The sequence below is a fragment of the Ahaetulla prasina genome, chromosome 9, assembly GCF_028640845.1.
Source record: "Ahaetulla prasina isolate Xishuangbanna chromosome 9, ASM2864084v1, whole genome shotgun sequence".
Classification (NCBI taxonomy): Eukaryota; Metazoa; Chordata; class Lepidosauria; order Squamata; family Colubridae; genus Ahaetulla; species Ahaetulla prasina.
In genome coordinates, this window is record NC_080547.1 from 33,409,347 (window position 1) to 33,553,525 (window position 144,179).

At 41.4% G+C, this 144,179-nt stretch overlaps 2 protein-coding genes across 2 annotated transcripts; both read right to left on the bottom strand.

The window, feature by feature from the left end:
• Window positions 1–9,997: 9,997 nt before the first annotated feature.
• On the bottom strand, window positions 9,998–71,642 carry DPYSL2 (dihydropyrimidinase like 2). Its single transcript, XM_058193990.1, has 12 exons — window positions 71,604–71,642; window positions 49,844–50,075; window positions 46,864–46,925; window positions 45,214–45,294; window positions 42,808–42,876; window positions 35,604–35,724; window positions 26,279–26,435; window positions 25,211–25,352; window positions 22,941–23,111; window positions 18,883–19,062; window positions 17,608–17,773; window positions 9,998–14,988 (listed from the first exon to the last, which is right to left on the bottom strand). Exons 1-12 carry the CDS (start codon window positions 71,640–71,642, stop codon window positions 14,897–14,899), a joined length of 1,512 nt encoding a protein of 503 aa, XP_058049973.1. The 3' UTR covers window positions 9,998–14,896.
• A 52,700-nt stretch (window positions 71,643–124,342) lies between these two features.
• Window positions 124,343–142,409, bottom strand: BNIP3L (BCL2 interacting protein 3 like). Its single transcript, XM_058194492.1, has 6 exons — window positions 142,130–142,409; window positions 134,988–135,174; window positions 132,246–132,318; window positions 131,169–131,272; window positions 129,277–129,426; window positions 124,343–127,368 (listed from the first exon to the last, which is right to left on the bottom strand). Exons 1-6 carry the CDS (start codon window positions 142,212–142,214, stop codon window positions 127,320–127,322), a joined length of 648 nt encoding a protein of 215 aa, XP_058050475.1. The 5' UTR covers window positions 142,215–142,409; the 3' UTR covers window positions 124,343–127,319.
• Between the last annotated feature and the right edge of the window lie 1,770 nt (window positions 142,410–144,179).

Sequence of the window (144,179 nt, forward strand, 5' to 3'; positions counted from 1 at the left end):
ACTCCCACAAGTCTTCCCTCTGCTTGGAAAGCCTATGCCCCTAGTCCTCAGTGAGGTGCTTCTGCTAAGCCTCCTTCTCGGTCAGATCCAATTTGAACTGAGCTCTTTTGCCAACTCTTTCTCGTGATGGCTGCTTCGCTCCAACAACTGCTTCCTGTTGGGGCCCTAAGGAGCCCTGGCAGGCAGGTGAGGAGTTGCTGGGAGGGGAGGGGCGAGTAGAGGCTGGTGAGGCACCCCTTGACGTGAGTGACATCAAGTTGGCCACGCCCACCCAGTCACATGACCACCTTCTCACACCCACCCAGCCAGTCATTAGGCAGATCGTATTAGTGGTCCGTGAGATTTAAAATTATGAATTTAGTGGTCCCTGAGGTCTGAAAGGTTGGTGACCCATTATAAATTATATCTCAAGATTTGAAAAAGTTTGGATGTTAATGGATACAGGTAGTCCTTGACTTACGGCAGTTCATTTAGTGACCATTCGAAGTTACAACAGCACTGAAAAAAGTGACTTTGACAGTTTTTCAGTTACAACCTTTGCTGCATCCCCATGATCATGTGATCAAAATTCAGACTCTTGGCAATTGCTTCATATTTATGACGGCTGCAGTGTCAAGGGGTCAGGCGATCCCCTTTTGTGACCTTCTGAAAAGCAAAGTCAATGGGGAAGCCAGTTTCATTTAACAACCAGGTTATTAACTAAATAACCACAATCATTCACTTAGCAATTAGGGCAAAATTGGGGCAAAAGTCACTTAACAGCTGTCTCGCTTAGTAACACAACTTTTTTGAGACTCAGTTGTTGTTGTAAGTTGAAGACTACATGTAATTTAATAATAATAATAACAACAGAGTTGGAAGGGACCTTGAAGGCCTTCTAGTCCAACCCCCTACCCAGGCAGGAAACCCTACACCATTTCAGACAAATGGCTATCCAACATTTTCTTAAAAAATTTCAGTGTTGGAGCATTCACAACTTCTGCAGGCAAGTCGTTCCATTTATTAATTGTTCTATCAGGAAATTTCTCCTTAATTCTAGGTTGCTTCTCTCCTTGATCAGTTTCCACCCATTGCTCCTTGTTCTACCCCTCAGGTGCTTTGGAGGATAGCTTGACTCCCTCTTCTTTGTGGCAACCCCTGAGATATTGGAACACTGCTATCATGTCTTCCCTAGTCTTTTTTTTCATTAAACTAGACATACTGAATTCCTGCAACCGTTCTTCATATGTTTTAGCCTCCAGTCCCCTAATCATCTTTGTTGCTCTTCTCTGCACTCTTTCTAGAGTCTCAGCATCTTTTTTACATCGCTTTTACATGGACAATTTCTTGTCCATGACTGGTGGACGAGCAGTTCAGCTGCTTTTCCTCTCCATCTGGGGGCCCTAATTTTCTATCTCTTCCATCTAAAAGCCCCCTTTGATGCTTTCGTTCACAATCTCTTCTCCTCCCTTTCACTTTTCCGCCTCTTTTCATTTCTTCTCACACCCACCAATCTGGCAAAAATGAGCTAAGCTTCTCGTAATGTCTTTACTCCTAGAAAGCCATCTCCAGTTTAGCAAAAATATCCCAAAATCAGGACTTCCGCTTGGCGCCACCTTTCTCGCTAGGTGCTAATTTATGGCACTCCGCACTGGATATGGTAAAAGCCGGTGAAAACAGCAACGAACAGCTGTTCCCGGCTTCAATTTCCCTCTCTGGTTGAAAGAGAGAAAGAGCAGGGGGGGAGAGTGATAGATTCCCCTAGGGGCTTTGTTTTTGTTATGCAAAGTCCCGAAAGGTCAAATCCCATTGAATCCTCCTTTAATCTCCAGTATTCAGTGCGCTTCTGCAAAAGCAGGAAAAGAGGAAGGTGTCCACTTCTGCTAACAATTGATTTCTTTTTGTGGATTTCTATAAGCAGACGGAAGAAGCATGAGTGAACAATTATTGGTTTGCAAGTATTTTTGATTTCCTGACTTCCACCTTCTTTAAAAAGAGAAATTTTTTCCCCCCTTCCTTTAACTGTTTAAAATGGCGTTTGAGAGCAACTGAAAGTAGAGCGATAAAGGAAAGGGAGCCTTGCTGCGAAATCAAAACTGAATGGAGGTTTTATCTTATTGTGTTGGACTGTGGATTGCTGGATTATATTACGTTGTTTAAGTATTTCATAAGGGGATTCTCAGCAAGAACTTTGCCATGAAGGTTCTTTCAGAAGAATGGATTCGTGACTTTATACAGGATTACACAGAAAGAATGTATTTAATTATTCAAAAATACGAATTGATAAAAAATGGGGACGTTTTGGATGAGAGCTTGGAGGAAATTAACCAGTGTAATCAGGACTTGGAAAATGGAATGGAGGAGATACAATCAAGTGGATAAATATGAAGATATGATCGTGAATAAACAAGTTGATGTAAAGTTGTTTTCTTTAAATAGTTTGGATGAAATGCCTGAATTTGTGCTACAGGAGGCTGTCTCCCGAACCGAAAAAACTCACAGGTTAATGCTTTCTAAGAGTTCTCTTTTTGGACTGATGGAATATACGGCAATAATTTGTGAATTCTTGGACATAAGGAACTACTAGGAAATATTGTGATTGACTTTTCAAAAGGAGTAATGAAGGAAAGACAGAGATTAATGCATCAAAAAAAATGGCAAGAGACAAAAGTATTATCCTTGAAACAAGGTTGTTTTTAAATATTAACAGACAAAAACATTAGTGTCCCTGAAAGACAATATGTGAGGAAGATCTGGAAGAAATGGGTTGATTATATGTTTTATATCTATCATAAAAGACTAGATATTTGGATTTATACTGGATTTTGACGAGAAAGGACTAAAGTTGAATAGATATTGTAATTTTCTGTACTGAAATTTTATAATGTGTTGTATTGAATTTTAAATAGAATATTCTCGAAAGATCTGATGTAAGAACGACTTGAGGGGAAAATTATATGGTTATAGAAGCTATAAGGGAAATATTCTCTGAATTGGATTGGATTTTTATGCTTTAGCTGGTTTTAAATACTTTAGGATTAATTTGATCTATATATTTTATTACTGTTTATTGTTAATTTTTTGAAGGATTTTGGTTATGTAAGGAGGAAGTCAGAGTTAGAGCGGGAAAATTGGTATAATAGTTTTGGGGAAAATTTTCTTAGCATATGTTTGTTTTATTTTAACTATACCTTGTGCTTGTTCCGGGAAGTCAGGGGGAAGGGGGGAGGGGATTAGTGAAGGGAGGGGGGTTGGGAGGAAAGGGGGGGAAAAATTTTGTAAAACTTTTTGAATAAAAATAAATAAATCCCAAAATCAGTCTTTCAAATTGTTCACATCCCTTGGGCGATTTATCTTGTAGTCCTAGATTATATTAGTATCGCTTTATTAGCATTAGTTAGTACCACTTTACAATGCCTTGGAATATTGCATTCCATTTTGGTCACCGCAATGTTAAAAAGATGATGAGACTCTAGAAAGAGGGCAGAAAATGGAACCAAGAATGAATAGGCTGCTGGAGACTAAAACATATGAAGAACATTTGCAGAATTGGGTATGTCTAGGGGTGACATGATAGCAGTGTTCCAATATGTAAAGAGATGCCACAAAGAAGAGTGGGGGAGGGGTCATCTTATTTACCAAAGCATCAGAAGACAGAACAAGAAGCAACAGATGGAAATTAATCAAGGAGAAAACCAACCTAGAACTAAGGAGAAATTTCCCAACAATTAACAATTAATGGCTTTGCCTTCAAAACTTCTGGATTATCTCCATTACTAGAGTTTTTTTAAAGAAGAGATTGGACAATCATTTGTCCAGAAGGGTATAGGGCAGGGGTCTCCAACCTTGGTCCCTTTAAGATTTATGGACTTCAACTCCCAGAGTTCCTCAGCCAGCTTTGCTGGCTGAAGGAATCTGGGAGTTGAAGTCCACAAGTCTTAAAGGGACCAAGGTTGGAGACCCCTGGTATAGGGTCTCCTGCTTGTGCAGCAGGGGTTGGACTAGAAGACCTCCAAGGTCCCTTCCAACTCTGTCATTCTATTATTACAAAGAAACTGAGGCCAGAGGAAGGATAAAACTTCTGAGGAAGTACATAGATGTCAAAGACTATTGAAAGCTTGTCAAAGACTATTGAAAGCTACCTTGAAGTAAATTTCTTTCCCATTCTCAAAGGAAACATGACCAGGAGTTATTAAACTTTATAAAATATATTTCAACAATTATACTTGGTCCTGCTTTCAGGAGATGGTCCTCTTCAGTCAAGCTTGAGTTGGATTAATGTTCATTTTACCTCTCTCTCGTGCTTTTCAATTAATTATATTTTATTTTTGAATGTGAATTGTCCCAAATGCCTGGTGGGCAGCACAGGGAAAAATTTATACAAACCAATCCAGCCACACAGTATATGAAAAAAATATTACATACAATACCAAATAAATGCCCTACCTAGACTGAAGAACCAGAAGAAAACAATAAAATCTGAATTACTCACAGAAAAATGAAGACACGTCAGGGCCCAGGAGAATTCAAAGCAGTTTGAAAGCTAACTTAACAATTAACAGAATAGCAACTATTCTACATGTGTTTGCAATCTAAGAAAACCCTGATCAGCATAGAAGGATCAGGTGATTCTGTAGCTCCATTAATATCACTATTGAGACTGGAGTTAAAGGGCCCTTGGTCTCTTTCTACAAGCTTTTATACAAGAAATTGTAGACCAGGGGTGCCAACCTTGGCAACTTTAAGATGTGTGGACTTCAACTCCCAGAATTCCCCAGCCAGCCATGGGACTGTTGTTAAGTCAAGGACTTCCTGTATTTTAAAACCATCTTTGATATTATTCAATATTGCGTTATTAGGTTCCATTAGTTAATAAACTCAGAAATTAGATGCATATGTACTGTACATTAGAAATTTCTCTCATTTAACAATTGTGAGATTCACTTAAAAGGCTATGGTAAAAATTGTTGTAAAATCTTGTTAGATAACTCGTTTAACAACCCATGACTTAGTGACCAAAATTCTTATCCCAATTGTGGTCATAAGTCAAGGACTACCTGTATACTTAGATGTTGTTTTTCCATGTGCTTTGCTGCCATCTAGTGTTCTCAAACGTTATCTTTTTCTGTCTTCCATGGTTGATATACTTTTAATTAGCAGTAACATTCTCAGCTAAAATTGATTAAATGTAAAGAGAAAAAGCAGTATGTGACAGACAGCTTCATTCATCTAAACTCTCTGCCTATTAGTGAAGATGGGCATTCCTGTCCCACACTGGCTATAGTTTACATTATATGCGGCAATATGGATATTTTCTTCCATTTGCAGTGGGCCAAACATGGTTCTTTGAAGTCAAGCACACAGCTTTGGATCAGTTCTAGTCCTATTTAGAGGCTATTGAATAAATATCAATTAAAACTTGAGAACTATCAAGTCTACTGAAAATAACCGAATAAGCTGAATAAGTTTTTGTTGCCTGGTTCACCAAGAAAGCTAAAGGACCTTTGTAAACCCAGTAGCAGCCCTTGGAAGTTGGTCCTGGAAATTAGACTTCCTTCCTAGGATTCCTCTGTTGATTATAAGGGTTCATGAAGTGAACGTGGTCGTTTTTTGAAGAGTTCCAGGCTAATCCGATTGCTGTCCAGAAAGATAACCCATAATACCATCTTTGGGGTTTCAAAATCTCCGAAGGGGATTGCAGATAATTTCTCTCTCCAACTCACTTACCCCAATCAGAGAAAGGCAGATTGCATTAAACCACGGGTGAAATGCTCCCGGTTCGGACCGGATCACCCGATCCGGTAGCGATGGCGGCGGATGGTTCAGAGAACCAGTAGAAAAAAATCGCTACCCTCACCGCATGCCCAGATGAGCTGCGCGATCATCAGAGGTGGGTTTGTTGGTTTTTTATTTTTAAAAGCATTTTTTCTTCAGCTGAAAAAATGCTTTTAAAAGTACAAAAAAAGCCTCTAATGAGTGCGCGGCTCAGATGGGATCATCAGAGCCTTTTAAAAGCATTTTTTTTACCCCTTCGGCTGAAGAGGTTGTAGAAAAAATGCTTTTAAAAGGCTCCTCTGGCGATCCCAGCTGAGTTGCCTGATCATCAGAGGCTTTTTTTTTTTCTTTTAAAGGCAAAAAAAATGATTTTAAAACAAAAGCCTCTGACAATCAGGCAACTCAGCTGAGATTGTCAGAGCCTTTTAAAAGCATTTTTTTACAAACTCTTCGGCCAGAGAGATAAAATGCTTTTAAAAAAAAAAAAAAGTTGACCATGCCCACCCAGTCACATTACCACCTCCCTCACCAAGCCACACCCACAGAACCAGTAGTAACAAATTTTACATTTCACCACCGCATTAAAGAACATGGGGAAAGATATTATGGTGCTAGTAAAATGGAAATTCAAAGAAAACAACGTATTGTGTGTAATTAACTCACCTGGTTGGACGAAACAATTCTTCATTCAGGAACTCCCAGTAGACAAGTATTCCAGAACAGGGGTCTCCAATCTTGGTCCCTTTAAAATTTGTGGACTTTAACTCCCAGAGTCAAAGCTGGCTGAGAAACTCTGGGAGTTGAGGTCCACAAGTCTTAAAGGGACCAAGGTTGGAGACCCCTGATCCAGAAGGCTTGCTGAACAAACAAGCTCCGCACCAGGATCTTTTGTTCTTCTCAGGTGGCAATTATGGAAATCAAAATTAGGTAACTAAAGTTGCATGGGGTTAGTCATAGTGAAAGCTTCTTCACTTTTAATACTGGAGAACTTGTTTTCATGATGATTGCTGAACTTCCGACTTTTTTTTTTAATGTGCTCTAATTATCCATGTCTTGGCTTTGTTTTTTGGGAGGGGGTTGGAAGAGATCCCATGGAACAGGGGTCTCTAACCTTGATCCTTTTAAGACTTGTGGACTTCAACTCCCAGAGCAAATCTGACTGAGGAACTCTGGGAGTTGAAGTCCACAAGACTTAAAGGGACCAAGGTTGGAGACCCCTGCCATGGAAGATATGAGAAACCCTAAGAAGCTAGAAGCAACTTTTGCAGTTATGGTTAATAAGACCAGGTCTATTGCTCTTGAATTAAAATTACTGGACTTCTGGAAAAGAATTGGAAGACTGTAGATGACTCAAGAAGCAGAGCCCAGGAATGAAGAACGGGTGAGTAGACCAGCTCTTCAGTAATTTCTGTCCCAACAAGGAAGTGAATGGCTTTGGCAGGTTTACACTCTGGTAGACAAGGAAATACCGTATTTTTCGTAGTATAAGGCACACCTTTTTTCCCCCAAAAAAAGAGGGTGAAAATCTGGGTGCATCTTATAGTCCGAATGTAGCCCCGCCGAGTTTCTCAAACGGAGGTTTCAGAGGCTGAAAAAAGCATCAAAAACAAAGCTTCAGAAAAGAAGCCCCCAAACAGAGCTTCAGAGGCTTTTTTTCTGAAGCTGTTTTGGAAGCTTTCAGAGGCAGAAATTTTTTTTTTTTCTGAAACAGAGTTTCAAAAGTTTCAGAGGCAGAAAAAAAAGCAAGGCAAAGAGCTCACACACCAAGGAACCTGTTGCTAAAATTTGCCTCTGGGAACAGCTGATTGGGGGTATTCCGGGAGGCCAATCCACCTGCCAATCAGCTTTTTTCTTATTTTCCTCCTCAAAAACTAAGGTGCGTCTTATACTCCGAAAAATACGGTAATCATCAAATTACAGAATGAAGCAAAATAACACAACTAGAGTTGCATGGTTCCTAGTCGAACCCTCTGTTGAAGCAGGCCATATACCAGGGGGTCCGCGGGACCACCCTGGATGCCCCGCAATGCCTCGGTCAGTGAAAACTGAGCTTGGGAGAGCCAGGTGCGGCTGCCCCAGGCCCGATTTTCAGCCACAACGGTCTCCTGCAGCCCTCTGTTACCGAAAACAGAGTGAGCCCAAGGGGGCTGCATGTAGCCCCACCCCACCCCGGGACTCCATTTTCACTGGCAAAGGGCTAGCAAAACAAACTAAAAATGAACAAAAGGAGAAATGTTTCTTCCTTTGCATTTCAGCATCCAAGAAGGGACAGGAAAGGAGAAAGGGAAAGCGGAAAGACAAAGAAGGAAAGATACAAAGAGAGCAAGGAAGGAAAAAGAAGGAAAGAATGGAAGGAAGAAGAAAGAATGAGGGAGGGAAGGAAGGGAGGAAGGAAGGAAGGAAGGAAGGAAGGAAGGAAGGAAGGAAGGAAGGAAGGAAGGAAGGAAGGAAGGAAGGAAGGAAGGAAGGGTTATAAGAGTGAGGGAGGGTCTGAGAGATGTCCTGCCTTAACTGTTGGCCCACGACATGTGACATCAAGCTGGCCATGCCCACCCCAACCCTGAGGTCAAACACAATCCTGACTGAGCCCTGAATGAAATAGGAGTTTCACACTTCTGCCCTATATCACTCTGAACAAATGATTGTCTACTAATGGAGCATCCACGTCTGGAGGCAAGTCGTTCCATTGGTTTATTGTTCTCACTGTTGGGAAATTTCTCCTTAATTCTAGGTTGCTTCTCGCCTTATTTAGTTTCCATCCACTGTTTCAACATTTAAAAATTTTAACATGACCATGTTGAGATATTTTGGAACAATGGTCCCAGAATTTTAATACTGTCTGCCTCTATTTTTAAAAGATGTTATGGAACAGGAACAAGTTTTATCTGACAGGAGACTGATTTGAAAGTAGATTTTAAAATGGAAGGAGACAAGGACATGGAAAAAGATGTCACACTGGATACATGAAAAGAAACCAGCTTACATTTTAATAATTAAAGGTGATAGTGCAAATAATAATGAATCATTTTCTTATATTGGATTTTAAAGCTTTGAAAGGGTCTTGGAGGGTTTTTTTGGAAGAGGGACAAAGGAAAAAACAATTTAAAAAAATCAAGATTCTAGATTATTTAAAGGGACTAATGATCAAGATCATTAGAACTTAAAGGAAGGGATATAAAGTTTATTTGATCAAGGTTAAAATAGTTATCTATTTTAAGGGTTATCTCTGGTAACTCTTAATGGACCTTTGCTTGTATCAGGCCTGAAATGAGGTTTTAATAATTTGTTTACAGATAAGAGATGGGATATAAATAGAGATAAATATAAATAGAGATCATTTGTTGTATTTTAAGAGAAAGTTACAGGTTGCTTTTATACTTGTGATAGAGTTGCTTCTTTCTTTTTTCTTATTTTCCATTTCTTTCTATTTTTTTGTTTCCTTTCTTTTCTGCACCTTATTCTTTGTATTAGTTTTTATTGTTGTAATCTTTAATAAAATCACTATTCCAAAAGACGAAAATGGAATGAGAAGTATTATCATTGCATTACACTGCAAAATTGTAATGCTAAGTCCTAAATCAATATGCACACAATGGCTAACTTAACACAATTAAGCTAAGATCAAACCACTTTGTAGTTTAGTAGTTTTGTAGTTTAGTGCAATGGGCAACAATGGCAACAAGAATGTTCTACCTCAGTAGAAATTCCATTTCACTCAGCAGAAATTACTTGGATCGAGAATTACATTTTGAATTAAGTGGAATAAAGGTGTAAGGCACCTTTGTGCATAAAATAAATCCACAAAATTGTACATGCTTGGGGTCTCCCTGTGATGCTTTGCACATGTGAGTAAAAATAAAGACATAGTCAATTTGGCCCGGTCGCTGCATTTCACATTTTGTGCTCCATTATGGACACTAAACAGATGTTTGAGAAATCTGCACGTTTTGGAATTTTTCAGAGTTTATTATATATGGTTTGGCATTAGCACCTGGATCCTTAAAGTCATCATCACTAACTATAGCTTGAAGTTGAGGTCTTCTTGTTACATTTCAAGTTGAGCTCGAAGCAAGGTTCCAGGTATACCTGAAGATCACCAGCCTTTCCTTCCACAACTGGCCAAGAATTTACAGTTGCTGAAGTTCAGGCCCCAGGTTGTGGAAGGTTGGCACAAACTTGCCATCTTGGCTTGGACAAACACACAACAGACTCACACATAATATCAACCTCCTGGACACCCCAGCTCAGCAACTGAAACAACAACATGTCATCTTTATTAAGGAGTTCCCATGGTAATGTAACACAGAATTTTTAAGAAAGAAAGAACATACGACTTGTTTTATGCCATTATTTTCCCCAGCCAGAAAATGGTCAAATATTAGGGTTGGGGGTTTGTTTTTTGTTTGTTTGTCTACACACATGATCATCTTAGCACTTACAGCTCCTTCACTCGTGTTCACAAGCACAAAATCCAGGGGTAAAATCCAGCTAGTATTAAATTCTACATAGTTTAATTATCTGTAATTATGATTTTTCTCTTCTTTTAGAGCATCAAGTCACTGCGGTAAATTAACTCCATGTTCAGTGTCATATTTTTTTTTATGCATTTACATAGGACAGTCATTAAAAACAGACACACGGAGCCAGTGAGCTCCCACAGGAAACAACATGCTTACACATAGCCTGCAATTTTTTTAAAAAACTTTTTCTATTCCCCATCTCAAATCACAAAGCAAAACAACTATTATGAACATGGAGGGGAGAGAGAGACAGAGAGAGACAGAGAGAGAAAGAAGGAAGACTCAAGTGAATAGCAGGGAGCTGCATTCATTCTATACAACTGAAACAAACACGGTTGCTTGGAGTTGTTTTTTTTTTTTACAAAAGAATTGTTCTCCCATTTTAAAAAAAAATGCTTAAATGCATTATTAAAGCACAAATGAAAAAAAATAACATTAAAAACAGCTGAACACATATATATATTACACTTACTAAATATTTTCTTAATAAAAGTGCAATCTCGTAAGTAAATTAAAAAAAAAATTAAGAAATCCATTTGAAATGGTCTGGAATTTGTTGTCCGTAACAACATGAACAAAAAGGAGAAAAAAAAGGGCAGGTTAACTTCAAATTTCATACCTATCACACTATACATTTCAGCATCCAAACGGCAGGGGGTTTTTTCCACTCCAGTCTGAGCATTGGTGAATGTAGACCAAAGACAGGAAGTATCCTAGGGATTATCTTCATATGGCTGAATGTATGGAAGGAGGAACACAAACACGTTGGATTATGCACATCACCCACTGCTCCACAGCTACGAGAACATTGGGAATCTACGAATGCATGTACGCTTCACACATGGTCCAGTAAATACGGTGGTACAGAGGTGAGCCCAGTCCATATTATCAAGATGAAAAAATATAGACAGTCAAGGGATCCAGAAGAGACCAGTAAAGTTGACTACATCTGTGGATGTCAACTCAGGAACTGGGAAGAAATGCTCTGCTCTGCTTGGTCTATGCATGGAAGTGGACTGGGCCACTTCTGACCTTAAGTTAGCGGAAAGAGAGGAAGGCGCGTTCATGACTTATTAATGAGGGAGTATCTGGGACTCTTAATATCTCATTGTGTAAAATACGTCTTGGGTAAAGTCGTTAGTACTTTTGGCCTTGAATGCAATCATATCCTTTCAAGGGGCTTCTGGTCTAGCTTAGGGAAAGTAGAAACTTTTAGCACAGTCGACCGGATTTAAGAATGGGACTATAAAACCTTTCCAAGACCTGCATCCAAGATTAAGTAAAGGCACAAATTAATCCCATATGTGTACACCGAGTCTGCTATTTAAAAAAGGAAGAAGTAAACAATAAAGGAAGGATGACACCAAATAATGACTCAACCAGCCCAACAAGAGTGAGAAACAAAAGGGAGATCCTAAAGTCCTTCTAGAACGTTTAATGGAAGCAGTCATATTTCTATATATTCGGATCAGGCAAAAACTGTGCCAGTTCCTGTATAAGCTACATACAGCTGAAACTCACAAGTTATGCAATATGCATATTTGGATTCTATCATGGGATCAGAACAAAGCAAAAGGAACATCCATTTCACTGGACCAATAATAAATATTAAGAGGCCTCTGTGCACCTAGACGAGCACTTCTAATCCACCCACATTCAGACCTTTGCACATATATTTAAAAGAAGGATGATTCAGGAGAAGTTGGCAGTGTTATTAGCTTGTGAGGAATACACTGCCTTCGGTTAGCACAAGGGATTTAAAGAGCCGTGACTGGACCCTGCAGTTTGGAGTCGGTGCCAAGTTCATGCGTGCACAAAGTAGAAGCCTTTTAGTTTCAATCCCAAATAAGGCAGAGTTTTAGAACTTCTGCAGAACCACTCCAGGTCAGGAAAACCCAAGGGCTCCATGCTTTAGTGATTCTGGGTATTGGGCCAAGCAAAAACTGGATGGGCAAGCAGATTGTAGCTGATGAATGGCATCTATTCTCTCCCTTCAGCAGTTCCAAGTAGTATATTCCACTGGTTCAACCGAAAACCTTCCCAGAGACTTCTGTCTCTGACCTCAACTGTCTAGTAAGGAGCATCACATCAGCTTCCTCATGATGTCCACTACATGATGCCATCTTTCCTTTACTACCCTGAGCTGGCAAAGTCCTTGGCTTTTTCTGCAGGCCACCCACACCGCTTGTGTCCTGACCAAAGAAACTACCATTTGTTCTGTACGCAGATCAGAAGGGCCCTATTTCATTCCACATGTGGACCAAAACATTCCAACAGGTGCATGGTTTGATTCAGGCACCAGCTCCCTCAAACCTTCCATTCAAGTACAGAACCCCTGTTCCACACCAACCCTAACTCCGAAGCTAATCCAGATATATCGTGATCAAAGAACGGCAAGGATTTCTAATTGCCATACCAACTTCCATCCATTTTCTTTTTCTTGCACCAAGGCATTCTGGGAATCAGTCCTACATGTCTCTCCCATATCTCAGTTGTCACTCAATCAAGACCCAACTCTCTAAGACAGCGGTTCTCAACCTGTAGGTCGGGACCCCGCTGGGGGTCGAATAACGATTTGCCAGGGGTCGCCTAAGACCATCGGAAATATGGGAAGTATACTTGCGAGTCGAAGAATCGCGCTCCAATGGTTGACTCCACAAGCCAGCTGCAGGCTCTTCAAATCACTAGCCGAATTCGGCTTCAGGCGCGATGAATTAAAAAAGAGAAAAATCTTTGCTCTGATGTCTCCCTCTCAAGCCAGCTGCAATCACTCCCAATCGCTAGCCTAATCTGACTTCAGGCACGATAAACTTAATAGGGGAGGAGTCTCCGCTTTAATGCCTCCGTCCTCAAGGCAATCGCAAGCAGTTCAGATCGCTAGCCAATACGGCTTCAGGCGCGATAAAGTCAAAACGAAAATAATTTTACGGTCGGGGTCGCCACATCTTGGGGAATTGTATTAAAGGGGTCACCACATCGTGGGGAATTGTATTAAAGGGGTCGCAGCACTATAAAGGTTGAGAACCACTGCTCTAAGACTACACGAGCAATAGCATCTAGGCTTATATCCTGCCCCATAAGCACTTTACAGCACTCTGTGGGCGGTTAAGCAATAGTAATATTACTATTAGTAGAAGGATGAAGATTAATCTCAAGAAGGGCAATCCTGTAGTAGACTCCCAGCTATGAAACAACTCGTGTGTTGTTAGAATATAAGAAATAACCCATGCAGACAATTAAGTTCCACTGCTGGCCCTCTTATTTTGGGATAGTGGCAAGAACGGGTTGATGCCTTATTTTTTTCAATACTATACACTTTTTTAAGTGCAGGAAGTAATTTAGAAGACGCTCCCTGGCCAGTTCCCTTCTCTTGAGCTCTCAATCCCTCAAAGAGTCTATGGCTTGGATTTTCTAAGAACCTATTTCCAATAGAGATGGAAGAGTTTAAACAAGGGAGGGTCCACTCCATAGATAATCAGGTAACTTTAGGGAAAGTACAGTAGAAGATGTCTTTAGTTCTCAGGTATACATTAGATTCCAAAATTCAAAAGAACCCCTTTGGAGAACCCCTGAAAAACTATCCTTTGGATGGGCAAAAATCAAAGTTGGGTTGATGCAAGAAATGACCAGAATAAGGTGGAGCTATGGGGGACCCTAAAACTCAAAGAATATAGGAAAATGGAAAGATTCTCTCCATCCTAAAATAAGGCATCTCAAACAATGCAACAGGCAGGAACAAGTCCATAATCATATGCGTATACATACACACACACACACACATACATAGAACAAAACAAAGAATCCTTCAATTGCTTCAAGAGTGGGATAAAGATATTAAATATCAAAATAAGATGGGATACACTTCACAATTACACCTTGACTTAGCAGCACAGAATCTTCCTCCCTCTGTAAATGAAAAAAAAAAAAAAAGGCCATTCATGGGTTTGGATTTCGGATGGTTAACCCCCATGTTCTGAGTCAGGGGTCTCCAACCTTGGTCCCTTTAAGACTTGTGGACTTCAACTCCCAGAGTTGGGAGTTGGTCCACAAGTCTTAAAGGGACCAAGGTTGGAGACCCCTGTTCTAAGTCACATGATTGGCAAGTCCAGTTTTGGAAATGTCCAGTTTAAACCCTTTATTTCTCTTTCGCAGAAGTGAAAACCCAACCTTAATGGATGGGGTGGGGGGGAAGAGGCAGCTCACGGGAAATTCACTTTATCCTTCCTTTAAAAGAAAATTTAAAAAAAAAATAAAAGAGGCAAAGCAAAGAAAGGATGTTCATGGTCACGTCAACTACAAGTTCTACACATCAATGTTTTTATCTCTTTTAATAGCAGAAAAGGAGGTGGTGGGAGAGGAGAGTGTCTGTTCCCAAATGTGGAGGAAGGGAGAAGTGAGCAGGTTTTGTGAAGAGACGAGGGTGGGAAATGGTTAACAATAAAAGGAAAAGGAGGGAGGAGAGAGAGAGAGAGAGAGAGAGAGAGAGACTATGGCCTCATCCACTGCTATCCGCAGTAACCATCACAGGCTCTAAAAGAATTTTTAAAAAGGATCTTTCCAAGTGCCCCCACCCTCTCCCACCATCTCTAAGTGGACATTTTGCTTCCCCTGCGGTGTCATTTTTAACCCAAGCTGGTGATGTTGGCGCGGCCACCAGGGGGTGCAACTATGCGCTGCGTAGTACGCCGTGGGATATTATCGTCGATTTGCGCACCTACGAGTTGGAAAGAGGGAGAGAGAGGGAGAGAGAGAGAGAGAAGCAGTGAGAAACTGAAGATGTATATGAGCAATTATATTGTGATTTCAAAGTAAGTCTACTTACCTTATGATTTATATTGATATATTGACCATCATTTGTGTTGTAAAACTTTTATGAATGTATCTTTTCTTTTATGTACACTGAGAGCATATGCACCAAGACAAATTCCTTGTGTGTCCAATCACACTTGGCCAATATAAAATTCTATTCTATTCTATTCTATTCTATTCTATTCTATTCTGTGACTATCATTAAGTGTTGTACCTCATGATTCTTGACGAATGTATCTTTTCTTTTATGTACAGTGAGAGCATACACACCAAGACAAATTCCTTGTGTGTCCAATCACACTTGGCCAATAAAAAATTCTATTCTATTCTAAGCAAGGGTGTCAAACTCAAGGCCCGGGGGCCAGATCTGGCCCGCTGGGTGTTTGGATCTGGCCCGCAGGGCAACCCTGGAAACAGCAAAGGACTATCCTGTAATGTCTCAGCCAGTGAAAACAGATCTTGGGAGGTTGCAGGAGGCCACCCCAGCCGAAAACAGAGCTCGGGAGCCCGTTTTCACTGGCAAAGCACTTGGGCCACCACAGGCGCTCCCGACACGAGTGACGTCGAGCTGGCCATGCCCGCCCCGGCCCCACATTAATAGTTTTAAGTTTCCAAGGCATTTAGATTTACACTGTCTTCGATCTTAGACAAGGATGATATAACGTCATTAAAAATCTTCAAAGATTATTCCACCAGCCATAGAATCTGGACTGCAATGGCTGCTCAGTTATTTTCTTTTTCATGGTAGCTCCTCACCATCATCTTCTCTGCCTTTGTGAACCTAAACCAAACAGGTAGTCCTCGACAGGGTGGATAAAAATGGATGGTTTTTTAATTTTTTTTTTAAAAAAACAGATTTTTTTTAATTTAAATGAAATTCATTTTAATAAAATGCTTTTGGAGTAAAAAAATCTCTCTCAAGATAGTTTTCTATTTAAGATACATTCATAATTTAGTTTATTTAGCATGAAATGGAACTTAATTATGTAGTTATGAGCCTATGAATTCTGCAATATTGGGACTGTCGGTGAGTCAACAGCAGGTCAGAGGAGCTGCTGTGGGACAGAGATGACAACTGCTCTTTAAAAATTATGATTTAAATATATTTAAATCAAGCCCTTTTTACTAGTGATTTAAATCAAATCCACCCTGGTCCTCGATTTACAACCATTCCCTGGAAAAGTGACTGCTGGAGCAATCCTCAGGGTCACATGATCAAAATTCAGGTGATTGGCAACTGGCTATTTATGAGAGTTGCAGAGTCCCGAGATCAAGGGACAAACCGTTTTGAGGACCTTCTGGCAAGCAAAGTCCATGGGGGTAGCCAGATTCAGTTAACAAACATTTTACTAACCTAACAACTGCAGTGATTCACTTAACAACAGTGGCAAGAAAGGTTGTAAAATGGAGCCAAGCTCACTTAAATGTCTGACAGCAACAGAAATTCTGGGCTCCATTCTGGTCATAAAGTCCATAAGGCTGTAAAACGGGGCAAAGCTCACTTAACAAATGTCTTGTTTAGCAATGGAACATTTGGGCTCAATTGTAAGTCGTTGTAAGTCGAGGACTACCTGTATAGCTTAACGTTGTTCCATTATTCTGAACTACGATCATTTCGGTCAATAATTCTGGAAACTGCGGTTTGGAGATGCTGAAGTATCTCACTGAGATCTCTATTCCAGCAACCCAAAACATGTCCCACGGGATGATAAACTGGCTATATTTAGCCCTACTATCTGTATTTACTCCTACAACACTGAACCAGAGATAGTAAGCAGAAGCCTCTAAGCTAGTAAGCAGTTCCCTTACATCTTCAGGCTTTGGCTTTGGTCTTATGTTGTTCTCACGTAAGAACAAAGCCAAAGCCTGAAGATGATGAGTTAGATCTCATTGAAACATTGCCTAAATACTTCCAATCTTACACGGGAAAAGACCTGAACATACCAAAACCTGCATATATATATATATGTGTGTGTGTGTTTTCTGAGATTTTCGTGGGTGTTTGTATGTAGATCTTTGGTTATTCGGATTTTCTCCTCATCCAATCAATTCCCTCAATCAATTCCCTCATCCAATCAATCAATCCAATTCCCTCATCAATCCAATCCAATCAATCCAATTCCCTCATCCAATCAGAGCACAGCCAAGCTCCCACCCAATCAGTTCAAACCCCCTCTAGCAGTTAAAAGGAAGAAACAGCTGCAATCACATTGCTCCCAGAAGCACGAAGCTGAAGCCTGAAGATGACGAATAAGACTTTGTCGAAACGTCGCCAAGACAGTTCCAATTTTACGTGGGAGAAAACCCGAATAACCAAAGACCGACCTACATACATACATATATATATATAGTGATACAAAATCCAGCATAATTATCTCATTTGCTGTGTATACTGTCATATTATTATTATTATTATTATTATTATTATTATTATTATTATTATTATTATTATTATTATTATTACTACTACTACTACAACAACAACAACAACAACAACAACAACAACAACAACAACAGTATGTACCCGACAAGCTAAATCCAGACTGGTGCAAATTCCTCACGGGTGGAGCCTGCTGTTTCGCTGGGGAAGTCTTGGCCGAGGAAGCTGGCGTAACCGTTTTCGGTGTCACCGATACTTCGCAAACAGGGCCGTCGTACAAACCGCGTGGGACACCCCTCAATTCAGCCAGCTTGGGAGAAAAGTGATGTCAAGGCGGAGAGGAAGAAAAGAAAGAAAAGAATGAGAAATATCTGGCAACATAGGAATAAATGATCCAGTTGCTTTTGCTTGGATCCTTTACATCTTCCTACCTTCTCAAGTTGAAGTCCACAGGTCTTAAAGGTGCCAAGTTGAGACAGTGGCTGGGAAATTCTGGGGGCTGAAATCCACAAGTCTTAAATGTTGCCAAGGTTGGAACTCCACCCACCCCGGTTTTTAAGTATTTTTGCTTATGATCTCCTTAATATAGTTAACACCCTCAGCAGATGATGGTAGGCTACCTCAAAGTTTCTGCTCTCCTAAACCCATGTGCTTGCCAGACAACCAACAGCTGGCGGAAAAACATCAAAAGCTTACCAGACCTCATGCAAAATGTTGGCCTGTGGGGACATTTGCCCCAAGGAGACAGACTTGCACTATCCAATGAAATGTAAGGAAACTTCAAGTATTCTGACAGGGTGTGAACCAGGGCCATTGTGGGATTTTGTACGAAGCACATTTGCTAACAGATTCCAAATCAGAAGCATCGAAAGAATACATGGATGACCAAGTGCAGACCTGAATTGCAAGACAGAAAAACCTTTTTTTTTTCCTGTCAAGAACTTCTATCAAAAAATGCATCACTCTAATCCAGGGGTCTCCAACCTTGGCAACTTTAAGCCTGGCGGATTTCAACTCCTAGAATTCTCCAGCCAGTTTTGCTGGCTGGGGAATTCTGGGAGTTGAAGTCCGCCTGGTTTAAAGTTGCCAAGGTTGGAGAGCCCTGCTCTAGTCTACCTCATTAAATATGACTACAGTGGTTCGGAGAAGTAGGCTGCATATTTTGAGATATTAACCAATATTTTCTCAAGAAACTCAACTAGCCTGACGATTGGAAGTTTGAAATCAGTCCAAACTCATAATTCTTGGCTATATTTCCATACTTTTCCAACCACCTGATCAAAGGTAGTTTCCAACAAAGCAATCTGCTAAACTTCAAGATGTGCCCAACTGTCAAGATTCTCCTTTTAATAGACCCATTTATTTTATAATTTGCAAGACCAGATCCTAAAGGCGGTGGTGGCGATTCAAGCTACTTACCCTGCTTCTTGCTTTGATGCGTTTGTAAACGAAGTCAGGGAAAGGTTTCCTAGGAATGTATCGGCCAGACCCTTCGGTTACGTGGAGATTACCATCCTCCAATACAATTTTTCCTTGGCTGATGACCACTAAAGGAGACCCACGACACTCCATGCCTTCAAAGATATTATACTCCACATTCTGGAAGACAAATGAGGACAGGTTCACAGTGGATGAGGAGCTGGCCTCAAGGAACATTGAGATGCTACTACCCAAAGTAATCCATCCTTAAAATTTCATCTCTGGAACTATTTTTTATTTATTTATTTTGTCAAATACATATCATAAATTGATAATTTGGAGTCCACCAGAACTTATCGGGAGGACAGAAACAGAACTCAAATGAGACATAAGTAGTCCTCGGTTTATAACCATTCATACAGCGATCATCTGAACTTACAACAGTACTGAAAACGGAGAATTCCACTTGCATTTACAACTGCTGAAGGATCTTCAAGGTCACGTGGACTAAATTCAGGAACTTGGCAACTGGCATATATTTATTTACAATGGTTACAGAATCCCAAAGTCATGTGATCACCATTTGTGATCATTTAGGAGCCGTGGTAGTGCAGTGGTTAGAATGCAGTATTGCAGGCTAACTCTTCCCACAGCCAAGAGTTTGATTCTGAACGGCTCAAGGCTGACTCAGCCTTCCATCCTTCCAAGGTCGGTAAAATGAGGACCTAGATTATTGGGGACAATATGCTGACATCGTAAACGGCTCAGAGAGTGCTATAAAGCACTATGAAGTGGTATATAAGTCTAAATGCTAATGTGACCTTCCAAGCTGGTTTCCAGCAGGCAAAGCCAATGAGGAAAGGCGGATTTGCTTAACAGTTACCCGATTCACATAATGACTACAGTGAGTTGCCTTGTTTAGCCTCAGAAATCCAAGTCCCATATACTTCAGGTAGCACTTGACTTATAACTGTGATCGTAAGTCAAGACCTGTAACATTTTTATTAAACAACCAGATACTGGTTTACAGGGCTTAAAAATTCATTTTGCAAGTGAGACAGCCAAGAGACCATCGTATCTTCCCTCAGATCCTTTCCACGTTGAAGCTTCCCTCCTCCACACTGCAAAAGCAGTCAGAACACATCACACTGAACACTACAAGCTCCTGGTATCGTCCTTTGCAATCTTTTCCAATTTCTCCAGGGTAGGTTACATTTGCCAACCCCCAAGTATCAGGTCAGGTGGCTTAATGGGTAAGAGAAACTGAGCTTGTCGATTGAAAGTTTGGCAGTTCAGCGGTTTGAATCTCTAGTGCCGCATAACAGGGTGAGTTCCCGTTATTTGTCTCAGCTTCTGCCAACCTAGCAGTTCGAAAGCATGTAAAAAATGCAAGTAGAAAAATAGGGACCACCTTTGGTGGGAAGGGAACAGCATTCTGTGCACCTTTGGCGTTGAGTCATGCCGGCCACATGACCACAGAGACGTCTTTGGACAGTGCTGGCTCTTTGGCTTTGAAACGGAGATGAGCACCGCCCCCTAGAGTCGGGAACAACTAGCACATATGTGCAAGAGGAACCTTTACTTTTACCTTTAAGTCTCAGGTCAGCAAGCAGGTTCCAAAAAACTGATTGACCAGGTTTCTTTCTAGGGAAGTTTGGATAAGGCCTATTTTTGTAAAACCTTTTCCCCCAGATTAAGTTTGCTAGTTTATTACTTTGGGTGAATTAAAAAAAGTATCCTTCTAAGCTGGTTAAGGTATTTCTGGAAGCCAGCTTGAAACCCAGCATCTGCTGTTTAGCCTTACCACCGAATACACCTTTTGGTTTCAATATACTTTGCATTCTTAATGCATTCAATATACTTATATTCAAATACATTTCAACTTTGCATTCTTTCAGGTTTTGCAACTAAACATTGATCACCCTAAGACAGGGGCCTGCAAATTTGGCTCTTTTAAGACTTGTGGACTTCAACCCCCAGAGTTCCTCAGCCAGCAAAGCCAGCAAAGCTGGCTGAGGAACTCTGGGAGTTGAAGTCCACAAGTCTTAAAAGAGCCAAGTTTGCAGACCCCTGCCCTAAGATATCCAACTGCATGATGGAATCTCCTTATGAAAGGACAGATTTTTAGAGAGATGGTCAAATTGCCTTCATCCCAAATCCTTGCCTAGCAGAAATAACTGTGTCTTTGTAGGAGGGGGAAAAAAAAGAAGATTCATAAGCAGAAAACACAGGAAACGTGATTTCTAAAAATTCCCTGGGCTTTTCGCCAGTAGCTCGAGGAGATGTAAATAAGACAACAAAACACTTGTTTGTTCATCCTTTTTTTTTTCTCAAGGCCAAACAAGCAGAAAATTCTCCTATCAAATTTTCTTAAAAGGTCAATTACAACACTTCTTTTTGGACTGTCTCCCCGCTTCTCTTGCAGATCTTCAGAGAACGTCCTGCTCCATTTCTACCAGGGGTTGAAATAAGACAGTGGAATTCAATAAACTGAATCTCAAAAATTATTTTCAATCAGATTAGTATTCTGCTGAATCGATAAACACAATGCAAGTATGTTTACAAAGACCCCTTTGGGTTTATTAAAGATGAATGCACAAAGGGATTCAAATGGGCTGATACAGTTCTTAGCCTATTGAATTTCACTAGTAGAATCTTCCAGATGTTCAAGAATTCTTTCTGTGTTCACATATTAGGGATTGCCAAATGTAGGGAGATAAAAAAAAATAATCCACATTTTCAATCCTCCACAAATTGACGAGTCTTCTTCTTCTTTTTAATACTCCGAAACAACTTCAGATAATCTGTCAATGTTTCTTTTTTTCCTTTAACCTTTCCCCCACATCGCTTAACAGATGTTACAAAAGATGTTTGCCAAGCTTAGGCTGGCAAGGTTTTCATTATTTGTCAAGGTAAGGCAAAGTTTGAGTTGTGACCTTGATTGGATCAGCAGGGTAGGAGGAGATAGTGTGCATTTCAAAGCACTTTCCCCACAATCAGGGGTCTGCAAACTTGGCTCCTTTAAGACTCGTGGACTTCAACTCCCAGAGTTCCTCAGGCAGCAAAGCTAAGCCAGCAAAGCAAAGCTGGCTGAGGAATTCTGGGAGTTGAAGTCCACAAGTCTTAAAGGAGCCACGTTTGCAGACCCCTGCCCAAAACCATCATCAAGAGAAGTTGGGCTTTACTTCATTACAAGAAGTAAAGCTTGATTTAGACTTGTCTGCAACTGGGCATAGATGTCAATGCATACCTATGCTGCAAAGGCGTTGATGGGTAAAAACAGGTTACAAATGGTTGCAGACAAGCCGATCGACACCACTACCAAATCTCAACCACATGTTATGCGGAGATATGCATCCTGCATGCCGATTGGTTGGTTTCACTTCCCGTTGGTGCTTTGTTGTTCGAGTGCTCCTACTCAGAATGTTAACATTTGCAGAAATCCAACGATTATGCAACCATCTCCAGACGACAGTCGCATATGTTCCATGACATGCAGTGATGCAGAAGTCTACTCCAAGTTGCACTTCCATGTCCTACAGCAATGATGGCTAACCTTTTGGCCGCTGTGTGCCAAAAGCAGGGGGAGCGAGGGGCACATCACGTGTGTGCGTGCCCACACCCAAAATGCAATACTCCCCTGCACGCCCTGGCCCCCCCCAAATATTTGTGCGTGACCCTTCCACTCTCCCCCGCCACCCACGCATTTGCACGTGACTCCACCACTCCCCCCTGCATGCACATGCAACCCGAGCTCCCCCATCCCCCGCGCATGCGCACATGAACCTCCCACTCCCACATGCGCCCGGCCACATGCCAGAGACCCAAAAATCAGCTGGCCGGCAGGAGGCGCGCGTGCATGCGCGGTGGAGCTGAGCGGGAGGCTCGCGTGTCTGCAGAGATGGTTCCGCGTGCCACCTGTGGCATCCGTGCCATAGGTTCGCCATCACAGTCCTATAGCATCAAAGCTGTTCTGTGATTAATGGCGTGCCAGCCCCTAGGTTTTCCCAATGCATTTTCACCAGTATACTGTCCTAATTTTTAACCTGCAAACTTACAATGTTATGCGTCTTGGCTGAGATCGTCTTGACGCTGTCAGGATCCCAGATCACCAGGTCAGCATCAGATCCCACTGCAATGCGCCCCTTCCGTGGATACAGGTTGAAGATCTTGGCTGCTGTGGTGCTAGTGACAGCAACAAACTGGTTCTCGTCCATTTTGCCAGTAACCTAAATCAAAGAAAAAAACCGTCACAGTGGAAAAAGGAATTATTTTGTTGAGCTACGCCTGATTCTTTGGCTCTTTGCATTTGAACTCTATTGCCCAGCTACAAATTTGTTCTAAGCAAACGAAGTCTATTAAGCTGGGAAAGACTGGAATTAATTTTGCTTTCCAGAAAGCTCAGAAGAATCCAGGGGTGAAATGCTGTGAAGTCTGCTACCGGTTTGCTTCGCGCATGCATGTGCGGTGCGTGCCAAAACGTGTGCTTCATGCACAGGCACACCACAGGCGCTACCGTGCAGTGCTGAAAAAGGAGGATTAAGAAGCCTTTTCTGAGTCTTCAAAGATAAGTAGAACAGAGAGGGCGGGGAAACAGCTGTGCTAGATTTGCTAGAAAGCAGGATTTCCTGCTTTCTAGTGAATATAAATTGCGCGGCACAGCTGATCGTTGGGAATACCAATTCAGTAGAACCACTAGCATTTTTTTTTTAACTACCGGTTCAGCTGAACTGGTAGCATTTATTACTACCGGTACGGGGGAACCGGTCTGAACAGTAGCATTTCACCCCTGGGAGAATCCCTTCTGAAAAACCTGTCACGCCTTTTCTTTCCATGGGCCCAGATCCCTTTTGCATGATGACTGTCTAGGCTGCAGTTCTTCCTCCTGTCTCCCATTCCCACGTATCACTACAGCTACAGAGTGTAGATGAATCCTAATCCCAATGTGATCTCAAATGACAGGGTCCTATCAAAGCAAGGGAGAATCCCTAAAAGTTTGGATCCGGATCCGGATCTGAATGTCCACGTTTATTCCCTAGATGCCAATGGATTCATGTCATCTGTATTGATGTTCATCAACTAAGTTAGCATTGGAAACTTCTGCCAATCTGTGACTGCAGGGAATTTGGTTACAGATGCTTGACTGTTTAGCACTGGTAGACTTAATCCCAACCCAAACCAAAACAACCCACCACGGCTTTATCCCAGATGATGGACATCCGTTCCTCCGTTCCATTGGTTCCTTGCGGGATCAAAGTGAAATTGTCCTTCCCAACAGCTTTCTGGGCAGTATTGAAAGTACAATGGCCACTGCCAGTAACCTGGAGATCTCCACTGGAAGCAGAAGACAAGAGTAGCTCTATTCATCAACGACAGAATGACAGAATGACAGCAAAAGCAAACAAACTGCACTTAATCAACGTTCACTGCATGAAACAAACTTTGCAGCAGGACTACAAATTATTCATCTCTATAAATCACGGTCTATAGATCATGGTGGGGTGGTGGCTCAGTGGCTAAGATGCTGAGCTTCTCGAACAAAAGGTCAGTGGTTCGAATCCCTAGTGCTGCTGTGTAATAGGGTGAGCTCCATTACTTGTCCCAGCTTCTGCCAACCTAGCAGTTTGAAAGCATGTAAAAAAATGCAAGTAGAAAAATAGGGACCACCTTTGGTGGGAAGGTAACAGCGTTCTGTGCGCCTTTGGCATTGAGTCATGCCGGCCACATGACCACGGAGACGTCTTCGGACAGCGCTGGCTCTTCGGCTTTGAAACAGAGATGAGCACCGCCCCCTAGAGTCAGGGATGACTAGCATATATGTGCAAGGGAAACCTTTACCTTTACCTTGTAAATCATCTACTACCAGCTGTGGTTTTAAATCTTAGCTTGGGAGGAAGGACTGGAATTCTGAGCCATACATTCTGAAAAGCTTCCCAGGTTTAATAATCAGTGCTGCCAAGTGGATATATTTTCATAATAAGACTTCCCTTGATAGAAAGTGGGGCGCATTCTCGGCCTACGTCTCAAATATCCCAAACGAATGCAGGGGAGATAAATAACTCAAAGAGGAAGAGAAGGCGTGAAGACAACCTTTTAACACAACAGCCAGAGTCAACTTGGTGCAAATCCAAGCCGTCTGCACGGAACACAGAATTTCTTTCTCCTGCTGTGTGGCGCGCATTTTCCGTGTTTTGAGATCAGAGTCAACTCATATAAGGATCGTCACCACCTCCAACTCAACTCACCAGGACAGCAGAGAATTTGGTTACAGATGCTTGACTGTTTAGCACTGGTAGACTTAATTCCAACCCAAACCAAAACAACCCACCACGGCTTTATCCCAGATGATGGACATCCGTTCCTCCGTTCCATTGGTTCCTTGCGGGATCAAAGTGAAATTGTCCTTCCCAACAGCTTTCTGGGCAGTATTGAAAGTACAATGGCCACTGCCAGTAACCTGGAGATCTCCACTGGAAGCAGAAGACAAGAGTAGCTCTATTCATCAACGACAGAATGACAGAATGACAGCAAAAGCAAACAAACTGCACTTAATCAACGTTCACTGCATGAAACAAACTTTGCAGCAGGACTACAAATTATTCATCTCTATAAATCACGGTCTATAGATCATGGTGGGGTGGTGGCTCAGTGGCTAAGATGCTGAGCTTCTCGAACAAAAGGTCAGTGGTTCGAATCCCTAGTGCTGCTGTGTAATAGGGTGAGCTCCATTACTTGTCCCAGCTTCTGCCAACCTAGCAGTTGGCAGCTTCTGCCAACCTAGCAGCACAGAAAAAAGGCAAGTAGAAAAATAGGGATCGCCTTTGGTGGGAAGTAACAACGTTCTGTGCGCCTTTGGCATTTAGTCATGCTGGCCACATGACCATGGAGACGTCTTCGGACAGTGCTGGCTCTTCGGCTTTGAAACAGAGATGAGCACCGCCCCCTAGAGTCAGGAATGACTAGCATATATGTGCGAGGGGAACCTTTACCTTTACCTTATAAATCATCTATTACCAGCTGTGGTTTTAAATCTTAGCTTGGGAGGAAGGACTGGAATTCTGAGCCATACATTTTGAAAAGCTTCCCAGGTTTAATAATCAGTGCTGCCAAGTGGATATATTTTCATAATAAGACTTCCCTTGATAGAAAGTGGGGCGCATTCTCGGCCTACGTCTCAAATATCCCAAACGAATGCAGGGGAGATAAATAAATCAAAGAGGAAGAGAAGGCGTGAAGACAACCTTTTAACACAACAGCCAGAGTCAACTTGGTGCAAATCCAAGCCGTCTGCACGGAACACAGAATTTCTTTCTCCTGCTGTGCGGCGCGCATTTTCCGTGTTTTGAGATCAGAGTCAACTCATATAAGGATCGTCACCACCTCCAACTCAACTCACCAGGACAGCAGAGAATTGAGGAAGTCCGGAGTAGTCGGGTCAGGACTCAGTGGTGGAGCAGTGACAAAAGCAGCTGCTTTGGCCCAGTTTTTACTCCAGTAATGAGATCCGTCGGTACCCAAGCTTGCTGCAATGGGCTCACCGTACACCACAGTGCCTGTTAATCAAGACAGAATGAACAGGGAAATTATGGCCAGGTTCGTAAGCAACCCACCTTCACTCTTGGCTTACTATGAAAGAAGAACTGGAGAGCAAAGCCAAGTTATAGGGTGGGACCATTATTTAAATGGACGTGAGATTTGCCATCCACCAGGAATCAATACGATGGCAGTGATGCATAAATAATATTTGGTTAATCAACACGCAGGCAAACAAATAAGTGTTGGAAGGTGCCTTATTCAACGCAGATATAGATTCAAGAACGGTATTGTCTCTGAAGCCCTTGGCGGGACTCTGGCCAAGGCACTGCTAGTTAAGAACACTGGGGGGCGGGGGGAATGGGAACTTTTGGGCATTGTTCTAGTGTCAATGAAGACACGAACAAAAGATCCGTGGGAAAATGCGTAATTCATTTTCAGTAGAAAGGTGCCGGACTGCTATTGAAAAAAGGAGGCAGTGAAGCCACTATGTCAGGGATGTCAAACTCAAGGCCCAGGGGCTGGATCTGGCCCAAGGGGTACTTAGATCTGGCCCACGGGGCCACCCAGGAAGCAGCGAAAGACCGGCCCGCAGTGCTTCTGCCAACGAAAACGGAGCTCGGGAGCCTGTTTTCGCTGGCAGAGTGCTCAAGCCACCACAAGTGCCCCTGACAGGAGTGACGGGGAGATGGCCACGCCCCAGCCCCACCCCCACCCCCCTGAGGTCAAACACAACCCTGATGCGGTCCTCAATGAAATCGAATTTGACACCCTTGCACTACGTGTTCTGCAATGGTATAGAAACTGGAAATAAATGATTGGCTGGTTAGGAAAATTGGATGGCTGAACCTCATGAGATGTTGGTGATCTAAACCTGGTTGTTGTTTTTAAAGTCCAGCCTATTTTTTAAAAAAAGTTCTGTGGGTGGCACTGAGGAGTGATACAGATTGATCCTCTAATACATCTGAACATCTGTTGCACTTTATGAAAAATAAGAGAGACAGGTTTTGAACAGTTCACCATTCTCGATTTTCTCTTCCATTTTCTTTGAAAGAGATTTAAGCCTAGGAAACAAAATCTGAAGGCTCAAGCAAACATTCCCTAACAGGAATCATAGTAAGCAATTTCCATCAGAGTTTCAAAAAGATTGCAGCTCAAATGACCATGTAGCCAAAAAGCCAACTGAACAGTCCTGGAAAAGTTATCATTTCCAGCCCAATCCACTTCACAGTTTGTGAGAATGCAACATACCCTGGGACCTCCCTAAACTGTGCTGTCCCGGTGTCTGGAAGCCGTACGGGTCTGGATGGGGAGAAACAGGCTCAGGCTCAATCCCTCCAAGACAGAGTGGCTGTGGATGCGGCATCCCGGTACAGTCAGCTGCAGCGGCTGACTGTTGGGGGCAGTCATTGGCCCCAATGGAAGGTCGCAACAGGCGTCCTCCTGGATGAGCGGCTGTCCTTGGAGGACCATTTGCCGCCCGCCCCCAGGACAGCTTTTTACCAGGTCCGCCTGGTGCGCCAGTTGCGCCCCTTCCTAGACCGGGATGCCCTATGCACAGTCACGCACGCCCTCGTGACGTCTCGCCTAGACTACTGCAATGCTCTCTACATGGGGCTCCCTTGAAGGGCATCCGGAGACTGCAGTTAGTCCAGAATGCGGCTGCGCGGGTGATAGAAGGAGCCCTCGTGGCTCCGGGTGACACCTATCCTGCGCAGACTGCACTGGCTACCTGTGGCCTTCCGGGTGCGCTTCAAGGTGTTGGTGATCACCTTTAAAGCGCTCCATGGCATAGGGCCGGGCTATTTACGGGACCGCCTTCTGCTACCGAATACCTCTCACCGACCCGTGCGCTCTCACAGAGAGGGACTCCTCAGGGTGCCGTCAGCTAGGCAGTGTCGTCTGGCGACACCCAGGGGAAGGGCCTTCTCTGCGGGGGCCCCCGCCCTCTGGAACGAGCTCCCCCCAGGACTTCGCCAACTCTCGGACCTTAGAACCTTCCGTCGTGAACTTAAAACACACTTATTCAGGTGCGCAGGACTGGATTAGATTTTTTAGCTTTTAAATTTTAAATTTTAAATTTTAAATTTTAAATTTTAAATTTTAAATTTTAAATTTTAAATTTTAAATTTTAAATTTTAAATTTTAAATTTTAAATTTTAAATTTTAAATTTTAAATTTTAAATTTTAAATTTTAAATTTTAAATTTTAAATTTTAAATTTTAAATTTTAAATTTTAAATTTTAAATTTTAAATTTTAAATTTTAAATTTTAAATTTTAAATTTTAAATTTTAAATTTTAAATTTTAAATTTTAAATTTTAAATTTTAAATTTTAAATTTTAAATTTTAAATTTTAAATTTTAAATTTTAAATTTTAAATTTTAAATTTTAAATTTTAAATTTTAAATTTTAAATTTTAAATTTTAAATTTTAAATTTTAAATTTTAAATTTTGGACTCTGGCCAAGGCACTGCTAGTTAAGAACACTGGGGGCGGGGAATGGGAACTTTTGGGCATTGTTCTAGTGTCAATGAAGACACGAACAAAAGATCCGTGGGAAAATGCGTAATTCATTTTCAGTAGAAAGGTGCCGGACTGCTATTGAAAAAAGGAGGCAGTGAAGCCACTATGTCAGGGATGTCAAACTCAAGGCCCAGGGGCTGGATCTGGCCCAAGGGATACTTAGATCTGGCCCACGGGGTCACCCAGGAAGCAGCGAAAGACCGGCCCGCAGTGCTTCTGCCAACGAAAACGGAGCTCGGGAGCCTGTTTTCGCTGGCAGAGTGCTCAAGCCACCACAAGTGCCCCTGACAGGAGTGATGGGGAGATGGCCACGCCCCAGCCCCACCCCCACCCCCCTGAGGTCAAACACAACCCTGATGCGGTCCTCAATGAAATCGAGTTTGACACTCTTGCACTACGTGTTCTGCAATGGTATAGAAACTGGAAATAAATGATTGGCTGGTTAGGAAAATTGGATGGCTGAACCTCATGAGATGTTGGTGATCTAAACCTGGTTGTTGTTTTTTTAAAGTCCAGCCTTTTTTTTTTTTAAAGTTCTGTGGGTGGCACTGAGGAGTGATACAGAGTGACCCTCTAATGCACCTGAACGTCTGTTGCACTTTATGAAAAATAAGAGAGACAGGTTTTGAACAGTTCACCATTCTCGATTTTCTCTTCCATTTTCTTTGAAAGAGATTTAAGCCTAGGAAACAAAATCTGAAGGCTCAAGCAAACATTCCCTAACAGGAATCATAGTAAGCAATTTCCATCAGAGTTTCAAAAAGATTGCAGCTCAAATGACCATGTAGCCAAAAAGCCAACTGAACGGTCCTGGAAAAGTTATCATTTCCAGCCCAATCCACTTCACAGTTTGTGAGAATGCAACATACCCTGGGACCTCCCTAAACTGTGCTGTCCCGGTGTCTGGAAGCCGTACGGGTCTGGATGGGGAGAAACAGGCTCAGGCTCAATCCCTCCAAGACAGAGTGGCTGTGGGTGCCGGCATCCCGATACAGTCAGCTGCAGCCGCGGCTGACTGTTGGGGGCGAGTCATTGGCCCCAATGGAGGGGGTGCGAATAAGCCTCCTGGATGAACGGCTGTCCTTTGAAGATCATTTGGCGGCCGTCTCCAGGAGAGCTTTTTACCAGGTTCGCCTGGTGCGCCAGTTGCGCCCCTTTCTAGACCGGGATGCCCTATGCACGGTCACTCACGCCCTCGTGACGTCTCGCCTAGATTACTGCAATGCTCTCTACATGGGGCTCCCCTTGAAGGGCATCCGGAGACTGCAGTTAGTCCAGAATGCGGCTGCGCGGGTGATAGAAGGAGCCCCTCGTGGCTCCCGGGTGACACCTATCCTGCGCAGACTGCACTGGCTACCTGTGGCCTTCCGGGTGCGCTTCAAGGTGTTGGTGATCACCTTTAAAGCGCTCCATGGCATAGGGCCGGGCTATTTACGGGACCGCCTTCTGCTACCGAATACCTCTCACCGACCCGTGCGCTCTCACAGAGAGGGACTCCTCAGGGTGCCGTCAGCTAGGCAGTGTCGTCTGGCGACACCCAGGGGAAGGGCCTTCTCTGCGGGGGCTCCCGCCCTCTGGAACGAACTCCCCCCAGGACTCCGTCAACTTCCAGACCTCCAAACCTTCCGTCGTGAACTTAAAACACACTTATTCAGGTGCGCAGGACTGGATTAGATTTTTTAGATTTTAAATTTTAAATTTTAAATTTTATACTGATTTTAATTGGTTTTATTATCTTTAGTTCAATTGGCCGGTTAAATATTTCATTTTAAAATTATTTTAAATTCATTGTCTATCTATGTATTTTAATATGGCTGTACACCGCCCTGAGTCCTTCGGGAGAAGGGCGGTCTAGAAATTTGATTGATTAATAAATAAATAAATAAATAAATAAATAAATAAATAAATAAATAAATAAATAAATAAATAAATAAATAAATAAATAAATAAAACGGGAAGAGTAAATGAAATTATAATTGCATTTCTGCAGCAACGTAAGAATGGCTTTATGGAGCAGAGTCTCCAAATCCCTTAACCTAGCATACAAGATTCAGGACTAATCAGTTATCATTAGGCAAGTAAAATGAGCGTTATCACTACTGAAGAACACATAAATAGAGAAGACACCGTCCCAAAAATTCACTATGCAGAGCTAGAGATGTACATGCAGTAAATCTGCAGAATTTGGTATCATGATTTATCAGGCACTGGCAAAGCAATCTTGACTGTGGCCGCTGTTTTCATACTGCAAAGCTCCATGAAAATAAATGGCAGATGCTTTTGAGGACAAGAGTCATTGAAAGCTAGTTTTCCCAAAGGCAGTATTATTATGGTTGGTCACAAAAGTCACCCAGGTGTTTAGATTGGATTTGAAATTTTTATCTGCCTAGTGGGTGCTTCTCAAGGACCTGGAATAGGCAGATGTGGATTTTTGAAGGTATTAAGAGGCATCGTCGCAGGATGTAAGCTGCTCCAACTAAAGCTGCCTTTTGCCTTGGTGAAATTCACCGATGGTGAATTTGTCAATGCCAATAGTGTTCAAGCGATGCTCCAGTTGTTTTGGGGTTGGCACTCAAGGCACCTGTTAATATTGGTATTGTTATTTAATCTTGTATGCCGACCAACTCTGAACCATTCCAGACAGATATTCCCAACACAGTTTGAGTATCAACTGTGGCCCAGTTTGGATTCAATGGGAAATCTTTTCTTGCAAGGCATCAAACATAACTCTATTGTTATCGTTTGGTTCTTAACCCTCTTTCCTTCATTTATGTTAACCCGCCTGCCAGCTTCTTTTTAAATTCATGCAACAGAGCAGCTGATGAGAAATAAAAGAAAGGAAGGCCTCAGCAACATTCAGCGACTGCGCTCTGCAGAAACACACATTAAGCTGAGCAGCACAGATAAGTGTTTATAAGCGCTGTAATACCTCCAGAGACAAAAACGCTAATCTGATTAATCTGGGTTTATTTAGACTGCATCGTGTCTTCTTCAAATACTTTGCTGCGTAAAGGGACGGGAAAAGGAGGGAGAAGGAAAAAAAACCCCTTCATCTTAAGACAACTACATCTAACGAAGCTTTATTATTTTTATAATAAAGCTTAAACAAGAAAAGACAGAGAGCACAAGTGTTCTGGATGCTATTTAACTGGCAATTCCAAGAACGGTGGAATTGTGGGAAAATATTTTTGCCTGGGACTAATAAGAGAACTTGGTGATGAGCAGCAGAAGTAAATATATGTTCTGAGACTGTTTCACACCTTAGGCTTATTTTTAAACACTTATTTTCAAGGTGTAAAACATGAAGATGATAAAGACTGCATTACCAATAGGTTTCCAGGGATGAGGCTGTTCAGATGAGGCCAGCTCCTAGTCCACCATACACTGGGGACAATAATGTTTGTTTGCCACCATATCAAGGCACAATTTCAATACTGTAACACTGAAATGCTGCTATATTGTTGCTTGGGCTATGTGTGTGTGTGTGTGTGTGTGAGGTAGGTTAAGGATGGTAATGGAACCCATCCCAGGGCACTCCTGCTCTGTTCACTAAAAGAGGGTACTTGATTGTCCTATTTCAGAATAGAATAGAATGAGAATAGAAATAGAAATGAGTAGAGTAGAGTAGAGTAGACTAGAGTAGAATAAAATAGAATAGAATAGAATAGAATAGAATAGAATAGAATAGAATAGAATAGAATAGAATAGAATAGAATAGAAACTGCACACAAGAACAACTAGACACAAGAACAGTTTTTTTCCCGAACGCCATCACCCTGCTAAACAAATAATTCCCTCAACACTGTCAAACTATTTACTAAGTCTGCACTACTATTAATCTTGTCATCGTTCCTATCACCTATTTCCTCCCACTTACGACTTTAACCTTGTTGCTGGTATCCCTATGATTTATATTGACTGTTTCCTAATATGATTTGATTACTTATTTGTACCCTATGACTATCATTAAGTGTTGTACCGTTATGAGAGCATATGCACCAAGACTAATTCCTTGTGTCCAATCACACTTGGCCAATAAAGAATTCAATTCAATTCAATTCAATTCAATTCAATTCAATTCTATTCTATTCTATTCTATTCTATTCTATTCTATTCTATTCTATTCTGAAGCTCCATCTCAAAGTGCTGAAGACCGTCTTCAGAAGGAAGATGGGGTTACCTGTATCAAATTGAGGAATGCCACAGGAGTTTTGACCATCCACAAGGGATATACTTCCAAATGTCAGGAATACGGGTCATTTTTCAGCATTCCAAAGAGCAAAGAACAACCACCAGACCTTAACCTTTTGCAGGGCTCTCCAAAGTTGGAAACTTTAAGACTTGTGGACTTCAACTCCCAGAATCCCCCAGCCAGAATTCTGCAATTTGAAGGCCACAAGTCTTAAAAGTCTTCAAATTTGGCAGTCCCTGATCTAGTGCTTTTGCTCAGATTATGGAGCTCTGTCCAGTTCAGTTCATATGTTCATATAGAGAAAACATCTACTAACCACTCAATGTTTGGGACTCCCAAATAGGCCCTGTATCTTTGGGTTTCAACCCTCTACCAATCTGACACCCTCTTTAATCCAGTTCCGGAACTGAAGGGAGGAGTCAGTATACAGAAATCAAAATCCTGTTTGTCTAGCTTGCTGCACGGACATATGGAAAAGCTGGTTTATGCTTTGTGTAAATAAAAGACGGAAGGAGCTGTTGGAGGGAATCCTGCTTCGCAGGGCGGGGTAGAGACCGTGAAGGGAATATAAAAGAATGGCAGTTGTTAGCAAGCAGGGACTAAAAAGATGAGGTCACTTTCCTATTTGCAAACTACCATTAGCAAAGCTACTGAGCCAGCCGGTGGAGTTACAGAGGAAATGGATTTTAAACAGCCAGCAGCCTAACAAGCTACTTGGAATGTGCAACCAGCTCCCTGCAAAAATTCAACTGCTCTGGAAGTTTTTTTAAAAAATCAGCTAGGCATCCCATCATCTGGGAGTTTTATGACGCTTGCAATGAAACAAGAGTGGAAAAATTAGTCATTTTTTCCCCTTGTCAGGCTTAACAGAATAATAGAACAGAATAACAGAATTGGAAGGGAACTTGGAGATCTTCTAGTCCAACCCCCTGCACCATTCCAGACAGGTGACTGTCCAGTCTCTTCTTCTAGTGGGAAGAAGCCCACAACTTCCAGTGTTGGAGCATTCACAATGTCTGAAGGCAAGTTGTTCCACTGCTTTATTGTTCTCTCTGTCAGGAAATTTCTCCTTAGTTCTAGGTTGCTTCTCTCCATTATTAGTTTCCATCCATTGCTTCCTGTTCCGCCCTCAGGTGCTTCGGAGAATAGCTTTACTTCCTCTTCTTTGTGGCAACCCCTTAAGTATTGGAATACTGCTATCATGTTTCCCCTAGTCCTTCTTTTCATTAAACTAGGCATACCGAGTTCTTGTAATAGTTCTTCATATGTTTTAGCCTCCAGTCCCCTAATCATCTTGGTTGCTCTTCTCTGCACTCTTCCTAGAGTCTCAACATCTTTTTTACATTGTGGCGACCAAAACTGAACGTAATATTCCAAGTGTGGCCTTGCCAAGGCATTATAAAGAGGTATAGGTAGTCCTCGACATACAACAGTTCATTTAGTGACCGTTCAGTTACAACGGCACTGAAGAAAGTGACTTATGACCAGTTTTCACACTTACGACTGTTGTAGCATCCTCACGGCCATGTGATCAAATTTCAGATGCTTGGCAATTGACTCAGACTGAAGACGGTTGCAATGTCCCAGGGTTCACATGATTTTCTTTGGCAACCTTCTGATAAGCAAATTTGATGGGGAATTAGTCAAACTTAACAAGTTTGACTAATTAAAACAGGGGTCTCCAACCTTGGTAACTTTAAGCCTGGTGGACTTCAACTCCCAGAATTCCCCAGCCAGCTTTGCTGGCTGGGGAATTCTGGAAGTTGAAGTCCTCCAGGCTTAAAGTTGCCAAGGTTGGAGACCCCTGAATTAAAGAACTACAGTGATTCACAACATCTGTGGCAAGAAAGGTGGTAAACTCATCTAATGTAACAAATGTTAAGCTTGTTACTTAACAATTAACAAAATGTTTTTAACATTTCACTTAACAAATGCTTCACTTAGCAACAGAAATTTTAGCCTCAATTGTGGTCATAATTCGAGGACTACCTGTACTAACACGTCACATGATCGGGATTCTATAATCCAGTGTTGGTGAACCTTTTCAGCACCAAGTGCTGAAACAGGGGCATGTGTGTGTGTGTGTGCCGGAAACCAAAAGAGCAGCCATCCAATGCGCATGCGTGCGCCAGGAAGATCTTCCATTTTCTGGCACGTGAATGTGCACCGACCACCTGGTCTTCCGGTTTCTGGTGCGCATGTGCATGAAGACCAGCTGGCTGCTGCGCATGCGCACACCGGAAACCAAAAAATCATCTTTCCGGGACACGCATGTGCACCAGGCAGCTGTTCTTCTGCTTTCCGATGCTCCCGCATGCATGGAAACCACCTGGCTGGCGCACCGGAATCTGGAAGAGCAACAGGCAACGGTTCACGTGCCCTGAGAGATGGCTCTATGTGCCACTTCCGACACGCGTGCCTGCCGTAGATTCGCCATCACAGCTATATACGGTACTATTAATAGAGCTCACCCTTCTTCCTGGCCAAAGCAATCACTTCCGCGGCACTTTTGCTCATCACTTTGGTGATGTACAAGGGGCAGTTGGTTTGGTTGGCAATGGTTATAGCCCGGTTCACAGCTTCGGCCTCCACCTATTTGGCAGGAAGAGAGGACAAAGAAGCAGAGATCAATCCATCATTATTACAGTCACAGACCCGCAAATAAAAGGGCCTCTGGTGGCTCAACAGACTAATGCAGTCTGTTATTAACAGCAGCTGCTTGCAATTATTGCAAGTTCAAGTCCCACCAGGCCCAAGGTTGACTCAGCCTTCCATCCTTTATAAGGTAGGTAAAATGAGGACCCAGATTGTTGGGGGCAATAAGTTGACTTTGTATATAATATACAAATGAATGAAGACTATTGCTTGACATAGTGTAAGCCGCCCTGAGTCTTCGGAGAAGAGTGGGATATAAATGCAAATTAAAAAAAATAAAAGCATTAAAAAATAATAAGAGTAAAAAAAAAAAGTCAGACAGAATAATACATTGCGATTGGTGGTGGATTAACAATGGCAGTTAACGCGGAGATTCCTCCCAGTAACATCTCTGAACGTTCCCCAACTTTCGCAGGCTTTTGTTTGCAAAATTGGAATCAAATGAATAGACAGAGAGAGCAGTTATACTGCTTCTCGGTCACTGGTGGGATTGAACAAGATATTGCATATTGAACTGGTAAGGGCAGATGCTATCCTTATCTCGGCCAAAAGGCTAAGGCCATGGCTGGAATGAATCTGTCTCTTGTGCTGCAACTGCATACAAATTCTATATTGTAGACCCGAGCAGCCTTCTGCGTTGCTAAAATAAATTCAGTCTAAAACCCGTACAATTGGGCCATTCTTTTTAGCCAGCCAAACTTCCACAAAAGATTCCAGGTCACCACCCTAATTTTTGCTGCTAAACAAAGTAGGATGGGATTAGTCCTTGGATGAGAGGCTACCAGAAAATCACAAAGCTAGAGTGGGGGGGAGAGAAACTAATCTGGAAGAAGACAATTGGTCAACCATTTCCATTCTGTTGTCAAGCAACATAGATAGAAAAAATAATTGCTACCAACATGCCTTCCATTGAGGACCTGTATACTGCATGAATCAAGAAGAGGGCTGTGAAAATATTTACAGATCCCTCACATCCAGGACATAAACTGTTTCAACTCCTACCCTCAAAACGATGCACACCAGAACAACTAGACACAAGAATAGTTTTTTCCCGAAGGCCATCACTCTGCTAAATAAATAATTCCATCAACACTGTCAAACTATTTACTAAATCTGCACTACTATTAATCTTCTCATCGTTCCCATCACCAATCTCTTTCCACTTATGACTGTATGACTGTAACTTTGTTGCTGGCAATCCTACTGACCATCAATTGTGTTGTAAATGTTGTACCTTGATGAACGTATCTTTTCTTTTATGTACACTGAGAGCGTATGCACCAAGACAAATTCCTTGTGTGCCCAATCACACTTGGCCAATAAAAAATTCTATTCTATTCTAGTTGTCCCAATGGTGCTTTTTTCAAGAAGCGACTGGACTTGGTTGTTGTTTTTTCTTTGAAGATGTTTCGCTTCTCATCCAAGAAGCTTCTTCAGCTCTGACTGGATGGTGGGAATGGAAGGATTTATACTCCTTGCGGACTGCTGATTATCGTAAGGAATAGAAATCCTTCCATTCCCCACCGTCCAGTCAGAACTGAAGAAGCGTGAGAATCGAAACGTCTTCAAAGAAAAAAAAAACCCAAGGAAGTCCAGTCGCCTCTTGAAGAAAGCACCTTTGGGACAACCATGACCTCGAAGCTCCATAGACCAACTCCGAACCTGATTTCATTGAGAACCACATCGGGGTTGGGTTTGACCTTGGGTGGTGGGATGAGCATGGGCATGGCCTGGGTAGGCATGGCCAACTCAACATCACTCATGTCGGGGGCGCCTGCGGCGGCCTGAGCACTCTGCCAGTAAAAATGGTCTCCCGAAACCAGTCAGTTCCTTAGATTTTGAAATCAATGGCCTTACAGGTAATCCTTGACTTACAGCAGTCCCTACAGTGACGGTTCGAAGTTAAAACGGCACTGAAATAAGGTAACTTATTACCATTATCACGTGACCAAAATTCAGAAGCTTGACAATTGACTGCTATTTGTGACCGTTGCAGTGTCCTGGGCTCCTATGTGACCAACTTTTGAGACCTTCTGTCAAGCACAATCAATGGGGAAGCCAGATTCACTGAACAACCGTGTAATTAACTTAACAACTGCAGCAGTCATTTAATGCCTGTGGCAACAAAGGTGTAAACTGGGGCAAAACTCGTTTAACAAATGTCTCGCTTAGCAACAAAAATTGTGGGTTCAATTGTGGTCATAAGCTGAGGACTACCTATATTTCTGCATGTCTCTAAAATCCTTTTCCAAACCAATTTCTGGCCCATCCTATGGCAGGACGTTCCATAGCCAGCTGCTGCTGCTGCTCCTGTTGTTGTTGTTGTAATTATTATTTACACAAAATGACAGTATACACAGCAAACGAGATAACTATGCTGGATTTCGTATCACAGATCACTAGTCGAACACTTCCCAAGCATTTAAGACTGCGTGATGTATCAGTGGATTATACGAGCAGATCCCAGTAAGGTGGCCTTCTGCAGCTGACCAATGGTGATCTTGTCAGCGCCAATTGCTTTTAAGTGCTTGCCTAGGTCTTTAGGCACAGTCCCCAGTGTGCAGAGTACCACTGGAACCACCTGCACTGGTTTATGCCACAGTCTCTGCAGTTCGATTCTCAAGTCCTGATATCTGGTGACTTTTTCAAGTTGTTTCTCATCAATTCTGCTGTCACCAGGTATAGCAATGTCGACGATCCACACTTTTTTCTTCTCCACAATCGTAATATCCGGGGTATTGTGTTCCAAAACTTCGTCAGTCTGTATTTGGAAGTCTCACAGTAGTTTTGCATGCTCATTATTATTATTTACTTTATTCATTAAACATGAAACTCAGTCAACTGAATATTCAAAAATGCATCACAAATACCATTGACTGGTGCTGATGGTTGATTAGGGTTGCTGCCAACAACATCAACATCATCATCATCATCATCATCATCATCATCATCATTATTGCTCATCTGTTCTGACTTTTCCATTCTTAAATTTTTCTTCTGGTCTGCTTGTCCACCTCACTCGGGCATAACTTTGGGAACTTCTTTACTTGAGCTTCATTATTTTTAAATTACAAACCTTCTGCAGCCTGACACTAATTACCACTTGTGGAAAGAGCCCAGGTCCCATGGGTAAAGGGCACATTAAATGCTGCTGCAGTCTTTTCCATGGGAGTGGGAAAACAAGGCTATAAAATGTCACCTTTCAAGTTTTTGTGCTGGGTGAACTTAGGCACAATTCTACTATTGCCAAAAAGAGAAGAAAAGTTTTTAACCCCTCTGGTACCAAGACATTTGTTCTCCCCCCAAAAATAATTTCTTAGAATTTAAAGAGGCTGCTGCAGGATTCCCTCTTCCAATTTTATCCCCGCAAACAACTCGATGGCATGTATTGGGCCCAAAATCACCTAGTGAATGCTAATCCACTGGTTAATTGTTGTCACTGTTACGAAGTGTCTCCTTCATTCCAGGAGCACGGGATGGACTAGATCAGGGGTCTCCAACCTTGGCAACTTTCAGACTTGTGGACTTCAACTCCCAGAGTTCCTCAGCCAGCAAAGCTGGCTGAGGAATTCTGGGAGTTGAAATCCACAAGTCTGAAAGTTGCCATGGTTGGAGACCTCTGGACTAGATGACTCCAAGGTCCCTTCCAGCTGTAATCTGAATTGAACTAAATTGAATTAAAAATGGGCCTCTGGTGGCTCAGCAGACTAAGTAAGTCTGTTATTAACACAGCTGCAATTACTGCAAGTTCAAGTCCCACCAGGCCCAAGGTTGACTCAGCCTTCCATCCTTTATAAGGTAGGTAAAATGAGGACCCAGATTGTTGGGGGCAATAAAAGTTGACTTTGTATATAATATACAAATGGATGAAGACTATTGCTTGACACAGTGTAAGCCGCCCTGAGTCTTCGGAGAAGGGCGGGATATAAATTAAAAAAAAAACCAAACCTGAATTCATCCAACAACCTGTTCACCACAGCCTTAATTTTAGTGATCCGTAGTTAAGAGACTCCATTGAGGAGCAATGCAAAACGAAAGCATACGAACTCTGCAACTCTTGATTGTTTTTTGAACTTCAGCCTTTCCTCCCAACTCACTCCCCAAAAGCCGCCAAGGCAAACAGGAAGCTTGTTAAAGAGATATTCAACCTAGAACTAAGGAGATAGTGAGAACAATTAACCAATGGAACAAGAAGTTGCCTCCAGAAGTTGGGGGTGCTCCTTCACTGAAGGTTTTCAGGAAGAGACTGGACTGCCATCTGTCAGAAATGGTGTAGGGTCTCCTGCTTGGGTGTGGGGTTGGACTAGAAGACCTCCAAGGTCCCTTCCAACTCTGTTATTCTGTGATTCTAAATTTCTTGGGGAAATAAGGAAGACGAGGAGCCCTCTTTTCCTCCATCTCAGCGGGGCTATCTACTTTCCATCTCCTTCCTCTCCCCTGGCCACCAACTCAAATTTTTGACCTGTTTTTTTCAGTACAGGTAGTCCTTGACTTAGGACAATTGCACGCTAGATTTGCATTGCTAAGCAAGACAGTTGTTCGGTGAATTTTGCCCCATTCTATGACCTTTCTTGCCACAGCTGTTAAGTGACTCGCTGTAGCTGTCTAAGTTAGTAAGGTGATTGTTCATCTGGCTCCCGCATTGAAGTCCTCCAGGCTTAAAGTTGCCAAGGGTGGAGACCCCTGTTCTGGGATGCTTCCTTCCTCCATCTCCTGGCAGAAGAATCTGGGTTTGTCAATCTGGGTTTGTCACTGGACACTGCCAGTGCTGCATCCTTTAGAAGCTCTTTCAAAACAACACCCACATGGAGCTTACCAGGTCAACAGCTTCTTAGCCAATCTAGGTCAGTACTAAATAGGAACAAGATGTTCTGTTCCAGATATGGAACATTCTTCCTCTGGAACACAGTGGTTTACATGTCCTTAGCTGCTACTATTTACAAGTTCCAGCAACAGCAACATTTCCAGATTTCACATTAATGTCGTGGCCCGCCGGCGGCCAGTGAGGAGGCTGGGGAAGAACTTGGGCCAGTCCTGTGGGGTGGGGGTAGCTCAGACAAGGGCTCTGCGTCGGAGGCAGAGAGGGAGCTAGACAGCCACGAGGCAGAGGAACAGCTGGAACCTGTTCCCAGTGTGCGCATGCGCAGAGCTGCCAGAAGACAAGAACAACTCAGAAAGCAGGGTCGACTTGGGAGTAAAGCCACACCTTGAAGGTGATTGGCCCCTCCCATATTTCTTGGGAAAATATGGGAGGGGCCAATCCCCCTCCCATATTTATTTTATTTCCCATAGGAAATAAAAGAGGAGTGAACAGGGAGTGGGGTTTTGCAGGAAACAATTCGTTCATTTGTTCCATGACTCTGAGAAACTCTGTGTCAAGTTTTGCCTTGTTCTGTGTTTGGAAACAAGTTATGTGGCAGCTTGCCAAGCGAGATAAGGTCTGTGTTTATAAATATTCCTTTGAAGAACTGTTTGGACAGGCCTTGCTGACTGTGAATGAAAGTAATTCACAGTCGTGTAAATAAAAGAGGTTTTGCCTGAACCAAGACTCTGCTCCCTGCTTTTTAAGGGAGCCTAGGTCAGAACAATTAAATACTTTTCAAACCTTTTTTGGAGATATAGAGAACCAAAACTAGAAACATCTACACTCAGAAGGAGGTATTCAACAATCTTTCAGAGCGTTCTCCTCCTCCTCCTTCTTGGACATAAAACAACCTTCTGAAATTCTCCATCTGTCACCAAAGAAACTGGGTGGATTACTTCTCTGCATTTTTCCAAGGGAAGGGAATCCATCCAAGGACTTTTTGAGGGCCAGAAAAACCCAGTTTCCTTGGGGTTTAATGAGAAAATATGAATGGTGGAAGCAGCTGCAGGGAAGGCTTACATGGTGAAAAAGTATATCTAGCACTAAATAAGTCAGGGGTTCCCAACCTTTTCTATACCCCACACCCCTAGAACGCTTCTGATATATCCTCGTACCCCTTACATAAATAAATAATTATATGCATAAAATTATGCATATACACTATAATTTTGAAACTTCTAAGCCAGTGGTGGGATCTTCCTGGTTTAACAACTGGTTCGGTGATTAGCACACTTGACATGCATTATGGACGCGTGCATAGTTTGAAGGGGGTTTTTTTGCATTTTTTTTTGTTTACATTTATATCCCGCCCTTCTCCGAAGACTCAGGGCGGCTTACAGTGTGTAAGGCAATAGTCTCATTCTATTTGTATATTTACAAAGTCAACTTATTGCCCCCCCAACAATCTGGGTCCTCATTTTACCTACCTTATAAAGGATGGAAGGCTGAGTCAACCTTGGGCCTGGTGGGACTAGAACCTGCAGTAATTGCAAGCAGCTGCTGTTAATAACAGACTGTCTTACCAGCCTGAGCCACCAGAGGCCCTTCCGCATTTCTTTGGAGGAGAAACACAGCTGAGGTGCAGCAATCTGCTCTGCCGCACAAATCAGTGAGAAGATAAAGGTAGGAAAATAGCGCGGACAGGCGGGTGGGCCCATCTGATCGTCGGGACGAACCAGTTCACTCCCAGCTGATCGTCGAAGCTACCCGTTCACCTGAACCAGTCCAAACCAGTAGAATCCCACCCCTGTTCTGAACCCAAGTTTTTGCACCCCCCTGGAATATTGTCTCACACCCCCAGGGGATGCGAGCACCCCGGTTGGGAACCTCTGAAATAAGTGAAAAAATACTTTACTCATTTATTTTTGAAAGAGTTCTATTGTGAAAGAGAGTCTAAAGTTAATTTTCTTTTTTAAATGTTCATTGATACCTTGTAGGAAAAAATTTACTTGCTCAGCACTATTAAAAACCTCAAAGATACATGGGTTTTACCCACAAACCTTGTGAATATAAAATACAAGTGAGTTTTCTATCCAGAGACCACTAAATACAGAATAGAAATACTTGAATTGAGGATGCAATGCTTCATCATTGTTGCGGGCTCTCTGAAATGCAATCAAAACCAAGGAACAAGCTAAACATTTTAATGCACTCACTTCTTCAGGCCTGCTCAGAACATGCCCTTCAGGGCCAGTGATCCCCAGTTCCAAGATCCTTTGCTGCTCCTAAAGAATAGGAAAAAGGGCACAGATCAAACTTACTTTACTAGCAGAAGTTAGATTTTCCAAGAATTCTGAATTAGGTCCTCTAGCTCCACTCTAGCAGAAGGTATCAGACTACAATTGCTGTACTTTCCACCACAAATGAGGAAACCATAAATATTTAATTTAATATTTAATTTAATGGGATGGTCTCAAGGATGAAATACTACCGGTTCACTCCGATTCGGGTGAACCGATAGTAATAAAAACTACCGGTTTGGACGAACCGGTAGTTAAAAAATGCTTTTTTAAAAAAAGGTTCCAACAATCCTCAAAACCTTTTTTTTTTCTTTTTTAAAGCATTTTTTTATTCCTAGTTCTGGCGAATAAGTAGTAGAAAAATGCTTTAAAAAAGAAAAAAAAAGTTTCTGACGATCGAGCAGCACAGCTGTGATCATCGGAATTTTCTTTTTTACTTTTTTAAAGCATTTTTTACTACCTATTCAACCGAACCAGTAGTAAAAAATGCTTTTAAAATGTTAAAAAAGAAAGTTGCCTACGCTCATCCAGTCACATGACCCACCACCATCAAGCCACGCCCACAAAACCGGTAGCAACAAATTTTACATTTCACCCCTCGATGGTCTTATCCACACGACATGCTAAAATGATGGGGGCTCTTAACAATATTCTGAATCACAAACCCCCTTTTTAACCTGTACAAGATGTTATAATATAATATAATATAACAACAGAGTTGGAAGGGACCTTGGAGGCCTTCTAGTCCAACCCCCTGCCCAGGCAGGAAACCCTACACCATCTCAGTCAGATGATTATCCAACATTTTCTTAAAAATTTCCAGTGTTGGAGTATTCACAACTTCTGCAGGCAAGTCGTTCCACTTATTGATTGTTCTAAGTGTCAGGAAATTTCTCCTTAGTTCTAAGTTGCTTCTCTGCTTGATTAGTTTCCACCCATTGCTTCTTGTCCTACCCTCAGGTGCATTGGAGAATAGCTTGACTCCCTCTTCTTTGTGGCAACCCCTGAGATATTGGAACACTGCTATCATGTCTCCCCTAGTCCTTCTTTTTATTAAACTAGACATACCCAGTTCCTGCAACCGTTCTTCATATGTTTTAGCCTCCAGTCCCCTAATCATCTTTGTTGCTCTTCTCTGCACTCTTTCTAGAGTCTCAACATCTTTTTTACATCGTGGCGACCAAAACTGGATGCAATATTCCAAGTGTGGCCTTACCAAGGCATTATAAAGTGGCACTAACACTTCACGTGATCTTGATTCTATCCCTCTGTTTATGCAGCCCAGAACTGTGTTGGCTTTTTTAGCAGCTGCTGCACACTGCTGGCTCATATCTAAATGGTTATCCACTAGGACTCCAAGATCCCTCTCACAGGTACTACTATTGAGCAAGGTACCACATATACGGTACCTGTGCATTTTGTTTTTTGGGGGTTTTTTTTGCCTAAATGTAGAACCTTACTTTTTTCACTGTTGAATTTCATTTTGTTAGATCAGCGCCCAATGTTCTCCAGTTGGGACTTCCTTACTGGGATTAAAAAGCATAAGCATCCCATGTTTGTATTCTGGCATTAGCTCTCATGTTTGATATCATTTATTTCTCGTTAGTCCAGCTGTGTTTCCATGCCATTTCTCACTAAGTTTACAAGTTATTGTAATATTTGTTTAAAGTCAATTTACTTTTAGTTGCACATGAGACAACCGGCAACCATTGGGTCCTTGTCTCAGAGATATTTCCTTACCTAAAGATGGAACCAGAATGACCACAGGCAGGCAAATAAACAGCAGGAGGGGAGTGGTTTCTGGCTTCCAGTCGGCTTCCCCACTGACTTTCCTTGTAGGAAGCTGGCAGGGAGCTCTGGAAATGACCGTCACGTGACTGCAGCTGACCACGGCAACGTGGCAATGTGGCAGCTCTGAAGCAGCCCTAGCTTTGCCAAATTTCAATCGCATGTGAGTCATAGATCCTGGATTTCAGAAGCAATTTGTAACTTAGCTCATTTGAGGTACGTTGATTCAAAAAAGGTTGCCCTATAATGCGCTGTTTTGCCCATTAGAAGATTGCAAACAATCAAGCAGGCATGAAAGTATTAATAGCATATACATTTCTCCTACTATTTGGATTCTTTAATGTAATTCTCACAATAGATCCATTTCTGCAAGCAGGTTAGGTTTTTCTGATGAAGTACATTTTGGGCAATTTTCTCCTTCTAATGCACCATTTTTTTTTAACATCTTTCACAGACTGTATGGCCAAATTCTGAATCCCATGTGTAATAAATCCATTTGGAAACGCTACTAGCAGCACTGCAAACAGGAGTTACCTCTGCTATGATATCTCCATTCTCAGCATGGACTTGAGCTATTGCACCAATGTCTCGGATTACGCTCAGGACCTCATAAATCTGTTGAAAAAAGAGAAAACATGCATTTTCCTGAATCTACTTCCCAATCTATTCCATGTTACTTTAAGGGCTCAGATTCCTACTCTCAAAGTTCAAAGTCTTTTAAAGGTCACTGAACTCAATTCTATGTTTATTTGGACAATGTCCAGGGATTTTCAGACTTGGGACAAAAATTCCTTATGACTAAAATAAATGAGATGCTGTCTAGCTCTACATTATTATTTTTCCCCCAATTGCTATCAGCCACAAAATGCTACTTAAATTTCTTGTTGTCTGTATAAATCATTTCCATTCTGGTAATTTACATTCTGGCAATCTTCTTCAGGGCCAACATCGAAGACTCTCTACTGGATCTTTGCAAACCCATTCAACAACCTTATCCTGGCCAAATCAGTTTTGAGCAATATCAAAACTCTAAAAAGTCAAGGCCCAGTATGGATATTTTCAATTATACCACAGTTCTCCCACAGACTGGCAAGGTATTATTCCAATATGATTTAAAATGTTGTTAGATAAGGATGTAGTAGGTTAAGCTGGAAAGAAAATGTTCTCCCAAGGCTGGGCATCAAGTACCAAAGGCAAGGGAGGACTTGAAACTATAGTCCTGATACAATCAGCTCAGCAGTAAAAGCTCTAGGCTAATAGCTTATTAAATTAAAAGCATAAATCAACCTTGCCCAAAGGTCATTTTGTTTCATACACACGCCTACAAGCAAAAAAAGCTTGTCAAATGATGAGTCAAAAATTTAATACATAAGCCATGTTGTTCCCCTGCTGCCCTCCAGCAGTTCAAGTCCATTTGCGTGGAAATTCAGATCCACTCAAGCGATTGACCGCAATTCCTACAATTCCAACACAACTTGGGGAGAGACACTTCTATCCATAAGTGAAAGCGGCTGCATTGAGAAGGGTGATTTAGAACAAACGAGTGGCCCAGTGAGCCGAACGAGAAAGTTTTTAGAAGGTCTGTTCATCTATTTATTCATTATTAAATTTCCACCTGATTCCCAATGACTCTAGGAGACTCTAGGAGGAGAGGAAAAGAGAAAAAAAGAGAAATTGAAGTTGCCTTCATAAGGAAAAAAAACAAGAAAAAGAAGAAGAAGAAAAAAGAAAGAAAGAAATTCGGTCATTTTTGTACGTTAATGGAGAAATCCCTTCCAGAACTTTGTCCGAATGTGTTTGCATGCATTAAATTCTAACTGATAGGAACAAGGACAGTCGTGTTTTGATTTCCCTGCCAGAGCTCAACTTATCATCCCATCGAAAACACTGGAGAAAAAGGAAAGGAATGTGGCTAGGAAGGTTTTGGTTTTTTTTAAAGCTCCACCTAACTAGCACAAATCACAACATTGTACTTGCTACTCAAGAAGCATTTGCTTCCAGCTCAGCTGCAGGGAGCTGCCAAATTCCTTGACACAAGTTTGTTCAAGAAACAGCCAGTCCATTTTGCCTACTTCTTAATTTGGGAATAGTATAGTCTGGTTCGTCCAGCTCTCACAGAGTTAAGACTGTGGAATACAACCAGGAACACAAATACAATGTTCAGAACCTGCTCGGCAGTCTTACCTGAGAATCTGTTAGCTGAAAATGGTCCTTGAAAGCCATGTACACCAAGAAGGAATTGACTCCTATTAAAAAGAGAGATTGTAAGTGAATCACCAGTCCGTTTCCAGAAGGATCTATACATAAGGATAGCAATGATGGGAATGTAACTCTAGCCTAGACCTGGTATCCAACAATCATTTTCAAACGCAACTTCCACTGGCTATAGAATCATGAAAACTGACCTCCAACAAGTGTGGAGAACACCAGTCAGTTGCTATGGCCTGGGCAAATCCTATCCCATAATATCTCTAATACAAACCAGTTCATAATGCTAGAGAGGTGGAAAGGAAACAACCATGAGGTTATTTTTCACAGGTAGTATCACCTCATAAACCTGTTATTAACTGATGGGAGCGGATCGGTTCTCTCTCTATGTTTTCTAACCCAGGGGTCTCCAACCTTGGCAACTTTAAGCCTGGAGGACTTCAACTCCCAGAGTTGAATTCTCCCAGAGAATTTTGGGAGTTGAAGTCCTCCAGGCTTAAAGTAGCCAAGGTTGGAGACCCCTGTTCTAACCAAAGCACATCACAGTCTCCTGGAATCATTCCAACAATCATGAAGCAAGATCTCTTCTGCAGAAAGTGAAAAGCCATTCTTTTCAAAAGGCACTCAACTGCTGCAGCTACATACTATGATATCCAACAGTTTTTTGTTTTGTTTTTATTTACATTTATATCCCGCCCTTCTCCGAAGACTCAGGGCGGCTTACAGTGTGTAAGGCAAATAGTCTCATTCTATTTGTATATTTACAAAGTCAACTTATTGCACCCCCAAAAATCTGGGTCCTCATTTTACCTACCTTATAAAGGATGGAAGGCTGAGTCAACCTTGGGCCTGGTGGGACTAGAACCTGCAGTAATTGCAGGCAGCTGTGTTTTAATAACAGGCTATCTTACAGCCTGAGCCACCACGGTTGCTGCCACCTCAGCAGGATAAATTAACCACGTGTCCATATGCAACCCAAACCTTCATCCATGTTCAAAAGGAAAAAAATCAACAGTTTTAAGAGGGCCTCAAGCTTAAATACAAGAGGACGATACATACGAGTTTGAACAAAACTCAATGATTACCTTCTCAACTGGAAAACTAATGTTTTCAGAAGGCATAGAATGGGTCAGGAGGATGGATATGTGGGGGGGGAGGGGGAGAGTGAAACAAATTATTTGGAGTTTTTATAAATTCCATCCTGTAATGGTCTGCTGCAGGTAGCAATAGCACTTAGACTTAGATTCCGCTTCATATGCTTTGCAGCCCTCTCTAAGCGGTTTACAGAGTTAACATATTGCCCCCAACAATCCAGGTCCTCATTTTACCAACCTCAGAGGGACGGAAGGCTCAGCCAACCTTGAGCTGGTCAGAATTGAACTCCTGGCAGTGAGTTAGCCTGCAATATTGAGTTTGTCAATCGAAAGATCAGCAGTTCTGCTGTTCGAATCCCTAGTGTCACGTAATGGGATGAGCTCCCGTTACTTGTCCCAACCTAGCAGTTCAAAAGTACAAGTAGAAAAGTGCAAGTAGAAAAATAGGGACCACCTTTGGTGGGAAGGTAACAGCATTCCATGTGCCTTTGGCATTTAGTCATGCCGGCCACATGACCACAGAGACGTCTTCGGACAGCACTGGCTCTTCGGCTTTGAAACAGAGATGAGCACCGCCCCCTAGAGTTGGGAATGACTAGCACATATGTGGGAGGGAACCTTTATCTTTTACTGCATTCTAACCACTGCCCCACCAAAGCTTTGTGTAGCATTAACTATTATCGTTAGCTCTCAGCCTGCTATAATTTCACTTATTACTTTGTTTTGTACAGCTGGCATCAGTGAAGCAATGATGACTTTTGGGGTTGAATGGCTGTGGTCTAGTTTTTTTTTTGTTCTGACATTTCACCAGCAGCTGTGACTGGCATCTTCAGAGGCAAAGCAAGCCCTTGTGGTGTACCTCTCAATAACACAACCTCTCAGCCTGTGAGAGGTACACCGCAAAGCAACTAACTCTGCCCTCTGAAGATGGCCAGTCACAGCCGCTGGCTAAACATTGGAAGAAAAGAAAACTAGATCATGGCCATTCAGTCCCAAAGTTCCTCACTACTTTATAATGTCTCCATGTTGATTCATCCCAATTTGAGCTAGGGGAAATTCTCCTACCAAGAGAAACTGGAAAGCATATTTTCAGATAACAACTAGACGCAGATTGCTTAGACGCAGATCGCTTGGCACTAGCCTAGAGCAGGGGTCACCAACCTTTCCGACCCCAGGGACCACTACAGTCATAATTTTAAATCCTGCGGATCACTAATATGATCTGCCTAATGACAGGCTGGGTGGGCGTGGCAAGGTGTCATGTGACTAGTTGGGCATGGTCAACTCGATGCCACTCGTGTCAAGGGATGCCTTGCCAACCAATACTTGTCCCTTCCCTCCCAGCCACTCCTCGCCTACCTGCCTGGGCTCCTTAGGGCCCCAACAGGAAGCAGTTGCTGGAGCTAAGCAGCCACCATGAGAAAAGTTGACAAAACAGCAGTTGAAATTGGATCTGACCGAGAAGGAGGCTCAGCAGAAGCATCTCAAAGAGGATTATGAGCATAGGCTTTCCAAGGAGAGGGAAGACCCGTGGGAGTGCAAGGCTAGGTACTGCCAGGCTGCCAGGTACCAGAAGAGTGAAAGAGATCCTGAGTCGAAATTTCTGTCCCCCTCCGACCCACACAAAAAGACCCCAAGGGGGAGACTCTGCAGCAATACAAACATTCATTGCACGTATCTGTCCCAGGGGCTGTAGTTTGAGGACCCCTGATTTAGTGCAATATAAAAAATGCAAATAATTTTTCTGAGGACCACCAAAATTTTCTCACAGACCACCAGTGGTCCACGGACCACTAGTTGGTGATCGCTGGCCTAGAGTATGACTTTTGTGCAGGTACTCAAAAAAATTTTTCGAGACTTACCATGATCTTTAATCAGGGCTTCCATCTCCTCTTGAACTCCTTTGTGCCACTCAGTGATGTCCACGTGCAAAGAATAATCACAGCAAGACTTGCTGTCGGCCCATTCTCGCCACTGATCAAATGCAGAAATCAAACTGGTGCCGGGTTCCGGAACGACGTGATCAACTAAAGAAAGAAAAGTGACAGGTGTCCTAATGGTTAACGCACTGTCAAGGTTTAAGGTCTCGGGATTCTAAATGAAAATGAAGAAGGGAGTATGGCAGAACTTCTAATCCTGTTGCCAGATGCATTGGGGAAGTCTCTAAAAACTCTGTACCCAACAGACAATAGGTTATCATGGCTCAAGGATTCTGGGAACTGAAAATGAACACATTCAGAGGACAGGGCACCAGAGTGCCAATAAAGAAGCCAACATCCTGCTTCATGTACAGGTAGTCCTCAGGTTATGACCATTTCTCCAGCAACTGTCCAAAGTTGCAATGGCATGAACAAGTGGTACTTATAACGGGCCCTCTTAATTTTGACTATTGCAGCATCCCTACAATCCGATTGTGATTTCCTCTATTCTCTGCTGGCTTCCCACAAACAAAGTCAATGGGGAAGCAGGCAGGAAGCCAAAAGTCACACGAGGTCCTCATTTAACAACATATGCAGTCCTTGTTTAATGACTGCAACCAGAAATGCCTGAATTACTATCACTAAGCAATGTGAAAATTGTCCTGCTTACCAAGCCAGCTAGACGGTGTAAAATCCACGTTTTTGTAATATACCTTCAAGTTTTCTCTTTTCCAAACTGATGATATGGCTTTTAATTTAAAAAAAAAACAGTCTCCATCTTATTAATAATGTTCAAAGCAGCTGTAATTTCAAAAAATCATAAAAATAAACAAAACAATAGAACAAAAGTATTAAAAAGAACAAGAGACTCTTGAAGAAGAACGTGTTTTCTCAGACACAATACTGGGCTCCTGAGACAATTCAAGGTGGCATTAAGCCAAGAGAAGCATTATGTATTAAATCTGATCAGTCAAATGCCAGCTGTTCATGAAAATAATAGACTATTTGCAAAACAGGTTTAGATATTACACAAATCAAATTCCATGAGAAAAGCAGACATTAAAGTCCTCAAAATCTTTTGTGACTTGGAGGAAACGGACATATTTAAAATCAGGATTAGAGATGGGAAATCAATTCAGTCAATTCAACTCCAAGGGTATCTATGGAGATTCTCAATCATCCAGGTCATGGATGTCCCAAAGGTGCTTTTTCAAGAGGCAAGTGGACTTGTTTTGTTTTTCCTTGAAGACATTTCGCTTCTCATCCAAGAAACTTCTTCAGTTCCTCAGTTCTGACTGTGTAAGAAGCTTCTTGGATGAGAAGCAAAACGTCTTCAAGGAAAAACAAAGTCCCGTTGCCTCTTGTCACCTTTGGGAAAAGTCCAAGGATTAATCTGTCTACAGCGCGAGAAATTCTCCTCTTGGTCTTCAAAGGAGAATGGGCAAGTTCATGGATGTTTGCGTGATCCATTGCTACCAAGCTCAATGGCTATTTACTGATAGCCATTATTTACTATTTACTGATCCTAGTCACAAGAAGCATGCTTGGAATTTCAATTTCTAGGAAGCAATGATGAAGATTAACCTGTTGACCGTATTGCTGAGTTTTCAGAATGCATTGGAATGGACACTGTACATCACAAAATCCTTGGGAAGATGGCCTAACATGGAAGGGTTTTTGTGTATGAGAATCTGCGGACCGACTGAATCCAATGGGATGGACCTTCTCCATTTCTGCGATAGATGGCGGACTGTTAGATCCAAGTTTGAACTATTGTGCACTGCTCTTTAACGCCGTACATACATATTCGTTTCTAACATATTTCCCACCTAATCCTCCTGTCCTGCATTCTACATATCCCAGTCTGTCCGCAACTGCCCAGTGGAGCCTTGCCTAATAGAGGAAAATAATTTGTGCATTGTGTTGCTAAAGGTCTTGGGTTCAATCTTCAACTTCTCCAGGTAGGACTGAAGAAAGAGCTCTTTCTGAAAACTGAGGCCTTGGCAGTGATGTTAGTCACAAGAATGCGCTGGTCAGCCAAAATCAGATTTTTCTGACAACTGTCAACAGTTTCAAATTTTTCTGGAAAAATTCTCTTTTCAGCTTTTGGCTAAAATCAAGTGGAGTATAGCTATGGGGGTGTAGCGTAATATTTGGCACACCAATTCAATTTTCAGCATTGTGTGTGTGTGTGTGTGTGTACATACATACATACATACATACATACATACATACATACATACATACATACATATATGTAGGTCCTTGGTTATTCGGGTTTTCTCCCCCGTAAAATTGGAAGTGTCTTGGCGACGTTTCGACAAAGTCTCATTCGTCATCTTCAGGCTTCAGCTTCGTGCTTCTGGGAGCAATGTGTGATTGCAGCTGTTTCTTCCTTTTTCACTGCTAGTGGGGGTTTGAACTGATTGGGTGGGAGTTTGGCTGTGATCTGATTGGATGGGGGTTTTTTTGTGCTCTGATTGGCTGGGGGTGTGTCCTGTTTAGGTGGGGGCTTCAGAAAAGCTCAGAAAACATATACATACACACACACACACACATTCATACATATATCAAACATTTAAAACTCCTCCAAGCATTTTGGAGGCATGTAATTTGACGTCCTGATCCAAAGAGTTGATTCAGAGAAATACAGGTAGTCCTGAGCAATTTCTGTTGCTAAGCAAAATAGCTGGTAAGTGAATTTTGTCCTAAATTATGACTTAGACACAATTGTAAACTTAACAACTGCAGTTGTTAAGTTAGTAACATGGCTGTTAAGCGACTTTGGCTTCCCCATTGACTTTGCTTCTCAGTTCGTGTGTGTGCATGCGTACACACACACACGCACATAACAACCTGAGAAGCAAAGTCAAAACTCGCTAGTAACAGCCATGTTACTAACTTAACAACTGCAGCGATTCATTTTACCAGCTATTTCATAGAATCGCCAAGAATCAGACTCGACTGAATGGATCAGTTCATCATCGTCTATGGGAAATGCTTTATGTAGCCCAGGGAGTTGACAGCAAGAGGAATTAACTTTTGCTCGTCCAAAGCTCTGCATGAACATCTCCTGCATAATACATGGGCAGATAATGTCCTGCTTCTCAATGGAAGTCGCTAGTATAAAATAAACAACCAATTAACCAGGTCCCAGTGGAGCTCCGGAAACAGAGACAATGGATAAATATTCAACTATCGCTTCCCTGCCAGATGTCAGGATGTGATTCTCATGATCTGGGTACACTCTTTTCCTTCCCACCATAGGCTAGGACATGGTCACCTTACAAAAAACCCATCTGGGACCATCACTTCAATCAATCAATCAGAATAGAGCTGGAAGGGACCTTGGAGGTCTTCTAGTCCTAACCCCTGCTCAAACAAGAGATCCCATACAATTTCAGTCAAATGACTGTCCAGTCTCTTCTTCAAAGCTTCCAATAACAAAACCCCCAAAATTTCTGACAGCAATTAACACTGGTTAATTTTTCTTACTATTACGATGTTTCTCCTTAATTCCAGGTTGCTTCTCTCCTTGGTTATTTTCCATCCATTCTTTCTTGTCCTGCCCTCTGGTGCTTTGGAAAATAAGTTGACCCCCTCCTCTTTGTGGCAACCTCCCAAATATTGGAATGCTGCTATCATGTCCCCCCTAGTCCTTTTTTTCTCTAGACTGGCCAAATCCAAACCCTGCAGCCGTTCTTCATATGGTTTAGTCTCCAGGCCTTTAATCATCTTAGTTGCTCTTCTTTGCACTTTTTCCAAAGTCTCAACATCTTTTTTGTAATGTGATGATCAAAACGGGATGCGGTCAGGGGTGAAATCCAGCAGGTTCTGACAGGTTCTGGAGAACCGGTAGCGGAAATTCTGGGTAGTTCGGAGAACCGGCAAATACCACCTTCTGGCTGGCCTCAGAGTGGGGTGGAAATGGAGATTTTGCAATATCCTTCCCCTGGAGTGAGGAGGGAATGGAGATTTTGCAGTATCCTTCCCCTGCCATGCCCACCAAGCGACGCCCACCAAGCCACACCCACAGAAACAGTAGTAAACAAGTTTGGGTTTCACTGCTAGATGCAGTATTCCAGATGTGGATTTAGGTTCAAGATTTCATTTTTGCTCATAAAAGACATTAAAAGTAGTCCTGGACGTATGACTACAATTGACCGCAAAATTTCCGCTGCTTAGCAAAGTAGCTGTTAAGTGAGTTTTGCTCCCTTTTGTGACCCTGTTTGCCACAGTTGATAAACGAATCACTCCAGCTGTTAAGCAAAACACGTGGTCATTTAGCAAAACTGGCTTCCCCATTGACTTTGCTTGCCGGAAGACAGCTGGGAAGGTTGCAAATGTTAACCCTATGACCCAGGACAGTGCAACTATCTTAAATACATGCGACCTGCCAAGTCCCAAATTTTGATCATGTGACCATGGGGATGCTGCAATTGTTGTCAGCGTGAAAAACAGTCCTAGGTGATTTTTTTGAGTGCTGCTGAGACTTCGAACGGTTACTAAATGAATGGTTGTAAGCCAAGGATTACCTGTATTCAAAAGCAAGAATAATCTTCCTTGTAGCTAGGATGAATGATTATAGGAAGGTCTTACAACCATTGTTGGAAAAACATAACTAAACCAAACCAACCTCAAAGGCATAATGAACAGATCACACTATAACACGTGGATACAAAATTCTTACCAATCATCTATTAATGGTTTCTATTCCTAATGGTATTTGAATGTTTGTTTAATATTGAGGTTCAGCATTCAATCTCATATTGTGTCAGTTACACACATATGAATGTTCCCATACATAAATAAATAAATTCTTGCAATGAATTACAATATGCATTGACTTAACTGACTTAACTGAGTGGCTGTGGATGCCAGCATCCCGGTACAAGACTGAGTGGCTGTGGATGCCGGCATCCCGGTACAGTCAGCTGCAACCGCTGCTGACTGTTGGGGGCGAATCATTGGCCCCAATGGAGAGGGCGCGCAATCTGGGCGTTCTCCTGGATGGACGGTTGTCTTTTGAAGATCATTTGGCGACCGTCTCCAGGAGAGCTTTTTACCAGGTACGCCTGGTTCGCCAGTTGCGCCTCTTTCTAGACCGGGATTCCCTATGCACGGTCACTCATGCCCTCGTCACTTCTCACCTGGACTACTGCAATGCTCTCTACATGGGGCTCCCCTTGAGGAGCACCCGGAGGCTCCAGTTGGTCCAGAATGCAGCTGTGCGGGTGATAGAGGGAACCACTCGTGGCTCTCATATAACACCTATCCTGCGCAGGCTGCACTGGCTGCCTGTCGTCTTCCGGGTGCACTTCAAGGTGCTGGTTACCATCTTTAAAGCGCTCCATGGCATAGGACCGGGATATCTTCGGGACCGCCTTCTGTTACCACATGCCTCCCACCGACCAGTACGCTCCCATAGAGAGGGTCTTCTCAGGGTGCCATCAGCTAAACAATGTCGGCTGGCGACCCCCAGGGGGAGAGCCTTCCCTGTGGGGGCACCTACCCTCTGGAACGAGCTTCCCTCAGGACTTCGACAACTTCCTGACCTCCGGACCTTTCGCCGCGAGCTGAAGACGTATTTATTCTTCCGAGCAGGACTGGCATAAAATGGGTTTTTTAAATGGGTTTTTTTTATATTATATCATGTATTTTTATAATTTAATTTATAGGCCATATTGAATAAGTTTTTTAAATAGTGATTTTATTGTATTATATTGTACTGTTTTTTTATTTGGCTGTTCACCGCCCTGAGTCCTTCGGGAGAAGGGCGGTATAAAAATTAAAATATTATTATTATTATTATTATTATTATTATTATTATTATTATTATTATTATTATTATTATTATTATTATTATTATTATTATTATTATTAACGAATTTCCCACTTAACAATATACATTCTGGGCTCACTTTGATTGTACGTTGAGGACTACCTCTGTACAGGTGTGCATTTCATTGTCAAAAATCTTTTTTTTTTCAGCATTCCATAATTTAAGATAATTAAGTAAAGAAAAATAATTTTCCTAGACTTCTTAACCTTCTTGGAAGGAGTTTTGGTGTTTTTTTTAAAGTAAACTTCGTGCATTAATGTTTTTATAACAAAGGTCTCTGACTAACAATGTAAAGCCGTTTCAGAAGTGTCTGGATGAAGCTGGGTGCTACTGCTGACACTTTCTTGGCTAGTCTTGTTTTTTTTTGCTCTAGGTGGAAAATAAAAGCTGCTTCTTCCCAGCAAATTGCTGCTACTTTCTTTATTTATTCTATTTGTTCTTGGCAACTCTTCTCTCCTGCTAAAGGTCAGAAGACGCAACGGAGAAGAGGAGCGGATTCTAAATGTTCCTAGAAAAAATCATGAGCATTGGTGAATTTACTAATAAACGTATTTATTATTAGTAGTAGCAGTAGCTTTTTACATGGTCAGTCACCAAGTAATTTGAATGGATAGCTGCTACCGTAACTTCTGCTTCCTACATTCCCTCCAGATCAGTTGGGACTCCAGAGAATAGATGGGGGAAGGGCCAGTCAAAGGTGATATTTACTGATTCTCCGAACTACTCAAAATTTCTGCTACCGGTTCTCCAGAACTGGTCAGAACCTGCTGAATACTACCTCTGATCCTAAATTAAAACATTAAAAATGGCCAGATTCTCACGTGATTTTTTCTTTAAGTTCATGAATGATGGAGCTTTTAGGGGCAAGATCAGAAACGTAGAGATTGCAAGAAATTGCAGGCCAGGGGCGAGGATTACATAGATAAAAGTTGGCAAACCTTTGATAAGAGAAATAAATTCTACAGCAAAAGCAACGTATTTTGCTGTGAGACATCTGGGAAGCTTCTGCTTTTAATTAACTACAGCACATGGAACTGAATTTCTGAGCAGCGATCCGTGCTGGGAGAAATCTGAGAAAAATACACGTGACTCAAACCAAGAATTCAACACAACCAAAGGTCTCCTCTCCCCACAAATATTTTTATTTATCCTCTGAGAATTAAAAACAGTAAGCAGAAAGATTAGCCCTAAGCTTTAGATCAGAAAAACAAAATAACAGCTTTTTAACAGTTGTTAAATCAATTGCAGACACCAGTTATCTGTTCTAAAAAAATTCACACAGACAAATTTATGTGACATGCCGTTTGCTGTCTGCTAGATTCGAATTCATCAATTGCTCCCTTTTTAAAAAGAATTGGAGGAAATTTAGAGAAAGTAAAGGGTAGAGAGGCAGAAAAAGTCTAGCCTTTGGTCACTCTATTTCAAAACCCCAAATAACCCATAATTAAACCTGGATCCAAAGACATTGGAAACTAAGAGATGTTTCCAAAAACGCACACATATATCCAACCACCAGTTACTTTTTCTAACATTCAGATGATAAAAATAGCTAAAAGGGAAGGAGAAAAGGCAGAGTCATTCCCATTTTTCATTTTTATATGTTTCCAATTAGATTTTATAACTTGGAGGATTACTTGGATAAAAAAAGAAAGCTCTCACTTCTTCTCAAAAGAAACCCATCAAGGGATTCAGCAGCGTTTTTTGTCAAGACGTTATTCTTCATTTAATAAAAAAAAAATCAATGTAGCTCTTTAAAAACAGATATCATTTGAAAACCCCAAGGAACTCTTAGAAGAGAGGTGGGGGGGGGGGAGAAGAGAAAGCTGGTGATTGATTTAACTCCCGTCTCCAAGTCGTAATAAACCCTTGAACAAGAGAAAGAAGTCAAAGACAGTCTTTAACAACTGTGGTGTCCAGGGATGGAGAATTTCAATAAATAAATAAATAAATAAAAGTCGTCCAACGGTTCAATAGCTATTTTGCAGTACTGGAAGAAAATGGTAATTAATGGGTGCTCAGCAACTCAAAAGGAACGTATAACGTATCTAGGCAACAAAAGGTGTTTTGTTTTATTTATTTTTTTAAACACACTGCATTACTACATTCCTGAAGCTCTTGTATTGCACCAGAGTGAATTCTATGTTTCCAAGTTTTATTTTGGGTTATATATGGTGGAGTGCATGTCTACCATGTTTATGATGTCCCTATGTGTGTATTCCTTAGTTACTTCGACCTTTCTCTTCCTCAGCACACACACACAAAAAAATCTAACTCATGGTCCTGAAGGTCTACAGAAGCACATCTGTTTCTTTTGTTATGTTTTGAGAGATTGTAACTATATTTAGCTTGGGTCATTCTAATGTATGATAGTCATTGCTTGGCCAGCTCATGCATACCACCCTGTCATTCAGACTAGGGCAGCCCAGAACTACAGACAAATAAACAACTTAAGAAGCTGGACTCACATCTCATTAAGACACAGTATGGTTTGATTCGTGGCTAGCAGTTACTGTGGCCCTTATTCAACAAAACATGTTTCCGTCACTATGTGAACCAACCAAAGTATGATTTCTTACAAAGCAATCCCTTATGATTCTGCAAAGCAGCAGGATACAACATTGTTGTCTTATGAAAATAGGTTCTGGAGTTAAATTTGGCTTGAACATCCATTGTGAGTCTGTTTTTCATCGTCTTCCAACAGCCTCTTTGAAGATGCAGACCATCCTCTGGTTCAGACATGTAAGCTGGCAAAGAGCCATAATTAAAACCTTACACATCACCCCTGTGTGAACCCAGGCATGGTTCATGGCTTAGAAAAGTCTGCAGCGTAAGTGCCTTTCTCTTGATGTCCCTGGGTTCCCAACCAGTGCGCCAAACACTTGTGGATGAATATTTGAAATACTGTGCAAAAAAGTCTCTATAAAACGATCTGACAGTTTTGCAAATGGCCTTCAGGTCACTTCTCTTCTTGTAAACTGCTTTCCTGAAGTTCTGGAAGAAAAGTGATTTGAAGTATGTGATGCTATGCCACATCCCATTGGAAATTCCCCTGTTGTCTATGCCAGGGGTCTCCAACCTTGGCAGCTTTAAGACTTGTGGACTTCAACTCTCAGAGTTCCTCAGCCAGCGAAGTTGAAGTCCACAAGTCTTAAAGTTGCCAAGGTTGGAGACCCCTGGTCTATGCTACATACTGTATTGAAGCAGGGTTGTTCTAATTTTTTCAGTTTTCTCCAGGCAAAGAATTTTGCATAATCTGGTGTATTATACAGAAGTAGGTAAATTAATATACCGTTGCAGAAAGCACTTAATTAAAAGTAGTTGATCTGCTTGAAGAAGATGTCAAAACCTTCTCTCTTTTTTTCAGATTTTGGTCAGTGGAAGGAGGGAAAGAGGAGAGAAGTAGTGAGGCCAAGGATCCAGATGTTTCTATTTTGAGGAGACAGGGAAGAGATGGACAACAATGTCATTTCAACAGAGCAATTCTTGGCTGAACAACCTTTTTGGCCCCGTTAGATATTAAAGAGTTTGGAATTAAAAAGGGAATACAGTAAGGCCTTCTAAATTTTAGCACCTAGCCAAGCTTGCTTCTGAAAGCCCACCGGAAACCTAAATTTGATTTTATGGATGTGTAATTTCTTTTGATAATATGGTGCAACCTTCTTTTCTACTCTGATGCGCGTCCCTTATTTTCTTGTCTTCCCCACCCCTCCCCAGATTTTTGTACAAGTTATTCATGATTCAGAATGTCACATGTGAGATTTTTGTACCATGAGAAAGACACATGGGCTAACCTACTCTCCAGCCGTAGAACTTGGGGAGGAGGGAGGGGGGAAGAGTAAGGAAGAGAGAAGACAAGCATAATATTTGTGTAAAAATCCAATCCAGCTATTAAGAGAAACAACAGTTCCTCCAAAGGATCAGTAAAAAGGAGAGGAGGCTAGGACAGCCAAGATGGGTGGAGGCTTAGTACCTACTCAGCTTCAAGGACCCCAATGACAGATGCACAAACCTTTAACCAAATTTATTTAGCCTAGAGAAAAAGTCCTCTAAGGAAATTAACCCTTTATATACAGATATTAGGAAGGGACACGGTGACTCAGTGGCTAAGACGCTAAGCTTGTCGATCGAAAGGTCGGCAGTTCAGCGGTTCGAATCCCTAGTGTCGCATAACGGAGTGAGCTCCCTTCACTTGTCCCAGCTTCTGCCAACCTAGCAGTGCGAAAGCACATTTAAAATGTGCAAGTAGACAAATAGGGACCACCTTTGGTGGGAAGGTAACAGTGTTCCGTGCGCCTTTGGTGTTTAGTCATACTGGCCACATGTCCATGGAGACAGATAAGCAATGGTTAATTATGTAAGAAAATGATAATAACGTATTTGTGGAAAAAATGGTAACAGTTTAAATTGAAGTGAAGAAAGAAGAAACAACAGATGGAGCCAGGAAGAAAACACCGAGATATCACATGGAAGGAATTACAGATGTTTTAACTGTATGTTTGTGTATAAAATAAAAAAAACTTTTTTAAAAAAAGTAATGTGAGTTGCATTTTGGTTTACTGTGCTATATAGACTTTGCTTAAGCCTCCCCACACCCCGAATTTTCCATCTCACCTACCAAACCAATATTTCATAGTGGTGACATAATTTTGCAACAAAGCCTCCACTCTAAGAATTAGCAAGCTGGAAAAATCCAGCTATGTAAACTATAGTATATTGTGTCGTATGCTGCACAAAATCATTCAAATATGGTCTGGTCCACCAATGATTGGCATTGCAATGTGTGAAACTGCTCATATGTTGCCCCTGCTGCTATGGAACCTGTTTGCAGCCTCTGATAACATGTTTTTTGAATCAATGCATGTTGTGACATCTTCTCCAATCTATACTGGGGCTCCTCCAGGGGTGAAATGCTCCCGGTTTGGACCAGATTGCCTGATCCGGTAGTGATGGTGGCGGGTGGTTCGCAGAACCGGTAGCAAAAATCCCTGCCCATCCCCCAATGCCCAGGTGAGCCATGCAATCATCAGAGGGTTTTTTTTTCTCTTTTAAAAGCATTTTTTCTTCAGCCGAAAAAATGCTTTTAAAAGTAAAAAAAAAATCCTCTAATGATTGTGCAGCTCAGCTGGGATTGTCAGAGCCTTTTAAAAGCATTTTTTTTACCCCTTCGGCTGAAGAGGTTGTAGAAAAAATGCTTTTAAAAGAAAACAAAAGCCTCTGACCATCAGGCAACTCAACGGGGATCGTCAGAGCCTTTTAAAACCTCTTCAGCCGAAAAATGCTTTTAAAAGAAAACAAAAGCCCCTGACCATCAGGCAACTCAACGGGGATCGTCAGAGCCTTTTAAAACCTCTTCAGCCGAAGAGGTTGTCGAAAAAATGCTTTTAAAAGAAAACAAAAGCCTCTGACCATCAGGCAACTCAACGGGGATCGTCAGAGCCTTTTAAAACCTCTTCAGCCGAAGAGGTTGTCGAAAAAATGCTTTTAAAAGGGAAAAAAAGGTGGCCACGCCCACCCAGTCACATTACCCACCAAGCCACGCCCACCCAGTCACATTACCCACCAAGCCACGCCCACCCAGTCACATTACCCACCAAGCCACGCCCACCCAGTCACATTACCCACCAAGCCACGCCCACCCAGTCACATTACCCACCAAGCCACGCCCACCCAGTCACATTACCCACCAAGCCACGCCCACAGAACCGGTAGCAAAATCCTGCCCATCCCCAATGCCCAGGTGAGCCATGCAATCATCAGAGGGTTTTTTCTCTTTTAAAAGCATTTTTCTTCAGCCGAAGAGGTTGTCGAAAAAATGCTTTTAAAAGGGAAAAAAAGGTGGCCACGCCCACCCAGTCACATTACCCACCAAGCCACGCCCACCCAGTCACATTACCCACCAAGCCACGCCCACCCAGTCACATTACCCACCAAGCCACGCCCACCCAGTCACATTACCCACCAAGCCACGCCCACAGAACCGGTAGTAACAAATTTTTCATTTCACCACTGGGCTCCTTCCAATCCAGCAACGGACTTGCTAGCAACCAGTTTGCTAGGATCTTTAGAACTCAGCGTGGCCTATAAAACTCTGCAGCCATTTCAGATCCCGTCAAATAAAATGCAGTCTTAATTGCTTGACTGGACAAGTCTAATCTTTGTTTATTCCATCCCTCCCACCAACAAAAGATATTCCAGCCCACACACCAGGAGCTAGCAATTTAGACATAATACATTCTATCAACCCATTCAACTGTAATGGATATAAATATATCTTTTACAAATCTGGACATCACATGAACACATAAGCATCTAATTCCTCTAGGGCTAATTGCCAAAACTCCAATTACAGTCCTGGGTGCATTAATGCTCTCATTGAAGGAACAACATCAGTAGAATCTCAATATTGAAGCAGTAGATAAAATTACACTAGCTGGAAAAGAAATGCATGGAGGAGTAACTATAGAAACAAAAATATAGAGATGGCCCAATTTACTTAATTGTATCTAGCAGAGTGCAAGAGACCAAAAATTTCGGTTTACAGAGTTAGCATATTGCCCCCAACAATCAGGGTTCACCTGTCATGCCATTTGGGTTGACCAATGCTCCCGCCGTTTTCAGCACTTCATGAGCAGCGTGTTCGAGACATGTTGGATCGGTTCGTGGTTATCTACCTCGGCGACATCCTGATTTACTCCGGTCCAGGAAAGCCACCTTCGACACGTCAGTCTGGTTCTGCAACGCTTGGAGCAACAACTCAATGCGAAACTGGAGAAATGCGTCTTCTTCCGGACTTCCATAGAATTCCTCGGGCATATCATCTCGCCCGAGGGCATAGCCATGGACCCATGTAAAGTAGAAGCTTTGTGTAGCTGGGAAGCCCTCGTCGGGTGAAGGATGTTCAGCGCCTACTGGGCCGCCAACTACTACGGACCTTCATTTTCCCTTGGTCCTTGGGTTGGCCTGGCTTGGACCCACGATCCTCAGGTGGCCTGGTCGCGGAACGCCATCTCTTTCCCGAGTCTGCAGTGCGTCGATCACATCCGCCACACCTGTGCCGGCCAGAACGTCCCTACCGCTGCCATCACCTTGCCTCCTGAGCTGACGGACTTCGCCGGCCTGGTCAGCGAGAAGGAGGCGGACCGACTACCCGCGATCGGCCCCACGATTGCCCGTGGACCTTCTGCCCAACGCACCACTGCCTGTGGGACGCCTGTATTCCATGTCGGAGCCCGAGTTGGCCGCCTCAGGGACTTCCTGGACAAAAACCTGGCCCGAGGGTTCATCCGGCCTTCAAAGTCCCTCTCGGCCCGGTCCTCTTTGTGAAGAAGAAGACAGGGGACTTGCGCCTATGCTGTGATTACCCGGCTAAACGCCATTACGGTGCGGAATCGCTACCCCCGCTCATCCGGAGCTACTGGAAAGGTTGCGGGAGGCCACGATCTTCACCAAGCTCGATCTCCGGGGCCTACAACCTGGTGCGGATGCGAGAAGGAGGCGAATGGAAGACGGCATTCGGCACCCGATACGGACACTACGAATACACTGTCATGCCATTTGGGTTGACCAATGCTCCCGCGTTTTCAGCACTTCATGAGCAGCGTGTTCGAGACATGTTGGATCGGTTCGTGGTTATCTACCTCGACGACATCCTGATTTACTCCCGGTCCAGGAAAGCCACCTTCGACACGCCAGTCTGGTTCTGCAACGCTATGGAGCAACAACTCAATGCGAAACTGGAGAAATGCGTCTTCTTCCGGACTTCCATAGAATTCCTCGGGCATATCATCTCGCCCGAGGGCATAGCCATGGACCCATGTAAAGTAGAAGCTTTGTGTAGCTGGGAAGCCCCTCGTCGGGTGAAGGATGTTCAGCGCCTACTGGGCTTCGCCAACTACTACCGGACCTTCATCCCGGGCTTCGCCACACTGACAGCTCCACTTACCCAGCTCCTCAGGAAGAAGGTTGCATTCCGGTGGGGTCCCCCGCAGCAAGAAGCATTCACAGCCCTCAAGAAAGCCTTCACACGGAACCCGTCCTGAGGCATCCCGACCCGCTCCGGCCTTTTGTGGTGGAAACGGACGCGTCAATGTGGCGGTGGGAGCGGTGCTGCTACAGGCTCCGACGAATGGCGGCACACTATTTGCCTGCGCTTACTACTCCCGGAAACGCAAGCCTGCCGAGCGCAACTACACTATCTGGGAGAAAGAGTTGCTGGCTATCAAGGCTGCATTCGAGGCTTGGCGACACCATCTGGAGGGCCCGACATCAGGTGGAGGTCGAGCGGACCATCGGAATCTCGAGCACCTCACCACAGCTCGGAAGTTGAACCAGCGGCAGATCCGTGGTCGTTGTTTTTGCCCGGTTCAACTTCCGCGTGACCTACATTCCCAGCGGTCACAACCGGAGGGCGGATGCCCTGTCCCGCAAGCCAGAGTACCTCTGCGCCAAGGACCCCTTCCTCCACGGACAGTGCTGCGGCAGAAGCCTTGGCCGCAGCACGGGAGCCAGTGGACTTGCGGGCCCAGGTGCGAGGCGCAGCGCCAGGACGCCTGGACGCAGCAAAGGAGAGCGGAGGTGGGCCCCGCGTCTCCTTAGACCTTGGAGGAGGACTTACTCAAGTTTCGGGGCGATTATATGTGCCCACAGGACCACTCCGAGCCCTCGTCATGACCCAGTGCCACGACAACCCTGCAGCAGGACATTTTGGGTTCTTCAAGACCCTCCACCTGGTGACACGGACCTTTGGTGGCCCAGTGCGGCATGATATACATGCCTCGTGACATCCTGCGTACCGTGCCGGCAAGCCAAGACCGCCACGGGGCCCCTCCGGGCTCCTCCAGCCCTTGCCGACACCCGACAGACCCTGGGCGATCTCTATGGATTTCCTGACAGACCTGCCGCCGTCCTCTGGGTTCACCACGGTGCTGGTGGTGGTGGACATGCTCACCAAGATGGCACACTTCATCCCATGCCGCGGACTGCCCACAGCCGCAAAAACCGCCCGTCTCTTTCTGCAGCACATCTTCCGCCTCCATGGTCTACCGCAAAGGGTGGTTTCGGACCGCGGAGGTCAGTTCACAGCCCCCCTCTGGAAGAGCCTGATGGCGCGTTCGAGGTGCAGGTATGTCTGTCGTCATCGCACCATCCGGAGACCGACGGGGGTACAGAGAAGGTCATCGGTATACTGGAACAGTATCTCCGTTGCTTCATCAACCAGCAACAGGACAACTGGGCTGACTACCTGTCCCTGGCGGAGTTTGCTTTTAACAACTCTCAGCACACCTCTACTCAGATGACCCGTTCTTTGCCAATGTGGGGTACCATCCATGGCTCTTCCTCTGGCACCACCGGACTCTCCTGTTCCCGAACGCAGACCTTCCTGACGGAATTGGACTCAGGTTTGTGATAACTGAAGAATTTGTGTTTGGGAGACATTTGTTTTCCTTTGAGTTGAACAAAGCTGGGAATGAAGTAATTCCAAGCTGTTCGAATAAAATTTATTTTATCACGGACTGAATTTGTTGCTACTAACTTTGGTCCGGGTCACAAAAAAAATGCACATCAAATTCTTACTCATCTACTAGCAGCTCTGGCAATTGTTACATTTGTTTACCACAAAAAGATTGTGGATATACAAATACAACTGTTGCATGCTAATCCCCTTACTTACTACCTTTTGTGTCTTAGAACAGGTTGAATATTCATCTCTGCTTTCTCACACCTTGCAAAAAACATTGGCGAGATTCGTCTCCATTTGCTGTTTACTTCCAACTACTGACCAGCTTTACGCAAGCTGAAATTAAGAGTCAGAAAACAAAATATCTTCTTGAACCAGACTACAATCAAATGTCTCCATGTGGATTTTTCCAAATTTTGTAATGCCATTGATGTCACCGAAGAACATGCAGAAAAATGGTATGCATGAAGAAAGCAGCACATGCAAAAATGTGCGGTATTTTCCTACAAATATGCAATATATTACAACCCGACAAGGCTGTCTAATACTGATACTAGATTAAATTATTCATGCCTCGTTAAGATATGTACAAAAGTTCTTTCACCTCTCACAGTCCCACCAATAGTGATTAAGGAATCAGAAGCTGTCTGAGCTCTTTATTGTACGTTGCAGCCTCTCATTTGAATCCCAAGAAAAGATCTATTTAGTTGGACAGCTATATACTCTCTGACACACAAAAACCCACATACATAACTCCTGAAAGAAGACGTTTCAGAGATCCAGTGAGAAAACGCTTTTTGGTTTCCTGTTTGCCCGAGACACAGAAGAAGCTACTAATGTTAAAAAAATGAATTCATACATGAGTTAAATTACATCATTAACCACAGTTTTTAAAACATGGTGGAAGGGACTTCACAGGTCCTCTAATCCAAGGGTCTCCAACCTTGGCAACTTTAAGACTTGTGGACTTCAATTCCTAGAGTTCCTCAGCCGCTCTGCTGACTGAGGAACTCTGGGAATTGAAGTCCACAAGTCTTAAAATTGCCAAGGTTGGAGACCCCTGCTTTAATCCAACCCTCCAGCTTCAAGATTTACAAGAGCACCTGACAAATAACTTCCTACCTTCTATCTGAAAAAGTTTAGGAAATATGTTCCTGCTTGTCTTGTTTATGTTTATTCACACGATTAGAGATGTAATATCTCCAGACGCTATGATGCAACAAGAGAATATACATATTTCCTCCTCCCCAAGAAATTTTAGGAAAAAATGAAAACTATGCAAACGTTTTAGCATTACTGGTTAAAAATAAGTCCCTTGATACTGGAAGTAATGTATCATATGTAACTTACATTTGTTCATAAAAGTATTGTCAATAGCTAATACAGTTTAAGGGCTTGAACACCTAGTGACAGAGAGTTCCATCAACATCTGGATCAAAAGCAAAGGCATCAGCAACAGAGGATTGTTGTGAGAATCAGTGTCAATGACTTGTAGAAGAGTATTCTTGTGTTCTTATATTTAATAAATTAGATCCTGTCCTCACATCCCTGCAAGGGTTGATTACTATAAATAATCGTATCTAAAAGTCTTCCTATTCCTGGGAATCATATTGTAAAGTAAATCCTGGATAGTATTTTTTTAAAAAATTATTTTACTTATTTCAATTACCAGTAATTGACCTGATAGCTCCCCATCCTATGAGGAATTAGGGGGAAGGTCTACACTAGATTACAACAATCCTCAAGAAATGCAAGAGCTTTCTTATGGCCTTGTGTGGAACCCACGTCGATAGATGACCTTTCTCTTGTACAAACAAAATATAGGTTATCTCTATGGGAATAGCATCTTGTGATTTGTTGAGTAAATCCAATCCTTAGGCTGATTAGCAGCTTCTAGTCCACAATTTAGAGCAGGTTAATAAATGGATCAGAAATGTTAAGTTGGGACACTAGGAGATGTCAGGCAAGAATTCTCAAACTGGGGCAAGAACTCGCAAAGAGGGGCATAAATAAATTAAGGTCCACATCCATTCTGTCTAGATCAGGGGTCTCCAACCTCGGTAACTTTAAGCCTGGAGGACTTCAACTCCCAGAATGCCCCAGCCAGCTTTGCTGGCTGGGGAATTCTGGGAGTTGAAGTCCGCCAGGCTTAAAGTTGCCGAGGTTGGAGACCCCTGATCTAGATGACCTTGACAACTTGCTAGCTTTGGATTCCATAGGACCAAAGTCCCAGGATTGTTACTTGAGAGTTCTTCCTACACTGGCCCCCACAGCAATCTCAACCTTGTCCTCAACACCACCCATAATGACCCAACCAGAATCTAGGCATTCTTGCCTGGTCTAGCCTTCTCCCCCTTCGAAGGATGACTCTTGCTGAACTATTTTTTGGAGGGTGTCACAATGTGCTGGACATTGAAATCCATATATCCAAGTATGCTAGCTTCCCTCTGCAAACCACATTTCCAGACAAAAAAGAGGAAGCACAGCACTCAAGATTGCTTAGAAATGCTACATTAGGTCCCAAATATCTGAAGGACCCCTTGTTTCCTTTTCCAGGAAGGGGAAACACTCTTAAAAGAAGTCCTCCTTTTCTAAGATCTGCTTACCAGGCCCATGGGGGAGAGCCTTCTCTCGTGCTGCTCCCAATTGAGGGATTGCAGCTTTTTCAATTTCTAGAATGGATGAAGATCCACCTTTAGCCAGGCCTTTTCAGTTCAATTAATCTTTATTGTGATTGTGATTTTAAATTGTGGTTTTAATTGGTTGGGGTTTTTTTTATATTTTAAGGTGTTTTTTTTAACTGTTGGCTACCTTGCTTTGGAGCAAAAAACAAAACAAAACCCATGCATAAATATTTATAGTATAATTATATTGGGAAGTCTCCATTCTTCTTGAAGTCCTGCAGAAGGAGGGCCACCAAGTTACATCCCAAAATAAACAGTTAGGTCTCCTAGTGATGACTTGGTAACATCACTTGTGGATTGTATGATAGTTGGACCATATGTGGATCGTATGAGTGTTTTGATGACAACTTCCTTAACCTGATTCCCAGAAACGCATGAACAATCTGAAACGTAGCATAGAACGTAGCAGATCTTCTGTGGGTGAACCCAAGAAGTCAGTAATCAAGATTCAGAAGATTTAGCCCCGCGACTCTCTCCTGAGCCCACTAGTATAACCTACAGGTTGCTCTCAATAAGACAACAGTAACTTTTTCTCCAAATTCAAGCAAGCTGTGCAGCCACAGTGTGATACTTCAGATCTGAGTTCTGATACTATTACTATGCAGATTATGATCATCTACTCAATTGTTCTGCAGTTGAATTCCATGGCTTCCATCCTGAAGCGATTCAACCTGAAGTGAGTGACTTCTATTCACACACCAGGTTCACTGTATGATACTTCAGCTTTTAATTAATGTGTTGTGGGGTTCCCAGATATTTTGACTCGTAAAGCATATTTTACGGCTTTGTGCAATTAGGTAAATCTAGCCACCTGCACCGTATTCAATGCACTGTCACTAAATGTCTATGGAGATTCTCAGTCATCCATCATGCTTATCCCAAAGGTGCTTTTTCAAGAAGCAATTGGACTTTCTGGTTTTTCTTTGAAGATGTTTCGCTTCTCACTCCAAGAAGCTTCTTCAGCTCTGACTGGATTCCATTCCCCACCATCCAGTCAGAGCTTCTTGGATGAGAAGCGAAACGTCTTCAAAGAAAAACCAGAAAGTCCAGTTGCCTCTTGAAAAAAGCACTTTTAGGACACTGTCACTAAACCAATCACTGCTTAATATAATAGTGAACTCTGGACAATGCAGCAAATTTAAGCCAAAGGCATCTATTGGAAGAACCATTTAAAAGAAGAGCTTTTGCCCTTTAAAACTCTACACGACTTCAATTGAAGCCCTTATATATTTACCTCCTGTCTCTTCTCCAAATTGAAACAATGATATCTGACATCAAGGTTCTCTAAGACAACAGCTAAACATATTTCAGTAAGATATTTCTGCATTTATGGCACATACACACATTGTCTGCTAATCTATACAAACGGATTCATCTCTTTTGGTTTCTGAAATTTGACATGTTTCAAGGAGACCAATTAGATATTGTCTTCAACCCAAGGCTCACAACTTCAGCCACACTTAAATAAAGGGTCCTTAACCAGAAAGACTACAACTTTCGATTGGGAAGGGAGGAACAGAGAAAGGCCAAGTGTGACTCAGACAAATTAAAGTCCAGAAAATATGAAGTTCAGAAAATATATATTAAAGACACGCTAACAACAACACAGTAAGCTTCATTCTGTGTTGCACATCAGTGCTGCAGATAAACTCTGGTGCTGCAAAGTAAACAAAATTAATTCCAGTCACTATCCAGGCTTTGTTTGTTAATTGTTGCTTAAAAAGCATTTGCTTCCAGAGAAAACAGCCTCTGTGCAAAAATCAGGTGCTCAACCCTTTTTCCATTGTTGTAACACCATTAACCCTGCAGAGCTAAAATAGGCTTCCCTGCTAATAGGAAACCAATAGAGAAGGATTTCCCCTTTTCCTTTTGAGTATTACTATCAATCCTGCATTGTCAGATTTTCGTCGCCTTAACAAAATGGAAATTGAGCATATCTCTGTGTTGTCCTCAGGAGCCTGGTAGCACCATCAGACCCCATTCGTGCGTTATATCTTTATAGTAGGGCGATTAGAAACCTCAGATCTGAATACTCCGTGATCATACAAATGCAGTGACAAACCGATCCTAAAACACATAAAAACCCTTGTGGGACTTCAGCCAGGGAAGGGAAGGGAAGGGAAGGGAAGGGAAGGGAAGGGAAGGGAAGGGAAGGGAAGGGAAGAGAAGAGAAGAGAAGAGAAGAGAAGAGAAGAGAAGAGAAGAGAGCTCTTCCACATCAAGATTCAGCTTTGAAGCTTGACGTAAGGTAAGAAAGGAAGGGCTCCCAGGATACCTGGCTGTCAAATAAAAAAGGAAGCCTCTTCCTATTTAAGGAGATCAGATTAGTGCTAATGATAAAGAAATCAATCCTCCTGCTAACACCCAGCCAGCATCTCTGATGCAAGCTCTCATCCACAGGGCACACGCTCTGCTCTCTCTCGACAAGCCCATCCCTTCCCATCATCCGACTTTTATGTAACTGTTCCATTTCCTCTCCCACTTTCGGATTGCCTGCAGAGAGGGAAGCATCCTATTTGCTCTTTCAAAGGGCTGGATGGGAGAGAAAGAAAGGCGGCTAGATGGGGAGAGAGGCACCTTCCCCATCCAGCGTTTTCGTTGCTGGGGAAGGAAGGAAGGAAGGACAAGGATGCAGCCAGTTCTTCTCTCCACCCCCCCCACCCCCCACCCCCATTTCATTCGCCCAAGCACCGTTACTGGGAGGGTTGGGGGGGGGGTCTCATCCAAGGCTTTGCTTGCATTGCCTCCTTTGTATGAGTAAAAAGGGAGGGGGATAAAAAAAAACAACAAGAAAGCTAGGAGGAGGTGGGTGTGGACAGGAGAGGAACCTGCACACCACTCCCCCCCCCCACATCTTCTAGTCCCTAACCTAGAGGGGGGCAGTGAATGGAGCTGCCTTAAAGCAGATTATATCCATTAGATGTTGCAGCCCTTGCACGCACGCACGAACGCACGCAGTTTTCCTGCCACAGCCCCCAATTCCCCACCCCTGGCTGTAGAAGATCCAGCCCTCCCTCCCCACCCACCCCCCAATACACACACACACCCCGACTATCACCTTCTTAGAGAAGATGCGTTTGCAAAAAAACGAAAGGACAAAAGCTTCGATTGTCTTTGCAGAAGAATCAAATCCAGAATGAGTGTGGGGGTTTTCTCCCCCCCCCCACGTCCCCGTTTTAAGACAAGCTCCGGCCGGGCTCAATGAAAGGGACAGTGAAATGCAACAGCCCTCCGCGGAGATGCGGTGGCCGAAGAGGAGAAGGGTCCGAAAGGGGGTGGGGGGGGTGGGAAAGGGAGGGGGGAGGCGAGCAAAGCAAGGCAAGAAGGGAGGCAGAATTCACTGCTTGCACCACCATGCAACTTGGAGGCACCCATTGTTTCCATCCCGACCCAGTCCCACTATCAGGATTTATCACCATTATTATTTTTGGTTTGAACTTTATTTTCATCGGCGGTGCATCCAAAATCAGGTGGGTTTTTTTTTTTCCTTTTTTCTGGAGGGCTGGAAGAGCCTTTTTGCAAACTGGCTCTGCCGCTGCTTTTTATTCTCTCCCGGGGCCCCCCCCCTTTCCGTTTCCCACCTTCCCTGCCTTGCAGATGTGACACACACACACACATATACACAAAGGGCTTGACCCACCTACCCTTCCCCCGAACCGCCCTCCAGCCGCTGCCGGGCTCCCCGGCTTTTCCGCCCACTCACTCACTCACTCAACTCACCGTGATGCGTGGAATGTTTTTCTTCCCTTGGTAAGACATCGCGGACCTCTTTCCCGGGTGGGAGCGACTCTCTCTCCCCCACGCGAAAGGCTGGATTTCCCGCCGCGAGCCGCAAGGAGAAGCGAGCGGTCCTCGGAGGGGATGGGAACCGGGATGGGGGTTTCTCCCTTTCCTTCCCGGCGAATTTAAAAAGCCACGATCGCGGGTTCCAAGGCGGGAAGGGAGCCAGGCAGCCCGACAGCCCTCCCGGCGTTAGAGCTGCGGAGGACGAGGAGCGAGTGGGGGGGATCGCTGCACAAAAGCCCCCAAAGGCCGTTGCAAAGCTTGCAAAACGAAGTCGGGGAGAGCCCCGCGAGGAGGAGGAGGAAGAGGAGGAGGAGAAAGCGGCGGTCGCCTTGCCTTCCCTTCCCTCTTGCAGCTCCGAGCCCTGCCCAGCCTCGAAGCTGGCGGAGGAGAAGAGGAGGAAGAAGAGGAGGAGGAAGAGGAGGAGGAGGAGGGAAAGCAGCGCAAAAGGGAGCCGCCGCCGCTCGACAGACACAAGCCAAAAGCGAAGCCTCCGCACAAGGAAGGTCCTGCCGCGCCTGCGCGCCCCGCCACGCCCTGGACTCCGTCCAGAGCGGGCCCGGGAGCCGCTCCGCCGCCGATTGGCCCAGGCCGTCGGCGGTATGCAAATGAAGCCCGCGGCCCGCCCAATAGGAAACGCGCGGAGCGGTAACATGTAAAGTGGCGCAATGAAGCAGCCAGTGGCGAGGCGAGGCTGCAGATTCGGGGTGGCGGGGAGGGGGGAGTGGAGAGGGGGGGGAGTGGAGGGACCCGATGGAGAGAGATGGAGGAGAGGGGCGCGGTAGCGCGCAGGAGGAGAGAGCCGGACCGGGGCTGGGGATGGAGGGAGGCGGGTTGCAGGGACAAAGTGGGCCGGTGTGGGGGGAGGTTGGTTGGAGGACTGGAGCGCTCTGTTTGCACGGCTGCATTAAATGCCCACCCGCGGGAGGCTTTGCGTGGGGGCTGCTCGGTGTGATGCCTGCGTTCTTTCCCCCCCCCTTCCCTCTTTTGCACGGGCAGCATCTCAGCTTTGCCCCACGCAAGCCGCGGGCGTTGCATGGGGGCGCGGGAGGCGAGGGGAGCCGTTTTGCAACGGGGGGGGGGGTAGAATAGCGCGGCTGTGGCTGTCCACGCCCTGTTTCATGCCAGCCAGACAGGAGAAAGGGAGGGGGCCGGCTGGGTCTTCCTGGCCTTTTGCTGGGTGCCCTCTCCTCCCCCACTTCCATCTCCCCCCACCTCCCCAATCGCTTCCGAAAGACGCGAGAGGCGTTTCGGGCAAAGGTATTGTGGGGAGGTTTTTTTTGCAGCAGGAGAATAAAAAGGCTCCGAACAGAACCCGGATTGTCGCCCCCTCCCCTCCTTTATTTGTCTGCCCCTGGCATGTCTGCGCCCTTTTTTTTTTGTTAAGCCCACCCCTGTCCCTCCCGTGGGTTTTTGTTTTTTTTAAAGAATAATATACGATTCCTTTTCCGAATTTGCAGTTTCGACTCTCGCTCTCGCTCTCGCTCTCTCTGCTGAAATAGAAATAAAATTATAGGTTATGGTAAAGTTTAGGCAGGAGGAGGACCCGGTGAGGACTATAAGATTTCTGCGATCGGAAGCAGAATAAAAAGAATTAAACCCCGGGAAAGGTGGCTCATCTCAAAAGCCCAGTCTGCTGGATTTGAAAACAGGCCAGCTGGTTCCCACCTGCAAAAGGGTTTCCTGAAGGGTTTGCGGGTGTGAATGAACAGATTTGTTTTGAGGAAACGGTTGAGGCGGTATTGTGTATAATATAAGGTACAACACAAAAAGAATTGACAACCTTTAGGGAAAGGAAAACTAGAGGTGGCAAAGAACTTGGGAATTACAGATTAATCCATGCTGTGCTGCAGAGAGCTTTTACAAATAGTCTTTTACTTACAATTGGAAGCAGAATTCCCACTGCTGAGCAAGACGGTTGTTAAGTGAGTCACACCCCATTGTCAACCAGGGTAGAGTGAGTCACTGCCGTTGTTAAGTGAATCACACAGTCATTAAAAGTGAATCCTGGGTTTTTCACTGACTTCGCTTGTCAGAAGCTAGCCGGGAAGGTCACAAATGGTGATCTTCAGCACACCCCGGGATGCTGCAGCCATCATAAATAATTGTAGGTTGCCAAATGCTCAAATTTTAATCAAGTGACGGTGGGATGCTACGATAGTCATAAGTACAAGAATGGGTTGTAAGTCCCTCTTTTCATTGCCCTTTATAACTTAAAAAGTTCACTAAACAAATGGTTTACCTATCAGGAATCATGCAAATATATCCAAACAAAAGTTTGGATCCAAACAAAAGCTTGTCAATTGTTTTAAAATAATTAAATGGTTAATAAGTTCTTAGGTGCTTTACTAGTCAGCATTGAAATGCAGGTAAGAAAAAAAAACCATCTGCAAGGAATGGTGCAGTGAGATCTTTTTCTCTGCCTTTTTGTGTTTTGTTCCAAGATCTCTTTCCTAGCACCCATCCCCAAGGCAAGTGGCCAAGAATAATAGAGATCCTTAAATCCATTTGTTCCTCTTGGGTATCAGGAAATGTTAAATTATCAAACAAGGTTGATATTGGGAAACTCTGGAGCTGATCTACATAATCTATGAAAATCTGAAATGAAATCTTGCTGTCTTTCTGCCATGTTTTAAGTTATCTACACCCTTGATTGGTTGGTTGGTTGGTTGGTTGGTTGATTGATTGCACTAGAAGGCAAGACAAGAAACAACCATTGGAAACTAATGAAGGAGAGAAGCAACCTAGAACTAAAGAGAAATTTTGTAACGGTGAGAAAATTGATCAGTGCAATTGCTTGCCTTCAGAAATTGTGGGTGCGCCCATCACTGGAGGCTTTTAAGAGGAGACTGGGCAGCCATTTGTCTGGCATGGTATAAGGTCTTCTGCTTGAGCAGGGGGTTGGATTGGAAGACCTCCAAGGTCCCTTCCAACTCAGTTATTCTGTTATTCATAAGTTCCTACTTCCTGCACTCTAGTATTTTTTGGAAGTGGTTCTAGTGTCCAGGAAAGATTCTCTCAGGAGGAGATCATATGGATCCAATCCTGAGCTCCCTGTCTTGCAATTTATAACCAGTTTCTGACCAGCTTGGATTACGTGCCCATGCTAAGCCCCATTGCCGGGTGTTTCATTTTAGCTTAGCGTGTGCGAATCCAACCCCTGTGGCTTGTGAAGAAGGATTTGAGATTTAATGTGTTGCACTAGGAGTCCAGTTAATTGTAGCTTATTCAGCAGACCATGGTAAAAGACAGCTTTGCCAAATGTGTGGCCTTCCTTCTTCAGCAGGCAGCTCAGGCAACCAAGTGGAAAAAACTAGACTGGGATATTTTTGTAAACCACGTCTTGGTCCCCCTCTCAGCCAGTCTGATGTTCTCCAGATGTAAATCTTAGTTCAATCATTCCAACTTGAGGTCTAACTCTGATCTGAAGAGTTACTGGGAAACAGACAAGCTGTGAAGCGGTTATAGATCTTGTCCTTCAAATCAAATCAAATATCAGAACAAATATTTGTTCTGGTCTCCGACTAGTAAACTTTTTGGTTTGATTTGATCTTGTCATTGGGACAGGCAGACAGTCAACATCTGGACTAAAATTCCAGGTCACCACTAGGGGTCTATTTGGGGAATTCATTCCTTTCAATAAATGCAAAGCATACGAGCATCTGCTTTTCTGTGTGAGAATATGAAAACGAGGGCATTTTGTTGCAACTGGACCTAAATCAAGACTTGATTTGGCTTTTGTAAGTTTGATCCTTGAAATTCGCTATACAGTAGAATATTTACAGAGTATAACTTCCATTGGCGTTGAGTAACTGCAACATGTTATATCATAACATGGTTGAGTTTGGGCTTAGAATGATTTACAAACCCTGGTGTATGCCAGGACAGGTAGTCCACATTTAGCGACCATGGTTGGGACTGGCAACTTGTTAAATGAAGCAGTCACTAAGTGAAGCACAACCATGCTTATGACCTTACTTCAGTTTGCTTTTACTCTACAGACTTTTGAAGGTCGTATATTGGTTGGATTAGTTGAGAAGTCAGTTTTTTTATCCCTGTTGTAACTGAAATGGTCACTCCGTGAAGACTACCGCTGAGTCATCGTGGTTTATTCATTAAACAATAGTACAACTGAATCTGTGTGATACAAGAATCAGGCCTAATTTTTTTGGGTGGCAAAGAGTTCAGTTGCTGCCATGAAAGCCAAATTCTAACTCTAGCCATCTAGTTGTCCTCTGATTTTTGCAACATCATGGGATAGTGTTAATGGAGTGGTACGGTAGCCTAGAGGTGGAGCTCCCACTTCACAATCAGGAGGCTGTAAGTTCGATCCTAGGTACAGTCAGATATTTCTCTCTCTGGGCACACAGAATATATCTGCTGAACAAAACTCATTAGCGACAGGAAGGGCGTCTGGCCATTAAAACATCTGGCCATTAAAACATGGATGCTAGCTCCATTCAGTTGCCCAGCCTCCACCCCGCAAGGGATTATGGGGTCGTTAAATGAAGATGATGGGATAGGTTTAATCTGAACCAGGTCCTAAAGATCAATAGAACTAAACTCTCAGTTAAATAGACAAATCAGTAGCCCTCCAGATTCTATCCCAGGAGGATCTCAGCAGCCTCTCCACACTGCTGAATAGCCTTCACAAAACCAGAAATCAGGGAGAACTGGAAACGTCACAGCGAGACTGGCTGGAAAATAGGTGCTGACGAACCTTGCGAAAATCCAGCCAGACAAACTGGCGTGGGGGTGGGGGTTTCTTCAGACCGGATCTGTCTTGTAGGAATGGTGAAGAAGGCGAGGCACCTTGGATGACCAAGAGGAACAGGCAAGTTCCTCAGAGGTCAGAGGAAACTCTTCGATCCAGCAGCAATTACAACCGTCATGAAGCTGGGACAACCAGAATAAGATTTGTGCAGGAGCAGTGTTTTGGACGGAGTAAAAGCCTCTGACGATCAGGCAACTCAGCTGGGATCGCCAGAGCCTTTTAAAAGCATTTCTTTTACAACCTCTTTGGCCAAAGAGGTTGTAGAAAAAGGCTTGATGATCCCAGCTGAGCCACGTGATTATCAGAGGCTTTTTTTTTTTTACTTTTAAAAGCATTTTTTCAGCCAAAGAAAAAATGCTTTTAAAAGTAAAAAAAATAACCCTCTGATGATCGCGTGGCTCATCTGGGTGGGAGCGGGGGCAGGGATTTTTGCTACCAGTTCTCTGAACCACCCGCTGCCATCGCTACCGGAACGGGTGATCTCGTCCGAACTGGAAGCATTTCACCCCTGCCTTGGGAATAACAATGAAAAAAAGAAGGGATAGGAGGAAACAACCTACAAAAAAGAAGCAAACTAAGGGAAGAAAAGCAAAAGCAAAAAGGCTAGAGAAAAATGTTTTTAATTATTACACTGGGATTAACAGTGGCAAAAATAGAGAGGATAGGACGAAGCAAGAGAGAAAAGAAAAGGGGAAAGGATTAGGCACAAAAAAGTTAAATGCTTTCACTGAGATCAACAGTGGGGAAGTAAAAATGAGAGGAGAAAAGGGGAATAGATCAGATGGGAACTTAGGTAGTGGTGGGATTCAGCCGGTTCGCACCTATTCGGGAGAACCGGTTGTTAACTTTCTAAGCAGATTGGATAACCGGTTGTTGGAAAAAATCTTATTTTGTTTTTTTCCCCCCACTTTACAGGGCTAATCCTGTAAGGAAGTCGGGAAGGAAACATTCTGGTGGTGTTTCTAGCCTAATCTTTATTGCCCTACTTACAGAAACTGCCTTTCTGGTTAACCCCTTAGTACATTGTAACAGCTAAGGCGAAGCGCCCATCGACCTGAGTGACGTTAAGTTGGCCACGCCCATACAGTCACATGACCACCGAGCCATGACCACCCAGCTGGTCATTAGGGCAGAGAACCGGTTGTTAAATTATTTGAATCCCACCACTGAACTTAGGGCAAACTAGATGAGTAAAGGGTTTAAAAGTCAAAGGAAGGATACAGAAGAAAAGACATAATTATAAAAAGAAGAAAAATGAGACAATGGGATAAAGGGAGGAAAATTTTAAGAGGTGGATTGCTGGATGGTCCAAGAGAAAATGGTTAAAAGGAGTAATTAATGGAAAGGATGAACAGTAATAGGTTATATACCTATAGTAATAAGTGAGCTGTATTATTATTAATATTTGTGATTGTAATAGGAATTAAATGAATTATATTAATATCAGTATTGTAAAAATTGAATTATGATATAAATTGTGAATTAAAAAAAGTGGTAGAAGGGTTAATATGACCTTATGATGTATTTAGAAGGGGTTAAAATATGGAAATTCAAATGAAATTGAAATTGAATATTAATAGAAATTAAGAAAAAGAAGATGATTAAGTTATTAATGTTTGTATCTGAAAAAGGTGTTTGTATCTGAAAAAGGTGATGTGGAAAACAAATCTGAAGAAATATATTGTTTTTGGTAAAATGGTAAAATGATTAATAAGGAAATAAGAAATAATAAATTGGTCCACCTTAGAAAATAATTGATATAAAGAGATAAATGTGAAATATCAAGCTACAATAAAAAAAATAAAAACTAAGGATGGAAATGACTTTAAATTAAAGGGTTTCAATAGAATAAAGGAAATAAGAGAAAACAAATTTATAAATGTGATTTTGAGAAATATATGTGATAAATGGAGAAATAAGATAATGAAATAAAATTAAGATTGGAGGTTAGGGCGGATGGTAATATTGATTATATATTAAATATTAAGTAGAGATGAAAATTGTGTTGTAAATGTTGTACCTTGATGAACGTATCTTTTCTTTTATGTACACTGAGAGCATATGCACCAAGACAAATTCCTTGTGTGTCCAATCACACTTGGCCAATAAAATTCTATTCTATTCTATTCTATTCTATTCAAGGTTGACTCAGCCTTTCATCCTTCCAAGGTCAGTAAAATGAGGACCCAGGCTATTGGGGGAAATCTGCTGATTTTAAGTAAACCGCTTAAAGACGGCTGTAAAGCACTATGAAGCCGTATATAAGTCTACGTGCTATTGCTATCTGAATTTTGATCCCGTCACCGTGGGGATGCTGTAATTATCGTGTGTGAAAAAGAGTCACAAGTCACTTTTTTTCAGTGCTGTTGTGACTTTGAACAGTCACTAAGCGAATGCTTGTAAGTTGAGGACTACTGTACTGCATACCATCTAATTCTAAAATGTTGGGTTAATCCAGTGCTTCTCAATTATTTTCTGTCATGCCCCCCTAGGAAGAAGAAAAAATTTTTCGCGCCCCCCGCGCGACTGTAAACACGGGGCTTAGCTTGTTATGACAGTGTTTGCCGAGGTCAAATGCGCCCCCCTTTACGGAGCCTTGCGCCCCCCCCCCGGGGGGCCCGCCCCACTATTTGAGAAGCACTGGGTTAATCTGTCCTCAAACTCAGAAGGTTGTTCTTTTAAAAAGAAAAAAAAAGATAGGAGACCTAAAGCAAGGAGTAGATAGCCGTAATGGGAAAAACACTGAAGGCAAGAGAACTATGTACATAGTAGACAAGAACTCATGCCTGAGATCTAAGAGGGAGGAAGGAGAATTAAGTACTACTCTAATAGCAAAACAAGATGGAGAGAGTGAAAAACCCTGTTCTTGGTCACAGTTTATAGCAACATGTTATCCTTTGGCCCATCCCAAGCTTGAGTGTATGAAATTGGCCACACCTTGGCCATGTACCAGAATAAAATTTGAATATTATTTGATAAATGTCCCACAACGCATGAAGGTGAAATTATTAACGCTGTGGGAGCTTCATCACTTGAGACTTTCAAGAAGAAATTAGACTGCCATTGGTCAGAAATGGTGTAGGGCAGTGGTGAAATCTGAACCAGTTTATTACCGATTCGCTGGCTGCGCATGTGCACTGGGCGCACAGATACACAGTGCACACCATGCACCAAATGTAAGATGTGCACGCACGGTGCATGTCAAAAGGAGGCATGGGGTAAGTAGAACAGTGCGCGGGGGGGAGGTGATCAGCTGTGGCGCGTGATCTTTTTTTTTATTTTTAAAAACATTTTTTTACAACCTATTCGGCTGAATAGGTTGTGAAAAAATGCTTTTAAAACTAAAAAAAAAAGGCTCTGACGATCACGCGGCTCAGCTGCGATCATCAGAGCCTTTCTTTTACCTTTTAAAAGCATTTTTTAAAAGAAGCGGCAAGTGGGCGACTGGGCGATTGGGTGGGCATGGGCGGGGGTGGGCCAGGGATTTTTGGTACCGTGTCTCCGAACCACCCACCGCTATCGCTACCAGATAGGCTGATTCGGTCTGAACCTGGAGCATTTCACCCCTGGTGTAGAGTCTCCTGCTTGGGTGGGGGTGGGGGGGGGGGGTTGGACTAGATCACTGGTCACCAACCAGTGGTCCATGGAATTTTCTCCGTGAGAAAATGTTGGTGGTCCACAGAAAAATTCTTTGCATTTTTTATATTGCACTCACTAAATACTATTTATCTTTTTAAAAAATCATATTAATGTTCCGTGGGATTTAAAATTATAGATTTAGTGGTCCCTGAGGTCCGAAAGGTTGATGACCCTTGGACTAGATGACCAAAAGGTCTCTTCCAACTCTGTTAATCTGTTAATGCTTTGCCATTTCTTTTTGAGATTCAGTTGGGTTCCCTGATCTGGGCGTGATCAAAGATTGTCTATGCTGAGAAGAATGAAGGAATTCTCTTTCGGTCACCAGCCAGCTTCTGCTACCAGAAACTTACTTCGTCTGCCAGCATTTGCCTTCTTAATGAGTGGTTTGTTTTCCTGACCTCCTTTCTCTATATCTTTGAAATAAACCCTTTAAGCTCCTAACTGCAGTAAGTAAAGAGAAGCAGAGTTCCACTACTTTGTTCAAGGTTGGGGTTTTTTTTCACAACATTTGTACAATTCTAAAGTGATGTTCCCCTTTGCAGTCAAAAAAAAACCAAACAAACAAAAAAACCAAGGGATGAGACACTAGACCAGGGATGTCCAAACTTGGCCCCTTGAAGAGTGATGGACTTCAACTCCCAGAATTCCTGAGCCAGCAACTTGCTTATATTTCTAGCTCATGCTGGCTGGGGAAGTCTGGGAGATGAAGTCCACCACTCTTCAAGGGGCCAAGTTTGGACACCCCTGCACTAGACTTTTCTTAATTATTACCAGTTGCCCTGCATTTGTCAGTTTCTACTGGCCATTTTTCACTATGAAATAAGACATTTAATTGCTAGTAAGTTGCTTTATGTTTCATGAGTTCTACCATGTACCATGTTCTCTTCCCTTTCTTTTCTAAGATTATTTTTCCCTTGGTTTCTTTTACGCCTTCAATTACACTGTCTGAAATAGAGGATATTGGGTGCTATTCAGTTAATTTAAACAATTTTGTAACCGTCTCCCATATTTTTTAGCTTGTACGTTGTGCAAATGAGGTTTAAGAAGAGGACAAAAGAACCTCAAGAAGCCACAGCAAAACCCCAGCATTGTACAATTGGACTTCCCAGCCATCAGGAATTCCGAAAGTTAAAAGTCCAGATATCTTAAAAGTTTAAAGAGTTGCCAAGTTTAAGAAACAGTGCTCCATGGCCTTGATTACCAAATACTTTTCTGTTGGTTGGTAATGTGCTAAAGGGAGAGTTCCGTAAAATAAAATGCTTCTAATGTTGGATCTATCCATTGTTTCTAGACCAGGAGTCTCCAACCTTGGTCCCTTTAAGACTTGTGGACTTCAACTCCCAGAGTCCCTCAGCCAGCTTTGCTTTACTGGCTGAGGGACTCTGGGAGTTCAAGTCCACAGGTCTTAAAGGGACCAAGGTTGGAGACCCCTGGTCTAGACAATAGATCACACAAAAATACTGTAGCTGTAAGAAAAGGAAGGTTTCTCCTATCCACTGCTCCAAGCCAAGATATTCTCAAGATGACTGCAAATGAAGGGGTGACTTTTCTCGTTTACTCTTTCTCTTTCTCTGTCTCTCTCCATCTTGCCTACATACACCCCATGGATCAGGGGTGAAATCCAGCAGGTTCTGACAGGTTCTGGAAAACAAGTAGCGGAAATTTTGAGCAGTTCGGAGAACTGGAAAATGCCACCTCTGGCTGGTCCCAGAGTGGGGTGGAAATGGAGATTTTGCAATATCCTTCCCCCAGGAGTGGGGAGGGAACGGGGATTTTGCAGTATCCTTCCCCTGGAGTGGGATGGGAATGGAGATTTTGCAGTATCCTTCCCCTGCCACACCCACCAAGCCACACCATGCCCACAGAACCAGTAGTAAAAAAAAATTGGATTTCACTACTGCCATGGATGCTGTTAGCTATCTTGTAAGGCAGTGATTCCCAAAGTGTGAGCCGCGGCTCCCCAGGGAGCCGCGCTATCGTCATGGGGGCGCCGCGGAATATCTGCGCCCGTGGTTCTGGCGCTGATGCGCCATTTCTGGGGCGTCTGGTGCGCATGCGCAGTTGCAGGTCGGATTTCCGGGGGAGCCGCGGCCGAAAAAGATTGGGAACCTCTGTTGTAAGGTAAAGGTTGGGGCCGTGGGTGGCTCAGGCTGTAAGATAGCCTGTTATTAAACACAGCTGCTTGTAATTACTGCAGGCTCGAGTCCCACCAGGCCCAAGGTTGACTCAGCCTTCCATCCTTTATAAGGTAGGTAAAATGAGGACCCAGATTGTTGAGGGGGCAATAAGTTGACTTTATATATAAATATACAAATAGGATGAAACTATTGCCTTACACAATGTAAGCCGCCCTGAGTCTTCGGAGAAGGGCGGGATATAAATGTAAATTTTAAAAAAAGGTAAAGGTAAAGGTTCCCCTAGCACATACGTGCTAGTTGTTGCCGACTCTAGGAGGCGGTGCTCATCTCCGTTTCAAAGCCGAAGAGCCAGGGTTATCCGAAGACGTCTCTGTGGTCATGTGGCCGGCATGACGAAATGTCAAAGGCACACGGAATGCTGTTACCTTCCCACCAAAGGTGATCCCCATTCTTTCTACTTGCTTTTTTACGTGCTTTCGAAACTGCTAGATTGGCAGAAGCTGGGACAAGTAACGGGAGCTCACCTCATTACACGGCAGCTTTAGGGATTCGAACCGCTGAGCTGCCGACCTTTCAATCGACAAGCTCAACATCCTAGCCCCTGAGCCACCGTGTCCCATATCGTGTAAGGTGTATGCCATTATGAATTGCGATTTCAGCTGAGATAATTTAGGCATGCCTGCATGATGGATGGTCAAGTCATTGTGGATGCTAGTTCCTTATTTCATTTGATGTAGCTGTTTCATCTTCTATAAAGTTGCAGTAGGTGCTTTATTACTTGATACTGTATGTATTTGGTAGTGTATATTTATAATAAATAAATAAAGTTATGTGGGTCTATGACTGCCATTAAGATGGATTTGATTTGAAACAAAGGCAATCTGCTAGGCTTCTGATAAATGGACATTTTGTGGCTGGCAGCCATTTTGTCAGAGTGCTCATATATAACATGCTTTTAAAATCCTAATGGACCTATTCTCGGTGTACACTATTTCAAAGAAACTCTTATCATAAACACCCAGTGTTGTGGTCCATCAGCAGCCTATGAAGCTGGCAACAGAGTCGGACAGTGATGAAGCTGAGTTGAGGCCAGGGCCATCGGGAAGTGAGGTGCGGACTCCAGAGCCTCCAGAGGCTGACAATAGTGAGGCAGAGGAACAGGAGGAGCCTGTTCCTAATGCACGCATGAGAAGAGCTGCCAGAAGGCAAGAACAGCTCAAGCAGAGAGGACAACTCGGGAGCAGGGTCAAGAGATGATTGGCCCCTCCCATAAGGCTTAAAACAGACCAGCACCGGTGTTTCAGCTTGCCGGAAAACAACGTCGTAGTTGCTTCTTCTGCTTCATTCTCTGCTTCATGTACATCTTTTTGTGGCTTCTGGACATTTATCAGGAAGGGCCTTTGGCAATTTGCCTAATTGGACTAAGATTTGGACTAAGTGAGATAACTGAAAAAATTGTGTTTGGGAGGCATTTGTTTTACTTTGAGTTGAACAACGCTGGGAATGAAGTAATTCCCAGCTGTTCGAATAACGTTTGTTTTTCTACGGATGAAGTTTCTTACTAGCTACTTGGGCCTGGGTCACAACACCCAGTCCCATGATTATAGCTTCTTTACTAATATCTTTAACATCTTCAGCATGCTATTTGCATCTTTTTCCTACCATCACCACACAGAATGGATGCTGTCATTCAATATTCACTCTCCATCTCCATATCTATGGAGACTTTCAATCATCCAGGTCAGAGGTCTGCAAACTTGGCTCTTTTAAGACTTGTGGACTTCAACTCCCAGAGTTCCTCAGCCAGAGAAGCAAAGTAAAGCAAAGCTGGCTGAGGAACTCTGGGAGTTGAAGTCCACAAGTCTTTGAAAGAACCAAGTTTGCAGACCCCTGATCCAGGTCCTGGTTGTCCCAAAGGTGCTTTTTCCACAAGGCAACCGGACTTCCTTGTTTTTTGTTTTTGTTTTAATTTGAAAACATTTTATTTCTCATCCAAGAAACTCATCCAAGAGAACTTAAGAAGCTTCTTGGATGAGAAGTGAAATGCTTTCAATGGGAAAAAAAACACACGAAAGTCCAGTTGCCTTGTAGAAAAACACCTTTGGGAACTCAAGCACCATAATTTTTTCTTTAATTGTATTTGATTCAAGTCCAATCACTGAATATATAATCGAATTAACATCCCTTTCCACCCTGCATGAATTGCTTCATGCTTTCTAACACCACCAATGTCACAGAGATGAAAATGTTTATAACCATGTCCGTGGAACTTTTTTAACTAAATGATTGAATTAATCCATTGTCTGACATCTGATAAAGCAAAGAAATACTGGAGTAGAATTCACATCTTAATACTGAAGATTCTCAGAGTGAACATAACGATAACACCCGAAACTTTTCTTGTGGGTTTAATGGAAAAAGACTTGGGGGGAAAATTTGGAACTTTGATCTTATACGGTATATGTTGATGGGAGCAAGATTACGCACAAAAATGGAAGGACATTTTGATTCCCACAATGGGCGAGTGGCTGCAAAAGGTGATGGAGTTAACAGAGATGGCTAAGTTGACTGTTTTGATTAAAGGAAAAAACACGATTACTTTTAGTTCTATGTGGAAACAGATTTTGGACTTTGTGCTTTAGGTGGGAAAAAATGAAACTTTGATTTTGGGTTTTACTGATTAGACAGATCTGTTGTTATGGAAATGGCTAGTTTATATTACTATATAAAAGTACAAGTAAAGTTGAGGTTTGATGTTATTATCTTATTCTACTACATCAAAGGGAGTCAGAAGTCAACGTCTTTTCTTTCTTTCTTTTTTCCTTTTGCCATACATTTTTCCCTTCCCTTCTCCCTCCTTTATTTTCTTAATATTTTCTTTTGTATTTTTGTATTTTATATTATAAACTAATGAAAAAGAATTAACCCATCATCTGAATTGGCACAGATCATTGAACCATAAATGAGCACTCAACTCCAAATATCCAAAGATTAAGAATTGTCTGCTGCTGGCCTAGCCTGTTGGATAGATGTATCTGCTAAGCCAGCAGTTCTCAACCTGTGGGTCGCGACCCCGTTGGGGGTCGAATGACGATTTGCCAGGGGTCGCCTAAGACCATTGGAAATATGGGAAGTATACTTGTGAGTCGAAGAATCGCGCTCCAATGGTTGACTCCACAAGCCAGCTGCAGGCTCTTCAAATCGCTAGCCGAATTTGGCTTCAGGCGCAATGAATTAAAAAAGAGAGAAATCTTTGCTCTGATGTCTCCCTCTCAAGCCAGCTGCAATCACTCCCAATCGCTAGCCTAATCTGGCTTCAGGCGCGATAAACTTAATAGGGGAGGAGTCTCCGTTTTAATGCCTCTGTCCTCAAGGCAATCGCAAGCAGGTCAGATCGCTAACCAATACGGCTTCAGGCGCGATAAATTCAAAACGAAAATAAACTTATGGTTGGGGTCGCCACATCGTGGGGAATTGTATTAAAGGCGTCGCAGCACTATAAAGGTTGAGAACCACTGTGCTAAGCCCTTTTAACAAGCCTGATTAGCACTTGGCTCAAACACAAATCATTGAAACAATGAACTTGGAATAAAAGCAAGAATCAGTTCTTAAATTCCAATAAAGTTAATCCTCGGTTCACAACCATTCATTTAGTGTCTATTTGAAGTTACAGTGGGACTGGAAAAAAGTGAATGATAACCAGTCCTTGCTCTTATAACCACTGCAGCATCCCCAAGGTCATGTGGTCAAAATTCTGGTGCTTGGCAACCAGCAAGTATTCACAATGGTTGCAGCATCTCGGGGTCATGTGATCACCATTTGAGACCTCCCCAGCCAGCTTCTGAAAAGCAAAATCAATGGGGGAAGTGGATTTGTTAAAAGACTACTATAGAATAGAATAGAATAGAATAGAATAGAATAGAATAGAATAGAATAGAATAGAATAGAATAGAATAGAATAGAATAGAATTTTTTATTGGCCAAGTATGATTGGACACGCAAGGAATTTGTCTTCGGTGCATATGCTCTCAGTGTACATAAAAGAAAAGATCATCAAGAATTCTAAGAATTCTAAGGTACAACACTTACTGATAGTCATAGGGTACAAATAAGCAATCAGGAACCAATCAATATCAATATAAATCGTAAGGATTTATATAACAATCCCTTAACTTCAGTGATTCACTTAACAATCATGGCCAAAGGTTGCAGTTGGGCACATTTCTATTGCTAAGCAGTAGAAAGCAATAGAAATTCTGGTCCCATTTGTGATTGTAGATCAAGAACCACCTGAATGAGCAGCAAACTATATTTGCCAAAAATATTCATTTCACTAGATATCTCCCTATCTTTCCTGGTGCTGACCACACCCAACACTGTTTCAACACATTTCTTTCAACTCTTCACAAGGTGTTATGAAAGGGAAACAGGACACCGATCGCCAAAAGCATATCTCTTATTCCCATCTAATATTTCATAACAAGGATAAAATTTGGGAGGGGGGGAGGCAATAATTAGAGAAGATGATTCTGCAAAGTAGAACTAATGAAGTGGGTGGAGAGGATTCCTTGTCAATCCATCTGGGTTTGCAAATGCATGCAAATCCCTCTATTTCAGAACTGAGAAAAAGTTCTGAACTGCACTTTTAAGAACTGAGAGAGCTCTATCAGATGATTCCATCCAATACATTGTGGATAAAGATATACTGATTTATTCAGTGATTTATTACCCTATGGTTTCAAAGTGTGTGCATCACACAAAGCAGCTGACATGGACTAAATCACAACTTAAGATGTTCAGCTGCCAGGAACTCTTTGGCTGCAGCCTCAGAGCTGAATTGCTCTTTTTAATATGTCAGAAGAGGACAAGTATTAAATGCAAAGGCAACAAACATATTAAATGCATAGCTACTCTCCCATCTACTCTCTTTGTCCTGCACCATATACACACCAATTGGGGGTGGGGATGCATTAGCACAACATTCAGAAATGCATTGATAGTGTGTGATTTTAACAGATAATAAAAGTTTGGCAATTCAATGGGAAATGCAGAGATACAGCATAAAAAGTCACAAGATGGCAGAACGAATGCCTGTTAGCATTTTGCAAAGCAGTTGACAATGTGCAAGAAAAATAGAACTTGAAGAGCACAGAGAAAATAGTAGGGGTGAAGAAATTTGACGCAAGATGGCCCCAAAAGTAGACATGACTGACCAGTGCCTTCCACATACTTTCTATTCCTTTCCTTGCAACCTATGAACCCATTCTGGGGCCTTCCCTGAAATTCTTAGGAAAGAAGGAAACACAATAAGAAAGATGACCTCTCAGTTGTCTTCAATCTTTTCCAGCATTAAAGGTAATTGAAGATTGGGTTCCATATTTGAAATTGTACAAAGAAATTGTCTATCACTGTATCTTTTGCAAAATTTTCTGGGACCTAGAACTCATTGCAAGCTATTCTAGATCAACTGAAAGTTCTAGAGAGATAGCCCACATACATCACTTTGGAGCAATCGCACTTAGGTAGAATTACAGATAGTCCTTGACTTACAACCGCAACTGAGCCTTGAGCTACTGTCAGTAAGCAGTGTGGTCATTAAATGAGCTGTGCCTGATTTTATGACTTCTTTTGTTGAGGTCGTTAAGCGAATCTGGCCTCCTCCATTGACTTCGCTTATTTATTTATTTTATTTTATTTATTCGATTTTTATCCCGCCCTTCTCCTGAGGGATAGCTCAGGCAATAGAGAAGCCTGTTATTAGAACACAAAGCCTGCAATTACTGCAGGTTCGAGCCCGGCCCAAGGTTGACTCAGCCTTCCACCCTTTATAAGGTAGGTAAAATGAGGACCCAGATTGTTGGGGGGGCAATAAGTTGACTTTGTAAAAATATACAAATAGAATGAGACTATTGCCTTATACACTGTAAGCCGCCCTGAGAAGAAGGGCGGGGTATAAATGTAAACAAAAAAAAAAAAAAAAACTCAGGGCAGTTTACAGCCAGATAAAATAACAGACATGGACAAAATTAAAAACAATATTAAAAAACTGATTATAAAATGGCCTAATAAAGTTAAAACAAGACAAAACTGTCATAAAACCCCCACTAAAAAAATTCGTCAGGCTAGCCCCGCACGGTGAAATAAAAAGGTCTTGAACTCGCGTTTAAAAGACCGGAGGTCGGGGAGTTGACGCAGCCCAGGAGGCAACTCATTCCAAAGGGCAGGAGCCCCCACAGAGAAGGCCCTCCCCCTGGGGGCCGCCAGTCGACATTGTTTGACTGACGACACCCTGAGGAGGCCCTCCCTATGGGAGCGCACAGGCCGATGGGAGGCTATAGGTGGCAGTAAGCGGTCCCGTAAGTAACCCGGTCATGTGCCATGGAGCGCTTTAAAGGTGATAACCAGCACCTTGAATTGCACCCGGAAGACCACCGGCAACCAGTGCAGACTGCGCAGGAGAGGTGTTATATGGGAGCATCGTGGTGCCCCTTCTATCACCCGCGCAGCTGCATTCTGGACCATTTGGAACTTCCTGGTGCTCTTCAAGGGAGCCCCATGTAGAGAGCATTGCAGTAGTCCAGGCGGGAAGTGACAAGGGCATGAGTGACCGTGCGTAGGGAATCCCGGTCAAGGAAGGGACGCAACTGGCGAATCAGGCGCACCTGATAAAAAGGCTTATTGGAATGCCTTTGGTGGAAGGTTGTGATTGCCTGACCTCAGGATGTTGCATCTGTCATAAAGACAAAGTGGTTGCCAAGCACTTGAATTTTGATCCCTTTGTCTATGGAGATGCTGCAAGTCGTAAGTGCAAAGACCAAACTTATGTCATGTTTTTCAGTGCCATCGTAAGTATGAATGGTTATAGGTCAAGCACTACCTGTAAACCATGTGTCATCATGGTTGTATATATTTTGATCTTGTGTTTTATATTTTACATTTTATGTCATATAGCATACCTTATTTTAATTTTAATTGTGATGCTTCTGACACAAATAAACAAACCTCATGGCGGGATTGGGTTTTCTGAGGGGAAAAAAAGGGAGAAATTTGCTCATGGTAGTTATCTGGTCATCAAGATGTATAGCCAAATCCAAAGTAATCCCAACTTCTGAAGCCAGTTCTTCAAGTCCCACCAGGCCCAAGGTTGACTCAGCCTTCCATCCTTTATAAGGTAGGTAAAATGAGGACCCAGATTGTTGGGGGCAATAAGTTGACTTTGTATATAATATACAAATGGATGAAGACTATTGCTTGACATAGTGTAAGCCGCCCTGAGTCTTCGGAGAAGGGCGGGATATAAATTATAATAATAATAATAATAATAATAATAATAATAATAATAATAATAATAATAATAATAATAATAATAATAATAATAATAATGAAAGGGCTACTTATTAAAATCAAATAGCAGAGTTTGTTCATTTCCTTACTGGAAGTAAATGCGAGGTAGCATAGTAGTTAGAACGCAGGCTACTTCTGCTGACTGCCGTCTGACTGCAATTTGGCAGTTCAAATCTCACCAGGCTCAAGGTTGACTCAGCCTTCCATCCTTCCAAAGTGGGTAAAATGAGGATCCAGATTGTTGGGGGCAAGATGCTGACTCTGTAAACTTCTTAGAGAGGGCTGTAAAAAGCACTATGAAGCGGTATATAAGTCTAAGTGCTATTGCTATCTTGTCTGGATTGAACTTCATTTGATTAATCTTCATCTGGGCCATCTCCCAACTACAAAATTGCTTTGCCAAAAACAAGTAATCAAGAGAAATAGAGATGTATAATAACTGCATACAGCTGTCCTGCATACGATTTTGAAAACAATTCCCATAAATGATAACATTCATAAATATCTTAACCAGATGATCACGAGGCATATTATTGCTAAAAATATGAAAAACGCAACAGGGTCCATAGAAACGTAATTGTTTTGATCTGAGATAATCTCCTCAAACATTGCTGAGTCTAGGTAACCCATTGGTCCAAGAATCTAGTGATACATTAGTGTAAAAAGCTCATTCATACATGGAAGATTTTCCTTGACGTGAAAAAGCATCGCGATGTAAACATGCATGCATAAAGATTAGCACAAACCACAACTGGTCCTCTGGTTTGAAATCCAGAATCCCAAATCTCATGTACACCCAGTGGTTGTTTAGAAGCAAACAGAAACATGGACCTGAATTTCATTTTCAATGAAGATGCTGGACCTTTCGTTATTGATACTACATGCTACTGCATCAAATTTCTCATATTTTCTAAACATTTTATCGGCAGATCAAGATGCTCATTCTCTAAAATGTTTTCCTTTGAAGTCTCAATTTCTGTGTTCATTATTAATGTAACATTCCCCAAGAACTACACATAGATATAAAACATAGTATGGTGAATAAAGAAGACAGCATTTTAGACATGTCCATTAACCATTTAAAAGAACAAATATAACTATAAAGTTCAGGACCTAAAATTATACCACATGTGAACCAGGGTTTTATTGCAACAAGAATTTTAATTTGAAAAAAGAGATTTCTGAGGTAGATTTAAAGCTCGGTAGATATTGGTTGTGGTTGTGGTGCCTTAAAGGAGGTCTGCTTTGACAACTAAATCTAGGTCCAAATATTTGTAAAACTGCAAAATATTCCCATTATATGTTTCTAGGATGTTAAAGTTGAGTGTAATACATAATCAATTTAATATTTACTCTTTACTATAGTGTTTTGTAGAACCCATAAATTTAAATTACCATCTTCACAAAAATATAAAGCCGTTCTAATGAACATTGAATATAATTTTACTAAGAAATTTTATTATAATAGTATAAATACAAACTAAAAGGAAAAAAAACAGTAAAAAAGAATAAAAAGTGCAGAAAAAAGGAAAAAGGAAAAATATAAGTAAAAAAAAGTAACTTTCAACCTTCATCACAAGTATAAACAAATTTAGTAACACTTCACTCCCTTTAAAGTTTCAAGCATCTCTCTTCATTCCATATTCCATTCTCTACTTGTGAATAAATCCATAAAACATCAGGCTTTCGATTCAAGTATGAGCAAAAAAAAAGGGGGGGGGAATCCATAAAATGTCTTATTTTAACTTTTATCAAATAAAAAAACTTCATATTCCTTCCTTTACTTCTAGCAGTCTTAATCTTTGATGCAATCAAATATTGTTGAATTTAATTTCAGTTCTTTATCCCTACACACACATTTCTTCAAGGCTTTAACTAACCTCTTTTGTACTGTAGATCCAGTAAAAAAAAATCCAGTTCATTTTAACATAACATAACATCAGAGTTGGAAGGGACCTTGGAGGCCTTCTAGTCCAACCCCCTGCCCAAGCAGGAAACCCTACACCATCTCAGTCAGATGGTTATCCAACATTTTCTTAAAAATTTCCAGTGTTGGAGCATTCACAACTTCTGAAGGCAAGTCGTTCCACTTATTAATTGTTCTAACTGTCAGGAAATTTCTCCTTAGTTCTAAGTTGCTTCTTTCTTTGATCAGTTTCCACCCATTGCTTCTTGTTCTACCCTCGGGTGCTTTGGAGAACAGCCCGACTCCCTCTTCTTTGTGGCAGCCCCTGAGATATTGGAACACAGCTATCATGTCTCCCCTAGTCCTTCTTTTTGTTAAACTAGACATACCCAGTTCCTGCAACCGTTCTTCATATGTTTTATCCTCCAGTCCCCTAATCATCTTTGTTGCTCTTCTCTGCACTCTTTCTAGAGTCTCAACATCTTTTTTACATCGTGGCGACCAAAACTGGATGCAATATTCCAAGTGTGGCCTTACCAAGGCATTATAAAGTGGTACTAACACTTCACGTGATCTTGATTCTATCCCTCTGTTTATGCAGCCCAGAACTGTGTTGGCTTTTTTAACAGCTGCTGCACACTGCTGGCTCATATCTAAATGATTATCCACTAGGACTCCAAGATCCCTCTCACAGGTACTACTATTGAGCAAGGTACCACATATACGGTACTTTCTTGGTTTATCATTTCTATTTTCCTTTTAATTTTGAAAACTTCAAAAGCTGGTTTCTTTTCCAAATCATTCTAATGGCCTATCATTTGTTGTTTCACTTTTCAGTACTTTATCCTGTCAGATGGAATTTGTTCTACATCTATCATTCCTTCGTTAATACCTTTGGACATTGTCTAGCCATAAAAGCAGACATCATAACTGACTTTGTTGATATTGTAGTTACTAATTTATGATTCCATTCTTCAATTTAATTCTTCCAATGTTATAATATTTTGTGTCATTTTCTAAGTCCCAGTTTTAACTGACATCAAGAACAAGCTTGTATTGGACATTTATTCAAGCTGGACTGGCATAATGGTTTTTAATATTTTAAACTGGGGTTTTTATTGTTGTGGGTTTTATTTTTTTAAAATTTTAAATTTAAATTTTTAAATATCGGCCTTTTTGTAATATGCTTTATTTTAAATTTTGGTTTTAATTGTATATATATTGTGTTTTATTTTGGCTGTACACCGCCCTGAGTCCTTTGGGAGAAGGGCGGTATAAAAATTTAATAAATAATAATAATAATAATATATTTAGCTGTTTAGGAAGTAATACATTGTGTACTTGACATGTAATGAAAGAGGACATATGTAAATTTGTATATGGATCGAGGAATATATTACTTATTAATTTGAATTAGACGTAAATGTCAGGAACCAGAGATGTCGAGCAATGTCCATTGTTTTTGTTTTTAAAATTTGAATTATTAATAAAAAACTTTTTTTTTAAAAAAAGAACAAGCTTCTATTTTGCTTTTCATCTGGTTAGAATCTTTAGTTCCCTCCAGTTTCCTTTATCCAGTTTCTAAAATCATCACTTATCTTTGTCATGATTTACAGCAGTGGTAGTCAACCTGGTCCCTACTGCCCACTAGTGGGCGTTCCAGCTTTCATGGTGGGTAGTAGGGGTTTTGTCCGATACTGAAGCCCTTTCCTTTTTTTTTAATTTAATTGACTTTTAAAAAAAAATTCATAGCATTATTTAAAAACATTTTCATTAGGTTTTCATAAAATTCCCCGTGACAACTTAAATTTCTGAAAATATACTATTTGTATCGCCCGTGCATAAGTTTAGTTCACGTTATGTAAGTGAAACTAAATGGCGCTATAGTGCGACCGCAAACAAACGAGCCTCGTCCAGAATAGCTCGCGCATCTCCCCCCACATCACCCAGCTGTAACAAACAAGCAGAGCTGGTAGCCGGCGCCCACCCCCCAAACCCAATCCACGTTGCGCCAGAGGCATGCGCAGATGATGATACACGGCACATTACTGTGGAACCGGTGGCCGGTTAGAAAATTTTACTACTAACAGAGATACAAAAGTGGGTGGTAGGTGTAAAAAGGGTGACTACCCCTGATTTACAGCATTCAAAATAGTCTGTTCCCCATAAGAAACTATTTATTTTTTATATTTAATTCCAAAATCTTATAATAAAAGTCAATTTTCCAAATTTATCTGGAGCTTTAATCTGTTTATAACGTTCTTAGATCAAACTCTTATTTAGCCTTTTGCTGTTTATTTGAAAGTGCTTAAGCATGTAATTAAGCTCTCTTTCATTCAGAGTTGAAGGTAAAGTTGATATAGACTTCTTGAACTTGTAATTCTGAAGGTCTCTAATAACTTAAAATAGTTAATAGGCAGTGATTAGAAAATGAGGTTAGCAAACCCAGTGTCCTTCAAAAAGTTCTGCCAGTTGCATACAAAATGGTGGCCCCCGTCTTCTGCTGCTTAAACCCTCAGAAATCCACTGTCTTGCAATCTGCTCACAAGAAGCAGCCATCTGGAGCCCATATGGGTGACTTTCCATCTTGTCCTTATCTAGAGAGGTTCCAAGAACTAGTCTACTCACCAATTCCTAGGTCTTTGCCTTGGTTATTGGCTTTGCAGAGATGTCTTCAGTTCACCATATTTCTCCAAAAAGTCCAAAACTTCGCTAATGAATTGTCAGACGCCAAAATTCAAGAAAAACATGTGGTGATTCCTCCAGGCTTATTTATTTTTGTTCCTCACTGATAGATAGAATCTTGCCAGACTAAAGCTAGCCCCGTAAAGCATACACTTTAGAAACTATTACAGAGTTGCTGTATTCATCGTTTTTCACACACAAAGTATCTGGTCTGAGTTGTCTCTTGCCCCACTGGAATGTACTCTTTTCCTGCTTGGAATCTGGACTATCATGAGCTGTAAACTTTGATTTGTGGCCAAACACGTCGCATGGGCCCGATCTCTTATGACTTATCCCATAAATCCTAGTTAAGGAAAGCGGCTTATTTCAAAATGAGAAGCCAGTCGCTGACTCCAGGAGCAACACCAACTGCCTTGTGTCAATTATTAGTGGAACTTTGGAGCAGAAATCCAACTTTTTTTAAAAAAAAAAATCTTTCTCATTTGCCAAAAATCTGCATCTTGTATTTTGAAGCTTCTGAAATAGTTATCACATAACCACCTGCTGCCCCTGCTTTGAATAAGCCTTTTTAAAGCAAGTGAAAGAAGTCATAAATATTTCCATCTAGGCATGTCTGCTGGGGGTAGTTGTTATTTTTTTTAAAAAAAGATAGTGATGGCAACTGCTTGATGGAAGCCCCTCCTCTTTTTATGTGCATCGCCCCTTTCTAGACCGGGATTCCTTATGCGCAGTCACTCATGCTCTCGTCACTTCTCGCCTGGACTACTGCAATGCTCTCTACATGGGGCTCCCCTTGAAGAGCACCCGGAGGCTCCAGTTGGTTCAGAATGCAGCCGCGCAGGTGATAGATATAACACCTATCCTGCACAAGCTGCACTGGCTGCCTGTGGTCTTCCGGGTGCACTTCAAGGTGCTGGTTACCACCATTAAAGTGCTCCATGGCTTAGGACCGGGTTATTTACGGGACCGCCTTCTGCCACCGTTTGCCTCCCACTGACCCGTGCGCTCCCATAGAGAGGGTCTCCTCAGGGTGCCGTCAGCCAAACAATGTTGGCTGGCGACCCCCAGGGGGAGGGCCTTCTCTGTGGGGGCCCCTACCCTCTGGAACGAGCTTCCCCCAGGACTTTGTCAACTTCCTGATCTCCGGACCTTCTGCCGCGAGCTGAAGACGTATTTATTCTTCCGCGCAGGACTGGCATAGAATTAGTTTTAATATTTGTAATTTTAAATGGGTTTTATGGTTTATGTATTTTAATTCAGGGGACAAATTTAATAAGTTTTTTAGTACTGTTTTTATTTATATTGTATCTATTGATTGTTGATTTTATCTGGCTGTGCACCGCCCTGAGTCCTTCGGGAGAAGGGCGGTATAAAAATTAAATTATTATTATTATTATTATTATTATTATTATTATTATTATTATTATTATTATTATTATTATTATTATTATTATTATTATTATATATAAAAGGGCTGGAGCTACAATCACACAGTTGCGATCATCAACGTGATAATTCATCCTCCCCCCATTCTTCTTACCATTTAAATGCAATATATCTAAATCCAGATTTTAAAGTTAGGGGGCTTGAATTTGCAACGGAGAGAATGGTCAGAAATCCTGGAAGTCAAAGTTTAACATCTGGAGAGTCCAAGTTCGCTTTAATCATGAACTGCTTCCAGCAGATTTTATTGTTTATATTTTTGTAGGGCACCTGTAAGCTTTATGCATATGAACAAGAGTGCCAATTATACGGGCCATTAAGTGCAATGCAGCAGACGGCTGCAATTTTTATATGGGAGGAAAGATTCAGAGCAAGTGCAGCTACCTGGTTGCCAGAGGAAGTACAAAATAGTTGAAGTTTCTTAGCTAAATATTATTCCGGTATAAATAAGTAATCATTTCAACCCAGACGCAGTTCAAGAGTTCATATGATGACTGGTAAGGCAAGGGTTCAGATTGGATGCAATCACTTTGAAGACTACCAAGAACACTCATGAATAGAACATGTAGGAGATCCCAGGTTCAACCCACTGGGAGAAAGGGTGGATTTAATTGCCAAAAATTCTGGAGAGGTGCATCCAATCCATCACAACAATAGCCATAGAGAAACAATGATCCAACTCGGCAACCAGATTTTTATGCTACAAAGTTCCATTATCATGAACTATAGGCTTTGCTAGCATGAACTCAGTGGTAAGTCTGGACTACAGTATGCAGTAAATTGGTTTGTGTAACATCAGGCTTTCAGGAATATCGACCCTGGATCTCTCTCTGTCTTGACAGAGCTAGGAAAACTCTATGACAAAGGTAACATGCGTGCATCTTATTCTAGTAACATTTTGCCCCAAAGGCAAAGTTAAAAGTGGCGTCACCCAACAATGAGCAAGTGGATACCTAGTTTATTTTGGCTTTAAACATAAATAAAATATGAAACACCTCAATACAAATTGCAGATTCATTTGGAGACTATCAATACAGTTATGGGAAACTTCACTTTGGAGACATCATCTAAACCAGGGGTCTCCAACCTTGGCAACTTTAAGACTTGTGGACTTCAACTCACAGAGTTCCTCAGCCAGCTTTGCTGGGAGTTGAAGTCCACAAGTCTTAAAGTTGCCATGGTTGGAGACCCCTGATCTAAACCGTGTTCAAATCCATACATAGGTTTGATGGACCTTTGCACACTTTGATTGAATTATCAGATTGAATCAGTTCAATCTGCAAAATTTAATGAATCTTTTTGAAATGCTTCACAAATTCATGTCAGCTGTTGGCTAATTTGCATAGTGTGCACTCCTTGGTTACCTATCCTCTACAGTTTCCAACAGGTCCAGTAAAACTATACCTCCTTCCTCTTCCTCTTTTGCACTAGAAGGAATGTTGGAATTTATATCAGAAGTTTAATCCAGGTTTCTACTTCAGCAGGATGGGAAAAGGGTAAGGGTCTCCATTGATGTGAGGTAGGAGACCCATGCTTGTGTTTTAAAAATAATTCACACAATTCCTAATTACATAAATAGTCTACTTAGGTTAACTCTCATGCATAATTACATTTTTCGATGTATACTTGAGAAAATAATGTGTACACAATTACTTTAAGGCAGGGGTGTCAAACTCGAGTTCACTGAGGGCCGCATCAGGGTTCTGTTTGACCTCGGCAGGGGGAGAAGCCTGGGGGGGCGTAGTCAGGGTGGGCTTGTCCAGCTCGATGTCACTCATGTCGGGGGGGGCACCTCTGGTGGCACGGGCATTCTGCCAGCAAAAACACCCCCCCCCAAGCTCCATTTTTGCTGGCAGAGACACCGCGGGCCGGTCCTTCGCTATTTCTAGGGCAGCCCCGCAGGCCAGAGCTAAGGAGCCCTGCTTTAAAGCAATATTTCTCAACACTGTGAACACTGGGAAAATTCTAGGAGCTGATTTTCCCAGCGTACCTAAAGCTGGCAAGGTTGAGAAACGCAGTTTGAAGGAGTCTACTTGTTAAAGTCATCACAGCTCTTAAAGCAGCTATGTCTTGTAGAGATGGCTAGAAAAATCTGAATTATTTTGGAAGCATGCATAGCTTGTTCCAAGAAATACTGTTGGACCTAACATTTTTTGTCCATCAGATGCATCCAGGAAGTCCATGCATCGAAGAGAGGAAAGCAGATATTATCCTTTTAAAATCTGCCTCTCCCAACAATTGCAGTATAGAAGTATGTTGCTCTTAAAACAAGTGTTTTCATTTCTATGACAAATAATTAATAATAAAGGGCCTCTGGTGGCTCAACAGACTAAAGCAGTCTGTTATTAACACAGCTGCTTGCAATTACTGCAAGTTCAAGTCCCACCAGGCCCAAGGTTGACTCAGCCTTCCATCCTTTATAAGGTAGGTAAAATGAGGACCCAGATTGTTGGGGGCAATAAAAGTTGACTTTGTATATAATATACAAATGGATGAAGACTATTGCTTAACACAATGTAAGCCGCCCTGAGTCTTCGGAGAAGGGCGGGATATAAATTCAAATAATAAAAAAAAATATAGATTACTCCCGAAAAACACTGATTCAGGAGGCTTCCTGAGCTCATGGAATATCACTAGTCAACTTCTTGGGAATTGAGTAGCTTTCCTAATTTGAATCACAAAAGATGAGAGAGAGATGCAAAATTGGCAAAGGCCAATTTTTTTCTTGGTTTTTTTCCAGGCCAGAACAAATACTAGAGCTGCAAGTGATATGGAAAACACTTCATTGCAGTCTTAAGTCTAGAAGCCCTAGAATTGAATTTCTGTCAGATCTCCCCATTCTCTGTATATGCATTATCCATGTGAACCTTGAACAACTTTTCCAACAAGCGGAATTTGTAGATGCCACTTTTGCTTCTCAATTGATACTGTACATCCTGTCAATTTCATTTGATTATTATTATTATTTTTGAGTGCTCTTGGCAAGTAAAGCATAGAAGTCCTCCTCCCTTTTCTCTCTTTCCCAAGGCCAAACCATGAACAATATTGATGCTTTGCATGGAAGAGTGCATGCTGGCCGAGTTATTTTGCATAAGAAACTTCCTTTTTCCTGGGAGTAAATATATAATAAAGCACATGACTCACAATCTACTGCCCCATCAATGACAGCCAGAACCAGCTTTCTGAGATAATTACTTCCCTCTGCCTAATGGTAGAGCTGGAGGTAAAATTGCTTGGTCATTGTGCGATGAATGCAGGTTGCCATCTGAGCAACATTATTCATAGACCAGGACAGTGAACACTTCACAGAAAAGATACCAGGCTTTGCTGAAAAATGTTTCATATCAATTTCTATGGTTTGTATGAATTGAAGCTGGCACAGTATCTTTCCCTTTAAGAGGATGGAACATCTCTATCTAGTCATCTCATTTCTGGGACTTGCTACTGCTCAAACCTTTAGTATTCATAGTATTCTTTAATTGAGCCATTGGGCTATCATAATATAAATTCAAAACACCAGAGAAGTCAGTGGGTCCATTTTTAACACCTTTTAAGATGAGTCATAGGTTGTGCAAAGATGCGCCAAGAGAAGTTGGGTATTTATAAGAAAAGCAAAACCAACAAAGCTCATCCTTTATATATCAAAAGTCCTCGATTAAGGAATTTCCAGATTAGTATGTGAAAGAGTCCTATCTGAAACTCTGAAACTATGTGTTGCCATAACTCTGTTAATAGACAATCATGACTTCTTGGACCAGTACAAAGAAATTTCACACTTCTGGGTATTATAGAGCAGGGGTCTCCAACCTTGGCAACTTTAAGCCTGGAGGACTTCAACTCCCAGAACTCCCAAGGTTGGAGACCCCTGTTATAGAGCCTGGAGTGTGACCTTGTTAGGTCTGCTATGTGAATATAGCCAGCCTGCCTGTTATTTGGTTTCAGCAGCAGATGGCAGCATCCAGGCCACCTTAACTGATCTAAGACAAATGGTGAGCAGGAGAACATGGATCTTCTAGTTCTTGGATAGGAAGCTATCAGGAAACCTAAATCCTGTAAACTAGCCTGAGAAGCCAACAAGATTCTTGAAGAAGGCAATGGGAAGCCATTTCCACATTGTTACTAAGAGCATAATATACGGATATCTTTAGCCATCTCAAGGACTTTTAAATATATATCTACTGTGCCTGAAGATGCCCAGTGTTGAGGGAAGCACTGGTGTATTAAGGAAACATTTCCCCCAAAATATGAAATGTGAGATTTAAGTCATCACCTATAAAAATATCTCTTGAAAGATCTGCTGCCCCCCATTCTAAATGCACATCATTTCTGGACCAAGCTATTTGCAGCGTCTTTCATAATGGCATCTGGCAGCATCTCTTCCCCCATGTTAAAGAAAATTTGGGTTATTGATTTTCCACTGCAGTTGTCATCATGACCTGAGCAAATTTCTTACCCATTTGCAAAATATACACTAAGGTTTTAGCTATTTGAGCATGGCGGTTCCTTCATGTCTTTAGGCCAGCCTTTATGAGGTTGGACATCCTTATTGTTTTGGACTACAAATCCCATCAAGTCAGTGAATTCAACCCACACATGTAACTGGGAGAAACGTACAATCTATTATGTGCATCTCCAGAACACAAAACCGGACTTCAGTGAGCTACAAACCTGGCTGGACAGACCAGCATTGGCTCCAAGTTAGAAAGATCTTCTACAGAACTTCTCCAATGGAAGGTTGGGCAAAATGCACAATAAATAGTGTCCCCTATTGGTTGCCAATGATTAAACAAGGATGGTCCTTTAGGGTTCAGAACTTTTTATAGGTCTCTCCTAAAGGGACTGACAGCAGAAAGGAGTCCCGGGGGTGTCTCAGGAGGTAGAGGTCCAAAAGGACCGTCAATCATGTGAGTGATGGATTGATTTGATCATGTCATGATTCCCCTTTGGTTTACCATTCAGCATCTTTGTCTAGCAATTGCTTACTACAGCTCTGGACCCTGCATCAGGTGGGTGGGGCTTTCTTCTAGCTCAGCTTGCAGCTCAGAGCTCCCATCTCCCCTTAGCAAGAAAGAAAGAGGGTGTGGGGGGGAGGGGCGGCGCTGGGTCGGTTGGTTTTTCCGCCTGTCTCCCAAAGACGCCCCCTCAGTGATCGCCTTTTAAATCTGCTCGGTCAGCCTCGGTACCGTTCAAGCCTTGGATCTGGGCGCAGGGGCGGGCTAGGGGTGGGTGGGGGAGGGAAGCACCTTTACCCACCTTCCCGGCCTCCGACTCACCTTGTCGTTGAGGTTCTGCAAAGCCTCCTTGCCGGCGGTTCTCCGGATCTCCACCTTCCTGCCTTGCCACGAGGAGACGGCGGGAGCGTCGGGTCCGAGGTGAGCCACGTCCCGCTGCTTGGCCACGATCTTGCCGGTGGGAGAGCCGCGTCCGCTGGAGAGGGAGTCGAAATCGATGGTCTTGTTCTCCAAGGAGCCTTCCACCGGGCAGAACATGCCACAGAATTTCTGCCGGGGTTTGGGGCTGCCAGAGCCCAGGTTTTTGAAGAAGGCTGGGACTTCCTCCTCCTCCTCGCCGCCGCCGGGCTTGGCCGCTTGCTTCTTCTCGGCCATGGCTCGCCCCGGGGTACCTCTCGCCTCGCTTTGATCCTCTGGAGGAGACAGAAAGCGGCGGAGAACAGACCAGCCGGCAGCCTCCAGACACTGAATCTCCGGCCCTTGCTAGAAGCGGGGATGGGCAGAAGCTAGCAGCCAGCTGCCTTTTGTGTTGCCTCTCCCCGCCTTCGTAGATCCCAGGCAGGGTAGGTTGGAAGGGGAGCCCCGGCGACTCGGGAGACGCGAAGTTGGCAGGCTGAAGCGCCGGGAAAAGGCGTGGAGGGGCGGGCGAAGATGGTCGGTTGCAGCGCAGCCGGGCTGGAGGGCTGGGTTCAAGTTCCCAGCAGCCAGATGAGGAGGAAGGGGCGGGGGGAGTGGGCAGGAAAGGAGCGAAGGGCGAGGGAGGGGAAAAAAAAAGGGTGAGAAAGCCCCACTCACTCTGCAGCAGAAATTAAGGATTGATCCGGAAATGAGGTGACAATCGGAATTGGCGAATTGGACTGGACCAGCTGCTTCCAAGGGGAAGCCCCTGCGCGCTGCAGCTCCTACAAGTGGTAGGGAAGAGGAGGGTGTGTGTGTGTGTGTGGAGGTGTCGCAGAAGCCGGTGCACCCCCTTTTCTGGAAGGCAGAAGTCTTCCCTAATTCAGCCACACCCAACTCAGGGAAAAGCGGGCGTGGGAATCCTCCGAGCCCACGCCCCTCTCTTGGGAGAAGCCTCTTTTCGCAGACTTGTCTTTTTCCCAGGAACGGGTGGAAGAGAGACCCGGTTTGGGCACAGGGACCGGTGCGGGAGAGAGGGGTGGAACTGCCGAGTCAAAAAAAAAAAAAGATGGGGTGCCACTGCAGTGGCTTAAAATATTCCTTCCCCCACCCCCCACCCCTCACCGCCTTGTTGCTGGCCGTGGGAAGAAAAACCACTGACAAAGCAAGGGAAGAGAATTTCTCGGCGGGGGTGGTGAGGAGGGGAGAGTCAATTTTCAGAACACAAAGATTTGACCTTGACAAGGCTGGCAAGTGGGTCTTTTTTGTGTTGCTAGATAAATCCAGCTGCTGGAAGGTACATTGAAGGTGCACGTTTTCCTAGGGTCGTCTTGATCTGCGGTATATTATTCACTCCTGCCTTCCCCAACCAGGTCCCCTTTAGATCGGTTTGGAAGTGACTCCTACTATTTCACCACCCAACATGACCCAATCAAACTTGGCTGAAAACTCCAGGTCAAGGAAGACAAATCTATTTTTCTAGACAGCTCTTTAAAGTCTTAGGGATGTATTATATCCAACCGGGTTGCTGCCTAAAATCCTTCACCCCTAAATGCAGTATTGCTGGTGTGCAAAGCACATGCTCTGTGTAGTACGGAATTGTATTTTAACAGCCAACACTAGGATTTCAAAATCATGTTCCTTCTCTTTCTTTCTCTCTCTCCCTCTCCCTCCCTCTCTTGTATTCTTCCCGCCCCCCTTTTATTTTATCTTCCTTGAGGAGGAACTCTGCAGAACTCAAAAGCTTGAACGGGAGTTTGTGACATCTGAACATGATCCAAGAAAACGACTGTCCTAAAACAGAATTTTAATCCCTTCTTCTATAGGCAGAACAGGGCTGTGTTTCCATATTGAGGATTGGGAATAAAATTATCCCTACCCTGCACTCATTTGTGAATAGAGCCTTGTTCAAACGTTGCCTAAACCCCATAGCTATTGGTGGACAAGTCGACCTTCGTCTAGTTCTGAGGTCTTCAAACTTGGCAACTTTAAGACTTGCGGACTTCAACTCCCAGAATTCTCCAGCCAGCATAGAATTCTGGGAGTTGAAGTCCACAAGTCTTAAAGTTGCTAAGTTTGAAGACTTTTGATCTAGTTGAACTTCACTCTTCCTATTTGGGACCATCACTGTCGCTGTCCGTTCAGCACCACGAGGAAAGGGAAACTGCTTCTTTCGGAAGTGAGCACTGAAAGATTTTTTTTTAAATTGTATCTCGCCTTTATTACTTTTATAAGTTAACTCAAGACGGTGAACATACCCAACACACCTTCCTCCTCCTGTTTTCCCCACAACAGCCAATTATAAGGTGAGTTGGGATGAGAAACAATACCAAAGTCAACCAACTGGATTTCATAACTAAGGAAGGACTAGAACTCCTGGTCTCCCCATTTCTAGCCTGGTGCCTTAACCACTAGCCCAAATTGGCTCTTGGTTAGCTATGAAAAGTTAGCTAATCACAGCTATGACCATGGTTATCTTAGCAAATACACACAATGAGAGAGAGAATTGATCCTCCTTTTTTTTCTGCATGAAGAGGTCATTTCACAATCTATTATCTCCATTCATTTTCTATTATTGACAAGGAGATGTAGAACTTTCCTATATTTACAATTCCAATTAATGAACCTTTGCAGATTGCCATGAATATGAAATATATACTTAAGTAGATCTGTAGACACAGATTTTCTGGAATCCCCAAGATAAATTAGCATGAAGCTCTGGACACGCCCTTTGCATAAGGTAATTCAGAATGCTGCTCAGACGTATTATTACTTTTAACCTACATTGTGTTATCCAAATGGATTTCTCCAAGCCACTTATTGCTATGCATTATTCATTATTTGAGATTTATGAATTTAAATTTTCAGTCTGTCTCTCCCCCCAACTTTCCCAGCCTCATCACCTCATAACATAGATATTTAAAAAAACAAAACAAAATCCCAACCCTTGTTTTTATAATGGGGCACAAAGTATATATAAAAATAACGGCAGACATAGGACAAAAAACTATTTTAAGAGAAAAGTGACTTTTGAAAAAAAATAATTTGAGTTGTGGGATGTTCATGCATATACTTTGGGGATTAATGAAGAGGAATGCATGTGGGGGTGAAAGTTCTTTACCCTTTTCTTTTTCACCCTTCAAAAAAAAAAAAATAGCACCATGGTGTAATGGAGAGTTCTGTTGGTTCAGCTGTTTTGAGAAGACAGAGGGCAGCATATGGTCTACCAAGATACACAAAAGTCTGCATTATTGAAAGCTTATAAATATTAATAGTAGTATTCTGGATAAGTAGTCAGTAGAAGCCGCCAATGGAGATTTCAGAAGAAAAGTGTTGAAAATAACATTTTTTTGCAGAGTACAGAATAATTTTCATAGATCACCCAGAGACAAAGCTTGGCTAGAAGCAGTGATGCCAAGGATACTCTACACACAGTATGATTTCATAAGACCAGGGAAAGGTGTATTGTAATTGTATCATTAAACGTTGATACACTTCTAGCTATGATTTCTTAATTTTTTATAACTGCCGTTCACTTTCAGTTTTGCTCTCTTGTATTACATCTAACCTGGGTTGAGTTTCTATTGACTTCTGGAACAAGTCCACTTACTACCCTTCTGTGAATCCCTTTCACTGTGAACATTGTGTTTTGGAATTAACGTTTAATGATACAATTACAATACAAGTACTCACAGTTCAAAGTATCATGGCAGCGAATCACACGGGCTCACAAGCAACACACATGGCTTCCAAAGAAGGCTGTTTTCAAACAGAGAGCTTTATACTATAGGCTGTGGCTACTCCACCATTACTCAGTGAATGCTCATTAAATCTGATGTGACTGCAAGCCATTTGAGGTATCAAAGTACCCTTAAGTAGATCTTTTTTTTTATTCTATAAGGTTCTCTCCCTTATATCCAAATATTTTTGCTCCTTTTTCCCTTTTGGGATTCAACTCACCTGTGCCATCAGTCATGTCAGCGGATGGCTGGCTGTATTGGTGAGACTAAGTATCCTCAAGGTGACCATTGAATCCCATCTTCTTTAGTTTGATCTCATTTGAAGCAAAGTACTATTTAACCCAATGAGTAGAAAAGCCCACCAAATGCATCTGATTTGTCACATTTTGAATCCAACGAAGTAATGCATGCTATAGGGCAAATCATTATTAAGTCCACAGTCTCATATTTTGAACTATATTGTGAAGAACAAGGAGGAAAGTACTTTAGATAATTACACTCACCAAGAGTAGCTGCTAAGAATAGAGATGGATATTGCAAAATAAGTCCTGGTGAGGTAGGACAGTTGGTGCAGCTATGGTATGTTTAATAGATGCTACTCAGATAAGTCATTGAATTTAATGGGTCTTACCTCAATTGTAACATGGGACCAAGTTCCAATGGATTCAGTGAGTTTATTTTTGTCTAGGCACTTATGGAATTTGGATAGAACTTACTATCAATCCATATGTGTCACATGGGGGAATTTGCACCAATGAAGGTCTTCAAATTTAAAGGATCAAACCTTAAATTTTTATTGGTATTAAATACCAGATACAAAATTTTAGAACTGTGCCTCTAATTACATTACTGTATTACCATTACTTTTCTACGAAGGTTTATTATTATTTGACTTGTTTTGTGCTTCTTTGAACTTTATGTCAAGTTTTTGCAAAGATGTTTAAAGGAAAAGATGACAGGAAAATCTACACAGGTAAGACATGAAGTTCTTCACTTACCTTACTGTTAAGGTGATCAAGAGCTGTACATGTGTGTGTTGTGCATTTCATTATATAATCATTTCAAAATCAGACTATAGGAACTCCTGGCCATTTCTTTATAATGAAGGTAAGTTTTTTAAAAAAAAGTTCATTTACAGTCCTCAATTTTCCTAGTGGATTTCCATAGCAGTAGAAAGGTTCAACTCTACTTTTCAAGAGCAACCAAAATAATTGTCACTACCTGTGAGGGATATTGTACCTGGTTATATGTTTTTAGCTGCATGGACATCATTCTAGTATTTGGTTTATTAAGTTGCATTGATCTCTATTACTGGTTCATTGTAATGAAATAACTTAGGGTTCTAGAGAAATATGTGGAGGTAGGTAGTCACTGGTGGCAAGCGGACAGATAAATGCATAGATAGAAATAACTTTCCTAATTGTTTTCTGTTTGTCTTTTATATTTTGTTTAAATGTGACATGCATAAAAAATGACTGGAGTGTTGACATTTTTACCATATTCTATAGATACCCTTGGATACATAGATGAAAACAATCAATCTCATCCAATATATCTACTTATAACCACATTAGTGGGGTGAGATGGTTTTAAAATATATTAACTCCTCTGCATTCATCAACATGGTGGCAAACAGAACACCGTAAGATCTACAATACTGTATATTTTCTATATGTGGTTTTCCATTTCATCTTCTATTTTTTTCCTAAAAAATCAGCATTTATTATTACCCACTGAGCCTACTTAGTCACTTCGGGCCATTTGGTGTCAGCTCTACAAAGTAGACCAGACCAGGAAGACAATTCCACAGGAAGGCTAAAACTACATTTATTAAGACAAAATTGTGTAAGTCTGATTATATTGTGCGTCTTTCTCCTTACAGTAAAGTAAACTTTTCTGCCTGGGCAACTTCCAAATGCTACCTCATTGTTATGGACTTGACAAATGCTTCAACCACTTTTGGTTAGGTAATGGTTCCTAGAAGTTTCTATAAGGTCATCTTCCTTAACTCTCTACATTTGTGAAACTTCCTTTTTGCCACTGCTCCCCTCAAAACATTTCTGCAAACAGCACTTTAAAGAGATCCATCCTGTGTATGGCAAAGGCTATAAGCGCTTGGATAGCATGTTCACTGTTCTACTGCATTTTCTATTGGGTTTTCCACTGCTCAGTTAATGCTATTCTGCAACAGAGCAAATGAATATACATAACGTTACTTTGTGTTGTTGTGCTTCCCTACTGATTATAATTTTTTTTATGAAAGGAGCTGTTTTGAAACATCTTTATTTACTGCATCTGACTGATACGAGGGTGAGCTATTTGTTCCTTTGAAATTCCTTTATGTGCCAGAATCAGTTTAGGAGGATTTGAGAGTGAATAGCTCAATACAAAATTTGCTTCAATTAATAATGGGTGTTTTTGTAACTTGTTTATTACTTCATTCCTGACAGTTTTATGGAAAGTGGGGGGGAACCCAGATGCACAGTAATTGCATCTCTGGGAAAGAAACTGATCCTTCCAATGAGTGATGCTTCCAGTCAGAGATGTCGATAGCAAAGTCAGAATTCCATTAAAATGACACGCCCATGATGACATCACAATGCAAGCTCTAGTCTCACATTACATCATGGTGTCGCAATGTGCTCTCCATCATTTCCTCCCCGCACTCCCAAGCACTGATCTTAATTAGCACATAGAGTTGTACCATGTTCCAGAATACAAAATGTCTTTTTGCACCTTAAAGATTAACCAAGTTAACATACCATAGAATCCTCTTAATATTATGATCCTTAGTATTAGGTTGAGATAGGAATATACAGACATACATGTCCATGCACCCATGTATGGACGGGGGAATAATAAAGACTGAGACTAGAGGAAAACAAGCTATAGGAGGGGCAGATAGTAATTATTACCCTTTTGACTATCAGAGCAAGTCTTCTTTATAGGACACTTGCATGTAGTTTTCTTGGCCATATAAGAATGCAGTTTGCTGTTGAAAAATTCTGCAGTGTTTTCTCACTTCCCAATCTTTTTTAATAAATGTCATTGGAAAAACAATTGCAGAGATTCCTGAACTGGGGAGCTGATTAATACAGATAACATGACAAGTGTTCCCTTTCTCTTCAACAAGAATTATAAGGAGAAAACAGGTTGAGAACATAGGAGTCTTAACCAATCACCGTTGATCCAATAATCTATATTACATTCAAGTTTAGATCAGCATGGATGCGAATCCAAAGAAATTAATTTCTTTATCTCCCTGAAAACCCGTGAATGACGGGTCCTATTTGTAGCTGGTTGTCTGAAGCTTTTTCAAACCGTTCCTCTCTCTCCAAATTTATTTTTATTTTATTTATTTATTTATTTTTGTCACAACAATATACATAAGCATCACACAAAATGGTTATATAGTATATAAACATATATATGAGGAAATATTAGGAGGTATAAGCATATATATATATATATAAGAAGAAAAAGAAGAACAATAGGACAGTAATGGTAGGCACATTTGTGCTCTTATGCACGCCCCTTATGGTCCTCTTAGGAATGGGGTGAGGTCAATATTAGAAAGTTTTTGGTTAAAGCTTTTGGGATTATGGGAAGAGACCACAGAGTCAGGTAAAGTATTCCAAGCACTGATGATTCTGTTACAGAAGTCATATTTTCTGCAATCTAGATTAAAGCGGTTAACATTAAGTTTAAATCTATTGGTTGCTCTTGTATTATTGCAATTGAAGCTGAAGTAGTCTTTAACAGGAAGGACATTACAATAGATGATTCTATGAGTTAAACCCAGGTCCTGTCGAAGGCGATGAGTTCCAAGCTTTCTAAACCTAGGATTTCAAGTCTGGTGGGATAAGGTATTTTGTTGTTTTCAGAGGAGTGAAGAACTCTTCTTGTAAAATATTTCTGGACACGTTCAATTGTATTGATGTCAGAAATGTGGTGTGGGTTCCAGACAGGCGACCTGTATTCAAATTGTGACATACAAGCTGAGCAAGCCCAAGCAGGAGTTCCTGCATAATCTCTTTCCTCCAAGCCTTGCTTTCCAAATGACCAAAAAGAAAAAATTCCCCCTTACTAAGTTTCATGGAATAGGAGTTGAATGCAGGGGCACAGAGATACCATTGCCATTCATAGGAAACAAAAAACCCAGGAAGTAGCAATTTTTCCAAGGAGGAGACTCAAGGAACTTTTCTAATAAAGGAGTCATTATCATATTTTTGATTCGACCCAAAAAATATTTCCTGTTGCGTTTCATTGGGGTCCTTCCAAGACCTGCAGGCATAATAACATCACAGCCTGAATGTGTTGAACGGTTCCCGGCTTTTAATTCTTAACAGAGTTCTAAACTGGGGCCCTGCTGGAAAATTCCAGATGTGCAATGCAATTTACAATGAGATGCTAAAAGCGGAAATCTGCATTTGGAGATATTGCTGTAGTTTGAAGGGCAAGCTTGGTGATAAGTAAATGGTTCATTTGCTTATCACCTATATTAGGTGATAAGTAAATGAACCATGGACGCACCAAATTATTGTTTTAAAAAAATATTGAGGGGAAAAATTTGATCTAGATCAGGGGTCTCCAACCTTGGCAACTTTAAGCCTGGAGGACTTCAACTCCGAGAATCCCCCAGCCAGCAAAGCCCAGTCCTCCACGCTTAAAGTTGCCAAGGCTGGAGACCCCTGATCTAGATGGATTAGTTAGCAGAGAAGAAATACACTAGGGTGCATGTTGAGTTGGGATGGGTGTTACTATGTGAATTTTGGAGGTATTTTTTTAATATGTATTAAGCCAACCTGAATCACTCCAGCAGAGAGATAGGCAGCATATAAATTTAATAAATATGTAAATACATAAAAAAACTACATTAAACTTGTTTATAATTCACATTCAGATTTATTCTGAAAGTTCAATATAGCAGGAAGAATTAGGTTTTGACTGCTGCACTGGAGGACTCTAAAGAGAAGATCTCACGTTTTAGAGATCCCACACCCACCCCCCCAGCCATTTTCCTGTCACTAACTACTCACTCAGGCCCACCCATGGCCTTGGCCTCATCTTTTCCAGGTCAACTGAAACAGCTGAGCTGAGAAAAAGCCCAAGACGTAGGCATCTTGATATTTCAGAAACATAAGGTTGAATTTTGAGTTGAGGGTCTTGAAAGAAATATAGAAAAGAGAAAGGAATGTTTGAACAATCATCTGTAGGTCCATCTTTAAAACAGATTAGGAAAAAATATACTCTCAGATCAGAAACCTATGACACTTTACAAGTAATTTATACATTAAGTAAGTAAAGATGAATATTTTTCATGTTTTTATTTTCCCTTTTCACCTTACCACTTCCCTATCCCAACTAGGTAAAATATGATTTTTGTTCCTTATAGCTGTTTTCCACAAGATTGTTTAAAGTAGTCCTCTCCTTTGCTAATATTACCAAAAAGTCTAAACTGATTTACAAGGTAATTTTAAAAAACAACAAAAAGGGCTACCATACCTTGGTTGCAAAACTCCAGGTTGATCATTAGGTGGCAGAAAAGACAAAAAATACTGACCAGCTTGGTGTAGTGATCCAGCTGCTGAACTAAGAACCCAGGCATTGGGAGTTCTAGTCCTTTAGGCATGAAAGCCAGCTGGGTGACTTTGGTCAGTTACTTTCTCTCAGATCAACACCCCCCCTCCTTGCAGGGTTATTGTTGTGGGGGGGGGGAAGGAGGAGGAAGGTGTGTTGGATAAGTTTGCTGCCCTGAGTTATTTGTAAAAATAATAAAGGCGGGATACAAGTTAAATAAATAAAATGAAATTGTGGGTAGACCATTATGTACATTGCCTTCAGTTGTACAAAATCAAGGCAGGATATAATACTTTTATTTTTAAACATGGGATTGTCTTCAAGCTTTTTCCATTCTCCACATAGTATATCCCCTTTATAAGAAGGTGTTCCAGTAACATTTACCTCAAAAATATATTGAAACACAGTTTCAATTGGCACTTGATGATGTGGCCTACAATTGGGCTGTGTGTGTGTTGTTACCTACACCCTTGCAGAATAAAACAAACACACACACACAATAGCTTATTCAGAGATCCTACGCAAGGACCCCAGACTCATTTTATGTGGTCTGCAGTGTAACATCTCCCCCTTCAATTGATCATCTTTAGAAGCTTCTTGGGAGAAGAGACATGCAGATGGGAGCAGAAAACTAACCCATCCAGTCAAATATTTGCCAGAATTGACAAGGACAAGCTAATAAGCAAGGACACACACACACACCCCAACCTTTTTAGCAGAATTTCAGAGATAAAAGGAGAATTCTGAATGAGCCTGCAAGGATGAGCAAGATGGATGCAGCCATTTCTAATCTTTTGTTCAACAGTTTGCTAAAAAAAGGGGCAGACTTGTGTCCTTGTTCAGCAGTGGAACTGCCAGCTCCTTTTCTTGTCTTTTGGTTGTTGTTTTTTTCCACAATGCCCCTTCTAACGAAAGGCAAGACAGTTTTCTACACAAAATGGAGGGGGGCAGGTGGGTGTTGTCGGTGCAGTAAGCAATTATTTCAAGGAAAGCCCAGTTGCCTTGGTTACCAATCATCAAACCAGGGGGGCCTTTGCAGTCTTGTCAAAATCAGAATTCCTTTTGTCCTCTTCTCCATAGTGAAGGAAGGTTGCTGTGCCCAGACAGAAAGCCGAGTGAAAACATGGAACGCTTTCCAGATTTGGCCGTTTAGGAAACCTGAGCATAATTTGTAAGGGCCAAGGAAAGGTGGCGCACAACAGAGTTAAAAGATAGGAGAGCATATCAGCAGCAGGTTGGCTTCTTATTGGCAAGACAACTCCTTCTCAAACAGTGAGAAGGAAACCTCTGCTTCACCTATTTTTCATTATTTTTACAAATAACGTACCCAACGTACCTTCCTCCTGTTACAAACCAGTGAGGTGAGTTGGGCTGAGAATGAGGGACTGGCTCAAAGTCACCCAGTCATCTTTCATGCTTAGCCATGGAAATCCTGGTCCCCCTAGTAAAGTCAAGGACTACCTTTATGAGTGATGTTGCTAGCACAGACTTCTCCTTAAATATTCCCTATTTGTTTTGCCTGGAGAGGCCAAACATAGCTTCTAATGGCTACTAGTATGCGGTACAGAGTGAACTAGTGGGCGGTTCTGTGGGCGTGGCTTGGTGGGCGCAGTGTGGCTTGGTGGGCATGGCAGGGGAAGGATACTGCAAAATCTCCATTCCCTCCCAATCAGCTGGGACCTGGGAGGCAGAGAATAGATGGTCAGAATAGTCGGAATTTTTACTACCGGTTCTCCAAACTACTCAACATTTCTGCTACCGGTTCTCCAGCACTGGTCAGAACCTGCTGAAACCCACCTCTCGAGTGAAACCCATCCTTGTCGCCGTCAGCCATTCAGTCGTGTCTGACCCTTGGCCACTCTATGGATCAGCACTCTCCATGCCCCTCTGTCTCGAACTGCCTCCTTCAGATCCGCCATAGTTATCTCAGTGTCATGTATTATGTCGTGCCCAGCCACTAAAGCAATCACTGCCTAATAACTGAAGATATATTAAGAAAAATCTTAATATTTTTCTCCTAGAGGTTTTTCCTCCTAGAAATGCAATACCTTAATCTCTACACTGCAGTAAGAAATGGGAAGGGCATCTTCTCATTTCTGGCATCTAATCTTGAACTAGATCTGGCTTTGTCTTTTTGAGACGTCTCATTAAAAAGATGTTTCTCGTAACAGCTTCTGGATTTTCTCCCACACACAGACACAGGTATATTTTCCTTCTTGCTGTTCCTATCAAGGTTTGCCAACCTGGAGTTGGGTTTATGAATAGAAAGTGACAGCTAAGGAAATGACAGGGCAGGATCAGAGGCAAGTTGGCAGTGCTTCCCCGGGGCTGTGATCTTAGTGATTCTTGGAAGGAGCCTGTCAGCCCTGTTTGCTAGACAACTCCACAAGGAAGCTAAAGCTACTCTTATTGAGATTGGCTATTTACAGAATCTCCCACGTCTGGTTGTGCCGTACGTCTTTCTCCTTCTTATAGTTGTTATCTGGATGTTTTAAGACTTCAGCAATGTTTCAGACCCTTTTGCTTAGGCAACAGCTACTACCATACCTCTCTCTACCAAAGTCATCATCTTTATTATCTACAATGCCTGATATTCAGCTGGTTCGGGCGAACCCATAGCTCCGACGATCAGGTGCACCCCCACTCTACCCTGTCCTTTATTTCCTGTTTTGTAGCTCATCTCAATCACGCGGCACAGCCGATTCCCCCCCCCTCCCAATTCTACTTACCATTACTGACTTGGAAGGTAAGCAGCTGAGCTTCTAAATGCTCCATTTTCAGTGCTGCGTGCAAGCGACTAAGCTGCACTCACACACTCACTGAACTGGTTGTTAAACCGGCAGCCTCCCACCAACGTTGATGATGCCAACAATTGAGGCGGGAACCACAATTGAGGCGGGAACTTCCACCGCTAAGATATGAACACTGATCTTTTTGATCTTTTTTTGCTGGAGTGGTTAAGCAAATCGCCACAGTCATTAAGCGAATCAGGTGGTCTGTTTCCTGCTTCTGCCACTGACATTGTTTGACGGAAGCCATCTGGGAAGGTTGTAATCATGTGCATCACATAGAAGTCATGTGATGAAACTATCATAAATATATGTCTCAGTTGCCAATTCAATTTTGAACACATGACCATGGGGATTCTGCAATGGTCATAAGTGCAAGGGACTGGTTGCAAGTCACTTTTTTCAGCACAGTCGTAACTTTGAATGGTCATTAAATCAAGGGTCATAAATTGAGGATCACTTGTAGGTCCTTTTCTTTCTCCGAATCTCTATAAATTACATTTATTTCTTCCACACACACCCCTTCCTATCCCGTTACAAAGTTATCTCTTGACTCTGCCACGATCTCTTTCTTTTAGAATAGGGGTCCCCAACCTTTCAGACCTCAGGGACCACTAAATTCATAATTTTAAATTCCGCGGACCACTAATATGATCTGCCTAATGACTGGGTGGGTGGGCGTGGCAACTTGGTCATGTGACTGGGTGGGCATGGCCAACTTGATGTCACTCACATAGAGGGGTGCCTTGCCAGCCTCTACTCACCACTCCTCGCCTTCCTGCCCGGGCTCCTTAGGGCCTTAACAGGAAGCAGTTGTTGGAGCGAAGCAGCCACCAGGAGAAAGAATTGGCAAAACAGCTGGTTCAGTTCAAATTGGATCTGGCCGAGAAGGAGGCTCAGCAGAAGCACCTCACTGAGGACTACGAGCATCGGCTTTCCAAGCAGAGGGAAGACCTGCGGGAGTGCAGTGCCAGGTATTGGCACATGGAGGCTGAGCGGGCTGAGATGGTCAGCCAGTTCCAGGCCATGATCCAGCCCTCCAGTTCTTTACCACCAGCGGCTCTTCCCCCCAGCCTTCGCCTAAATCCCCGGCACCAGGAGGCTGAAGCAGACCCCCAAGTCGGAATTTCTGCTCCCCTCCGACCCACACAAAAAGACCCCAAAGGGGGAGACTCTTTGCAACACAACACAACCATTCATTGCACATATCCGTCCCAGAGGCCGTAGATTGAGGACCCCTGATTTAGTGCAATATAAAAAAATGCAAATAATTTTTCTGCAGACCACCAAAATTTTCTCGCAGACCACCAGTGGTCCACGGACCACCAGTTGGTGACCACTGTTTTAGAAAGAGTTTCCCCCTATAAAAAGGCTTCAGTATCATACAATCACTTACTTTATAAAAACCCATTATAAACCAACAACAAAATAAAAAACAAACCAGCAACAAAATAAAAAAGCTAAAAGTTAGTTGCCACAATTCCAAGACAACCCTCTGCCTTTACCAAACCACAAAATTTAGATGTACGTAACACATGAAGCCACAACGAGGCAACACTGTGACCTAGCCCAACATGTGCGCCCAATCACAAGTGTTATTACCGAACCTGTTTAGAGCTTGAAAGGATCTCTTCAATTTAATAATAATAATAATAATAATAATAATAATAATAATAATAATAATAATAATAATAATAATAATTATTATTATTATTATTTAATTTTTATACCGCCCTTCTCCCGAAGGACTCAGGGCGGTGCACAGCCAGATAAAATCAACAATCCATGGATATAGTACAAATAAAAACAATGCTAAAAAACTTATTAAATTTGGCCCCTAAATTAAAATACATAAACCATAAAACCCCATTTAAAATTACAAATACAAATACAATTTAACAAAAAACCAAGTAAGTTGCCTTCTGAATCAAAGCAAAATGCAGAATCACAGTAAATCTATAGACGAACATGCAAGAGTCTCCTTTTTTTCCAAGATAGAAGCTTAAAATTAAGCTGGCTTCAAACTCATATCAGTTCAGGGCATAATGATCAGACTTTCCAAATTGAAATGATTCCTTGATGTGGACATTCCAACAGTCCAGAATGTAAAAAGGGGCCTTGAGAAGGAGCGGCGCCACTTCACACAATGCTATTATTCAATTTCTCACCCAGCACTAAGAGCGTGGGAACTCCTGTTTATAGTTTTGATTCATGAGAGGATGTTAAAACACTCTATGGAACTTTGCACCCCCAAAGAAGCATGAATTATTCCATTACGCAGCTTTTTCATCTCACAGTATGTGCCCCAAAGGACCATCATTAAGGTTCTTGGCTTGCTGCCCTCCTGCATTAAATATTAGGTTTGTGTGGCCTAGCCACTTTGTTTTCATTGTTCACCAGAGGTCAAAGCATACTGCCAGTAATTACCGTCCCTTAAGAACACCGTAGACATCTTGGTTTAAATGTAGGAGTCACTGCATTGTAATCTCTCTCTCTTTTTTCCAAACATCTTCCTTCTTTTCAATACCTGGAGACATCCATTTTGAGAAGCTATCAAAAGTAGCCTTAGAAAATATTAGAATACTAAAGAATATTAGGATACTAAAATCTTGGTGTATCAGCTGCATCCTTCGAGCCCGATTTGGTCCAGATATTTGAATATTCAATCTTTGAGTGGTTTGAAATCCTCAAAAGAGGAAGCCTCCATCTGCGTCTCTCAAAACAATCAATGCCCCACCCACATTTCTGCTGCATTTTCCTCTGCTATTGCTTTCAGTTTGATGAAGTAGAATTTGCTTAAAAAAATAATTAGGTAAAATTTTCAGAAACGCTGATTTGAGCCCTTTCAGAGGCATGTATTGTCCTTTCCTTTCTTATTTAGATTCACTAATTATCCCAATTAATTATGCATTAATTAGTTGTCCAAATTCTATTATTTGGGATGATTCCTATACCTCAAAACATTTTATCCATTTTGGATGGAAGATGCTTTTATGTTTGTATGTTTTAAAAATAAAAAACTTTTTCAAAAAACAAACAAACATATTATCTAGTTCCTCATTATTGTGGCAGCAAGAAGCAATTCCTATCGTTTGCTTCTGAGTCTTGTTATTTTGACAACATCAGAGTCCAAAGGTTAGGCATCCATGGATGTCAAATTATGTCTCAATGAATCCTTAACTGAAGCTCACACAACTATATGCTTTTTAAAAATAACAGCGTTTTTATTGTTTGTTCTGATTTAGATACAAGGGCACCAAGGAGTCTATTTAAATGTGTGTCTCTTTATTCCGTGCCCTGCAGCCATTCTGCCTTCCCCTGCTTTAATACAGTTCCAACAGGACGCTTAGATTAATTCAGAAGTTATAACAGCCAAGGAAGTTTCAGGGTGATGGAAAGGATCCCCAAGAACAAAATCATCTCAGAAACATAACCAGTGAAATTCAGAAAGCAATTCTCAGGCACCTTGTACAAGTGAAGAATTAAATATTTTGGGAAATTACAAGTTCATTTGTGAGGTAGCGTTGCAAAATGAAATCCATCATGTTGGGCATAAAGACAATAACATGTCTGCTTGATCTGGGAGAAGACCCCGACATTCAAACCTTGTTCTGTTTGATACTGTGATTTTTAGGTTGCATCCAGCCTAGGGCTGTGGGATGAAAAAGGAAGCAAATTATTATTCCACCTGCCATATAATTTTGTTGGCCTCTTTACCTCAGTAACTTATTATCAGGAATGTCTATATTCAGAAATAAAATCAGACCAGATGGAATCTCTTTAAGGTATAGGAATCTACCTTGTAAAGTATCAGGTCACGTATCTAGCAAGTATTATCTCGCAGTCAGTCTTCTGGACTGCAGACAGGTTTTTTTGTAGATTCCCCTAGATGCAGAAATTCAATTTATGACCTTCTGCATATGAAATATGTGCTCTCTCCCAGTTAGCTACAGCTCCTCCCTAGTCCAAGTTGAGTGTTTGCATTGAATTGCCCTATACTGTCCTCTGATGTTTTAAATAGCAAGCAGAATGGTTTCACGATGTTACTTATCATTTCTCATAGCAACTCAAGAGCTCTTATACAAGTTAAGCAAACTCAATCTATTCTTTATATTGATGTGATATTCTGACTGTGTGTCTTTTAAGTCAACTCTTGATGGAAGATCTTTTCTCTTTTTAAGATTTTTAAGTTTAGTCCCATAGTTGACACAAATAATTCATGGTTATTGATTAGCAGTTTGCACTTAGAATCATCCTGGTTAAGTCACTGCTCTGTTTCATCATCTGCTTTCTATTGTGTAGTAGATTTACTTCCAAAGTTTTCTAGCTGTAGAATCTGTTTTTATGTTATTTGGAGCATGTGTTGACAATGAAGAATTATTTGCAAAATTCTATTAACGCACATCTGCATTTGTCCAAAGATTTGTCCAGAACTTCCTATAATTCCAAGATTTTCCAAACCTTCCTGTAATTCTAAGATTCTCAGCTTCTCCAAAGCTTGTGTTCCAACTATCTATTAGTAGCCCTGTGTTAGATGTCACATTTAGTAACTCATGCAATTTGCCACAGAATTCCTCAGTGTCTTCCATCATCATATTTGTGGCTTAGTAAAGTCTAGCATAACATCAATATTACCTCAATATCCACTAATTTTCACAGATATGATTTATTTGGATGTAATCTATTTCACATGTAAACTGTAATTGCCTAACAAGCCTACCTCCCCATGCCTTTTCTACCTTCCTAGTTCATGTCAAATCCTACATCACTGTAATCACTGGATGAAGAAAACTGCAGCTCCCAAAATCTTATGCCTTTCAATAGCATTTGTTAGCTGCAAAACATGCTACCAGACTCCCGATTTTTGTGTCATTTATTGGATGATAACCAGAAACATACTTTACAACATCACCATTCCAATCCTTTGTATGATCTCATGGCCTGAATGTAATTTACAGCAGCTCATTCTGGTTCTTCTGCATGCATGTATTCTTGAAATATTCAATTTAGCAACGTAATTTCCCTTTTTAGCATTTCAGCTTCTCGCATTCCAAGTTCTAACCATACGTGCTTTCATAAAATAAGGCACTCCTCTTTTAGGACTGGCAGGATCAGTGAATAACGTCCATGCAGTTTTAACTATTTTATCAACTCCAGAGCTGCATATGAAGACTAATATTAATATAACATGACATATTATGAGCTGGCAGGCTACTTCTGCTGCCTGCCTGCAATTTGGCAGTTCAAATCTCACCAGGCTCAAGGTTGACTCAGCCTTCCATCCTTCCGAGGTAGGTAAAATGAGGACCCAAATTGTTGGGGGCAATATGCTGACTCTGTAAACCACTTAGAGAGGGTTGGAAAGCGGTATATAAGTGCTATTGCTAAGTGCTAATATACTTCATCAGTAGCTTCACCTAATCTGAAGATGCCATCATCTGATACCAACCTCTTGGTTATTAGACAGACTGGATTGTCACTGCCACTTTCTAGATTTGATTCTGGGGTTCCTTGTCCTAGATGGATTATTTTATCTCAAGCCACAATTCTCCTCTCTCCTGCAATGAATTAATTTCAATCCTCCCATTTCAATTTTAGCAGAAGTGACCTTGCCAGAAGTTCAAACTGCCCATTCACATTGGTTTCAAGTTCAACTGTTGCTACCATGAACTCCCTTGCACACCAAGGTACTTAACTTCTGATTAATACAACCCAAATATAAGTCTCAGTCTAATTAGAATTAAGACTCTCAATAAATGCATACATTCATTCCTTCACACTGCAATTACTAGAAAAAGAACTGGCTTTCTTACCATTAATCTTTAAGGCAAGGTAGAATTGTTGGGAACTATGCTAATGGAGTTAGGCCACTGTTTGTCTTTCTAATCTTCCATGTGTGATGAAAGGATGGAGTAAAGAAGCTTGTTTCCAATGCACAGGCCCCATATTCAAGTGAATGAATGTATACATTTTAAATCTATGAGCCAATTCTGGCAGCAAAAAAAAAAACATTATCAATTCTAACATTCTTAAACAAAGGATGAAATGTAAATAACATTGTAAATAAGGTGTGTGTATATATACATATGCATATATACATACACATATACATACAAATACATATACATCCAGAGCTCTGCCCTAAGCAGGAAATAAATCCAGAGGCAGATGTTCAATAGGACTATAGTATTTTTGGGGATTGAGAATGAAAAACTGAAAATCCTTTCCAGACCAGAGCTTTGTAAGAGCAGCTGGGTGATCAAAACTGGAATCCCTCTGCAGCATAATCAAAATTCAGTCTGAATATTACACCTATTGGTCTTTGGCAAGCCTTTAAGTGGCCCCTGGTCTCAGCACAGCAGTCTCTCTGGAGCTCAGACACGAGCAGACAGATTCACCAAAGCATCAAAGCCCTTGGCTCTCTTTCAACAGTAGCCAAGCTTTGGGGACGACTTCCGGTATCCGGCGGCAACGGACATCTGGAGGTGCTTCTCCTGCCTCCAGTGTCCGAATCCGGCCGCCTCCGAGGCCCTCAGGGGCCAGGTGTTCCGAAAAGGACACCTGCCGCACGGACGGCTCGCCAGGGGTCTCCCAGCCGACATACAGGACTGGGGGGACCGATGCTGGCGCGTCCTAGGCTCGGAGGGGTTCGGAGGCCTCAGGCCGCGGCCATTATTTTGGTCGCCGCCTGGGCCGCTGTGCCCGGTGACACCGGGGCTTTGGATTTATAATTGCAGCAGCCTGGTGGCGAACAGGGAACGGAGAAGAATTGAGGAAGGGAGAAGGGAAGGAGATATCGGCAAATGTGAGTGGAGTGCTCCGGAGTGCGGGGGGGTTTCTCTCCCCTGCGACTGGAAGGAGCACAAATCACTTTGGAGAGAGGAGAACTTAAAATAACAAGGTTTCCGGTTTTGTGGAGCTCTGGAGAAGAGGTGATGGAGAAATTTAGGAGGGAGGGTTTGAGGCCCCCTCCTCTGGGGAACAATGGTGGCGCCCAGCTCCCGCCTTCACTATGAGAATCTTGATGACATCACTTCCCTTCGGCTTCCTGGTTGACTAACTGTACTCTGGACTCGTTGCTCCTGTGAGTGCCCCCTGGTGGATCCGGAGGAAATTACAAGGATACTGTGCTTGCCTGAGGATTTTAAAAAATTTTTTTAAATGGCAAAAGGTCAGAGACCAACTGCTGGAGAAATGGAGAGAATTTTGGAAAAGTTATCTAATATGGACAAGAAACTGGATGAAATAAGAGCAGAAATTGTGACTATCCAAAAGGATTTAAAGGACACTCAACAAGTCTCAGCAGAAAACAAGCAGAAAGTGGAAGGTCTGAGGAGAGATGCGGGCAGTGCAGAAAAGAGAGGAGACGACAGGCAATGCTGTGCTTGGACTACAGATGGATAAAATGTCTTATTTCCTTAGGTTTCAAAATCTGGAAGAAGTGGACCAAGAAGACTTGAGAGATGTTGTGACTAAACTGTTGGGAGAATTTCTTGGGAGAGGTGTTGACTTTATGAATTGGGATGTGGATCGAGCTTATAGAGTTAATTCAAAATATGCACGCACGCATGCAGTTCCTAGAGAGGTTCATGTCAAATTTGTGAGAAGAGAGAGAGATGAAAATCCTTTCCAGACCAGAGCTTTGTAAGAGCAGCTGGGTGATCAAAACTGGAATCCCTCTGCAGCATAATCAAAATTCAGTCTGAATATTACACCTATTGGTCTTTGGCAAGCCTTTAAGTGGCCCCTGGTCTCAGCACAGCAGTCTCTCTGGAGCTCAGACACGAGCAGACAGATTCACCAAAGCATCAAAGCCCTTGGCTCTCTTTCAACAGTAGCCAAGCTTTGAAATATCTGGAGAATAAGCCAGGCCTGCATGCATCAATCAGGCCACTGATATCCCAGCCAATTGTGGAGGTTTCCTTGATGACAGAAACCCTGACACCAGGAAATTCTGAGAGATTTTACATGGAAGGACTTCCCTTCTCAGCTATTACAGTCATGTTCTCCACCCTGTGCTGGAATACAAATAATTCTCTATGTCAAGGATCCCAGCAGCCTCTATCACATGCTGCTTCCGTGGATGATTAATCCAATTGCCTTTAAGACACGTTGAATGCATGTTTCAAGTCTTGCATGATGTCAGCTAAAAGTAGGGCTGTCTGTTCATCTCACCCACATTAACAAGAAAAGCCAGCTTTGTACACACACCCAAAATTCTTCTACCTCTCAAGCCTACTAAGGATCATCGATGGGGAATATTCTATCTAGACTGTTCAATTTATGTAAGTCATCAAATCAATTCTAAAATGCCTGTCCCAATCTCCCTATTATGCAAGGAACGAAAGTTTAATTCATTTATTCTTTTCGGTTTGCAATTCTGGTAGTCCTCAACTAACACTTATTTGTTTAGTGACCGTTTGAAGTTACAAAGGCATTGAAAAAAAATGACTTACAATTCTGCAGCTTCCACACAGTCACCTGATCAAAATTTGGACACTTGGCAATCTAGTAGTATTTAGAATGAATGCAGTATCCCAGAGTCACATGATCACCATTGGCAATCTTCCAGCCAGCTGCGGATAAGCAGCCGATGGGGACAGCCGGATTCACTTTAATGACACGATTCACTTAATATCTGCAGTGACTTTGCCTGTCATGGACAAAAAGCCATAAAATGGGTGTGACTCACTTAACAACTATCTTGTTTAGCAACAGGAATTCTGGTCCCAATTGTGGCCTTAAGTCAAGGACTACCTGTACCTATTTTTTTCATTATTCATTCGACTCATGTTTCTTCTGTTCATTCATTGATTCATTCTTACATCTGTCTCCGTGGAATTTTTAAAATAAACTTGCCTTTAAATTTGGACGGCTATATTTTAATTCAGCTTTGAGGAATGTATGAGGCATTTGGATAATCATGATACAGCCAGACCTGATGTGAATCATTTCACATTCAGAAACATCCAATTTCTGGAACATCCCCGAAGTATATAGCTTTGGCTGGTTGCTATTGACTTCAAGAGTTGGAACACTTGTGTCTTATATTTGATGTTTGGGTACTGACATCCACTATGATTTTAGACCAGATTTGTGTGTAAGAAGTCGTTATTCTTCTTGTCTTTAATACGTCATTATTTGTAACGTATTAAAACAGCACAATAACAGACCTTTCACATAATGACTGCAAAACTGGAAGGGATTATCTATACGTAATTAGGAAAAAGGAATAGTTGATATGGTATTTGTTAATATCCAAATAAGTCTTTTTTTTAAAAAAGGCAAATTTTAAGAGTTATTTATGAGATAATCAACAAAAAGAAAAGAAGTCTGGTCAGTCAAATCACTCAATAATTACAGTCATGCATATATGTGATCAGCCATCTTGCAAAAGTCAGCCTCAAATTGTAGTTCCAGAGAATCAAAAGCTTTGAATATATCTAAGGAAGACAAGCTTAGTGAAAATTATAATGGATTTGTGTCAGTTACTTGACAACGTTTGACAATGTTAACTAATGTTTAATAAATAAAAGCAAAAACAAAACAAAATAAAATCTGATTATATTCTACCACATATAACCAACTTTATTTAGTCACAATAGAAGAAAACTAGGATGTTATATGCAAACATCAAAATTATGTATGCAAAATGTTCACTGAAGTGAAGAACAGGTTTGGGAGGGAGGAAGTTTCAAGCCATGCTTACATCCATCTTACTTCCCAAATACTAAGACATATACCTATCTCAAGGGAAATTTCTGCCCTTTGTTTGAATTGGCCTACCTTACTTTGTAGAGGTGGCATCATTCATCAGACTATTAAGCTTCCTTAGTGCAAATATTCTATCAAAATTAAGTAAAAGAGTATAACTTATTACAGTGCTATCTCAGTACTCGACTGTTTCAAAACTTATTGAATTTGGTACTTGATGCATTTTGACGCGAAAATGTGTCCCAGTGCTCGTGATTTGTTTAGTACTCAAACTCGACACACTGCAATAGGAAGAGGATGACAGTTGCAGGAAATGGACAGGAAGTCAGCCATACTGGGAAGGTCTCTGCAAAAGGAGAGGGATGGCCATAGAGGATGGACAGGAAGTCGGTCATGCTGGGAAGGTGGCTGATATAACAAAAGGGATGAAGTTATTCCCAGCTGAAACAAAGGGTCATGTAGTAAGTCATGTGGTTTGTTTGGGACTCGTCCTTTTTAATAGTTGTTGCACCTCCTGAAACCAATGACATGTACTGAGGTAACCACCGTAGTGGTGTTCCTAATTATTAATGAACGAACACCCCTTAAATGGTAACTCCGCTAGGCTCAGATATATTGCTTATTTGACGTTCGTCCTCCTCTACACTATTCTACATTCCAGGCTCTATTTTTCTCCATTAATTGAATTGAAGGCCAAATATATACCTCAGAGTTCAAATTTATTACTATTAGATTTTAGCTCCAATCAGTGTGTTGGTTCATACCCCTCCAAAAAAAAAGCTTTAAAAGGCTCCATAAACTCATTTGAGAATTAGAATTTGTATGAGAAACTCTTATTGAATAGGTTGCCACTTACCAAGACCAACCTGTATGTGAAGGAACACCCATTCCTGTAACTCAATATGTCCTTCTTGTTCTTCTCCTACAGCCATTCTCTAAAAGTTAATCTCATAATAATATGCCATTCACTTACAACTAAGGACCTTCTTGCCCATGATTTTGTAGATATAGAAGGCGGGAAGATTGAGAGCATACTTTCCTGCTAACCCAAGTACAGTCTGCAAAATGTAGGAATAGGTAATCCAGCTGCCAGGACTGCACTGTGTCTAGAATTTGTAGATTTCCCTGACACTGTATGCCATATGCTAAAGAAATAAATAGGTAATTAAAGAAAAGTCAAATTGGGAACATAACCATCAAACTCCAACTTTGGGACAACCATGACATGGATGATTGAGAATCTCCATAGATACATGGTAAAATACTAGTTTGTTCAGTGTTTAACTCAATAGAGTAAGCTTGTTTTTCTTGAAGGAGCAACACACTTGTATTTGCAATTACATGGGACATTTAACAACCAACTTCAAGTCTTTACAAGTTTGTGGTATATATCTGTAACTGCACACAATTCACATTTGTTACAAAAACCTTAACAGTGTTCTTTTAAAAAAATACTTTGTCTATACAGTACATCTAAACATGATCCTTATGAAGACATCCTGGGAATGTGTCAGGGTAGTCACAGAAATCTATCATCTAAACATTGGGTAAACATTGACAAGAAGTAACCACCAAATTCAGTTTTGTGACAGCTTTAATGGCACAAAATTTTATAGCTACACCTTATACATGTACTGTAAACTGTATATTATCATGTTACAAAGTGCTAACTAAAGATGAAGAATGCATAATCACTTTGGCTCATTTAACTCCAATAATTTCAGCAATACGTCTTTTGTTGTTGTTGTTTTAAAAAAGTGATTTCTTAGTTTTAGGTTTTCATTTCTTAAAAGTAGTAACTAGTTTAATTTGTTTGCTTTGTTTAGTGTTGCAATTCAGCCTGCTGATTTTTCTACTGTGCGAGCTTATGCATTTCTGCTTGATCCTATGTACAAATGTCGCATCCCATTTTTCATTCACTGCTTGAAAAATGAGGCCTGTTTTTCCCCTCAAACTGTAAACACGTATAAAGCTACTTAATAATGTTTAACTTAAACAAAGCGTTACAACTGATATCTCTTTCAAATTTTAACAAACTGGTCCATTTTGTAATATAAAAAGTTAGGATATTTCAAGCTTCTAATCAGTTAGTAATAAATACTGCTTTGGAACACTGCAGTGGCAACCAGCTCAACAGTGATCAGGTACATAAATGCCAATGATGTTTTTCCATCAGTTTTCATCTCATAGATGCCTAAATAATATTGAACGTATTGATTCACAAGCAAATAGGCCTTCTAGCTATCAAATAGCATCCTGCAGTTTAATCATAATGTATTTTGGACAGGAGTGTATTCCCCCCCTCCGCCCGCTTTTTAATAAACATGGTCCAAATTTTATACATATGTCATGGTCCAATTATAACAAAATGCAATAAAATAATTGGTTTTGAAAAGTACTCTGGACTTCTACACTTGGTTTTTAATTGTTGCTTTAAACAATCCTTATTCTATTTAATCACCTCAAAATTATTTCAATATCCACACAGGAAATAAATACATAGTTGCAAGTAATACAAGTGCTACTATTCAAAGCTGAATGGGAGGAAAAAAAACCACCTCTCATGGGTTTTCAAGAATCTGCATAATTTTACTGGATGGAAGGGGGAAGAGAGAGAAAGATTAGATTTCCAGTAAATTATAAAGAAACAAGGCTGAAACAAAGATACTTTCGGAATGGATATCATTAAAATCCTCTTCACTTTACACACTTCACTTATTTCAGTGGTACTAGCTATTGTTCTTGCACTATTAAGTTTTCAGAGGTCTATCAACTCTTAAGATTTTGTATAAGCTTTATTGTCAGTCTAATAAAATCCCAGAATCTACCGATTTCTGCCAGTTTTAAAATCAGCCATGCTTACCTCAATATGTAGAATGTGAAGCCTTCTTCAAATTAAGCTAACTTGCTGATGGACATCCTCGACAGGCCCTGTTGCTTTCTTGGCAACAAATATGGACCTAACCTATCAGTAGTTTCTTCCAGTTTTTATTGAGTCCCTAAGTCTATTCTGCAATCTTTGCATTGCTATGTGGTTTCCCCTCTAAATATTCATCAGACCCAACTTTGCTTACCTTCCAAGACCATGCCCAGCCATCTAGGTGCTACCTCCTGCTACGATTAACATGCAGAGCACATGCATGAGCAGGAAGAAAAAATCTCAGCAGGTACCACAAACACATATACATATACACACATAATAGCACCTGGATAACCTAGTCTGACATCGAATAGTAAATGGGCAAGGTCGGTACTTCTGTGTGTGGGAACCACAAAGAACAATCAAATAATAAGAAAGTCAAAAAACTTTGTGGAAGAAGACAATAGCAAGCTATTCCTATGTTTGACTAAGCCAGCTACAGGGGCTTCTCCATGAAATACAGAGGAGAGCTCAATTTGAAGGAAAGCTTTCAAAATGGCACTATAAAGCTTAAACATCAAAATAAATCTATCTAGGAATATTGGTCTATATCAAATTTAAAAATTTGAATTAAGGAAAAAAGCATATCTGAAGCAAAACAATGTAAAATATTCCCATTAGTGAGATTTCTAAGTTATTATCTTTTATGCTATTGATGACTAATAAAGATTTGACACCAAAATCCTTAGGATTTCAGCAACTGCAAATGAGAGATTCAAACCATGAATATTGAAGAAGTGGAACTCAACCACAGAAGACAGCTCAAAATATTGTGGTTTAAAAAAAACAACAACCCAAAACTGCAAGACTGTTCCCAAGTAATATACAGGTATCTCTTTTTACACAGAGTCTAAATACTTCAAAGATACTTCAAGTCAAACTACTCTGAAAGGAAGACTTCCATTAAATAAAATGCTGAAGAATACTAGAAATTTCTTCGCATGCAAATAATGAAATAGTTTTAAAACCTAAATGCTGGCCAATGTTATCAGAAATAAATTCACTACTTCATGGAAACACAACCTAATGACGGATACTTGGTATTCAAACTTGCCGAGGAATCAAATTCTAATTCTTTTTTGATGTCTGTGAAGTTTTTTGCCTCCTGAAATTAAAAAAAAAATTAACCCAAGACAACTGCAAAATAAATTGCAGAACAAAAATAAACCTGCCAATTATTTTTGTTTTATAAGCAGTTAATTATCAGTCTCTTTTAAAAATGGGAGTTGTCATATTGAAGATTTCATTTAAGCACTAGGCAGATTATTTGGTATTGTAATAAAGAGATGGCAGAGGCATCACTGATAACGATTATAATTTGCTGGTGGCATTTTGCACTGAAAGAAGCCCTTGTGACATTTAGGCAACTGTAAACTCGGTTAGGCAACTCTGATGTGTCCTGCAGGATACGGAAGGTGGTCGGGAAAAGACAACTAGTGAAACACCTCCACAGGGTTCCAACACAATACTGAATTCCAAGAGTTAGTGGAACTGGGATATGTATAAAAAGGTGAAGATTGGGGAGGGGGAGGAAGATCATGCTTAGAATTGTCTCAAGTTCCAATGGTACTAGTAGGACATTAATTCCTTCACAGATCATCACAAGATTTCCAGGATTTGTGCACTGCTTCTTTCAGTAAGTGCTAGCTGAAGGTGTGGTCAGTCGCTTTCCAATGTAGATACTGCAATGAAATGCAAAGCAAAGTACATTGGTACTTATATCTGCCCCCTGCCCCAAAGATCTTTTCAGCTTACTTTATTCTTCCAAACTATGCTGCAATTCTAATACCCTTCAAGAAAATTAAAATGTATTAAGGAAACATTGGTACTCGTTCGTACCATTTTTTTTTTTACAAAGCATGCAAACATGATGTGCAGCTATAACATGTTTCATGAAGAAAATTATCATTAGCACCTGCAGTTGGCAAAAAAAGTAAGACGGTGCAACTCTACGCTTTATTTTGTGTAGGTGGACAGGGATCTGAGCCGTGGTGGCACAGTGTTTAGAATGCAGTACTGCAAGCTAATTCTGCTGACTGCCAGTAGTTCGATTCTCACCGGTTCAAGGTTGATTCAGCCTTTCATCCTTCCAAGATCGTTAAAATGAGGACCCAGACTGTTGGGGACAATATGCTGACTCCATAAACCACTTAAAGAGTGCTGTAAAGCATTATGAAGTGGTATATAAGTCTAAGTGTTATTGCTATCTTCTACTTCCATTTCTTTAATTAGAAGTAGGTGCCTGGTATCTGAAAAAGTACTGTGTGCACTCTTTTCTCCTGCATTCCTGAAGTATTCTGTTTGTTATTTATTTATGTTAAATCTGGACAAATACGAAATATATTAAATTATCTAGAGCACGGGTGTCAAACCTGCAGCATCACATTGCCGCACGTGACATTTTTCCCATTCATGGACGTGGCCTGCGCATGACGCATTTGGCCTGCGGGACGCCAGTTTGACACCCTTTCTCTAGAGTACATAATTATTGACAGATTATTATTAATGTAACAGATCAAGAGTAGTTGTTTGCATGGAAATATAAGCATATAAGATCCTTGGTGTTGATATAGAAAATTAACTCCAGAGCTAAAGTCATTATCTCTGGTTTTCTACATGGATCTAAAAACAAAACATAACAAAGTAGATCCCACAAGTACCATTCCTCACTTACAATTTCCTCCTCCCTAAGCAAAAACTACATAAAGGCATTGTTGGGACAATTCAAATTAGGCTTTTAAGGTAAAAGATAAGTAATTGTAACATCAGGAAACATGAAAATTACATCTATAGATTTTTCAAAACATTCTGAAAACTGACAATTGTTCCTTAACAAAGTGTAGGGATTGTGCTTGCTGTTTATCAGTGATGGATACAGGATGTTTAAAGTAACAAACTCACTTATAATTGTTTCTACTGCTTATTCCTAAAATAGCTCCTTAATAAAAGCTCAAAGGAAAAAAAAATCCCTCAAGTTGGGGTATTATATACATGGCAGCTAAGCAGAACTTGATATACCTTCCATTCATCACCACCAAAAAGTCCCCAGTTTTTTTCATCAGGATAACTCCAATTGTTATTAAGAAAAGCTGTCATGACATCTATATTGTACATCCATCCTTTAACAAAATACTGCTTTCAGTTTGGCTCTGTTTGTTAACAAACTTTGTTCAGTTTGTTAAAGTAGCACTTCCTACTTAACGTCAATTCTTACTAAGAAAGAACCTACTCACAGAGATCCAAAGAAACCCGGGAGGATCTGGGGTTAATCTTTCAAAAAAAGCAACAGCAGGAATTTATTTTCTCTCTACAGTAGAATGATGGGAAAATATTTTAGGGTTTTTCTCCCAACCATTCTGCAGCTGATTTTATAAGGTCCCTCTCATTCCAGGCAGTCCTATACTAACTCTGCTATACAATATTGCTCTAGCTGGGCATCTGCTTATTTTCTTCTCTTTTCAAAAACACTGGCACTCCCACCAGCACTATTCTTGGAAGTTGCTGGGAACAATTCTGGAATTCAAAGCTTTAAGAACCATTGAAAATAATCCTCATCATTCCGATCACTCAATGAATGTAGTCATACTTACCCTAGTCCCAAAGCCAAAACATGAGATATGAACAGAGACGGAATGAAAACCTTAAGAAATTCAGCTGAGAAAATGCCACCTTTTTTCATAGCTCCACTCTTTCTCATACTTAAAGACACTGCTCGTTTAGGATGTCTGAAGTGAAACTCCCTGAAAGAGCGGGGCGGGGTGCGGGGGGAGAAGGATAGAATATATTGTATAGAATATATTGATACTTGAAAGCAACAATAAAGCAAGAGTTAAGAACTGTAATGGAAAGCCTTCTTTCAGATATGAAAATATGGGCCAATAGCTGAGAAATCTCTAAATCATCCCAATTTTACGTAACAGGAAATCTGCATGTCAAATTTTATTTGCATTTTGTTATAGATTTTTCTTCAAATTTAAGAATCCTAAACCAGAAGAGCATTCCTGGGTAGCCAACAAACATTAGATTAGAAATGAGGAAATGAACAAATTCAAATTAGTGAGCCATGATTAAACTATTAAGTCTTGCTAAATTACTTCTTTGATATTTTCAAGCAAGGAACAATTTTGCTTCTCATTTTGTAATGAGATCAGACTACAGTGGTCCATAGGAGCAGAAACTGTTATTTTCTCATGCTACTGATGAACAAAGCACCCTTTTTCACTCTTATAAAGGTAGGCAATTTATATCAAGAATCCCAGTTAGCTCTGACTCATTTCTAGAAAACAAACCCAGCGTATTTGTGTTAACAAGCAAGGCAACAAACATAAGCAAATTGATGGTTAATTCCCTGGTGAGCAACATTTTAGTGGCTCTGCTGTATTCGACCTTGGGCAAAGAAGGCCAAAGTACTAAGACGAATTATGCAAAAATTATGCCATGGAGGGGAGTTTTCCTTTTTTCTGCTTTTATTAAGGTAGAGGTGATAAAGAACTGCTACATCTAAATTATGATCAACAGCTTTCATGGATTTCTTGCCTCACAATTGCAAAGAACTTCCTAGCTAAAATTTGGCAGCTCAATTGAAAGGGACCTAGAATGTGCAAAACACTTCAGAACAGCTGGCTTTGGGTGATTTATTCGAAAGGTAAATCTTTGGGCAGGTTGGTGGGATATTTCATACTGGGACATCAGTGAGGGTAGGTAGGATAGTGGACTATGCTGCTCTGATAAGGCCCGAGGGGAGAGAAGGAAAGAGGGCTCTACACACAGATGCATTGGCTACATGACCCATAAAATCACTGTAAAATCTCTTTGGGTTTGGCCAAAATATGGATAGAAACATTCTAGGTTTTGTTTCTGTCAAACCTTGGTCAACCTGAAATGATTTAGCAGTAACCTATGGAACACAGTGGTGTGATAGGAAAACACGTTTGAGCATATTGTAACTAGGACTCTGAGGCTGATACAAAGCCAGGGAAAGAGTAAAAATAGTTTTCTACCTTACTTCTATCTTTCTTATCTAGAAATACTATAAAAGGATGTTGTTTTCTTTGACTCCTATGAGTAGCTACTCTTCAATAAGAGCACTCTAATAAAGATGGGATGGAAATTGTAACAGACTTTTATATCCTTACAAACGTGAAACTCAGAATCTGATCTGGGTTTTCCTGTGAAGAAAACTTTATTCTTGAGCTTACTTTTTATAATTACTTTACAGGCTCCTTGATGCCCTTTGAGCTAGGTTGTTTTCTTGCAGACATATCATTACCAAACTAGGTAACATCATCAGTGCTACAAGGGAGTGGGGTTTGCTCTCATTTTATGGCTTGCCCAGTTAGTGTTGGTGGGAGTGATCTTGATTGGGTTGTTGTTTACTCTTAGCTTACTGAAACTTATAATTAAAATAATTATTTTAATATTCTGTTGCAATCAACATTTCTTCTCAGCAAAAGTACATTTATTACAAAGGATTTCAACTCACTTGGGAGGAATGTTTTCTGGTCTACTTGACCAATCTGATACCCAGTCAGCACTTTTCTTCAAAACGTCCACATCCTTTTCGCCTTCTACTGTTTCCTCTTCAGACTGAAAATACATAATTAATAAATTCTGTAATTCTTTTAGTTCAATTGTTCCTCTTGGTATTTCCTGCAGAGCATTGATCAAGAGATAGGCAGACTATGCTGGCAATTCTGACAGTTTTATAAAAATTCGAATCAGGAATGACAACTAAAAAAATTTCATTTGAACCAGTTTTATGCCATTTATAAGTAACTGTGCTTTGCTTACATAGCCCACAGTATGCCTTTATCAAATGCATTTTATTTCAAAAAGTAATTATCATAATACAAAGAATAAACATAAGCCATCAAATCAATCTAAAATTATGGAAGGACTCAATACAGCTGGGAAAATAAATAAAAACTGAACAAATAATCTGTTAGTTACCTATTTATCTAAAAGTAACTCATCTCTTTGCCCTGTCATCTTCTCTTCCTATATTTAATAATATTCTTATTGCTTTGACTTATATGAATCAGTTTACACCTTGAAGATCCTGAAATCCTAGATAACAGTTAAGTGTAACTGTAATGATTAAGTCTTTAATGAGATTAAACAAACATCTCAAGGCTGCAAGCAATTTACTACAGAACAACTTCTAAAAATATGACTTAAAAGTATTTATGGGAGAGAGCAATATTCTTAAAATCCAAAAAGTTTGTTCAAAACTTTAGTTACCCTGCCACAAAAATTAATATATTATCTGAAGCTGTATTAAATAACCAGCTGCTGACTGATCATTTTTGGGAGGCAGAAAGGTTCACAAGTATGTTATCAAAGACTTCTTGCCATAACAATACAAGTTAAAATGTCTGTATGAGCATAAATGTCTGTATAAATAAAAAGAGTATCCCTCCACTGGAAAAAAAAAATACAGCAATGAGATTATTTATCAGGATTAGATAGTGAATAAAAACTCACTGCTAGAATAAAGTTTTAAAATTGTGCTACCTTAATCCTTCACGAACAGGATTGTAGGTAAACAGAAGGAAAATACCTGAGAACTATTGTCTTTACTTGTATGCATTTCCACATCAAACATTATCTGTCCGTCTTCTTGAGGAGAAGGACTGCAGAAAAGAAAGATATTATCATTGTTATTTTTTATAGAATGTGATTACAAAGCATTGATATTAATTTTCATTTACACCTATTATAAAAGTCATATTTATTTAATGTTTTTATATCCTATTTATAATCTGACAGTTTTCAGTGGCTCAGGTAATAAAATATTTGGAGTACTTTAAAACTGCAACTTAATCACTAAACCATAAAACTTTTAGATATAACAGGAATAAGATCAATGCAATATAAATAAAAAGACAGCACAGTATGTTGTATCATCAGAACTCTCTGAAAAATAGCTTCCTAAAGTTTCTTCCTGAAAGCTATCAAACAAAGGGATAGCCTGATTTCTACTACTGTAGGAGACTATTCCGTTCCTTGACTTTCCTTTCCTGTCAGAAGTGAAGGACTACAAGGAATTTCTCAATAAGAGATCTAGTAGATTGGACTGATTCAAGTTGGGAGTAGGCAGTCCTGCAATTACCTGGTATCAAGCCATAAAAGACTTCACAAGTTTAAAACTCAAACTTTAAATTGTACCTGGAAACCAACTCATAGTTTCCAAGTAGCCTTTAAAGCAATTCCCTTGCAAAATACATTGTGCTTATCAAACCAAGTGATAATGAGGACAAGAGTTATTGTAACCAGATCCTTCTGCAACAGGTAAGACTGCAATTAGTGCCCCATCTGAAGTTGAGCAAAGATTCTCTTTTGCTTCTACCTGCTTGAGGAGGAATCATGAGTCCAGAAGGATCTCCGAATCAGACATATTTCCTCACAGGTAGTGCTTCTCTATCCGGGGAAATACTGCTGTTAAGAGAGCCCCAATGAGAAAAGAGCATTCTTAATTCTCTTCTGAGGAAACAGACAGGGCCAAAATTGAATAAACTACTTTATAATTTTAATTGAGGAAAACGCCAATACAGATATATCGGTAGTATAAAACAAATGATTGTACATTAATGTGTTGGCTATGGCTATGGCTGGCTTCCTCTAAATTAGAAAATTCAATTCAAACAGTTTTTATCTGGTGCTTTCTCAGAGGACTGCAAAAGCAGTTAAACGTTTATGTTCAAAGTTGATAACAGCAACAAACAAAAAAAGTATCATTAGCTGCTAAGACTGTCCTTGGCAAGTGGATTTGAAATAACTTAACCAGGCACATAAGAATACAGAAATTTCTGATCAGCAATTTACTGCAGAAAAGTTATGAAGAAGAATTTTTTTTGCAACTGTTGGATATTAAATGTGAATTTTATTTTAAAATAATTAGCATTCACATTGCTTGAGACTTTTTCTTCTGTCTACTCTACATTAAAAAGCTATTTTTTTTGTGGCAGGAAATTCAATGTCTGTTTTTTTGTTTTGATAGTGGCCTGATTTAGCATCAGGTTGTTTACCTTACCTATTTGGTAATTAACTTTCACATTTGTCTACTTGTCTCTGCTTATGTGCCTTTCCCTTGCTCTTTCCTTTAATAAGGATTTTCTCTTTATAGGAGTTGAACTCCTCTGTTGTTTCCTGGGAGGAAATACAGTCACACCCACCTCCACTAAATCATTCAATATCCAATTCCTGAACCAGCTCTCTTCCCTGGTAAGCAACATACCAGTGTCAGACTGAAAATGATGTTTAAGACATCTTTAATCTGATTAAGAGAATTAATCATCAGATGAACAGCATATTAAGAGATGAACGATCACTAGCAGGACATGCTTCTATTTCTACAATTTGACTACAGGAAAAAAGGTATATTTTAATAATATTTAAAAAGCTATCCTGTTTCCCCCAAAATAAGACATCCCCTGATAATAAACCCAATTGGGCTTTTGAGCACATGGCAATAAGGCCAAGCGCTTATTTCAGGGTTCAAAAAAATATAAGAGAAGGTCTTGTTTTCGGGGAAACACGGTAGTGTTGCTTTTATTAGTTTTATTATCTTTGTGACTTCCAATAAGTAGAGAATTTCTTATGTAAAATAACTGCACAAAGACTTAGCATGAATTCCTAACACATGCAATTCCAGTGAACTGATAAAGATCTGCTTCAAAGCACACTGAAAAACAAGGCCACAAAGAGTATTTTATTAAAAGAAGCTTCAAACTTTTAAACAGTGAAGATAAGTCATCTTTAACAGAAGCAATCAATCTGAGGGCACAGATGTAATATAACACATCACAGACCTAGTGTACTAATGAAGGACTGACTTTTTAATTCATGGTTTCAGTGCCTTGTTAAGTTTACCACCACTTTAATAGAATACAATATAAACATAATGGATTCTTGCCCACATAATTATTTTTAATAAAGAAACAGGTTTCTGCCCCATCCTATTCCATAAATAGTATCTATTTAGGCACTTCAAAAATAAACAGTAGATTTAAACAACAACTGATTATGCGGGGAGTTACCCAACTGCAAAATATTTTTCCTTTAGAATTCCCTTTTAGCCTTTCTTATAAAATACAACAAAACTTTAATAAAACTGAAAAAGTCCACAAAAAGCAATTTACATATTTATATAGCAACTCATATATATATTAATATAAACTCTGGCTTAATAAAAGGCATAAGTCCAGCTAAAACTTCATTCTAGTAAATGAAATACTAGTGACAGTTCCAAAAAATAACTCATTCCAAAATATCTTTTAAAATGTAAAAAATAAATGCTTACCTGTCACAATGAGAACTACCCCTTGAACTGTTTTGTCCAGATTCATGTTGAGCATCAAGCAGTATCTTCTCCATATCTCCGTTGTGGATGGAAGATGAAGAAGGGACATGTTCTAGACCCCCATTTTTTGCATTGCTGTTGTCATTGTCATTCCCATTCCCATTCATCTGCAGTTCTACCCAGGAACCTATTGAACAGCCAGATATCTCATCAGAAACTATAGGCCAAATCCAAATAGAGCATTTAACACTTACATGCAGAAATGTGCAGTTATACCAAATTTTGACAAATGGGAGAAAAAGAAAATAATGCTTTATTTATTTCAAACTATTTTGAACTATTCTTGTAAAGCGTACATGTAAACAACTTTCTATGTTTCTAATTTGTAATTTAGAAATAGTTTTTAAAAACATCATATTATAGAAATTAGGCATTATTAAGAAAATGTTTTAATTTTGTAAAGTAATAGAATTGTTATTTCTGGAATCCTAGATAAGAAATCATGATAAGGACTTTAAAAAAAAAATAACTGAAAATATCTCTTTCTAGAAAATTCACAATTTGCAACAAAAAGCACATACATTGAAAATACACGATTACCATTGTCCTCATTCCTAGCAACTGGGTTCTGGAAGTGATCATTCCTAGGTTTAAGAAACTCAGTAGAGCTGATCTGGCTAACTACCCTATAAGCCTTTTGAGCATAATTAATCTGTATGCCAAGAACTTGTGTATGCAACTTCAGGGATGGCTGGTACAGAATATTCTGTCCAAGGAGCCATAGCTTTAGAACAGGAAGGTTTAAGTCTTACAACACATGGGTGAAAAATACTTAAGTAAGCCTACCACTTTATGCTGCACTTGGAATTTTGAGAGTACCTTTGATTCCATTTGAAGAGAAAATCTTGTGAGGTAAGTTTTATGCTTCCAACTATGCCTACTACTAATTTATAAGCCACAGAAGATGAACACAGGCCTGCAAGTAAGATTAACCCTTTGGGGCATCTTACAGATAGTAACCAACCTGAACCAGAAACGGATTTGGCAGAGCTTTTTAATTAGCTTCTCTATTTTTCTATCTCTAATTTATAGACTTGTAAGAACTAGACTCTCATCTCTCCAATGGCCAGCAAAGGTTCACTGACTTCATAGAAATGATCTTATCAAAGATACCGGTTGCCCTCAGAAGAACATTACAGAATCTAATTTAACACTGTACAGATAATAATCTTCTGATTATATAATACAAAGATCTATTTTTCTGCCTCTAAAAATTGGAACATCCAAGGGAATATCATTGAACAAATAAAATGTTTTACATATCCAGAATTACTATTTTATGCCCCAGGCAAGAAGAAACTGAAAATACAATAGGTATTTTAGGGTTTTTCTATGTGAAAGGAAACATTCATATCTGCTTCTATTGCATTTCTTAAGGCTCAGCTTTCATAAGGAATCCAGTTAAGCCCATATTCCAACCATTATAGTACTCTCAGCTTTCAGTCCAATTTCCTGAAAGCAATACTTCAGATCCCAATGTGCTCTAAATGCCATCCTTCAGCTGGAGGCTAATTTACTTTATTTATTAGATTTTTTAAAGGAAATTCTGCCTTTATTCTTTTATAAGTAACTAAAGGCGACAAACATGCACAACACTCCTTCCTCCTATTTTCCCAACAACAACAACCCTGTGAGGTGGATTGGGCTGAGAGAATATGACTACCTCAAAGTTACCCAGCCATTTTTTCATGCCGAAGGCAGGACTAGAACTCATACTTCTCCTGGTTTCTAGGAGAGCATCAGTATACCAAACTGGGTCTCTACCAAAGGTAGAGAGATTCATGCTTGGGTTACAATTTTTAATTTTTGGTTAAAACTGAACTTTTATCTAATAGACCTGATTACTGTAATAATCTCTGACAAATTCCATTTAGGCTAGAAACAGATCCCATTAGTTAAATTGCAGAGTCTGTGCCATGATTCTTTTGAAAAAGTATAACCTGGCCAAGAATGGCAAAATGAATTTAGTTCCTAACAGTTTTGCTCTGGAATTTAGGACTCAAACAGCAAACATTTCCAACCAAAATCCTTTCACTTTGGAATTGCTTAAATATTATACAATCTTGTATCAGGCTTGACTGATTGTTCTTCCATTTGCTCTATTGGAAGGCTTCCCTATGAAAACATACTTGCCCTTTTAGCTCAGGAGTGGTAAACTCAAGCATGTTATATTATACAGCAATATATATTATTTTAAGGGTCTATACAGGGGTGTCACACTCGCATCATCACGGGGGCGTCATGTTACATATCGTGACTTTCTCCCCCTTCGCTAAACCAGGCATGGGCATGGCCAGTGCGTGACAGATCCAGCCTGCGGTCCGCAGGTTTTACAGCCCTGGTCTACACACCTGGCCAGGTGTATATATTCTGACTTTTCTTGCCACATCTGTCAAGTGAATCATTGCAATTCTTGAATTAGTAACACAGTTCTTAAGTGAGTTTCCCCACTGACATTGCTTGTCAGAAGGTCACAAAAAAGATCACGTGACTCTGGGACACTGCAACCGTCATAAATGTCTGTTATCAAGCATTCAAATGTAAGTCACATGAAAGTGTGGATGCTGCATGAAAAATGGTCATAAGTCACCTTTTTAGTGTCGCAACTTTGAACAATCACTAAATGAACTGAGGACTACCTGTATTAATCTATCATTGCAAATCTGTGTCCATGCTTGGATAGAATTCTTATATTGTGTATATGATCTTATTAACTGAGAACAGGATTTAATTGTTACTAGTAATCATTAGACAGGCATAGAAGTCAAAAGCTGATGTGGTGATGTTCTTAAAGGAGAAGAGCCAAGTTCTAGTCCATCCTCAACCATGGAAGCTCAGTGACTTTGAGCCAACCCTCTTTCAACCTAACCGCTCTTAATAGAGTTATTATTGTGGAGGAAAGGGAAGAGGGTATAGCAAGGAGTATTATGTATGATGTTTTAAACATATAAACAGAATCCATGTTATAAATATAACAAAATAAAATGATGAATCAATTGCAAAATCAAATCACCTAGAATCAACTTGTTTTAAAATGCATTAAAAACCAAAGATCCAATAATTATAGCAAAATCATACAACATACAGAACAACATACAGTACATTTGAAATTAAAAGAGTTTTCATCCACCAAATTAATCTTGTGTAATCAGCAAAAAATTAAACTAAGACTCTTTTAAAATAAATATATATTCTTTATTACATTTATTACCTCTAGTTTTCTTCATTTCAGCAATAGAACCTAGGTGAAGAAATTATGTCACTACTACTAAGCAATTGGCAGTCAAAAAATCCCACCCATCTTCTACAAATTACTTTTTAAAAAATCTACATGTAAATCCAAGCATACTATGTCTTCTGCCCACTCCTGTTCCTGCATGTACAGCTATTTTATATCACATGTACAATTCCACAGTAATAATAATAATAACAGAGTTGGAATGGACCTTGGAGGTCTTCTAGTCCAACCCCTTGCCCAGGCAGGAAACCCTACACTATTTCAGACAAATGGTTATCCAACATTTTCTTAAAAATTTCCAGTGTTGGAGCATTTACAACTTCTGCAGGCAAGTTGTTCCACTGATTAATTGTTCTAACTGTCAGGAAATTTCTCCTTAGAACTAAGTTGCATCTCTCCTTGATTAATTTCCACCCATTGCTTCTTGTTCTACCCTCAGGTGCTTAGTTTGACTCCCTCTTCTTTGTGGCAACCCCTGAGATATTGGAACACTGCTATCATGTCTCCCCTAGTCCCCTAGTAAATTCATAACTGTTTGGTATCTATACAACTACTTAGCCACATGTTTCATTGTCATGTGGATATTATTTGCTTCTAGTCTTGGAGGTTATATATATAAAAAATTCTAACAAGGAGGTAATGTAGCAAAATACTGATGAAAGAACGGAGGCATTTTAGTGTGGTTTACCTCTCTGTGAATATACACATTCCCTCTCTTTGTGTGTGTATGGTTTAATCATATGACTGAAGTATCTCCTAGCAGTCCTGTCCTATTTTATATTTATTTAACAATGTTTGTAACCAGGCCTATTCCTAGCAGATTTTGGACAGTTTACAACAAAGTAAAAGCCTTTTTTTAAAAATGGAAACAAAACATTAAAATATCAGCAATAAAAGAATGATGGCAATAAAAGACTGATAAAATTTTCACTAAGAAGGCCTGTCTATATATGAATGATTTCTATGCATTTCCTTTGGAACTATTTGGGAACCACGTTTTCTTTAAGAAGGCTAAGAACACAAGGAAGCAAGGGCTCAATAAAAAAAAAAAAGAACATAGGAAGATAACAGTTCCTTAACCTTTTCCCTTCAACTGTCCTGTGCAATATTAACTTTAATTTTCCTCACAAGCTTTTTGTTCATATTGCTATTTCAACAAAATGAGGAACAACTTCCCCTGAATAATTTAGTTATGTATATTTCTTTTCTAGCGTGTGTTGCTGAGAAAATCATATGGAGTTTTAGAACACAATGCGGTCAAGAAATATTTACATCAGGTTCAAATATTTCCTAAAAATGCAGCTGAAAGTAACATCTGATTGTGGCCCAATATCAATGCAATAAATTAATGCAATTGTATTATAATAATTTACGCCCTCCCCCCAATGAATCCACACAAAAGGGTGTTTTTTGTGCAAGAGTTCAAAACAAGTTAACAAAACCATAATGTCTACAGCCCCGAACACAATTAACTCAGAAAAAACATTAACAATAACAAAACATTAAACACAAATCAGAGAATCCTGGTTAAATCCTCACCAAAAACTCAATACCACAACAAAAAACATAATACAGTACTTATCCAAAAGATACATAGTACAAGTCCACAAGTTGAACGAAAATTTACAATAGAGGACCTGACTAACCTGGATACAAGAGAATAAGATTATATACACAGGATTTGGCAGCTAAATAAACACATTCTGAACACTCTAGTTCCCACCCAGGCCATCAGCAGTAGCTCCTTTTCTAAGGCCACTAGCAAAGAAATAAACAAATTACTCCACTGAAGCATCCATTCACAATTCATTCATTCCATAACTTATATAGGTATTTACTCCTCACAATCGTTTGTGAAATCCTTTTTACAACCCAGCAACCAAAGCCCATTGATACTTATTTTATGCAAGTTAATAGTTTTCCTTCAACAAAATGTTTAAAAGGATTATAAAAACTGGATTCAAACTCTCAGTTCCTTCTATCCTGGAAAAAAAGTATCACTAATTTGTACGTTTTTTACAAAGCTCCATTCCATTCTGCCTTATAATACCCGGAGGCTAGTCACATGCCATCATCTCACCTCATCAACTCCGTCCCTAAACCTCCCACTGTTAAAAGGAATGACTCTCCTTTTGGATGACTGTTCCACAGCAATCATACATATTTGTCTCCTTTTTAACCTGACAGCAATCTACCATACAAGGACAGCCACTTTTCAACCTGAGTAGTAAATTTAATCCAGCACAATAACTAAATTCCCTGTGGCATATTGGGGAGGGGGAAGGGAGTGAGGAGGAAAAACAAGTTTCTTCAAGCATCAGCATTAAAAGACAAATACCATGACATAACAATCATCAGAAAAGTAGATTCATCATTATTCTAAACACAAAGAACAAAAACAGTACAGAACAAAAACTTAAGACCGTTCCGATACACACTTTTAACTTAATGCCTTTAAAAGTTTCAGAGTTATTTTTCAGAGTTATTTTTAAATGGGCAGTATATCAGCCTTTATAGCTTTCAGGGGGGAAAAAAGGAGTCACTGACTTTTTAAAGCTAAGAAAATAAAATGGCTAATAAACTTTAAATCTTGAAAGGGTGTTGTTGTTGTTGTTTTTTTTAAAAAGAAGTATAGGCCACTGCGAGATGCCATCAGGAGAAAATATTGGCAGAACATTCCAAAGGTGCTTTTTTCCAAACGGCAACTGAACTTTTTGTTTTTTTTCTTTGAAAACGTTTCGCTTCAGAACTGAAGAAACTTCTTGGATGAGAAATGAAATGTTTTCAAAGGAAAAAAAAAACCAAGAAAACCCAGTTGCCTTTTTAGAAAAACAAAAAAACCCCCACCTTTGGTACAACCATGATCTGGATGACTGAGAACCTCCATAGAAAGAACATGATGGCTGGTACAATATCCCTTTTAATTTCCAGAGACTGGAGATTCCAGGTTGAGGAAAATACCTTCTCAGCAGAACTCCTCATTTCAATGGGACTCCTTCCCCTGGAAGGCAGCTCATTCCCTTCCTGTCCATCTCCTTCTGCCCTCCCTCCCCATTTTTGAACCAGGGACAAAGAAAGGCTCAGGAAAAAACAACAGAGAAGTTCCAGACTCCCATCCCCAGCTGATTCAAAATCACCAGATGCCTCCAGGCCAATCACCCTCGCTCAGCTCAACCAACCTCGGAGGGTTGTTGTGTAGAGCAGGGGCTCTCCAACCTTGGCAACTTTTAAGCCTGGAGGACTTCAACTCCCAGAATTCCCCAGCCAGCAAAAAAAAAAAAAAAAAAAAGCCAGCAAAGCAAAGCTGGATGGGGAATTCTGGGAGTTGAAGTCCACCAGGCTTAAAGTTGCCAAGGTTGGAGAGCCCCGGTGTAGAGGGAGGAAACGGGGGAGAGGAAGGCAATGTGTGCCCCATCTGAGGCTGCCCAAGGAATGATTTTCAATACAGTCTAATATCAATCGCCCTCCTTCCCCCCCCCCTACACCAACTCCCATGCTGACGCGAAGGCATTATGGGGGTTGTAGTCCAAAGATACAGGGGACTCCAGGTTGGGAAAGTTGAACCATCCGCTCAGGTGTCCCCTTCGCCCCCCTCCCCTCTCAAGACACCCACCCTTTCTCTCATTGGTCCGCAGGCGCTCGTGCGGCCAGGGGACCAGCCAATCCCTGACAAGCAACGGGCCCTCGGGGGGGGGGGAGGCTAACCGCCACTTGAGGGTTGCAGGGGGGGGGGGAAGACCCCAGTTCTTCTCGCGCGGGAGCGGGGAAGATTGAAAGGAGGATGGGAGATGGAAGGATGAGGGGGAGCCGTCGCAACCGCCCGACCCGCCCTCAGCCCACTCACTGTTGAGGCCTGGCTCGGTGGGCGTCCCCTCGGGCGGCAGGTTGTTGTTATTGTTGTGGTGAGACAAGTCCTGAGGGGACGACATGGCGGCGGAACGGGGTGACGGCGAGCGCGGAGCTGGTCCGTCCGAGGCAGCGTGTGGAGGAGCGGAGGCAGCTCCCGAGGACAAGACCGGCGGCGGCGATAACAGCAGCACAGCTGGGATCGCGAGTGGCTATCTGTACGCTCCCCGACGCCAGCCCCAGCGACCCCGCCTCCGCCGAGCCGCTGCGCACGCGCCGTGGAAGCCTGGCGCCTAGCCGGGGCACAGGCCCCGCCCACTCACGCAAATGGGAGCATTTCCTCCCTGACGCTCCTCACGTAGGCCATTCGGAGCAGGAGAGGGAGGCGTGGTGTTCCCAGGCGGGAATGCGCATGCTTGTCCTCGATCCTCGCACGCAGCTTCTCTCAAATCCCCCCCCACCTATCTGGTGGTCTTTGCTGCGCATGCGCCGATCTGGGGAAATTCTAGCTTGGGGTTCATAATGAAATCAGAGGGTGCAGCACCTTGGGATGGTTTAAAAAGCCAAGCAGGGTGGTCCCTTGCTCCTACTTGGATAGGAGACCACTAGGCAAACCCAAGATTGTAACCAAATTAGGGGATCTGGAAAACGTCCGGATTTGAACTGTTTTACAAGTGCTACAAATAGTTACCTGCAAAATAATAGACATCCAAGGAGGTTGTTTCCCCCCCACCTTCTTTGTTAAAAACAAAGAGGGAACTGATCCTCTAAAGATAAAAACTGATGCACAAAACATGTTTTCGGCTTTTCTCTACTTTGATAGTATTTCTTGAAGTTTCATAAATATCAGGAACTGCACACTTCATCTTCGAACAGAGGGAGAGGAAGAAGTGCACGTACTTTTATGAAACTTTTCCTGAAGCTTGGGGACAGACTGTTACTGCATGTGTCCATCAATTTAGTGCTAAGAGTTCCTCCCCATCCAGCCTAAAAATCTTTATCAAAAAATGGATAATTAAGTATTGCACATGCTTAAAATGTGGAATAAAAATAAAAATCGGAAAGAATAACCTTTCAGGATCAAACCAAGATCTATCTTAATCTAGCACAATTCTGGAAATTGAACTCTAGATATCTTAAAGCTGCCAAGGTTGAGACATTTTGTTTCTCCTTGCCAATTGCTTTTCGCAATCAGATTGACATGATGCATTCTTTTTCCCCTTCCACAGTTCCCTCTAAAATTGGCATCTGGAGGTAAAACTTACTTTTCAACAATAAGAGTCCACGATTCTCTCTTGAAAGCTATCCAGTGGTCAAGGTTATTATCCCTCATGATAAAGAACTCCATAAGCAATTCCAAGCTGCAGAGTATTTGTCTCCCTTATAACTTTTCTAGCTACTTGGAAGACCCTATTCTTAATATATTGAAGGGGCTACCTCCTCTTTACCTGATTTTATACACCTTGAATATAACTCCCTTCAGTTTCCTTTGTTTTAAACTAATCTCAAAGCTATTAACTTTTCCTGGTAAAGTTACTCAGTTCGTTATCCTTGATCAGTTTGGTTGCCATCTTCTGCATTTTTCCAAAATTCAAGCCTTTCTGCTTCAGTGTACACATAACACAGGCTAACCAAACTTGGCTACTGTACTTTCTTTCATTAGTTATTTGTGTGGGTATGTTTCTCAGTAGACAGATGCTTGCAGCCAAGGCTTTCATTATGCAATTGCTCTCATTGCACAATAGATCTCATTGCCCCCAAAGATCTCATTTAGGGATCTCGGAGGAAAGAGAGGAACATTCAATAGCCTTTAATTAACAAGAGCTGTCCATCTGAATGCATCCTTCCACTATCCTATATGAAAAAGTGGGAAACAGAGCCTTCCTATGCAGGCCGTCATCAGAAAATAAAGCTAAAAGCAGGGAGCAGACATGGGTGTGAACATTCTTCGTCCTTAGATGTCCCTGGAAATGCAGTTGCTTTCTAGATTTCTGAGCGCTGAATGCAAAGAGTTCCTGAAACAATTTAGATATGCAGTATAAATCAAA

What these genes read in the sequence shown, in the direction of transcription:
- DPYSL2 (XM_058193990.1), bottom strand. Translation starts at nt 71,642, where the DNA reads ATGTCTTACCAAGGGAAGAAAAACATTCCACGCATCACG. An exon ending in AAAACATTCCACGCATCACG is followed by an intron (nt 50,076 to 71,603) that starts GTGAGTTGAGTG and finishes ATTTTCATTTAG; the next exon opens with AATCCCGAGACCTTAAACCT. An exon ending in AGCCCTGATTAAAGATCATG is followed by an intron (nt 46,926 to 49,843) that starts GTAAGTCTCGAA and finishes TCTTTTTAATAG; the next exon opens with GAGTCAATTCCTTCTTGGTG.
- BNIP3L (XM_058194492.1), bottom strand. Translation starts at nt 142,214, where the DNA reads ATGTCGTCCCCTCAGGACTTGTCTCACCACAACAATAACAACAACCTG. An exon ending in CACCGAGCCAGGCCTCAACA is followed by an intron (nt 135,175 to 142,129) that starts GTGAGTGGGCTG and finishes GCTGTTCAATAG; the next exon opens with GTTCCTGGGTAGAACTGCAG. An exon ending in GTAAAGACAATAGTTCTCAG is followed by an intron (nt 131,273 to 132,245) that starts GTATTTTCCTTC and finishes ATGTATTTTCAG; the next exon opens with TCTGAAGAGGAAACAGTAGA.